Genomic DNA, 144,179 nt, shown 5'->3' on the forward strand with positions numbered 1-144,179 from the left:
GAAAATGGTACCACAGCATAAAAGCCAGGACCAACAGGCCCCGGGACAGCTTCTTCCACCAGGCCATCAGACTGATTAATTCATGCTGATACAATTGTATTTCTATGTTATAATGACTGTCCTGTTGTACATACTATTTATTATAAATTACTATAAATTGCACATTTAGATGGAGACGTAACGTAAAAATTTTTACTCATGTATATGAAGGATGTAAGTAATAAAGTCAATTCAATTCAAACTCTTTGTTGTAACATTCCTAATGTAATTAATTTTGAAATGGTAAGTCAAAACAATTTTTTTATTTAGACAATTTATTTGTTTCATCTATGACATAAGTATTCAAAACACTGTTACAGAAAAAACCTGAATTCATGTTACATAGATGTATAAATCAAAATGGAAAGAAACCTTTTATCTCAGTAATAGCTCACAAAGCTGCTGACTGATAATCTTGCACAGTTCAGTGAATAAATGAAAATGGATTCATAATTTTGAGACCTGTAGAAAGTATTACTGCAAAAGCTAGAAGTTTTTGAAATAGAAATTTCAAGGATTTAGTATGTTATACTCAAAATAGCACCAGTTTTAAGGCAACATTTTCTCAAGAGTATAAGCACCAGTAGACAAATGGCTGAACACACCATTTAGTTATAGGGTACTTTATACAATTTATTTGTAATAGATGTGCTGCCATACTTCAATAATAAATGAACATATTTTCACTTGTTGCACTTCACCTTGAATCATCCTCAAATGTATTCCTTCTGGGGTGTTTAGCCACATTTTGGAGACAGAGGCTTTAGATACTTATCTAGTGCAATATTTTCTTGGGGGCATCAAACTTATCCCAGTTTCTGTCCATGGTGAGGTAGTTGAAGCTGGGTAAGTTTTAAATGCAGTTACGCTCCTAGTAAGAAAGAAGGGCGAGGTCAAATCTGCTATTGGGAATGTTCGGTGCTCTGTAAAATTACACTTGATTTCACCCCAGAGAGCATTAGTTATTTGAACACCTGTGACATTTTGTTATTTTATTCCATTTTCTGATGTGTCATATAACTTTTATTCAAATGATCAAGTGATTTAGAACTTGTCGTCCTGGTAGCTTCAGACATAAGCAAGTTAAGTGCAGTTTGGTTATGTACTGCAAGTGACTGTTCAAACTATCTTCAGTGTTACAAGAAGCAGACAGGCCCAACATCAACACCAAATTCCTGATCCTTGCCACCAATATCGAAGGGTGCAATGTCTACAATGGGCAGATGCATCGTTTTCCGTGTTCGGTACTCAAAGATAGTCTTGCCCCATTCTCCTGTGTGCTTCTGCAGGCAAACAGAAAAGTGCAGCTTTTAATTTTCACCCTAAAAACAACGTTGCTGACATAATAACACTTCAAGTAAATATGCTCTACGAATAGAAGCCTTTCATTTGAAACGGATTTAAAAACCGCAGTGGTATAATACGGCCTATCTACCTCACCTTATCTTTTATGCTACTTACTGTACAACCATCTTCCAGGACTTTGTATGTGAATATCCTGTTTCCTTCTGCTTTGAGTTCAACATCAGCTGCGCTCATTAGACTTAAAGCTTTTTTAACATTTTCATTCTCATAGTCCATGTAGGCAATGCTGTTCTTACAGTGGTAGGTAATATTCTGGACAGCTTGAGCATATCGAATTCGAAGAAATGCTATTTGGGTTTCAACAATATCTTCAGACACTCCAGTAGAACCATAACTGAACTGTGGAAACAAAACATTTTACAATGAGTTTATTCAGTAATAATCCATGTTTAAATGTATTCATTCTCAGGCGGTGGGTGTCAACAGTAGAGCTAGCATCCAGCCTTTGAGACAGTGACAGTGAGTGAGTCTTTATCTTATACAAGAGAAATGATTATTTTGATTTATGGAACAAAATAATGACCAAGTTTTATAAAAGAATGAAAAGTCTTAACCATAAGTTCCGGGAGAGAATTTAGTCTCCCCGTTCTCCCAAATAGCTGTTAACCAACTTGTGCACCAGGCCTGGTATTTCTTTTTCATTATATAGGCTATGGAATCACAATGAAGATATTTGTGCTCAGAACAAAAAGTAAAAGTTCTAAATTATGTATTGTACTCAAACACATTCTAATTAACCTGCCAAACATACATGCACTCCAATATTGTTACTTTGTCTAGCTCCCTGTATCATACAACAGTTTGACTTAGCGTACATGAAAGCCACCGTCCATGGAGTCACCAAACCACACATGCTTCTTGCTGTGACTCTCTTTGCTTGCCCACCAGTTCTTCCGAGGCACGTTGCTGGGATTGGAAAGCACACAGGTCTCACCAGTATCCATGTTGCAGTGTACCTTGATGGCATCCATTCTGCAGCCTTGATTAGGATCAATCCAGTACTCTCCTGTTTTGTGAATGTGAAACCATAACTGTTACTGTGCTCTCAGGCCCAGATTTAAAGCAATTTAATGGATAAAGAATGTGATACTTTCCTTCGTATGATAAAAATGTTTTATTTAAAATAAAACAAAAAGGTTAAATTCCTCTCAGAGGAAGAATGAGAACTGATAATGCAAAGGAGATATAGACATGCTAGATGTGCGGACTGAATGGACAACAACATGATAGGTGGAGTGCCCTGGGAAGGAAGGAGGTTTTTTTCTCAGGAAGCAGATAACAGCAGTGCTGACAGCTTTTCAAATAGTGAGATGTTCAAATGGAACCTTGTATCTTTCTACATAAGCCAGTGAGATCTAATATGTAGATACAGCAGGCAATTAGGAAAATAGATTGTTGACTATTATTACTTGTAGATTTGGGTAATAATGTCTCCCTGCATTTATATAGTGCCTTGGTGAGACCATATCTTGGGTTTTACATAGAACATTGCTCTTTTTTTTCAAATAAGTTCAATTATACTTGCTACAAAGGAAGTACAGCAGAGGTTGACCCAGTTGGTTCTTGGGAGGTCAGATCTATCATATAGGAACAAAGTGAGAAGGTTAGGTTTCTATTCTCCAGAAGAATGAGTGGCAACCTTATTGAAACACAAGGAAAATTTAAATATAAAATAAATGAACATAACACGCTTCTTGGACAGAGTAATTGTAGGGAGAATGTTTCCTGTTACTAAGTCATTGATCTCTTGCCTACTTCGGACCAAAATGAGAACATTCTTCACTCAATGGATGATAAATCTAGCAAACTGTGGAGGTTTTTCTGTCGAATGTTTTTTAAAACAGGCAAGAATCAACACATTGCTAGGTATAGAAAGAATTAACAGATCGCGATATGGCAGGACATGGTAGATTATCACTGTTGAATGGCGGAGAGGCATGAAGAACAAAATAATTGCCAGGTTTTTTATCCTTATTGATCCTGTTTCTAAATTTTTACTTTTAACCAGGTATACATTATGGTAAAGGTTATAGATAAGAGGACAGCTAGAGACTTTTCCCTAGGACAGAACTCGCTAATATGGAAGGGCATAATTTTAAGTTCATTGGAGGAATTATAGGGGGTATGTCACATGTTTGTATTTTACTTCATGCCAATTTCCCAAATGCTCCGTCATTTGTACTGGTTACACATAAGGTTGGGTGTTGCTAACCTGGGGAAGGACCTGTAACTGAAATCAAATTGTGGAATTGTGCTGGTATTACCGACCACCAATGCTTTATAGGCACAGGTGGCTAGGCTTGCCATAATTGAGATGGACTTAATAGACCAGTGGGCCTTTTCCTGTCCAATATTTCATTGGGTTGTATAAATTATTAATTGTAATAATAGATGTTATTTGTAATCATACTTTCAAACATACATTTCTATCATTTATAGGATTCAATTTATTATTGTACTACTATTTCTTTAAATGACATGCTTACCACTCTTGAATTCTGGATGACAAATTTTTAAATCGCGACAGCTGGGTGCTGGGCTTTTCTGTGATCCATCTGGTGTCAGCACAGTCTCCACTTGTCTATTTAGGCTTTTCAGTATAGCCATTAATTCATCAACGCTCACCGCTACTGATTCACCGGGCTGATCAGCATTCCAGTACCCTTGGCCCTTTTCCAGCGTTTGTGGGAAAACTGATCCAGGTAAACCTGGTGGACCAGGGAGTCCCATAGGTCCATCTTTACCAGGAGCACCCTAGGGAGTAAAACTTACTTGTAAGGGAATAGTCTTTGCAAATAAAATGTAAGTTATTGTGAATTTTGGAAATATCAGAAACCAAAACAACTCTAAAGGAATTAATCAGTCCAGGTTGACAAGCACACACCCCTGATCTTTCACCAGCTTTATATGTATTTCCTTAAGTACTTACATGACTCACTTTTTAATATTGCTATTAATTCTGCTCTATCATCCAATCATAACTTGCCACATGAACTGATATTTCCTCACATTGATGCCTATTTTTTGCCATTTACTTTCGAATAGCTCACTTGCTTTTCTGCCACTGGAGACTGTGAATTTTGCTTTTATTCTCATCTCTGAATCGGATTTTTGCGTTTGACTTAAACTCGAGTCTTGAGCATAAAAAAATTAGGCTGATGTACTAGTTCAGAACTAAAAGGATGCTGAACAGTTTGAAATGCTGCCTTTTGGATGGTCTGTTAAACACAGACTTGCCTACAGGTATTACTTGTAGCATTTTAGATAGTGAAGGTGGAGTGTATAGTATTAAAACAGCATCATTTAAAGCAAGTATTCATCCATTATACATGCCAATTTGTCAGAGCTGGCTCCATGCAAATTGATTCGCCCATGCTTTTTTTTAAACAACATTCTAGAATCTCTCAGAAATGGTTGAATTTCTACAAAATTCAATCCTTATTTGTATGTCATGATGGGGTTGCAAAGATTTAAAGACTAGTTTTATTTGTCACATGTACATCAAAATATACAGTAAAAATGCATCATTTGCATTCACAACAACACCGTCCTACAAGCCATTACATTCTCAATTACTTCTGCAATAGATCCAGCGACATTGAGCATTTTATTCTGCTTTAAGTGACCAATTTCAGTTTTTTTCACTCAGATGAACTTTTTCATCTTTAGACCCTTTCCAAAGGGAGGATCTCTTTTCTGAAGTATCATAGCAATAACTGAAATGATTTCAGTTGGTACCTATGTTTTTCCAAATGTTTAGCCAAATTTTGCATTTGCATTCTACTGTTCATTAAGATATTTAAAATGCTTCGTTAACAATTTGCTGACTTCTTTTTTTTCACTTACAGAAATGTATACCCGATACACCATCATAACTCTGCTTCTTTCTGGAGCAAAGACACAACCAGTTCTGCTGCACTATCTGCGTGGCAGTAGTTGTCCTCGCCCTGCACAACTTCTCTTTAGATTTCTCACACAATCTATATATCAAAGGTGTAGCCTAGGACATCGACATGGGCACTAGGTACACCCACTTTTTTTTGTTAGCTACAGGGAACAATCCTTGTTCCAAGCCAAATCTGGCATCATGTTACATTGTCAATTGTATCAGTTCTGCCTGCTGCACTCGGGTAGAACTCGTCTATTTTATCATCTTCGTTATAAAATTCCACCCTGCCCTCAACTTTACTTCTAAAACTCAACTCCCCTTTCTGGCTCTCTCTGTCTCCGACTCGGGAGACAATCTACTGACACTCACTTTAATCCCACAGACTCCCGTAGCTCCACGTGCTTGTGTGCCATTCCTTTCACTCACTGTCTTTGCACAAGCTGCTCCATGTGTTGAGGCCTCCAACTCCAGGACATGAGAAATGTCCTACATTTTTAAGAAATGTGGCTTCCCTTCTATTGTAGTTGATGGAAATCTCACTCACATTCCTCCTGCACTTCTATTCTTACCTTACCTCCCACCAGACAGAATGGAGACTTGTCCTTGTCATTCAATCCTCCAGCCTCCAGGTCTAGTTATTCTTCACCATTTCCACCAAATCTAACAAGATCCTACTACTGCCTACTACATCCCCACCACTTCCTGCTTTCTATGACTCTCTGATTCATTCATCACTTGCCTGGTTACCTGGCACTACCTCCCCCCCCTCCCCCCCACCACCCCCCATGCCCAGAGACGCAACCCTTGTTCCTACAAGACTACTTAGTTTATTTCCTCTTGTAATTCAAAGTTAAGAACTGTTTTCTAACTCTTCCATCAAGAACTTTAAAATGTTTTCCAGTGTATAGGAATACACAAGGGTTTGCCTTTGTATACACTTTTACAAGACACACCAGCCAAAAACAACTTGCAGAGTGAACAGTAGGCTACAAAATGGTTGGATGAAGTTGGGATTTGATGGCAGTGGCTCGGATTGACAAACATTAGGTAGCAAATAATTGAAGTCTCGATTATCCCTAGCTTTCTTACATAGATCTGTATTTTATCTTTAAATTTATTTCTCTGTTGCCTTCCCACCATTTGATTGGCTATAGTACAAAGGCAGCATCATAATAGCTTCCCTCTCTGTTCTGAATTACAGCCAAATCTATTGTGATCTCCAGCGGCTTTCATCTCCAGTAATCTATTTCTCTGATCAATAGTTGCAATCCACAGATACAAATCTGTTTTATTCCCCAAATATCTCCAGCTGGCCATACAAGTTCCTAATGCTCCCCATCGTTGGGCTATGGTCCATATATACTTACACTGGGGCCAGGTTCTCCACGCGTACCCCGTGGACCAGGAGGACCAATGGGACCTGGGAAGCCATTGTTACCATCTTTGCCAGGGGGGCCAGGTGGACCACTTGGACCCTTGAAACATTTTAAAATTCAGTTAGAGAATCTGAAAGCAAGTATCACAGTGTGCAATTAGTACAACACAGTTTCACAGCTACCCTTTAATAGTAATCAGTGCAGTGGTTGGTAGCACCAGCTATTCTATTGAATAGATAGATTATAATTGGAATCACCCTATTTCCTCACTGACTGCAGTGTCCATGCACCTCTTCAAGGGAAACCTGTGACAGATTCTGACAGATATTTTACATCTGGAATTTTCTAAGGATACTCCATGTGAGAGGTCTGGAGGTGTTGAATGCTGAACCTCTGGCTTTAGAAAGCAGTCTGTATGGGGTAGAGGATACCATCTTGACCAAAGTTCTAAAACCAGTGGACCATTGAGCTCAGTGCCAAGAATCTAATTCCAAATTATAACTGGCAGATCACAACAAGAAAAAAACAGATTCCAAAAGATATTTAGAGCTCAAAAATTGGTCTGTAATTGGTCAAAAATTGGTCAAAAATTAGAGCTGTATTGGTCAGCAAAAATGACATACACCATGCAACCAGAATCCTTTATTTCCATGCATATGCTTAAGGTAATAAACTTTTGCAGAAAAAAATAAAGAATCAATGCAAAAACCTTTATGGCTATATATGAAAATGGGCATGATGATTGTTTAAAAATAATTACAAAGTAGAGCAGCAGATTAACATCCTAAAAATGTACAGCCTATAATTTGCTCATAATTCTGATCAAACTGAATTAAAACACAAGTACTTTTTCATTTTTTGACAACATAAATATGGGTACACTTTTGTGCTTTTCTTCCCCTTGGTGACTGCTATAATTAGTAGGGGAAGCCAACTATGTGAGATATTACACCTACCTCATTAAGTCTGGATCTCAGAGAAGCAGCAACCAGCAGGTTCTGAAACAATTGTCAAACCTCCAAGGGGCATAACAACCATCTTTGTATCCACAAAACATAAATGCAGTATATTCCTAACCTAGATTGGTCTTATGGTCTTTAGACACAAGAAGAATATGGACTAACATTGAAGCACTGGTGGGACTGGGCAACACAAATTGTCAGATTGTTCCAAAGTATAATAAGTCTTTTTATCTGACTAGTGTAATGTTACACTGAATCAGCCCCTAAAACCATTCATAAACCTGATAGACCACAGGGCATTCCTCAGTGTCTCTGTAATACACATTGACTGCCATTGTAATTATAGAACAATACAGTTTTACAGCACAGAAATAGACATTTCAGCCCAACTTGTGCTCGCTAACCAAGAACCCTGCCTGAGATAGTCAAATTTGGCTCATGTCCCTCAAAATCTTTCTCATCCATGTATCTGACTAACAGTCATTTAACCATAATTGTATCAGCCTCCAGCAGCTCATGCCAAATATCCGTCACCTGCTTAAAAAAAGTTGGCCCCTCATTTATAATATTAAGGAAAAGAGCTTGAGGAAACTTTGTGCTTTTAGGGTCATTGTAAAAGTTACTGTTCAATTGAAGCTGAGTGAACATATTTTGCTATAAAAGAAGATGGTGAGTCTGGTCTTAAAGGTGGAAGAGGAGGAATTGCTTCTGGCAGTACAAACAGCAGCCGATGAGTAAAAATTGCAGTACTCAATCCATTGAATCATTTTACTGGTGAACTGTAGTCTAATACTTCTCTTGAATTTGTATGAACATTAGTTTTCCCACAAATACTGGCAATTGTAGTCATGAAAAAGAGGGTCTTGGAATAATTAACAAGCAGCGTATCTATTAAATCAATTGAAATCTTGTCCCTGACATCTTTTATGAATTATTGACAGCGATGATCAGTTTGAATAATGCACCAAGCTCACAGCTGGTCGCCTAATGACCCTTGCATGTACAACCCCATATCCCTCTGCTTCTCCAAAAATATAAATTGATTATGCATTTGCCTTTCAAATCACAAGGCAATATTTGCCATACTTCAAAAATACTAAGAGAATAATCTTTGTAATAGTGAAATTAACAGACTGAACCCATTATCTTAGCAAATGAAAAGATCATTAATGTTCATGTTTCTTCTAACAATAACAATTTTTGCAAACTTTGATCATTTTACTCACTCTTGGACCTTGACTTCCAGGAATTCCACTTTGACCTGGTTCTCCAGTATTACCCTAGATGTAAAGAAAATATTTATTGTTTCCAATATGGCTGAAAGATTGGGAGATGATGACCAAAATCTCTGGTGAAATTCAGCTTCAAAAGAAAGTCTTGACCCACTACTTAAATACAGTCCAATTGGTACTAATAACTTCTGCTTATTATATCATTCCTGGAGTTGAGATGTTGTACTATATAATTTGCATTTGGTGGATACCCAAACCTAGTATGGAGGAAATTTAGTCACAGAAAAGCACAGCACAGAAACAGGCCAATCTGGTCCATGCCAAACCATTTAAACTGCCTAGTCCCATCAACTTGTACCTGCACCATAGCCTTCCATAGCCCTCCATACCCCTGCCATCCATGTATCTATCCAAACTTGTCTTAAACATTGAAATCAAGCTTGTGGCATCACTTGCACTGGCAGCTTGTTCCACACTCTCATGACCCTCTGAGTGAAGAAGTTTCCCCTCATTTTCCCAGTGAATATTTCACCTTTCACCATTAACCATTGATCTTTAGTTGCAGTCTATTTCAATTGAAGCAATTGTACATCATGCTTCAGAACATGAAACTATCACATGGAGGAAACCAAATTTGAGGATCTAATTTGTGGATCACATACATTAAAATAGTAACAACAAAAAAAAATGGTAGAGGAACACAGCAGGTCAGGCAGCAACTGTGGAAGGAAAGGAACACTTAAAGTTTCAGATTGAGATTTGTCAACTGGGCTGAATGATAAGGGTGAGACAGCCATTATAAAGAAATGACGGTAACTAGTTTAGCAAGAGCTGGCAAGTGATAGATGGATCCTGGTGAGTAAGGGCAATAGGCAAATGAAGTGGTAAAAAGTGGAAATAGTAACAGAGGCTGGGAGGCAATAGGTGGAGCCAAATAACTATTCTGCATTTTGTGTCTTGCTCCTGATTCATCAATTGTGTCTCTACTTTGCAGAGCATCAAATCTTTCTAGGGTGAACAAGCTACGTGCAAATTACTTTTGGAAACATACAGTTTTAACCCTTCTCATGAATTGAACCAATGCATAGAATACTTACAGAAGGCCCTGGGAGACCTGGTAAACCAGGCCTTCCTTGGTGACCTTTGAAACCCATCATACCAGGTTTTCCATCTTGACCTTTTTCACCCTGTACACCTGGTACACCCTGGAAAATGGACAGTCATTAAGTCACAGGGCTTGAAAAAAATATGACTTAATTTCAATAAACAGAACATTATTAAAAACTTCTATGTTAAGGCAGTTTTGAAAAAGTAACCACAACCAATTTACCGGCAATCCACGTCCCCCATTTAAGCCTGGAGGACCTCGTGGACCTGGAGGACCCTGAAAGATATTGAAGGAAGGAAAATATTGAATTTAAGAACAATCAGACTCAAATTCATTCCATACCTGAAATTTCTCTGAATGTTGTTAACCCTTATGCTATCATCTCCTCTGGTAAAATACTAGAGTAGCAGGCAGAATATTGGATCCTTGACCAGTGATACTAATTTAAATTCCTCAGATACTGAGATTCAAACTCAAATAATTAAATAAACTTGGGATTCAAAAAAAAGAATTACTTTCTTAATAGTTGCAGTAATGTGGTAAATGCCTCTTGTTCCATTAATATCCTCAGGGAAAGAAATTTGAAATTAAACCTGTTCTGATCTTAATGTAACACCAAATCTGTCAACGAGATAGAATCTTCTCTATTTAGGGACAATAAAGGTGAAGGATGCTGGCATTGTATGCAATTTTCATATGCTGTGAATGAATTTTTTTCAAAAAACTTCGGGATTTTTTTTCTTTCAAATCAAGAAACCAGGGTAATGTAAATGCCTGCCAGTATTAGCCATAAGTGCTAACCCATGATAAAAAGAGAAATTTCTCATTTGGTCAGGCAGCATCTACGGAGTGAGTTAACATTTCACATCAACGTTCATCTGCCTGAAGCATTAACTCTGCTCCATAAGGATTCCACCTGACCTGTTAAGTATTTCTTGCATTTTCTGTTTCTATTTCAGTTTTCCAATATATGCAATATTTAGATTTTTATATCCAGAGGTGACTATAACAAGAAAACATTGCAGTTACATTGCAGCCTCATTTTAGAGGTTTATTGAATTGGTGAAAGACTCATGCCACTCAAGCTGCTTCTTGATTGACACGAAGAGAACTTGATATACCTGAATGCAATTAAAATGATACCCGTCTTAAACTTTGTACATTCTTTGAAATATTATTTGAGCAATTACATTGTACTAAATCATGTGTTTCAGAGAGATATTTCAATGCATTTCATTTTCTTCAAAAACTCAAACATAATTACCAACTGCTTATATAGATCAGATGCTGAAATTTTCAATTAGTTATCAATTCCAAATTTAATTCCAATGATGCAGTTCAAGAATCCAAACTTACCCCAGAACCTCTTTCACCGGGTTTGCCAGATGAACCAGGCTGACCAGGAGGTCCAGGAGCTCCCGGTGTACCTTGATAGCCTGGTTGCCCAGGCTCACCCCGCTCACCCTGTATCATTCAAAACATCAATGTTAATAGTCAGCACTGACCAGAAAAGAAATATACAATTTATACACAATTCTTCAGCTCCTTTTGTTCCAACCTTAGGACCAGGGTTTCCATCTCGGCCAGGAAAGCCACTTGGACCAGGTTCACCCTAAAACATAATAGGAAATTTCCTTAGTATAATGTAAAACAATGCTGGATTAAACTGGTAACAAAGATCACTTGTGAATAATCAGCGCAAGCAGATTTTCAGTAGTTGTTTACTCATTAAATGAAGTTCATTACTTCAAAATGTCAGAGCATCTTCTTCTGAAATTAATAAAAGAATAAATACAATTTCGCGAAAAACAATTAACCAAAGGGTCCCAAGAATTAGCTTAACCAAAATTATCATTCTCTAACCTGAACCTCATGAATAATAGTGAACCTGCTGTTCAATTTCTATACAAGTTAGGGCAAGAATCAAACTACTTACCTTGTTGCCAGGTTGACCAGGTTGTCCAGGATTTCCTGGTAGTCCTCTCAGACCAGGAGAACCGTCTTTACCAGCAGGACCAGGACTACCCGATGACCCACCTGAACCCTAAGTAACATATCACTAGATTAACACTTGCTAAATGAAAATATGAGTTACTACATTTTTAAACAGTGCAAAGCTGCTTGAAATCCAAGCATCCCATATTTTAGAATAAAAGAACATCTGGACTAGAAAGAAAGAGGCTGTATTGAGTTTTTGAGTCAGGAAATCATGCCACAACTTTATAAGATTCTTGTTAGATTATATCCAGAGAACCACATTCAATTCTATTCCCTCCATTATTCATTAAATGAAGTTCTTTACTTCAAATGTCAGAGTGTGTTGGAGTATATATTGTCTGGCTGCACCACAGTCTGGTATGGAAATATCAATGCCTTTGAATGGAAAATCCTACAAAAAGTAGTGGATTCAGCCAAGTACATCATGGGTAAAGCCACTCCAACCACTGAACACATCTAAATGAAACACCGTTGTAGGAAAGCAGCATCCATCATCAGTTGCCCAGGTCATGCTCTCTGTTTGTTGCTGCCATCTGGTTGAAGCTACAAAAGCCTCAGGTCTTGCATCACCAAGTTCAAGAAAAGTTACTACCTCTAAGCCCTCAGGCTCTGTACAAAAGGAGATAACTACACCCCGTTTCACTTGAAATGTTCCCACAACCAATGGTCTCACTTTCAAGGACTCTCACCTCATGATCTTGTAATTTATTGCTGTGTATTTATATTTATATTTATATTTGCATTTGCACCATTTGTTGTCTTCTGCACCGGTCCGGTTGATCTCTGATTGCTCCTGTTTTGTTACTCATCTATAGATTTGTTGAGTATGCCCACAAAAAAATAAATCTCAGGGTTGTAGATGGTGAGATATATATACACACACATATGAGGGGTGAATGATAAGTTCTAAGTTTGTGGCCTAATGTAGAAGGAGATGAGTTATACAGCTCTCGTTACATGCACGTGCAGTTCAACTCTTTGAGTGATTATGCAGAAAGTTTGAAGTTAATGATTTTTGTGGTATTTCTGTTTCAGATAATTGAAAATTGCAAGTAAGTACTGTCTGAGAAAATGGACAACATTGGCCTTCGTGCAATTATCCGCGACCTCGGTCTCAAGGGCTGATCACCCAAGGAGGTCCACGAGGACATGGTGGCAACACTAGGGGAGGGTGAAAAATAAATGTGCTAGGTTTTCTAAAATTGACTCCTTCTACCTTAGGCCACGAACTTATCAATCACTGTGTGTGTGTGTGTGTGTGTGTGTGTGTGTGTGTGTGTGTGTGTGTGTGTGTGTTTATCTATCTATCTACTTATTTATTTATATAAATAATTGACTTTGAACTTTAGGAGCAGAATTAGACCATTTGGCCCATCACATTTGCTCTGCCATTCTATGCTGGTTGATTTATTATTCCTCTCAATCCCATTCTCCAGTCTTCTCACCTAAACCTTTGACACCCTGATTAATCAAGAACCTATCAACCATCGTTTTAAATATAGCCTATTGCTTGGCTTTCACAGTGGTCCAGGCCAATGAATTCCAAAGTTTCATCATGCTCAACACAAAGAAATTCATCCTCATCTTTGTTATAAAGGGACATTACTTTATTTTGCGTCAGTGCCCTGTTGTGCTCACTCCCCATTATAGGAAACATCCTCTCCACATGCACTCTATGTAGGCCAGTCAAAATTCGATAGGTTTCAATGAGATTCTCTCTCATTCTTCTATACTCCAGTGAGTACAGGCCCAGAGCTATCAAACGCTCCTCATAGGTTAAACCTTTCATTGCAGAATTATCCTCATATAACCATATAACCATATAACAATTACAGCACGGAAACAGGCCATCTTGGCTCTTCTAGTCCGTGCCAAATGCTTAATCTCACCTAGTCCCACTGGCCCGCACTCAGCCCATAACCCTCCATTCCTTTCCTGTCTATATACCTATCCAATTTTACTTTAAATGACTATACCGAACCTGACTCTACCACTTCTACTGGAAGCTCATTCCACACAGCTACCACTCTCTGAGTAAAGAAATTCCCCCTTGTGTTACCCTTAAACTTTTGCCCCCTAACTCTCAACTCATGTCCTCTTGTTTGAATCTCCCCTACTCTCAATGGAAAAAGCCTATCCACATCAACTGTATCTATCCCCCTCATAATTTTAAGTACCTCTATCAAGACCCCCCTCAACCTTCTACGCTCCAAAGAATAAAGACCTAACTTGTTCAACCTTTCCCTGTAACTTAGGTGCTGAAACCCAGGTAACATTCTAGTAAATCTTCTCTGTACTCTCTCTATTTTGTTGACATCTTTCCTATAATTCGGTGACCAGAACTATACACAATACTCCAAATTCAGCCTTACCAATGCCTCGTACAATTTTAACATTACATCCCAACTCCTATAGTTTGTAATTGGCTGATATTAAGCTTGGAGAAGCTAGGGTTTCTATCCTGTGCAACGTCTCACCTGATTTCCCTCGACCCATAGTGCCCAAAAACTGGAGTCGTACTATTTTTAACTCCATTCACGGCCTTTCACATGCAGGCCACAAGTCCTCACAGAAACTGGTTGCACTAAAATTTGTGTGGCATTGTGTGACTGGAATGTAGCCTGTGTTAAGCACCCGCAGGCAAAAATTAACTGTCATGTTCGGGTACCATTGACATCTTTTCAGATCTAAGAGCGACAACTTGATCACGTCAACGTGGACTTGGTTGTTCCTCTTCACCCTGCTGCGGTTTCACACACCTCCTTATCATGGTGGATCATATCACCAGATGGCCAGAGGTCGTCCCTCTAGCATCGAAACAGCCACAGATGTGCCTGAGTTGTTCAGTTTGACACCTCATTTCATATTTCCTCAGACCGTGGTCCCCAATTCACATCAGAACTCTAGGCTGCATTGGCCCAGAACTTCAGCGCTAGGCTGCATCACACCAGGGCATATCACCCGTAATCCAGTGGCATATAGATCATCAATCCTTAAAAGTCTGCACTGATTGCTTCCTGATAGATGAGTGTTGGCATGATCTTCTCCCGTGGGTCCTGTTGGAGCTCAGGACAGCTCCAAAAGAGGGCCTGCAGTCGTCCATGGCTGAGTTGGTATACGGGCAGCCGTTATGACCAGCAGATGATTTTATCCCTGATACCACAACTCACTAGTCAGCCTCTCAACAGCATTCCGCTCTCATCAATTCCTTTGCCTCTATTCCTACCTCCCATCGTGGCACTCAGCACTCTCAGTTTCCTGATGACCTACATTCTACCTTGTTCCTTTTTGTCTGACACACATCAACATCCCCCAGGTCCCCTTATGATAGCCTGTTCCGTGTTTTGGAATGGACAGAAAAGACTTATACATAGATAGGAGGGGTAAACCTGAATTCATTCCAGTAGATCGCCTTAAACCGGCTCACCAAGACTTGGGGGATACTGCTACCATGCTGCTGCCATCAGGACATGTCAAAACACCTCTGGACGAGTCAGAAACACCTGTTACTCCACCCATGGAACATAGGACCTGAGCAAAGTAGCTCATCCGAGCTATGGACAGACTCACAATGTCAGCTTTAGTGATGTAATGTGTGGAAACATATACAGTTTCCCTTAAACTTAAAATGCCTCTGCCATTTTATTTGCAAAAGCCTACAATAACGTAGTAGCGCTTGATTCAGTGTTTCATGCGGGTTCAACATAAGTTCCCCTTTTGAACTCTGTTCATAGATCTCATATTTTACTAACCAGTCTCTGAATATGGCTTCTCATTATCAAAGCCTTAAGCATGCTTTTACCCTTGTCTCTCTGTTCCTGCTTTCCCTGTAAATGTTTTCTAATACTTTCAGATCAGGGAGCAATGCACACAGATACCATTTCTAAAGAAATGATATGGCATTTAAAAAAAAAAATATTTCTTTATTTAATAACCTAGGGGAAAACCTCGCCTTTTAAAAAAAAACTAAAATGAGATACCAGTGTGGAGTAAAGGAAGAAAATATAATTGAAGTAATTGGAAGATAAATACTTACTGGTAAACCACGATCACCTGTTAAACCTGGTGGACCCGGCATACCAGGTAAGCCCCTGGTGCCAACTGGTCCTATGATTCCTGAGGGGCCTGGAGGTCCATCTGTACCCTATTCAAATTAAAATACTAATTTTAAATCACATTATTCACCATGAATCAAAGCATAAAAGACATATCCACTAACAGGCAATAGTGGAAGAGAAAATTTAGATGCTGTGTCTGGCATGAGTGCTTTCTCTTAAGATTAAAATAAGATAAGTAAGATAAAACTTTATTTATTCCAAAGGAAGTTATTGTTGCAAGGTTGTTCAGTCAAAAGTATATACTTTAAAATACAAATGTAAACATTGAGGTAAAAAATACAGTATGTGTATTAAAGGTAATAGTCCAAAATACAGATGTGCAATTAAACAATATACTTATATATTTAAGGAGGAGGAGTTGTAGAGTCTTATCACACACAGGGAGAAATGACCATGGAAAGGAATATGCCTGGTTTTCCCATTCTTGTAATTACTGTGGCTAAAATATTGTAAAACCTGATTTTGATCATGTCACTTCATTATATTAGATGCTGCCAGAGCAAATCAGCTTTGGCCTGTTTAGAATCTGGTGGATGTAACAAATGTGCCAAAACAATGGCTGTTCCGTGTCATAATTATCAAACCATTTCAAGTATTAAATGTGAGAAATGTAATCTCCTGTGTACACATTCATTTTCTGTGTATTAATATTGGATTCTTCTAATCTACATGCAAGATGCTTATTGCAATACTTACTGGATTTCCATCTTTGCCAGGTTCTCCTGCTGAACCCCGGGGACCAGGTTCCCCTCTGGAACCAGGTGATCCATTTCTACCAGGGGGACCAGTTTTACCTCCTTCACCAGGAGGGCCCACTTTACCAACTGAGCCCGGATGACCAGGATTACCAGCAGCACCCTGTACAAAAAAAAAACAAAGTCATTAACATAAAAAGTGCATTTCAAATTTTCTAATTATCTGGAAATTCTTCAGTGGTGCTCTGGTCAGACAGTGGGCAAACCACCAGAAATATAATTTTTACAGAGATATTTTTACAGAAATATACGTTTTACAGAGAAAACTTCCATAGAAATCCAAATCTATTCTATGAAGAGTTATTTATTAACAATTTAGTAAATAATGAAAATATGTAAATAAATTCAAACAATTCAAAATACAAAGTGTTCTGGCCTTCAATTTTCGCATTGAACTGAATGTTTCTATTCTACATCCAACTTTGTACTAGTCTTCGATAGGATGCCTATGTGTAAGTGCTAGCAATCTAGATGTTTGTAGCACTTGATGGAAATCACCAGCAGTCTAAACATTGGGCTTATTGCATTCTTGAATGTGTATTTTCTGAATTTGTTGGCACATTACAAGGGAATGCCAGTAGTCAGACAAAGAACTGTCAAGCTCATAAATTTTAATGTCGCTAGATTACAATAAAATACAATGCAAGGCCAAATAAAACTATTAAAAGCACTCTTATAAATTACACTCTACAGATTTTGCATTTCTTTGTATTTTATTATTAAAAATGTAAATGATTCTGGGTATGATGTTAAAAGCAAAAGCCTGTTGCCGTCGGGCCATGTCTTACCTGTAAAACATGGAAGAGCTTGTTAAGAAGAATTTTGTATATTTTCTATTTTATAGGTTCACTTTTAAAAATATGTTAAAATATGATAAGGAAACGGTATTTAATAGTAATGGATTTAAGGTAAAATATTATAGACATGACAAGGTGGTGCATTTCAAAGGAAAGTCTAACGAGAGTCGTGGAAGAAGAGGCTGCCAAAGCAATAACAGAGGAGTGTTTGTAAAGGTAACTTACTGGTAAACCAGGTAGACCACGTAAACCAGGAGGACCAGGCATACCTAAACCACCCTAAAGAAAAATACAATCCAATTTATGAAATTTTCAGATCCACTTGTCTAAAAAAATACTATTTTAGAAATTGAATGAGAAATTATATTTGTAGTTCTAAAGCAATAATTAGAACATACATAATATTAGCTATACTAACATTATGGGTAATAATAAAAATATCAAAATCTAAATTAGGTAATTAGTAAATGACACAAAAGTATCAAATTCTACTACTCTTGCATCTAGAAATAACTGCTATAGTAATTGTTAAAGACCAGAGGCCTACAAGAATAGACAAATCCACCAGAAGGTAACCCTTAAAAGATAAAATTTGAAAAACTTTGTGGAACAAGCTTCCTCAAAATGGCTATTCCAGCTGAAGCAAATGTAGTAATCTTAGCAATTTTGTGAGATTATGGCCATTTCTAAGATCTTGTATACCACAGAATTTTCATCCTTTGCCTCACGTGACAAACCTTCCCCTCAAAGGATATTTGCAGCAACATAAATCTTACTACTGTATTTGAATTCAGAAAATGTGCAGGTTTTTTGTTTTTTCAAAAAGTTTTAAGGAAATAAATTATTTTCTATTTAGATCCAATGTTATTTTGAAGGCAATTTCTTTATTCAATTATTTGAAAACCGACATTGGAGCATGACAAATGAAAACTGTTGTGCCTCTAGGCCAAAGTTTCATTAACCATTCAGCAAATTAATAGACATCTTTGAAAGAATTGTGAACATGAAAAATATCAGAATTTTTCTTGACAATTTATAAGAAATCAATTGCTTGATCCTTTTTATAGTAGCTTTCTGTTACTATTCTCAAGTTCAAAATGATTCTGGCATCAAATTAACAAATTAAAGAAATATAATAAAATGTATCAGTTCTTTTTTATTCTTAAATTAGATCATCAATTTGGACAAAAAGTTTTCTCACAACATTCTAATCCAAGCATTTAATAACATGGTACTTGGGTTTGCGAGTGATTTTATTTATTGCGCATCAACAATCCGGAAGATACCCTTGTTTACAATGATTTTTTTAAACCACCAGCCATTCTGTGATAAAAACTACAGCATTTTGACCAAATGAAGATGGAGATATGTACATCTGGATAATGTATAACCTAAGGTATTATCTAAACATCTCCTTTCTCACTGAAAAATCATCAGGGCATATTCTGGGGAAAAGAAAAGATTAATCAGATGCTTGAGATCTTCCACAACACAGAATACTGGAGGAACTCACCAAGTCAGGCAGCATCTATGAAGGGGAAGAGATAGTTAATGTTTGGTCTCCTCTATAGATGTTTTCTGATTCAATGAGTTCCACCAGCAATTTGTGCGTTCTTGCAAATCTTTTTCTCATTAAATATTGTATTTTCTATATATTACAATTTATGTGAGTTGATTTTCTAATGCTGCAATAAGTAACTACTTTTAGAAAAATTCATGAAGTCACATGAGTGGAATTCAACTTTAAAAGTAACATAGAGCAATTGATAAAAAATTGACTGCAGTCCAATGATCAACTAGCAGCTTCCACAATATATTACATTCTATTGGTCATGGTTATTCTCAATAAATTATTTAAATGCATATTTCCTATTATTTAAATAATAGTGTGCAATTGTGTGAATAACAATAGATATTCTAGAATAAATGATTTAGGCTCTAGAACCTATTCCATCATTCAGTTAGTCATTGGCTGATTTGCTTATATACCACAACTGAATAACTATGCAACACCTCTTATGTTTTAAATTGAACCAAACAATTAATCCCGTGGAATAATCCCGTGTGATGCTGGGATGAAGCATTATGAAACAAATGATTAGTTGTGAAATGAAACTGAACAACATCTTTATTTGAACTATTTAGGTAAAAATTTTGAGAATTCATAAAATGGCTCTTGCAGAATGATGATCATTATTGCTTCTAATTAACCTAACAATAGGTACACCTAATTAAAATAATCTCTACTAAATGTAACTAATACAAGTGAGTTATAGAAATTACAAAAAACAATGTTAATACTTACAGGAAAGCCAGGTTGTCCCGGTTCACCTTTTGCACCTGTAAGCCCAGGGGGGCCCTGTTATAACACAAATATTTTAAAAAATGTAATTCAAATTGCACTTTGGATCCTAAGGTATCAAAGCATGTACAATCAAACTTAAAATTCTTACTAATACTTATTTATTCAGTCCAAAATATTTACTTACATGTGGACCTGGACTTCCAGGTTCCCCTGTTAAAGCAGGACGTCCTGCTTCACCTTTTGGGCCTGGCTTGCCATCGGACCCTTTAGGACCAACTTGCCCATCTAAACCCTGTTTGCAAAAACACTACGTTAGCTGTATGCAGAACCAGAATTAGAAATATAACTCTCTGCTTTAAACTTCAAACGGTAGGGCAGAATCAACTTGCTGCTGTTTCTTGGAAAGGAAACTTTCAATTCTAGAGTATGCCCAAGGAAACAAATTTAGCAAGACTAACATTTAATTGTTGACAATCAATTAGACTTTCTTCCCCGTCATCAGATTCCACTGGCTGAGTGCAGGTATCTGCAGCTGCTGTCAATACTACGCTATGCATTAAATGCCAGTGCTCAAAGTCAAACATTTTCCCTGGGATGCTTCCACTAAATAATGGCCTTTTTAAATTGTTGCAGTTGGAATTTTTATTTTAACCAATTTTCCTCCCAAACGACTTGAAGAAACAAGTGTGAGTATTTGTCTAAATATTATTAGAGCTACTTGAGGAAAATTAATCAAGGCAAAGTTTTGAACAATAATATTCCTGCTAATGTTATTTAACCTGTTATTTCACAAAGTTGCACTCCCTGAAACAACATGTTAAATAATATGTTAATAATAATATTAATAATAATATTGATGTAATATAATATTAATAATATGTTAAAGGCAGGACTTTTCCATTTGGTCCTTACATTAATGGATATGGTGTATGTCATTTTCACACAATGGGTGGCTCCCTGAGCAAAATATAATGTGTCTGTACATTGCACCTGAACAGAGATTCCTTTGGATATTCAAGATTTGTATTAATTATCCAAACCCTCTGGATAGCACACTGCAAGAAGCTTTCCGCGAGATTTTGTGGCATCTATGCAGCTTAAGGATTCAATAGAAATCAATGTGTTTTGTATTACAATGCTGAAAGATGCAGCAACTTTAGAAAGATTTATGGTTGCCAAATGGCAGCTTATTTATCAAATACTCTGACAGGAATTTAAACTGTCTAAGATTACCAGGTTTACTAGCACAGGAAATCAGGAAATTGGCATAAAGCTCAAAGTTTGAATTTCTGTAAGTTGGAGCAGCAACTGGACTTAAAAATCAAATTATAAAATAGACTTATCATTTTGAAACCCAATGTCAAGAAATAGACATAGCGGTGGGGCATTGTTTGTCTTTGTGTCTAAGTGTTAGGCTTCTACAACCATTTATTTCAAGGTTTGTGCCATTTTCAAAAGATTTTGCAAAAACTGTGCATGTGCCTATGCTCTGACTAATAAAAAGAGAAAACAAATGGATTTATGTTGAGCATAACATGGCATGAGATGAATCTATTAGTAATTCTGAATCATCAAATTGATTATAATGGACAAGAGTTCCCAATAAAACAATTGCTTCATCCATGGGAAATAGGCTAGAAATTGGCACTAAAGGGATTGAGCACATGTTGCAATACAGTATAAAAATGGCTGGTTGAAATTTTAGGCTTTAATCTTTTATACACAGTTCCTAAGGGGATTTCTTTATCTCCTCAGAGATGAGAATGTGTGAATTTAAAGTTGTCTATCTTTTCATGAATGAGAAGTGGACATTTGCAGTCAAAATCCACAAGTTTGAGAAGGACAGAAAAAGAGATTTTGTAGAAGCTGGAAATCTTGAGCAACACATACAAAATGCTGGAGGAACTCAGCAAGCCAGGCAGCATCTATGAAGAAGAATAAACACTCAATGTTTTGGACAGAGACCCTTCATGAGGACTGGAAAGAAAGAGGTTGCATTGAGTTAACAATTCAGGAAACTATGTGGTACCTTTATAAAACTCCGGTTAGAGTGCATCTGGAGTATTGTATTCAGTTCTGCGGCTCCATTATAGAAAGGATGCACAGACATTGGAGATGGTGCAGAAGAGGTTTACAAAATTCTCCCTGGATTAGAGGGTAAGTGCTATGAGGACAGGTTGGACAGTCTAGAGTTGTTTTCTCTGGAGCAGCACAGGCTAAGAGGATACTTAATAGAGGTTTATAACATTGTGAGAGTCATGGTTAGGATAGATAGTCAGAACTTTTTTCCAAGGGTCTGAATGTCTAATACTAAAGGGCCTCCATTTAAGATGAGAAGGAGAAATTCAGAGGAGATGCACGGAGCTAGGGTTGTGGGTGATATTAGTGGGTGCCTGGAAAGCATTTCTAGGGGGAGTGGTGGAGGTAGATACGATATAGGCATTTAAGTGGCTTTTACATTGGAACATGAATATGAAGAGAACAAAAGGTATAGATCATGTATGGGTAGAAAGTATCAGTTTAATTAAATGTCGTTAGCTTAATTAGTTCTGCACAACATCATCTCTTCAAATTCTATTGCTGCTCCATGTGTTGTGAAATTTGGAAATGTGTTTGAGATCAAATACTGATGTATTTGATCCCTTAATTTGCTGTGGACCCATTACTGTCTCCAAAATGTATTGCATTGACAATGATCTTCAGTTCAGAGTCATAATCAAGTTTAATATCATAATAATAAAATTAATAAATTAAATATAATAAATTAAATAAGTAGTGCAAAAAAAGAGGGAAAATACTGAGGAAGTGTTCACTGTCCATTCAGAAATCAGATGGCAGAGGGGAAGAAGCTGTTAAGTGTGTATTGTCAGGCTCCTGTACCACCTCCTTGATGGTAGCAATGGGAAGAGGGCACGTTCTGGGCGATGGGGTCCATAATGATGGATGCTAATTTTTTGATGCATTGCCTTTTGAAAGTATCCTGGATGCTGGGGTGGTTAGTGCCCATGATGGAACTGACTGAATGTACAACTTTCTGCAGTTTATTCCAATCCTTTGCAGTAGCCCCTCCATACCAGACGGTGATGCAACCAGTTAGAATGCGCTCCGCATTACATCTGAAGACATTTGCGAGTGTCTTTGGTGACATACTAATTCTCCTCAAACTCCTGATGAAATATAGCCACTGTTGTGCCTTCTTCATAACTGCATCAATATGTTGGGCCTAGGATAGATCTTCAGAGATATTGACAACTAGGAACTTGAAACTCCTTAACCCTTTCCACTTCTGATCTCATGATGAAGACTGATGTATGCTCCCTCATTCTACACTTTCTAAAGTTCATAATCAATTCTTTGGTTTTACTGATGTTGAGTGCAAGATTGTTGCTGCAATATCACTCAACCAACTGATGTATCTCACTTCCATACGCCTTTTTGTCACAGTCTGATATTCTGCCAGCAATAGCTGTGTCATCGGCAAATTTAAACCTGGCATTTGAGCTGTCCCTAGTCACACAATTGTGGGTGTAGAGAGAGTAAAGCAGTGAGCTAAGCACTCATTCTTGAGGTGTGCCAGTGTTGATTGTCAGTGAGGACGAAATGTTATTTCCCATCTCCCAGCGAGGAGGTCAATGATCCAGTTGTAGAGGGACGTACAGTAGCACAAGTTTTGGAGCTTTTTGATTAGAACTGAAGGTATAGTTGTGTTGAGCACTTGGCCGTAGTCAATAAGCAGCAGCCTGGCATAAGTATTATTATTGTCCAGGTGATCAGAAGCCAAGTGAAGTTCAAGCCCAGGTTATTTTTTAAAACTCTACTTTAACCATGAAGTAATTAAAACATTAAGTTTATTTGCATATGCTACATTTATTTAATTAACTGTTTTTATTTCTCTTTGAATATATCAGTGGGGGAATATTGGAACAGACACTTTCTGAAGGGCCATGCAGTGCATTTTGCAGGTGTCGCAGTGCTAAGTGTGACAGCTGGAAACCAACTGCAGATGGCTAATAATACTGAATTCATAAATAGTTTAGGTTGTAAGTGATCTAATTTCAGCAATAAGGTACAGATTTACAAAGCTCAAATGATGAATTTATAGAAAACCTGTCAAGCCATAACAGGTGGAAATGGAAATTACATGCAAGATAATCTTGCTGACTTTAAGTGTTTTGAACCATGGGATTTGAGGAATGATGAGAGATCATCTTAGGCCAAGGAAGAGGAAAAAAAAGAATGAAAAACTTGATTTTCTTACAACGATACCTGCTCTACCTTTCCTATAGAGAAAATAAAGACTAAACAATATAATCAGGTCAAGGCCATTTGTGTATTTTAAATGGAGATATAATGAACATAACAAATGGTCAAATTTGCTAGATGATATTGGGATCATTCTGGATTACTCTCAACAAAAAAAAGTACACTTAAATGTTTAGAAATTGCTGATCAAATGGCACAAAACACACTGACCTTTGCCTGAAGTTTAGAAATTGAGTTGAAAGGTACCACTGTAATAAATTGGGTTTAGTTTCACTGACCAAGGATAAGTTTCTAAGTTACAGACAACTGGAACATTAGAAATGTGTATCACAGAATGGCCTGTAACTCTGATGTTACTAGCCAATGAGGTTTAGTATCCATAATTCAGAGGTAACAAGAAATAGAACATAGAACATAACAGCACTGGCCAGGCCACTGGGCCCGCAATATTGTGCTGTTCTAGATGCCAATTTATACTAAATGTCTTCCTGGAATGAATCATCCATAACACTCCATTTCCTTTATATTCAAGTGTCTGTCTAGAAGCCTCATGAATGACACCAAACTGTCTGGCTCCACTTCTGTCTCTGGAAGCTTATTCCGGGCACCTACCACACTCTGCATAAAAAAAACAAACCTGCCTCTCGCATCACTTTTAAACTTCCCTAGTCCCTAATCTTGAAAGCATGTCCTCGGGTATTTAATATTTCTGTCTTTGGTAAAGGATTCTGACTGTCAATTATAAAAACTGTTATCATGTCTCCCCTCAACCTCCGACACTCTAGAGAGAACAACCAAAGTGTTTCCAGCATTTTCTTATAGCTCATATTCTCTAATCCTGACTGCATCCTGGTAAAATTCTTCTGAACCTTCTCCACATCTTTCCCATTATGGGACAAGCAGTGCTACATACAATACTCCAAGTGCAGTCTAACTGAAGGATTATGCAGCTACAACATTACTTTTTTGCTCTTATACTTGATATACCACCCAATGAGGTATATCCATGTGCCTTCATTTACAAGCTTATCCAATTTAAAACTGTAGCTTTGTTCAGTGGATTGTGGACTTTGGACTCCAAGAATTCTGTTTACCTCAATGTATCCTTTCTCCTTTTAACTCTATACTTTCTCTTTCATTTGACCTCCCAAATTATAACACCTCACACTTGCCTGGATTAAACTCCATCTGCCTCTTCTCTGCCCATATCTGCAACTGATCTATATCCTGCTGTACTCTTTGAGTCCTTTACCCTGTCCACAATTCCACCAATCTTGGTGTCATCAGCAAACTTGCTGAACCACTGACCTACTATGCATTTTCATCCAATTTATTGATATATATTACAAAGAACCATGGTCCCACCACTGACAGTTGTGGAGCACTGCTAGTAATGGACCTCCAGGCAGAGTAACAGCCTTCCACCCCTACTGTCTGTTTTGCATGGCCAAATCAGCTCTGAATCCAAATTTGCAATTCACCTTAGATCGAGTGATTCTTTATCTCCTGACTCAACCTACCATGAGGGACTTTATCAAATCCCTTACTAAAGTCCATATAGACTATGTCCACTGCCTTACCCATCATCAAAGAATGGATGCCTCATCTGTTATTATTCTTTTCATTCATAATAATTTAAGATGATATCCCATTGTATTCTTTATTCCATATTTCCTTTATTAAGTTTTGTTAATATAACATTGTAATTCCAAATTTTGCATCATGTGTGTTGTATAATGTGAAAACCCACACAAGCAGTCTCAAAGCTGTTTATCCAATTTCCTTCTAAATGCTTCTCTGCTCTTCATTCTAACTCCACTATTTGATGAATGATTCCACATTCTAATCAAATTCTGAGTGAAGTGGCTTCAAGGAATTCAGTACTATAATTGCTATTGAAGAGACGAAAGATGAGAGGTGACCTGATAGAGGTGCATAAGATGATGTGAGGCATTGATCGTGTGGATAGTCAGAGGCTTTTTCCCAGGGCTGAAATGGCTGCCACAAGAGGACACAGGTTTAAGGTGCTGGGGAGTAGGTACAGGGGAGATGTTAGGGGTAAGTTTTTTACGCAGAGATTGGTGAGTGTGTGGAATGGGCTGCCGGCACTGGTGGTGGAGGCAGATATGATAAAGTTTTTTAAGAGACTTTTGGATAGATTATGGAGCTTAGAAAAATAGAGGGCTATGGGTAACCCTAGTAATTTCTACGGTAGGGACATGTTCAGCACAACTTTGTGGGCCGAAGGGCCTGTATTGTGCTGCAGATTTTCTATGTTTCTATTCACAATTTACCACAAATGAGCATGAATGTTTGCGTACCCGCCCCTCACCTTCCTCCCTCAATATCCCCCTTTGTAGAGGAACATCCAACACCTAGTACAGTCTTCTCTAACAGGTGTAACTACTCAGTTTTGGTAACACTACAGTCATCTTGTTTGTACCTTTTTCAACACCACTGTATCCCATCTATAATGTGGAAACCAGAACTGTCGATAGCATTCCAAATATGATGTAACCAGTTATCTGCACAAGCGTAAAATAACTCTCTACTTCCTTGTGCTATTTCTCTGGAAGCAAATGCTAGTAGTTTACTTCTAAGGCCTTACTAAAATGTGCTATTTCAATTAGTTATTGGTGTGAATTCACTTTTATGACATTTTCAGAGGGGTATGTTACCCACTTCAGCTTCATTGCAGTCATTGGCATTGGTTTCCACTGATTCTAACCAAATTTGGTGTAATATATACTGTCTACTTCCTTGTGCTATCATTATGTCATATTTTACTGCCTGAGAAGTAATGAATCTGACATTCGAACCGAACCACAAAATAAAATGCTGATTCTTGAGTGGATATTTGTGAATCTGATCCAGAGCCTCTGTAGAGGTCTCCTGGCATCCATTAGCCTGTTGGGAAGCAGAGGCCTAAAAGTATCAAGCAAGAGTTGTTAGTTAAATCCACAGAATGATTAAAAATTGGGAAGTTAAATTGTGTTCCAAGAGAGAGGGGTCCATTAATGCGTGAACTCTACCTCAGTATCTTTGCACTATTTGTTTTTGTAATTTGTGGTAATTTTATGTCTTTCTTGTACTGCTGGTGCAAGAAATATCACATCGTATATGCAAGTCACATGTTCCCAGCACTATCTGTTATGTATTTCAGACACAGCATCTGATAAATTTTTGATTTTCAGGAAGAAAAACTATTTGTTTTAAGAAAAAAGGAATTGAAATGTGAAGGGAAATAATCAAGTTTTCAGTGTCAGAGAGAACATTTGGCAGTGCCAATATTTGATCATGATATTCGGGATTCACTCAACTAAATACCCCAACATCACTGTCTTCCACAAATTGTATACTGTTCTTGAATAAGCTGAAGAGGAACTTATGCAGATCTACAGCCTAGACTTTCAACACCTTCAGAAGTTGCTGTTCAGTTTATTCCAGAATAATGATGATGAGAGTTAGTTTCACCAGTACTCTAATGTGAGGCATAGGTGTTTGGAACAATGAAAATAGCAAATTAGCAAAATGCACCACAATGTCTCACTAAAGGTATACTCACAGGCGGTCCAGGAAATCCACTGCTGCCAGGTCGACCAGGTTCTCCTCGTTCACCCTGGAAGAAATAATTTTGTGTATTTTAAAAACAGCATGGAATAGAACACCAGTCATGCTCCATTCTGTCTAAATCTAACTTAACTTTAATTTGCATACATTGCTAATCATAAATCTCAAATCTAGCAGCTCCTATCATTTGAAAATATATTTAAAGTATACAATCAACCATTCCTTTTTGAACTCTTTTGTGTACTCTGCTGTACTCCTTCCCTATATCACCATAGCCACGTAAAAGGTGATGATGGAGCTAGACAATGTACCACCACTGCCCAAGGCTCAGTTAAGGAGATTCAGTACATTTGACCCAGTTATATCACAGCAACTGTAACCTCTACTTAGAAGTAGCAAGTCCAAGGTCAGATCTTTAGATTCTGTCTGAACTTCCTATTGATGAAATAAACATTTCACCTCAGTAGTGAAGCTGATGTGTTTTTTATTAATTGTGAGTTTAAAGGAATATCAAGAAGGCTCAAAAAAGGTGAGTAATTATCTGCCTGATGTGCTGCACCAGGTTAACAATTCTTATTGTTACCATTCTTCTTACTCTTTTTGGACTTCATATAATACTATTTGCTATAGTGCTTCAATAGGGGAAATGCAAGCAGGCTTTTTCCATTGAGGTTGGGTGAGAATACAAGAGGTCATTGGTTAAGGGTGAAAGGTGAAAAGCTTAAGGGGAACTTGAGGGAAACTTCTTCACTCACAGGGTTGTGAGAGTGTAGAATAAGTTTGATGTAAATGCTTAATTGAATTTTGGATAGGTATATGGATAGTAGGAGTATGGATGCAGTTCAATCGGAGGAAGCAGTTTAAATGCTTTCGGCATGGACTAGATGGGCCGAAGGGCCTATTTCTGTGCTTAACTTTCTATGAATAATTTTCTTTTCTTTTTGCTATTTATATTATTTTTTCAAGTTATATTAATATTTGACTCTCTAAATTTCTCATTTTGTCAATTAGACTAGAATGATTAGCTAATTACCATAAAATGCATTTAACCATCTAAACTATTGTTAGCAAAAATTATAAATTAATTTATGATGTATTGAAACCTTGATACGCTAACATACAGATTACTATTTGGAATATTTTATGTTGTTGTCAATGAACACCAGTCAAATTTATTTTAAGACAGTATGAGATATTTCTGTGCTGCTGCAAAGTATTTCCATAGCTGTAAATACATTTTTCGTGCCCTTATCACAAAAGATAATGTAAGTTATTATCAAAGAATGTATAAGAGGTTAATATTTCCCCTGGAGATAGCCACTAGCACCCTCAGACCGAATTTGGACATGGTCCAGCAGTCTGAAGGCTGTGGTAATCTCAGAGCTCACTGTGCCCTGGGAAGGTGCAGTCTGTGAGGTGTATGAGCAGAAACATGTAAGATACACTGCACAGATGGTAAAGCTGCACGGGTGGAAGTTGCAGATTTTCCCAGTAGAGGCTGGCTGCAGAGGGTTTGTGGCTACTACCATGGGAGTCCAAGGCCAAGGCCAGCGGCAAGCTATTAAAGAACTCTCAGAGGTAGCTGAGTGAAGTAGCCACTGGTTATGGATGAAGTGGAGTGACAGCAGCTGGGCCCTCAAATGACCCATGGGTGGCCAGATGTGGAGGGGGGTGCACCTGGGACGCTGCGTCGCACTGTTGAACCCTCTGGAGATGTAGTGGGCTTAAATTGACGAAACATCGAAGAAGGGGGGTGTGCATCTGATGACCCCTGGGAAGCATCTGCCACCCACCAAGCCTCACCTCAAGATCTCTACACTATGACCCGAATTAGGATCTGCTTATCAAAGTGATTGAAACATCTAGCCCCACGAGCTCAAACTAAAATACAACCTTGAGATTTGCCACAGAGCAAGGAACCCGAAAGAACCCAATTAAAAAATATAAGACCAACACCCCAGTGCTCACAGAGAAAGAGAAAAAGAAAGCACAAAACAAAGCATATAAACAATAGAAGTAAACAACAACAAGGAACATTCTGAACCAAATTGAGCTCATAGATGCAAATTCCCAGAGCAGCCTGGAGTAAGGCCAAAGTCTCTGTATTTAGTTCATCATATTAGTGGATCATCATTTTGTTAAATGACAGATAGTATTTACTTACACGTGGGCCTGGAATTCCACCAGGCCCAGGACGACCAGCAGGACCAGGCTCACCCTGGAACGGAAGATTGAAAATTGAATTAAATATAAAGAAAGTTTGTTATCAATGACAATTATATAACAAGGAAAACGCAAATTAGTAGGGTATGTGTTAATTAGGTTTGATTCAAGTCTGTTATATCAATAAGCACGTTCCACGCGAGAAGACTAAGCAATCAGAAATTAATTATAGCAGGGTTACCGTCCTCCTTAGATGATGGTAATAGATTTGGATGCCAATCATTCACCCTGATTGATCTTTCTTTTACATTGAATGTTGCTGCTGATAGCTGAACCGCACTGTCAATGATTGATATCAGTTGCATTTAAACAGGGAGAGGCTACTCTCTCCCTGTACTTACTTCCAGTATGAAACAAACTCCTTTGTGTAACTCCTTGAGTAAGGTGTAATTTAGACATATTCATGCATGTTTCCAGGTTTTTTTTGTACAAACAAATGTTGGTGAGACAGTAACAGACAACAGGAGAGAGCAGGGCATCTGGAGCTGAGTGAATAAAAGACAGATACTTCACCCATTTATCCAAGGAGGTGGAGAAATGGACAGGAAGGACTAACACTGAATAACAACAAATTTCTTTCACATGATAATAAATCAAACAAAGGAAATTACCCTCTCTCCTGAACCACCCGGTTGACCTGGACCACCCATGGGACCTGGTTGGCCCTGTGTGAAGTGAGGAAATATTAATAAATTCAAGCACAGATCACACAAGATTAAACTGCAAACAGAGGTCAACAATATCCTGAGTACTTACTGGAGAACCATCTTTGCCTGGTGCACCATCATTTCCTGGAGGACCACCATCCCCCTGTTAGAGAAAATACAGGTAATTAGAAGCCGAATATCACTTCTGAAACCTTTTGTGCTGACAAAGCGTTACATTGAATAAGAGTTAAAAATACTGCAGGGAAAAACAACACTTACCTTTCCACCTTTTGGACCACTGCTACCTGGAAGACCTCGTTCACCTGGCATACCTTGTAGACCTGGAAAGCCCGATGGGCCTGGTGGACCTGGAAGCCCAATAGCGCCCTAGCATTCAAAGAGAAAGCATTAATATTTTTTAATAATAATAGACACAAGACAGAATGCAGATACTGGGATATTATTGTTATATGTTCCTGCTTTACATGTAGGAATGTAAAGAAGAATAAATTGAATAGGTTAGGAATTTATTCACTGGAGAGCAGGAGAACGAGGGGAGATTTTACAGAGATATACGAAATTATGACGGTTATCGATAAAATGAATGCATGCGGATGTTTTCCCCTCAGCTTGGGTGAGACTAGAACTAGAAGTCGTAGGTTTAGGGTCGAAAACCAAATATATAAGGGAAATCTGAGGGGGAACTTCTTCACTCAGAGAGAGGTGCAGGTGTAGAACGACCAAGTATCAGACATGGGTTCAGCAGTAACATTTATGAGAAGTTTGGATAGGCCTTCAATGAGAGCAGAACAGAGAGCAGTACGGAGGAGCAGGTAGATATGATTAGGCAGAATTAGCAAATACGATTAGGACTTGTTTCTGTGCAGTGGTGTACTATGACTCTATTTTTAAAAATTTCAAAATTACTTACCTTGGCGCCACCTAACCCACGTTCACCAGGAGAGCCTCTACCCCCGGGAATCCCGATGGGACCTTGGGGTCCAGGATCGCCTGGTGTACCTACATCGCCCTACATTTTAGAGCAGGAACATTTAAATTAATAGCTTCTAAAAGCAAAATACATGCAATGGTTATTCAAAACCAAGCTGGGATAGGACTTACTTTCGCACCACCTTTTCCTGGTAAACCATTTGCACCCTGAGGTCCCTAGCACAGAGAACAGATATCAATATACTGCAAGTTCCTATTCAAAACAAGAGCAAGTTTTTACAAAACCTCCAATGAATTAGCTAGTGATAAAAGCAGTGATTAGGTTTGTGGCTGGGCAACAGTCTTGGGTCTCTCTTGTTCCAACACTGTAGTTCACATCTCAAACAGTGATAATAATCTGGAGTCTGACTCTGTAATTATCCCAGACACAAGTTTGTGTGTACAAGTAACTGTGGAAAAATGGGTGGCCAAAGGTTTTGCCTTTAAGTAGAATCTTAGAGGTCATTACAAAATGCACATTCAGAGTGGAACATTTACTGGTCTATAACCAAAGTTCCCTCTAAGGTGTGCCCGTGTGCACGCACACACATCTTTAACTACTAGTGCATAAAGGAATTTAAACAGCACACAAAAGTTTGTCACCCTCAACCTCGTTGGCATGTTAAGTATGGTTCATGATCATACACATTGCATTTCCTTTTCTGGTTTCTGATGTGGACGGTGTTGACAACATGCAACTTGCAATGATTTATCTGCAGTTTTCAGAACTGGCTTATTTATACTGTCTGTACTGAGGAAATTATTGATCTATTAAGCCGAATCGCAAAGAAGCAAAGGATGTGAAATGCAAAAGAACTCTGGTAGTTCATTTAAAATGGAATGGCTTAATGAAACAGTAGAAACTGCTACACCGAGAGCTCACGAGGTCAGGAATATATAGCTATGAGAAATATTTATGTACGATCCTTACAATAGCTTCAGGTTTACTTCCACTTAAAAATTCAGTGTGTACATGTTGTTGTCACTAGGCAAGAACTTACACAGCACAAGATTTTTGTGCATACTGGTCATTACAAACTAGAGGGAGCATTGCCTATAATCTTTTCACACAGAAGGGTCAGATCTACCTGTTGTGCCAAATGCTCACTCTGCCTCTGAAATTCAGGTTCATGGACATTGACATCAGTGTGCACCATTCTGAGCTGTTGATGGTTTCTCTTTCCACAGGTGCAGCCTGACTTGCAGAGTCTTCCAGTACTTTCCATTTTCCACTTCAGGTTCAATTCCTGTCTTTTCATACTCACACATGCCTGCTCTGCAGGCCAGATCCCGCCCTAACAACACATTACACTGACCTAGATGCTTAAGGTCCAGGTGAGATGCTGAAGATGTTCTACAGGTCAGTTGTGGAGAGCGCCCTCTTCTTTGTGGTGGCGTGTTGGGGAGGAAGCATTAAGAAGAGGGACGCCTCACGTCTTAATAAGCTGGTAAGGAAGGCGGGCTCTGTCATGGGCAAAGTACTGGAGAGTTTAACATCGGTAGCTGAGCGAAGGGCGCTGAGTAGGCTACGGTCAATTATGGAAAACTCTGAACATCCTCTACATAGCACCATCCAGAGACAGAGAAGCAGTTTCAGTGACAGGTTACTATCGATGCAATGCTCCTCAGACAGGATGAAGAGGTCAATACTCCCCAATGCCATTAGGCTTTACAATTCAACCGCCAGGACTTAAGAACTTTTTAAAAGCTATTATAAATGCTTTTTGAGATATTGATTTAGATGCATATCATATTGTATGTAATTAGTTGTGCTACAACAAGTGTATGGGACATTGGAAAAAAAGTTGAATTTCCCCATGGGGATGAATAAAGTATCTATCTATCTATCTATCTACTGTCTCCAGAAGGTCATTTCACTCACACTATCACAGACATTTCGTTTGTTCTATACATTTTATGCCTCACACCTTTTCTCTTACTGAAAACTAAACTGCATCTCTCTCTCTTTACCAGTTCTGACACAAAATGTTGACTTTTCTTTACTCTTTCCATAAATGCTATCTGACTAGCTCAAGTTTTTCATGCATTTTCTGTTTTATAGCATTCTGATGTTGCTGCAGAGCAGGTTAGTGATCAAGAACTAATTTTATTTGCCATATACATTTTCATGTATTAGGATTTTGCTGTGTGTTTTAATTTACTTTAATTTATTTTGTGATACAGAAGAGTTATTCCTTCCATCTCTTTGGGCCATGCCAGCCCAGTAACTCCCGACAACGGTGATTAATCCTAACCTATTCACCAGACAATTTACAATGACTAATTAACCTAGCCGGTACCTCTTTGGACTGTGGGAGGAAACCAGAGCACCTGGAGAAAACTCGCAGTTTCCACAGACTCCTCACAAAAGGTGCTGGAATTGAACTCTGAACTCCGATGCCCTGAGCAGTAATAGCATCACACTAACTGTTATGCTACTGTGATCAAGGCACAGCATGTGACAAAAAACAACATTCATCAATTATAAAGATTGAAGAATTATATATAAAAAAGCTCATACAATTAGAGGTTTAATGGCAGAGATGTAATAAATAAATAAATATCAGCGCTTATTTACAATCTAAGCAGCAGCATAGAAAATGCCTGCAGTACAGTGCAGTGAGAGGTCTAATACATAGAGGGGGTGCGGGTGGACTAACTAGAATGGTTGATCAGATTAACTGCTCGGGTTGATCAGATTAACCTTATTAATATTCCATACTGTTTATTGATCTTCATTATATTTTCTGTATTTTAACTTGGGTAAGATAATATATTTAAAGAAAATTATTCTGCTTCAGCATTTATATAATGGTGTTATCAGAAATCATTCTGGATAAAGGTCTATTCAAAACAGCAAGTAACTTACCATTTCACCAGGTTTTCCATTTACACCGGGTGGGCCTGGATTACCAACTGGTCCCTAATGTACAAGACAACAGAACTGAAATTTTAACCTACACACTTGTGTTAAATAACTGATAAAACAGAAGTTGTTTGCATACATAATTCCTTTGTTTATTTATACTGACACCATTCGAAATTTATTTCAAGACTGCCGAAACCTTTTGTAATGAGAAGGCAATTTCTGATGTTCATTGCTAACAAAACTTCTCAGTTCAGTCTGATGAATCCATTTCCCATCTCTTGTGAAAACCTGCTTCCATTTGCCTTGTATTGCATCTTTCTCCAATATTGGTGTTCAGACACTTTTGGAGTCCATTCACACTCTGCAACTGTGAGGATGTTTTTTTAACCTGAAGCTCAATCATATGTTTTAAATTAGGATAAACTTAAATGGCTTTAAATGTGTATTTATATTGAAAGCAGAAATACAAAATTCCTATTTAAAAATGTTTAAGAAGGATGTTTATTCTCTGCTGATGTAATGCACTCTCAACCCTCCCACTTAAAACTTCATTTCCTTTTGTTCTTTGCTTTATTTTTCATTTGTCTCCTCCACCTACAACCTTCCTGTTCCCATTCTCATCCAGTCTCACAGTTTTCCCTTCTCTCACTTCTGTTGTTTCCTGCTCATCACTTACCCTGTAACATAGAATCATTGAGCTCAGGATCAGGCCTTTTAACCCACTGATTCAACCAAAAAGCACCCATTCCCTATTTTGTCCTGTGTTCATTACCATAACACCATAGGACCTTCTAAACCTTGGTCTTCACTGAGCACATTCCCTCTTTGTTACTGACCTATAAAGAAGTGCTATATTTGTTACATGTATGTTGAAACATACAGTGAAATATGTCATTTTTGCATCAAATCAAATCAGCAAGGATTGTGGGGAGCATCCCACAAGAGTCGTCGTGCTTCTAGCACCAACATAGCATGCCCACAACTCACTAATCCTAACTATAGGTCCTTGGAATATGGGAGGAAACTGGAGCACCCGAAGGAAACCCACACGGTCACTGAGAGAATGTACAGACTCCTTACAGACAGCCTAATCTTACAGCTAGCACTGTAAATTACTGAGCTAGTCGTTGTGCAACACTGCTGACCTTCAACCTTCAATTCTTTGTGCCAGCAGGCAAATCTTTCCTTTCTTTACCATTTGCACTTTAAATCTGCTCTGTTTTACTCCTATTCCACCTATTATTTTCCTTGCTGCACTAACTTCCAATGAAGTCTACTCTTGTACTACAAATTTAATTATTCCACTTCAGCTGACTGGATCTCTTAATTTGTATTCCCTGCATGCAACACCATAGTAAATCCAGATTGTACACTTCAGTTATTGCATTTTGTCTTTTGAAAGTTAATCAACAGTTCTTAAAACTCAGACAATTGTTATTACTATTATTAAAGTATTTAAAAAGGTACCTGAATACCAATATTTCCTGGAGGGCCTCCCGGTCCTCTTCCACCAGGAGGACCCTTAAGAAAAACAGATGACTTAGCAAAGTAATGAAAATGAAATATTCAAAAAAAAATCAAGCCAGTACGAAAGTAGCAAGCATTGTTCAATAATTGATAGAAATTTACATTTAGAATTCAGCTCCTGGTCATGTGTTAGCATATTTCTTAATTGCAAATCCCTGTGTTATACAAACTAATTCTACAGCAGAATTAGAATTCTCCCTGATTTATAAAGAAGGACATGAAAGTAAACAGAAGGGTGGGACTTTATTTGTGGTAATATCTCCATCTACTACCATGAGTAAAACTGATAGAATCTCAAATGGATATATGCACTATACAACTAATTCAAAATATGAGCACCTATAACTTAATTTATAGAATCCAATGTCAAAGGAGCAGCTGAATAACTAAAGGAAAAAACACTTCAGAATTCATTTTGTTTAAAATATATATTACAACTCATACTTACAGGTTGTCCTGGAATACCTGCAGGGCCAGTCTCTCCAGGTTTTCCTGGAAGGCCCTATCAGAACAACAGCATGGTTTAAGTATTAATAAACAATTGCATTTTAGCTTTTACTAAAATATAATTCCAATGGAACACTTAATTAAGTATTTACAGACCTGGTCACCGCGAGAACCCGTTGGGCCAGGGGATCCATCCTTACCAGGACCCCCCTTCAGAAGGGGAAGTTGGGGTGTGGTGGAAAAATGGGTTGGGTAGGAAGAAAAAAAATAATATTTAAAATTATGTTGCAAGATATAGTGTTAAACCCTTGTGCTCATTTTGCTCAGGCAGGATTGCAGAGACCATCACCAGGGACCAAGTTGAGCAGCACGAGGCTTGTCACTCCAAGATACACATGACATTTGTGCCTATTATTTGCCAGTTAGCCTGTGCTGACCACGTCATTGTTGACCAAAGAGCATTGGCACAGGCTCAGATTTGTGAGTGGCCAGCAATAGTTTGAGCAAACTAATATTGATTTAATAGCAGCATCAATTTCTTCAAAGTAGGTGTTTTTGGCTGCAACCAAGGATGAAAACCATTCTTAAGGCCCTAACAACATGATGGAGAGTGGGCAAGTAGATATTCCTTTGCACTAGCATGAAGTTTGTAAGTTATATACTATAGGACAAATCTTTCATAGATATCTGAGTGGGCTTCTTCTGCCCATATGCCATTTGTAGCTCTCCAGCAAAGGTGCGGTTCATTAAGGTAGCTGCATAAAATAGTTGGCTTGACTGCTCTTCCACTGTTGAAATGTAGCTATAGCTACCACTGAAAATTTCAGAGCTCAGTGGTTGCTTATCAAATGTTTGGTAGTCACTTGTGTAACCGAAGAGTGGAGGTGCTCATCTTTTTTAAAGAGATAATTTTTCTAGTTGTTTGCTTCAGAGGAAGATGTGCAAATGGTGGCTTGGCTAACTACAACACTTTGGGAAGCTTCATAGGAATGTTGAAGGGCTACTGTTCTTTGATATTTCCTATTCAATACCGTTCAAGAAAATTAATTTAAATGCAATCCCTTTTCCACTTCTTCCCTATTCTGCAAACCCTTGACTCCTCTTCTCCTTCCCTTCCATCTCCTTGCAAGCACACAGACACACACATTCATACATCCTTCCATTCACAGTGGGGCTGGACTGGTGAGGTTTGCAGTAATGGAACTGCTAAATGGGCCAGGACATCTTGCTGTTATCCCAACAAAGCTTCTTCTCTAACACCTCTGGTGCGGGGCAGCATTATGAAACAATTAGCCTGGTCAGAGGGGTGCTAGGTCAATTCGAGATGGTATGGATAACAATGAAGTTATTACAGTGGCAATGACCAGCTGGAAAGTCTTTTTCTGTCTTCAGGATTCCATGGAGATTGGTGTAACAAAAGCTCAGCAGAAGGCCTACTGCAAGTTGTTGCTGCTAACCAAATTCATTATCAGCGCCATAGTCCAGGACTGCTATATGGATATTCAGGTGATTAGCAACAGAGGCTCTGGTACCACCACTTCAGATCTGATCCATTGAAAGAGATTCTCTACAAGCAGGGAGCCAGGATGTCTACTAGGAACCCATTAAAACCATTATGACTGGTGATAAGTGGCAAGATCAATACACATCAATTTGCAGAGAGGAGTTCAATGATTGAATAACCCAGAAAGGTTAGTGATCTTTTTATTTACCTTTGCCATGTACAGTTTTGGGTGCCTTTTTCCACCAGTGTTGCACTAGTCTTAGTAATTTTTCAATTCACCCAACTACTAACATCTGTCAGCCAGGGCTTGAAACTAGCATCCATCTCCTCTACCACACCTTCACATTCTATTACACACCTCTCACCCATATCTCACAGCTTTGAATGATTACCATCTGTTCAACCATAAAAGACACAACACTGAAGCCCAAAGTGCATCACCTTCTATAAAACCCTCATGTAATCAGAATTAGCAACACTAAACCAGCATGGAAAACATGCAACTGAATCAGAATCGGATTATCACTGACATACGTAAGACACAAAATTTGTTGTTTTGCTGTAGTTGTACAATGGTGATGGTTCTCAGTCATAAATTGTGGCACTGTCTCTTAAAAGGTATCATCAGTGTTGAGGACGTTGTGCCCATGATGGAGCAGGTTGGCTCTATAATTCGCTGTAATCTCTTGCTCTCCTGTGTGTTGGAGGCTCCACACCAGGCTCTAATGCAATTAGTCAGGATTCTCTCCACCATACATCTATAAAAATTTGTAAAAGTAACTGGTGACATATGAAATCTCCTCAAACCCCTAACCAAATAGGGCTGCTGACCTATTTTCTTCATGATCGTATCACTGTTATTTTTCATCCTTGATGAAGAATGTGCTTGTCATATTGGCCTGGCTAATCCTTGGCCAATGCAAGCATCGAGACGATTGACCAGTGTACTGATTCCAGTTAGTTAATCTGTCATCTAAATTACAGTTTCACTTATTCATCAATACGTTAGGAGTGTACATAAGCATGAAACCCAACAAAAAATGAACACACATGGACCAAGAAAGCCCATGATGATCTTTCACACACACACACACACACACACACACACACACACACACACACACACACACACACACACACACACACACACACACACACACACACACACACACACACACACACACACACACACACACACACACACACACCGCCCCCCCCCCCCCCAATTCTAAGCTGAAGAAGTATCAGGAAGGTGCTGCTAAATTTTCTCTCTCCACGAACTAAACACCCACCATTATACACCTATCTATAAGGTACTTCAGCAACAAGTGACTGAACAGGAAGGATCCCATCTGGCATCCATATTCACAAGTTGAAATACAGATACTGAGTAATGTGGAGGACAGGTTAGAGGCAGGATCTCCAGTAATTGTTAACCTGACAACTTTATTCTTCATCCTACCATAGACATTGTACTTCTACCACTTTTGTTGCTGCAGTTTTAAACATAATTTTCCAATTCCGATGAAGGCACACTTCCCAGGAATGTTTGCTGCTTCCATATACGTAGACGCTACCTACTCTACTGGTGGTATCTAGCAACTTCTGTTTTATTTATAAATTTACAATGAGCAGTGCATTCAATTATAGACATATCTCAAAGATTTAGTATATGAGGCACTTGATGAGCACTAACTCTGCAAGTATCACGAAGCAGAGCGAGCACTGGTGGCATTCTTCCTGCTGCTAGATTCTGGGTCTTACATGCAAGATGAGACCTGCTGCATTTGTGAAACCAATTTGGTGGGTGGTAAATTACTGCACATTATCATTACTTTGCATGCTTTCAATATAACTAATAGTGAGGATTAATTTATAAAATGGCATCCTGCCGCAAACTGGAGAATGAGGGATGCCACAAAACTGAATGTTGCCACTGTACTAGCTTACAGTACCCAAATGGCCTCCCTGTAATTCTTTGAATTCCATTCCTTTCCTCGTAAGTAGGAATATCCATTTTATACCAACTCTAGAGCTGTTCATACCAGATGCTGACAGGCCTTATTAGATACAAACGAAATTCTTGGAAATTTTGTGGTAGGTCATGTTTAACAAATCTATTAGAGTTTTTTGAGGATGGTACCAGGAAAGTGGATGAAGGGAAGGCAGTGGATGTTGTCTACATGGAATTCAGTAAGGCCTTTGACAAGGTCCCGCATGGGAGTTAGTTAGGAAGATTCAGTCGCTAGGTATACATGGTGAGGTAGTAAATTGGATTAGACATTGGCTCAATTGGAGAAGTCAGAGAGTGGTAGTGGAGGATTGCTTCTCTGAGTGGAGGCCTGTAAGTAGTGGTGTGCCACAGGGATCAGTGTTGGGTCCATTGTTACTTGTCATCTATATCAATGATCTGGATGATAATGTGATAAATTGGATCAGCAAATTTGCTGATGATACAAAGATTGGAGGTGTAGTGGACAGTGAGGAAGGTTTTCAAAGCTTGCAGAGGGATTTGGACCAGCTGGAAAAATGGGCTGAAAAATGGCAGATGGAGTTTAATACAGACAAGTGTGAGGTATTGCACTTTAGAAGGACAAACCAAGCTAGAACATACAAGGTAAATGGTAGGGCACTGAGGAGTGCAGTAGAACAGAGGGATCTGGGAATACAGGTACAAAATTTCCTAAAAGTGGCGTCACAGGTAGATAGGGTCGTAAAGAGAGCTTTTGGTACATTGTTCTTTATACATCAAAGTATTGAGTATAAGAGTTGGAATGTTATGGTGAGGTTGTATAAGGCATTGGTGAGGCTAAATTTGAAGTATTGTGCACAGATTTGGTCACCAAATTACAGGAAGGATATTAATAAGGTTGAAAGAGTGCAGAAAAGGTTTACAAGGGTGTTGCCGGGACTTGAGAAACTGAGTTACAGAGAAAGGTTAAATAGGTAGGACTTTATTCCCTGGAGCATAGAAGAATGAGGGGAGATTTGTTAGAGGTATATAAAATTATGATGGGTATAGATAGAGTGAATGCAAGCAGGCTTTTTCCACTATGGTTCGGCACAGCCAAGAAGGGCCAAAAGGCCTGTTTCTGTGCTGTAATGTTCTATGGTTCTATGGTTCTGAAAAAGTAGTTTTGGATTAAAGCAAACTTTAACCATCCAGAATTTCTCAAATGCCTTTTGGCTGAAATCAGAATGCTAACCAAAAAGACAAATTAAGTTTTTATTTATAACTGAGGTGTTATGAGTGCATGCAATCATGAAAATCAGAAACAATGAGAGAAACACATATGAAAGAATTGAACTTACGTCAGAACCCTTTGGACCAGGGAAACCCATGACACCTGGTGGTCCTGTTGGTCCAATGGGACCAACTGGACCTGGAGAACCCCGTTCTCCGGAAGGACCCTGGTGAACAACATTTACAATGATTAAGAGCTAGTAATCATAATAAAACACTTAAAATGCTTGATGCTTACCTGATTGGATTAAATGTGCATCAGATCTGATCATTGCTGACTAACTCCATACTATTTTTAGGTAGTCTTTGTTCTATGATCAACAATTTATTATGTTCATAGGTATGAATAGAAATGTGGGAACCAAGGACAGTTGGAGCTGAGATGCTCGGAATGTAAATGAGTTAGAGGAAGAGCCCATGTTACCCCGAAAAATTCACAATTCAAGATTGCTTAACGTCAATTGTAAATGAGAACAAAATAATTGTTTCTTTGAATCTGATGCAACACAAAAAAACAGATTAAAGAACTCAGTGATTTCATAAATACCTAAGATAACTTATATACTAGATTGATTGATGTCTATAAAGTGACTCTAGGCACAGGAGTGTCTGTACATAAGGTGACAGACAGGAAATGATAAAGTTGCGGTGGTTGGGGGTGTGGAGGAGCAGGTTAGTGAGTGGAGGTATTCATCAATCTTACTTCTTGGAGGAAAGGAACTGTTTTTGAGTCTGGTGGCCCTAGCATAGCCTTCTCCCTGATGGGAGTGGGACAAACACTTCATGAGTAGGATGGGTGGGATCGTTTATGATGCTACTGACCCTTTTCTGGCACCGTTCTGTATATACTGTATATTGGTGGGTAGGATGGTGCCGGTGATGTGTTGGGCAGTTTCGACTACCCACTGCAGAGCCTTCCTGTCTGTCACAGTGCACTTTCCATTCCATGCTGTGATGCATCTTTTTAGGATGCTCTCTACTGTGGTCTAGAATGATGTGAGTATAGATGAGCAAAGTTCAGCTCTCTTCAGCCTCCTCAGAAGTAAGAGACATTAGTGAACTTTCCTCATTGTGTATGATGTGTTCTGGGACCGAGAGAGATTGTGCGAGGGATGTGCACTCCCAGGAGTTTGAAACTACTCGCAGATCCACTGCTGTGCTGCCGATGTATTAAAAGTGGTGTGAGTGGTCCGAGTTCTCCTGAAGTCAATCACTATCTCCTTTGTCTTGGTTGACATTAAGGATGGGGTTATTTACCTGGCACCAGGCCTCAGGCTGTTCTACCTCCTCTCTGTAGGACATCTCATTGTTGTTGGCGATGAGCACCATCACTGTTATGTCATCGGAGAACTTGACAATGTGATTTCTCAGATGTTTGGCCATGCAGTCATGTGTGAGCAGAGTGTACAGCAATACACGTATAATAAGAGAGACTTAGAGTGTATTTGGCTTTCTCCTAGTTTGCTTCTTCATGTTCTTTGATTGTGTATTCTTCGTTGTCCAATGACTAAATACATTTTGAACATTACATTTAATTGACTGATTTCAAGATTCATTACAAACATGACAGTAGGAAAAACGATTTTAGATTTCAAAGACTGCATGATTTTTGGACACTTATTTACAGTTGCAGCAGTGGCAAAGTAGCTGGTGGAACTGCCTCACAGCCTCTGTGTATCACGTTTGATCAGTCATTGTGAATGTTGCTGTGTGATAGTGTCAGTTTTTGCCTAGCCATTTAAACTTCTTACAACATCTCAAGATTCTTCTGGTTAGTAGGTTAATTTTCCCTGGTGGGTGGTCAGTAGGTACATGGGGAAGAATGAGTTACATGGATAATCTTGTTCGGCCTTGAGGGCTAGTGTTATGGAGACAGGTTGGGCATGCTAGGACTTTATTCTTTGGAAAGTAGGAAACAGAGGGTTTACATTCTAGGGGTATATATATCATGAGGAGCATAGAAAGGGTCTTTTTTCCAGAGAGAGGGAACCAAAAATAGAGAATGTTGGTTAATGGAGAAAGGAAAAAAAAAATATTAGGCATGAATGAGTTGGCCAAAGAGCCTGCTTCCCTTTGTATTATTCTATGACTTTATGACAAAATTGGTGGACTAAAATCAATGGGATTTCTCTTGCAACTGCTACTGATCTGACAGTGCAGGTGCCCTCCTTCTCTGCATCAAGAACTATACAAATGAAATGTGAATGAAGTAGTGGATACAGGATCGATTTCAACAATTAAGAGAAATTTGGCTAAGTACATGGATGGTGGGGGTATAGAGGGCTATGAGCAAGGTGCAGGTTGTTGGGACTAGGCAGAATAATAGTTCAGCATGAACTAGATGGGCCAAAGGGCCTGTTTCTGTGCTGTACTGCTCTATGATTCTATATAACATAATTCATATATATCTTTGTTTTATTTCATTATATAATGAAATAAGAGAAATAAATAATAGAAACAAGTACTTTTGTAACTTACTGGTGGTCCTATTCTTCCATCTTTACCAGGGAGTCCTATGCCACCTGGACGTCCCTAAAGCAAAGATATAATTTGTAATATGTATATAATATATTATTATCATAATCACAACCATTTCTTAGTATCTCTGTAGCAGCCACTTGAACAAACCAATGCCATTGCTAGAGACCAAGCACAGGAATTATCCTGTATGATGAGCCCTCTGATCCAATCTGATAATAATGTTCTGAAAGTCTAAGAAATATATTTGATCCTTTCGTAGTAACTAGCAAAACATTCAATCTTGAAGCTTATGATGAAACATATGAAACTAAAACTAGCAATGTTAAACATACTTATGTGGACTTAAATAAAGTCAAGCAGAGTTAAGTGGTTCCAAATGTAATTAAGTGGTCATCTGGCGGTCCCTAGTTCTAAATTCCAAAAAAAGAAATGAATACGCAACATTCCCTTGTCTTTTACCATGCGCCCACTCTGTGACTATCTACTATAATAAACATGATAAACACACAGCACAGGATACAACACACAAAACAGATGCATGGCTCCTACAATTTCATTAAAAATTGATATGTTTCTTACTCTTTCACCAGGAATACCAGGATCACCATTACGACCTGGTTCGCCATGGGCTCCTCTATGTCCAATTGGGCCAGGTGGGCCAGGTTCACCCGGTTTGCCCTGTTGTGATGAGAATTATACAGTATTTACATGGACAAGTCTCTGGAAATCTTCAGCCAGTCAAAAAAAAATAATGTTTGAAATGTTCATAAAATAGAAGCTCTGACCTTCTCCCCGGAAGGGCCAGGGAAACCTGTGCGGCCTTGAAGTCCAGGAAGACCCTAGGAACAGGAGCAGAAATGTCAGTCTTTCAGCTTAGTTTAATTATGCAAAAATGTTGACTTTGAAAGCAACTTATCTATGAAGCTGACCAGGGAGGAGTCACAAAGCTGAACTTTAGGTACAAAGAGACATATTGTGTAATCCTTGTGATGTGCAACAAGTTACTTGAACTAATACAAAATTAAAATATATCCCTACAAGTCACCGGCTCTACTTGTGTTCCTAGTTAACTCTCTTCTACAAATGAGTTTAAAGGCAATGTCAAACGTTAAAGGAAAAACTTGAATAAGTGCAGGGAAAGTTGGAATTCCTCACTATTGGGAGAGTTATAAACAACAGGGATAGAAAGGAAATAGTAGATATAAAAAAGGATCAAGAAGCATGAAAGAAACACGGGGTGAAGTAGAGTCCATTCCTCTTTCTTCAATTTCTGCAATGGACGACTAGTTCGTTTGCACCATTGGTATGACATTTTAGTTTATAAGGGTTGTACCTGTGATTTGGAAACCTTTGTGTTTTAGAAATGGTTTATAATTTGGATGTCTTTTATAAGATAAAAGTCCTTTGTGCATTTTAAATGTGTTTTAAGAATAATGTTTCAATTTAAGTATGTACCACTGAAAATTAACTACTTTGTTTTAAACTGCTTTGTTGGCTAGAAGTATCTTCTTGATAGGGAGGGGCGAACACCACTCAAGTAGAGGATATTGGCAGCTAAACTCGCCATGGAGAATAAACAGGAAAATGAACTAGTCTTGAAGATTGGGTAGTTATAGAATAACCCCCTCCTTTAGTGAAGGTACTCATAGGTATTTATATTGGATCAGGCTTAAGGTCTTCATTTGAGTCTAGAACTTTATGGTCAGCAAATCCAATACCACATCCCATTGGCTTGAGGATAAGAAACCAAGAACAGGGAACACAATGGGTGGTGACTCAGGACAAATAGTATTCCAGAAATCTGTAATAAGGTCTCAGATTTGAATTATGTAGATTCCAGGCTTAGTTATCTCAATTTTCAGGCAATACTAAGTTAGGAGAGACACTAATTGAGCAGATGGGAGCAGAATGTTACAAAGAGACATAGGGAGATGATGTGGTGTGTACCAGGAAATTCCAGATGGCACTCAATGTTGGAAATGCAAACATTATATTTATTTTATATCAAGACTATGATCTAAGAAATAGAGACCAGGAATCAGAAATAAACAATCGTATTTAGGTGTGCACAAGTCATGTAGATTTAGAGGACAGGTGCAAAAAGTAGGGAAGAGCAGATTGTAATTCAAATGTCATTTCTAGGGTCAGGAATCAAACTTCTTTAAGAGCACCATAGGTGCTCTACTAGCAGTAAACCTATGCTTACTAACTCTTGTACACCACCATGAATTACCTACTCTGCTGAATGACCAAAACTGGCACTTACCCTTCCGCCAGGAGGACCTATTGAACCAGTTGCCCCAGATTCACCAGGGGGACCTGGTTTACCATCTTTACCATCAGTGCCAGGAAAACCAGGATGCCCAGTTGTGCCCTAGCAGTAAGATAAAGGTAGAATTAAAACTTGACGAAGTACTATACTATTATTTTTAGATACATAGAAATTGATTAGCACTCAAAGTTCAAAGTAAATTTTTTATCAATGACTGACTAACAACCAAAGTGCAAAAGATGGCTAGCTGTGGGTGGGTGATGGGGGGTTTGCGAAAGAGGGATGGAGGACATGAGTTTAAAGTCCTTGGCACATTTTATCAAAGCAGTTCAGAGTTGAGATAAGCAAAATTGTCCATGCTGGTTCAGGAACCTGATGGTTGAAGGGTAACAACTGTCCCTGAGTCTTGTAGCGTGGGACCTAAGGCTCCTGTACCTCCTTCTCAAAGACACAGCAAGAAGAGGACATGGCCTGGATATTGGGGGTACTTGGTGATGGATGCTGCTTCCTTGAATATGTGCTCAATGATGGGGAAGGCTTTGCTGTGTTGAACTGAAGTCCCTCAGCTTGCTCTGAGCTGCTTAGCCAAAGTAGAATGAGGCATCTTTGTAATGCATCTAAGTTAACCTGCTGTGACATAACATTAGCGAGGACATATGACATTTGCTTTTCATTCTTCACCAAATAAAAAAAGGAAATAGGTTTTTTTGGAGTGTACTTAGATCTGAAGTGGTCTTATCCTTGGTAATAGGTATATTGTGTTGTTTCTAGAAAATGTTCATGACAATCAAATCACGTCGGTTTTTCATCACGATGTTGGCCTCAAATTCAATTCAATTGGATGAATCAATTAAGATCTGTACAGACAAGTAAATTAAACTCAGATACTAACTTAATATCAAAATAATACTAAAAATGCAATAACTTGGTCATTATCTTTACTTTCCAATGTAATATAAAATAGCACTAGACTTACAGGTTCTCCCTTTCCTCCAGGTAGACCAGGTGAACCATCCTTTCCAGGTGTGCCCTTAAAAGTGAAGTGTTACTCTTGTTAGAAAGCGATGGTAACACTAATAAATTAATAGTTTTGTTTTCTGATTTGACAGACTGCCAGGTGAACTATTATGTCTGACTGGTATATCCTTTGTATTTCCTGTAGGGGTCCCCAACATGCGGTCCATGGACCACTTCTGTAATGCTACTAGTCCATGGCACAAAAAAGGCTGGGAACCCCTGTCCTAGACGAATATTTTTAAAGCTAACCTCTGCAAATGGTGTATCTCAGTAGCACTGTGTAATAGCAATAGAAAAAGCAGATATATACATGTAAAAGGCACAGATATTTAATGTAAGAATAGTAGCTGGCATACAATAATCTATAAACCGCTTTCAGAGTGTTGTTTTTATTTTTGTATTATGACTAGATGACAGTTTGACGGTCAATAAACATGATAAAGAAAAGATGTAGTCTATTATCAGAACCAGAATCTGCACCAGGTGGACAAGGCCCTCACGCTGTGGTATCGCCTATTGCAGCTGCCCATGTGAGGAGACACCGGAGACAGTGTGGGAGAGAGAAGAGTCTGCTCTGCTATTTCATCTTGGCTGATTTATTATCCCTCTCAACCCCATTTCCTGCCTTCTCCCTGTAACTTTTGACACCCTGACTAACTAAGACCCTATCAACCTCTGCTTTAAATATACTCCATGATTTGTCCTCCGCAGCTGTCTGTGGCAATGAATTTCTCAAATTCACTACCACCTGGCTAAAGAAATTCCTTCTCATCTCTGTTCTAAATTGACATCCCTCTGTCCTGGGGGTTTCCCAACCTGGGATTCATGGTGCCCTTGCTTAATGGTATTGGTCCACAACATAAGAAAGGTTGGGAACCCCTGTTCTATTCTGAGGCTGTGCTCTCTGGTCCGAGACCCATCCACTATAGGAGACATCCTCTCCATATTCACTCTATCTAGGCCTTTCAATATTCAATATCAATCTAAACCTTTCCTACCACATAGCCCTCCATTTTCTTTCATTCATTTGCCTATCTAAGTATCACTTAAATGTCCCTAATGTACCTGTGTCTACCTGGCAGGACATTACATGCACCAATTACACTTTGTGTTGAAAATAAAACTAGCACTGACATTCCCCCTATACTTCCGTTCAATCAGCTTAAAATTATGCCCCTTGTACTAGCCATTTATGCTTGGGGTGTGGGGAAGTCTGTGGCCGTCCACAATCTGTATCTTTTATCATCTTTACATCTCTATTAAGTCAACTCTAATCTTTCTTCACTCCAAAGAGAGAAAAAAACCTTGCTCATTCAAACTTTTTAACTCTGTTCTTTTTTTTTGTAATTTATTTTTTTATTGAAGTTCATCATCAAACAAACATTTCCATAAGATGTATGTGAGACATTGTACATATATATCATATAATCATATATATCACAAATCTCCACAAAGTATTTATCTGAGGTCACACACAAAATGCTGGTGGAACACAGCTGGCCAGGCAGCATCTATAAGGAGAAGCACTGTCGACATTTCGGGCCAAGACCCTTCATCAGAACTAACTCAAAGGAGATTTGAAGATTTGAAATTTATCTGAGGTATACACATTGAAAAGAGTGGAAAGAAAAAACAAGCAAAAGGAAAGAACTATGTACAAATAACTTTTTTTACAACAGATTCATTGATTTGTGAGAATAAAATCAGGCCTATGAGACATTATGTAGTTAAACCATTTTTCCCAGTATGAATCAAATTGTTCCAGCTTATGATTAACAGATGCTGTTATCTTCTCCATTTTGTAAATGTCCATTGTAATTTCCATCCACGTATTTAAAGTCGGGCTCTCCTGTGATAACCATTTCCTAGTAAGAGTTTTTATACCAGCCAACAACAGTATATTCATTAAATATTTATCTCTTTTCAACCATTCTTGAGGTATATATCCAAAATATATGTTCTTACTCTCTAAGGGTATTTCACATTTAAAGATGTCCTGTAGGGCATTGTGTATCCCCCTCCAATAGTTTTTGATAACAAGGCTGTCCCAAAAAATATGATAATGATTTGCATTTTGATTTCCACAATTTCTCCAGCAAACAGGGAGGTTACCATCATAATGGGATTTCTGAGAGGGTGTAATAAAATATCTTATCAAGTTTTTCCATCCAAACTCCCTCCATTTCTGTGAACTGGTACACTTCCATTGATACATCCATATTGTTGTCCATTCTTCCTCAGATATAATTACCCCTCCTTCCTTCTCCCATTTTGTCTTAATGTATGAAGTTGAATGTGTTTTAAGATTTGACAACCCTTATACATGCTTGAAATGTCTGTTCCAAATGAATCCAGGGATTCCCAACCTGGGGTCCACAGACACCTTGCTTAATGGTACGGTTCTATGGCACATACTTACTGGTAGACCTTTATCACCTGGAAATCCGTTAGTTCCTGCTGGCCCTGGAGGACCAATGGCACCAGGCCCACCAATGTGCCCAGGAGTTCCAGGAGGGCCCTAAGAACATGAAGAAAAATGGTGTGAATAGTGTTTCTACTAAAGGCTATACTCTTGGATAGTGCCAAAGGCATATAACTAAGACAATTGAAATTTTAATTGGTCCCTTTAAAATGTAGAAGAAAGTACCTTTGGCTTCTGTTAAGGAACAGATAATTCACATTACGTGATTAAATCATGTTCAAATGATAGATACAAGCCAAATTAATGAGAGAGTTATTAGATTGTCTCCTCTATAATCATTGCATTACTCCACTGTATTTGTTACATATGTTCACTATATGAAAATGAAAAATGATTTTGATGTAACTGACCGAAATCCCTGGTGTGCCAGGTGATCCATTTTTTCCAGGATTCCCCTGCAATATGAATCAGAAGTAAACAGACAGATGTTGTTTTCCACCATTTACTAAATGGTTAATGAAAGACTGATATGCAGCAAATGTTGGTTACTTACAGGATTTCCTCGGTGTCCAACAGGACCAACATTCCCTGGTAGACCTCTAGGTCCTGGAGGACCAGCAGAACCAGGAGAACCTTTTTCACCAGTTTCACCCTGCAAGTTAAAGTATTAAACTCTAGTTACATTCTTGGAAATGTGTAATCCTTTGGATGGTTTATACATAATCTAAATTACAAGAGAAAAGGTTGAAGGGTATTTTAATTCATAATCATTATCAAAAAACCCTTTATTTTATGTTGCCGTTCTTATTGATGACAGGTTTTGCCAGGGCATTAATTCTGCAGGTCTTCCATCATGTTTGTAACTATTTATACTTTATTCCATTGAATTCTCTCCAGTATCTGGTTAGAAACAGGACGTAAAGATTGATCTTCTCCCTTCTCTAATATGGAAACTCCCACCTTATCAGCCTCTAAGGACCCAGTGAAATATTGACAGAGCAGAAATTTTGCCTCTTCAAGCTACATTACGTGGGGTGTGGCAGTGGAACATTGTGAATCTTCTCTCTGGTTCTCACGTGAAGAAGCAATCTCAAATTACACCAGGAATTTCTTTTGATTTGGTTCTTAAAAGTTTGAAATCAGCTAGCAGAGTTGCTGAGGTCCAGAGTGAGAGTCCAAAATTTTCTGGATAAGAACATAAAATACCCCAAAATTTCTGCTTCAGATGCAAGAGACATATACACCTCTTACAGTAGCTCTTCACTGGTCTTGAATGCCCATGGGCATATGACATGTGGAACTATTTTCTTTGATGTGCCTACATGCGTTAGTTTAATCATTCAATCTAATTGTGCTGTCTTTAAATTCATGGCTCAACTCATCTACACCAACAAAGATGCCCATTGAAAGTTAGTCTCATTTGCTTGTACTTGGCTCATATCCTTAAAAGTAATCCCTTTTCCCTGGGACAAAGACTGCGCACATTCAGCATCCTAATGCCCTTTTATAACGTCATTCCCTCAGCTTCATTTTCTCTGGGGAGAACAGTCCCAGCCCCTCCACTTTATTCTTCTAACTCAAGCCCTCCAGTCCCGGAAAAATCCTTGTGATTTTTTTTTGGCATTGTTATAACCCCAGCCCCCTCCTTTGTGAGAATCGCAAGAGAGAGAGAGAGAGCCTTACGGTTTGGAATGCGGGCTGGCCGCTCAGCCAGACAAAAGCCTTGGACATAGCCATTGTCTTGGGAGACACCTTTGTGGAATAAGGAACTGGACTACGTGCAAACCCTCAGGGCAATGTGAGATGGGTGATGGGGGAAAGATTGCCTCACCCCCACCCTGATTGACATCTACAACCCTGCCAGTCCAGATAAAAGGTGGGCTGCCGAGGCGGGGCCTCAGACGCACCAAGGAGACACACGAAGAAGACACGATAGCGCTTCCCGTCAGAGCGGGAAGCCATTCTGAAGGAAGCCACGTGCGTTAGATTCCGGATCGGGAGTCTGTGGCTGGACCCAAAAGGAAAAACTGCTTTAACTAACAACAGGGATTTGCTTCGCAAGGACGACGGGCAAGTGTTCCTTCTCTCTCTCCAACATGTGAAATGCCAGCGGTTCCCAAAACGGGGAAGCCTGCAGACTTTGAGTGACTCTTATATTCCATTAGACTCAGTATCCCCTAGACAACGATAGAGCTTATTTTTGATTGATTATTACTATACCTGTGCTTTAGATTGAGTTTTGACGATGTATATGATCTGAATGTTTTGTATTAACCATACGTTTGAAAATAGTATCATCAGGCTTCAGCGGACCTCTCTATCTTTGCTGGTAAGTCACCCAGTTACTGGGGAACGTAACAGCATCCTGTATAGCTTCATCACATCCTTCCTATAGTGAAGTGACCAGAAGCACAGTCTTGGCAACATCTTGTACAACTGTGATATGACATCCTAATTATTCTAATGAATTATCCAAACTTTGAATTTAAGCATGATATACACCTGCTTCACCCACCTGTCTACCTGTGTTACCACTTTCAGAGAAGTATATACTTGTAAGCCCTAGGTCTTTCTGTTGAACAACACTGTTCCATTCACTGTATATGTCCTACCCTGGTTTGACTTGCCAAGATCAATTACATCACACTTGTTTGAGTTAAACTGCATCAGCCATTCCTTCAACCACCTTGATAATTGACTTACACTTTGCAGTAACCTTACTTGGTATCCATTGTTCCACAAATTTTGTAATCATCCAGAAACTTTTTAATCACATCATTAACACTCAACAAAATCATAATCGTCAGTGCTCTCCATCTGAAATAATTCTCACTATCACCAAGCCAATTTTGCATCCATTCAGTTGGATCATCATGGATCTCCCTTAATCTACTCTTCTGGATCAGCTTAGCAACTTGTAGTTATAAGCTTCATGGTCAAGTTAGTTGGCATTCCTTTTGTACAGTATTGCTTTCATTTCACTTTGTTTTCATTCCCCCCCATTAGATGTAAACTTCGACTTCATTGTAAAACCTGCATTGTAAATACTGAAATTCATAACTTAGCAGTAGAATTTTAACACATAATTTGGGAAGACACCTCAAAATCTGTGTGGAATTTCACCATGGCTCCTTCTCCTCTCTTTCCTGAACATTATACACTAAATAGGCACTATTAAAAGTGAAAGACAGATCAATTTTCAGTCCTCAATCAAAAACCCTAAGAATGATTATTATATTATTTGTTCCATTACTGTTAGCAGCAATTTGCTGTCCATCAAATGCTGTCAATTTTCTCTTTGTCAGAACCATCAATCACACATTGCAAGTACAGTCAACTCCAGTTAATTGGGCCATCGGTTAATTGGGGCAGATGCATATTTGGGACAACACTTAAGAACAAGAACTAATTGGGAAAAGAGCTGGAACTCCTTCTGTTTATTTGGGACTTGATGCCACTTAATTGGGACAGGAGACAGTTGTTGAACAGTTTCTAACCAGTGTCAGTCCTGTGCACTTGTGTGGCTAATAGACACTACAATGTGTTTAGAACAAAAACTTTTCAAAATAGCATCAGTAGTGTGTGTTTGCATTGAAAAAGCAATGATTTTTGTCACTGGTAGTTGGTGAAACAATTAATATCCATTTTGCTCACTGTGGTTTCAAGCATTTAGGCTTGAAGGTGCAAGAAATGGCTGGGAGTGAAATTGAAATGGCTTCACTACTACAGCAAGTTAGGAACTATATGTTCATTCAACTATGTTGAATGTTACAATGAAATGAAGATTTAGAGGATTCAATGGTTGAAAGCATTGTATGAAGGCAGTCCATTATCTGCATTAGGCATGGGACAATAAATGCTGAACTTGCCAGCAATGCCCAGATTCTGAAAAAAATAACTAAGCCCATGAAATAACTCTGCCATGGATGGTCCCAAGTCTAGCTGCAAAAGGAGGAGTGTTAGGCTTGGGGGCGAGCAACCCCCTCCCATAGAAACCCAGCACTACAGAAACACTAAGAGAAGCTCCAAAGACCTCATCCCTGGGAAAAGAGGGAATTTCTAGGATGGGCTGCACCTACAGGTAACTTGAAACCCTGGTCCAGGACAGAGGATTCTGGCAAGCTGCAGTCAGCAGCTTGAACTCCAGTACGGGTGATGGGCTTAAGAAGATGAAGCCCATGAAATGCTTATTGGTCAAAAGTTCAAATAAATGTATTATCTAAGTATGCCATACATGACCTTGAGATTCATTTTCTTGTAGGCAACTTCAAAACAAAGAAGCATAGTAGAATTCACAAAAACTCCACATCACAAAGACAGCCAAATGTCTAATTTGCAAAAACAAAAAAAAATTGAAAACAATAAAAAGCAACAAACAACCCTCAAAACATGAGCCGCAGAGCCCCTGAAAGAAGCCCACATACTTTATATCCTGGTGGACCAGAAGTACCAGGAGTCCCAGGATTGCCATTTCTGCCCTAAATGGAAAAATAAACAGAAATTTTATGAGTTCAAATTTAAAGACAACCATATAAGGAGAACTGAAGGGGCAGTATGAATAATGCTTTGCACTAATTGCACATTTCACTTACAGGGGGACCATCTTTGCCAGGACTGCCATTATATCCTCGTTGACCCTAAAAAAAAGGTAGATCCATGTTTAGAGACCGCTTCCATGGAGAATCTTACGAATAAAATCACTTCAATATTTTATCAAGGGAAGTAATCAGAATTTAATGATTTTAGATTACAACTTGAAACATGTTTCCATAAAATCCTCAATTTCAAAATTGAATTCCAATTATTAACTTTCAGGTCCTAGAGCAATATTTACTGGTTGCTATAATCATTACTTAGCTTTTTACTGTTACTATGGAAGATGTGATTCTTTATAATATAAATCAAAGTTACCTGGAGAAAAGTATTGATAACAGATGTTGAACATTCTCCATATAACAGAGATGCATAAATGATAATAACAGCACTTACTGGTGTTCCAGGGGTCCCATCCCGTCCTCTCTCACCACGTAAACCTGGAGGACCCTAATGCACATGATAAAGAGAAGCACTCATTTCACAACATAAAATTAATTTTTTACATTAATTGCATCAAAAAAAGAAATGCTTATCTGCTATATCAGAACATGGATTTATAAATGCAGTTGGTTGCACACTAATGTGTATGAAATGGAAAGAGCAGCTTGATAACCTACATGTCAAACAACTATGGTTTGTCCTTCTGTTTCCAAAGTAAACATAAGGATTGGTTCCATGCCTCAATGACTTTGCGAGGAGCAGGTGTCATGGATTGGTGCTTCTCAGGATCTTGAAAGGCCTGAATACAATGGACATGGAGCAAATGCTTTCTCCCATGAGAGAATATAGAAATAGGGTTCACTGTTTAAAATGGCTGAACCAGAGATACAGCAAAGAATATTCACTCAGAGGACTGTGCTCTTTTAGAAATCTCTTCTTCAAAGAGTGGTAGAAGTAGTGTCACTAAATATTATAAAGAAATAGATCACTGATAAATAAATAAAACTTACTGGGGCTAGGTGAGAATGTTGAAGCTGCAATCAGATCAGCCATGATCCTTTTGTCTGGTGGTTCAACAGGCTGACTGATCTCTTCCTCCTGCGAATTCTTATGCTAGTATGTAAAACTGCTTGAGAATTTTTATCTACATGGCTTCTACATTATATCTACAATTTTATCTATGTTGCTTTTTAAACCATTTAAATTAATGAGTGTGAAACATGGGTGCATTGCTTTTCAATGTGGATTTCTTCAAGCTTTCCTCTTCCAGAAATTCCTAGAAATTGAGGCTAATAGCTAAAACGTATAGGCTATAATCAAGCATTGAAATCACCAGTTGAGTTTCAAAATAGCTTTATCCAATTTAGAGAAGTGGGGAATGCAGTGACTTCTTCAATGTATATGATCTCTGTTAAATGATCCCTACATTATTGGCAAACCAATTCTGGATCTTTTACAAGTCCAAAATACATTAATGTCACAGGTATCCCAGGTAATGACATGCATATGTATGAGCAGTCCTTTTCTTCATTAAGTCCTCAAAGTCATAAGGTTCACCTTCTCTTCTGTTCAGATTGAGAACTACTTGTTTCCAGTCTAGCTCATTTCAGTAATCCTGAAGTAGCTGATGAGGCCTATGTATGATCCCTGGATCTTATAGAGAGAAGTACTTGACAGGTCAGTATGGGGTAGGTTGCATGGGAGGTGCTCGGATATTTTCACTGTTTATGTTAGACTTTGGTGTTCCCAACAAACTAACTTAGACCCTTAATGCCATACTAAATTTGCATTCTTCATTTAGAAGGATCATGGCTCAGAGAACTTTATGAATCGGTGGGTGTTGTGTTTTTACGAGGAGTCTTTGAGAGAATCCTTGGAGTATTTCTTCTGTTCACCTGGTAATATATTATCATGATATTGGAATTAAGGCTTTCTTTTCAAGAGTCTGGTGACAATTGGAATTCGCTAAGAGTAATTTAGGCCTCATTATTGGGGATGTTATCCAACATCTAATTAAGTAATCAATGTTATACCAAATTTAATGTATGTCTGAACAGTTTAAAATGTCAATTTAACTCTTTGTGACTTGCAGCATGTAGAGTGTCTGTACAAGGCATACCCTGTAGGTTTGTTAATGTCTATTGTTTGTTGTTAGCAGCTGGATTCTTTCATAAGACTGTCTGTTAATGACTAAATGTTGGTCACTTTGAGAGCTAGGTTGCTGGATCCTTTCTTAGTGTCTGTCAAGTTGGCTTTGTTTGCATTCAGGCTTACACTTACATATTAAGTTCAAAGTAAATTAATTATCAAAGTACCATACACAATCCTGGGATTCATTTAATTGCAGGCATACTCAATAAAACCATAATAGAATAATAACCATAATAGAATCAATGTACACTAATTACCAATTCTCCCAGACACTTAAGTTGTTTAGGTCTGATCAACCCAGCCCATTATAGTAATTATCAACAATCAGCATCTGAAATGTACTATCAACATGCATAATATAGAATGTATGCTACAACAAAAGTATTTTAATCCTTCTTCTTCAAAATGCTCTTTGCTTTTTGACTTTACAAGTATAAAATTGACTTAGTCAACCTAATGTTTTGATTTGATTTTGTATTTTGTCATTTTCCTCAATAGGACATCCAAAAGCCATAGCCTCTACTTCCCTGAAGCAGTGGAAGACTCCACCAGCAGCATGATGCACTGGGTTCAAAATATATTCTGGCCTTAACTTTACTTTATTTCCCTGTGGTGAACTACATATACCTGTCTGGACACGCCCCTCTGCTGACTGCTCCTGTGGCTCCTCCCACAGACCCCTGTATAAAGGCGATTGGAGGCACTGCTCCTCCCTCAGTCTCCAGGATGTTGTGTGGTGGTCTCTTGCTGCTAATCGTGGTCTCTTGCAGCTAATAAAAGCCTATCGTTCGCCTCCCATCTCCAAGAGTTATTGATGGTGCATCAGTCCCATAAACAATAAATGGGATTGAGAAGGACAGTATCTGCCATCCATACATATGTACAGGCAGCTTTCAAATTGATACCAGTTTTATCCATGGGAATTGGTAGTTATGCCAATGTATCTTGTTATGATATTGGAAGTGGAATTGGTTTACTATTGTCAGATGTACACAGATGCAGTGAAAAGTTTGCCTTTGCGTGCTGTTCATAGAGGTCAAATCATTTAACAGTGTATTGAAGTAGAACAAGGTAAAACAAGAACAGAATACAAAGTATTAGCATTTGGGAAGAAATGGATCTAAGGATACAGAGTGATATATACTTGCACCTTGGATACAGCTGCTGCTTTCTGAACCAACCGGGCATACAGACCACAGTCAACCAACTATGTCATGGCAGATGAAAACTGAAATTGGACTGAGACTTTAGATAGGAAGATATTAAGGAAAAGATGTGTCAGTATTCTCTATGGCAACTAATACCAAGGCATTTTGTAAATTTGTATTACCGTAGGTCCAGGCAAGCCATTGGATCCAGGGGAGCCTGGATTTCCCTGTTTGAGAATGAAATGGAAAAATCACTGTAATTCTAACAATAACATCCAGAAAACTTAATTATTTAATTCTCTTTTCTTTAAAAATTTATTGGTGATTTTTTAAATCAAAAATAATTGGGATAATTACCGATGGGCCTGGAGATCCTCGTTCACCTTTGCTACCATCAAGTCCATTGAACCCCTGTCAATAGACACATGTAATTAGACAATCCACATACATTCCTACAATGCATGCAGTAAAAATAAACTATTGTTAATAACTGAGTTGTTATGGATAATATCCCATTAGAATTATGCAACTAAAATATAAAAATGTTGCATCCGGATACTTACTCTATGTCCTTTCATTCCGGGAATGCCAGATCTTCCAGGATTACCAGGAGGACCCTTTAAGAAGAGAAATGGCACTGTCTTTGAATAGTTTCCATTAACAATCCAATGTGAGTGGCAAGTTCATTTTTACCACAACCAATGAATCAGTCTGGGTAAACACTTGACCCCAACATTTTAAGATGGTAAGAATAAAAGTGGACATTGTTATCAAAAGTATTATTTCTTTGAAAGGTAATTAGGATTCCTACTACACACACGTTTGTCAAAAGTCTTCACAGCAGCATTGGCTTAATTTGATTTTCGGTCTTAAGTCGGTAGAGTTGCGAGAAGTCTGGACTCACACATGGCCTTGCAGGAAAATGCAGTCATGGATTACCACAATCATGCCTCCATAGATCAAACTATGAGGAAAGATTACACAAGCTAGAGATGCAACTACTGAAAATCAGAAGTTTAAAGGATTGTTTGAGAAATGATATGAAAATCATCAATATAGGGTGGATAAATAAAAGGTACTACTAATTAAAAAAAACCTAAAATATTGATTGCAATCTTTCAAACTACATACAAATGCATCAGAATTGAATTAAAACTTAGCGAAACTGTTGTATCTTCATGAAACACAAGGAGTACCTCATTGCTAAAAATGCAATTGAAAGAATTTAGAAGTCTCTTAATAAATATATTTAGCCAGCTGTGACAAACTCTTAGAAACTGGTGGTGAACCCTTTCAACAATTTGATGTGGTCTCCAAGAATATCAACAACTTCTTTATCAAAAACAACATATTTATTCTTCAGTCTAAACAGTATGTATTTCAGTAAGTGTGCTGCTTATCACCAAACAATACAAATTGTACGTTCACCTGCAGAGACAATTATGCATTAATTTTATATTTATTTTTTACTTACTGGAAGACCTTGCAGTCCTCTGTGCCCATCTTTTCCTGGGCTTCCAGGGGAACCCTAATTTTAAACATCACAATATCAGTTGGTATAGCAGATTTGGGATGGCAACGTTAGAAACTGTTTTGAACTGTATGCTGCTGACACAAGCATTTTATAGGCAAGGCAAAATTCAGAGATCCCGAGATAAAACAAGCAGCCAATTTGCCATGAAACCATTGAATTGCACAGGAAAAGACACATTTCACTCTCATTACTGTATTTTAAATATTGACAGAATACTGAGAAATAATAAATTGGGTAGGACCAGGATAATGGAAATGTGAAATTAGTCAAATGAATCAATAAAGATTTAAATGCATAGTATAAAATCTCTATCATTCAGATTCAAAACATCAATGACAATACATGTAGCTCTTCAAATCATAAGGGAAGCTACAATTACAGCAAATGGACATGTTGTAGCAAAAACTAAAAGATGATTGTCCAAAATCTGATGTATTGGGTCAATAGTTAATAGACATCTCAAATACCCTCCAAAAGCTATCACTGGCATTGCAAGGTATGAGTAACACTTGCCTGTTTATGTTCACAAAAGTGCACATCAAACTTATTCTGCCTGCTGATTATTGTGATTTCAACATCTAGTCCATGAGGTCCAGCATGGGTCATCGGCACAGATCAAGATAGCTTGGACCTCCAGGGAAGCTTAATGTGCCTGTAGATCTAGTGTTCTATGAATGAAGCTGATAAGGAATGGCACAGAAAGGAGGAGAATGTGATTCAAGGTTTTAGGCACTGGCTGGATGACCTGGGAGTCATAGAAAAAAGCAGATGTGCCATATATTGACAATAAACTAGGAAGACCTTTGTTGACCCCAGAAATAATAGGGGCATATGTCTGTGAAGAATGACGCTTTCAGGATCTGAGTGCAGCACCGCAAAAAGTTCAGTAGTGTTACACCACTAAATATCATGAATGCATTTTCAAGTGCTTAATGTGCTATCTGAGACACCCACTGTTCAATTCAGTACAACCCACATCACTTGCCCAGCCACAAACACTATTAATAAGAACTCATACCCAAGCTTTTGATGAACTATTGCACTGTCAGTCACAATAGGGAAAACCCCTCAACGACATCTCACAGAACTGCCATATCACCCAAACATTTATCACATTTCTCAATGCCATACTCCTATCTTTTGAAAGATAAGGTTTGCACAATCCAAGACAACAGGAGATAACCATAGAGAGCCTATGCAGCTGCTTGTCCTTTCCAAATAAGATGCTGCTTATCACCACTGGGACAATCCCACAAACAGTAGACTGAATATTTTGACTGCACCATTATACCAATGCGTGATTTTTCTCCTCAGGCCTTCATTCAGCAACTTCAATCCTTCTCCAGTCTCTACCCTTCTCTTATTCACAATGTACATGATCAACTACATTTGCCAGTCATTGAAATGTTCCCACAACCTATGGACTCACTTTCAAGGACTCTTCATCTCATGTTCTCTGTATTTATTGCTTATTTATTTAATATTATTGTAAATCCTGGTTCACATCTTTCCTATTATGCTGTAGGTATATCATTTAGCAGTTCTGTAAGAGAAGTTTGTTCTGCTCTCAGCCTGTTTGGGTTATTGTTGAAGATAAGGGATGATGTGGAATGTGTACTATCCAATTAGCAGGAGGTTTTCTTGGTGAGGGACGATAAGGTTGGTGTTGGGCTTGTGTTCGGCGGGAGATGGAGAGAGAAGGCACGGGGGAGAACCGCTCGCAGCAAACAATCCGGTGGGAGACCCGTTTGTTCAAGATGGATTGCCAGTGACATTCAGAAGGTGGTTTGGGCTTTCACGCTGACCGAGGAACCACTGCATGAGTGACAGAGAAGTTCAGGATGAGCTCCAACTTGTTCACAGTTGACTGTTTAATTAGAATGGGCCCTTTTCTTTTTGATATTCTTTATTAACCCTTTAGTTAAGATTCATAAATATAATTCCTTCAATCGTATGCAGTGTACTGTCTGTTATTTCATGGCAATAATTTGTAACAGGGTAACGAATCACACAGCATCCACACAAGCCAGAGTTTGGGGTGTGATGAGTTGTCTCAATCTCACGAGTTTGGCTCTCCTAGACCTATGCAGCCAAGGAAACCAGGGAGTTCATTATTATTTCTTTCCTTTTGCATTTGCAGACTTTGTTGTCTTTTACATATGGTTGAATACCCAGAATGTGTGTGATGTTTCACTGATTCTATTATGGTTATTAGTCTATTATGGATTTATTGAGTATCCCATGAGAAAATGAATCTTAACATTGTATATGGTGATACATATGTACTTTGATAATAATTTTACTCTGAACTTGGTTCAAATGCAATAAGTTATACCCTTGCACTCTCCCGCCACCCATCGCCACACAACACAATCTAACTCTAGTGCCTTAACGATTTTAAATTTTCCATGAAGTATAGGCACATCAAGAAGGTCCTCATGACGAAGATAAAATTTCATTCAATTTCAGTCATATCTACTAGCTGAGATAATGACATTACATGTAACTTGGCTGATAGAATGGATGTATAATATCCATTAGTAAGATGTTAGGTATAATTAGCGTGCAGCCAAGTTATGGGCAAAGATTCTATGAACCCTTGATAATTTCCCCATTTTGATGAACAAATGTAGGGTCTGAGTTTCTTACATCATGTGGATTAAAAGGTAAGAGAAAGCTTGGATCACAAGTAAGGCCTCTGTAGTAAGTAAGTAAATTAAGCAAAGGGAAGAAGAAAAACTAGCCTGGATGAAAGCATAAAAAAACAAAGGAGTGGGAAAAAGGAATGTGAAGATTAGACAGGAGAAAGGGAATTAATATGCCAGAGGAAAAGAGTGACACAAATATTTTCAAAGTGGTTTGTTTAGAGCATTCCTTGGAATGTAACTCAATAAGATGGGTTAATGCAGAATTAAAATGTACTTCAATTTAGAAAGGGGTTGCTTCAACAAAGAAATAGCTAATCATAAGCTATTAAATTAATATGATTGGTAGTCACAAGACAACTTAATAAAAAGCATTAGATATGTGAAGGAGAAAGGAGCTGGCTGACTAAGAGTCAAATTCTTCCACCACACCTGAGTATTACTACCACTAGAGAAGAAAACCAAGCATATCTCTACAGATAAGCATTAACCTATTCACATCAAACATCAGGTATAATAAATCCGAGTCTCATCAATGACCTGTGGTTGATTGAAGAAAACTGTGTGCCGTCTGCTAACAGTTGCTTGGTACATTCCTGAACACTCCTTCTTATCTATCTAGTTATTGACACTTGGGCTTCATTGGTAATGCCAGCATGTATTGCCCTAGGTCTGGGAAGTTGCCTTCTTGAAGTACTGATGTTCTTCTGGTGAAGGCCACCTATTATGCTATCAGAAAGGCAGTTGCCAATGATTAGGAAAGGACAGTAACTTTTTTATAAATCAGATGGTATGTTAGTTGGAAGGGAATATGCAGGTGATAGTGTTCTAACTGCCTGTGTCCCTTGCCTTTTTGCTGGTGGTAGAATTAGTAGGTTTAGGAGCAGCTGCCAAACTGACTTGGACAAGTAACTGCTGTGCACTTTAATGAAGATAAACAATGCAGATATATTGATTATACCTGTGATACTAAACCAAATAATTCTCCAAGACACTGTTAGTAGTTATAGCTTAAGTATTATTATATAGATATTTGTATTTTCCCAGTTACCTTAAGAATAAAATTTCCTAACTCTTGCTGATGGCAAAATTTTGTTCCATTATACACATAAAATAAATTAGCTTAGATAAAATTTAAAATAATCAAAACCATGAAAACTACACTGTAAAATAAAACTTAACTTTACATTTTCTTCTGAATAATTTAGTCAATCAGTTATTCTTTCTTATACAAGACTAGATAAATGTTGATCAGAGTATGAGCATAAAATTAACTGAAATAGATTAATTGAGTTGCAAACACTTTAATTTGAATACTTCACCCTGTTTTGTTACTTTGAACACGTTACAAAAAAAGAAAATTGCTGTTACTGGTCAAAAATGATAAATGGCAGCAGTATAGATACTTACATCCTTGCCTGATGGTCCAGGAGGTCCAAATGGACCTGGAGGACCTGACTGACCCTACAATAAAAACAAGGTAATTAATATCTTCAACAAAACAGCAAATTTCACATCATCTATGACATCTGATTCTAATATCTACAATCTAGTAAATTTATACTATTAAGGATAGAAAGTATCACAAAATACATACAAAGGTTACTTGATTTGAAACAATTGGTTTATTGACCATTATAGAATGTCTCTTTGATGCTTCCTGCTCCCTTCCCCTTTTCTCAAACATGGATCCCCTCTCCCCGTCCCCTTCCCACTCTCAGTTCACAATAGAGTCCCATATCAGATACAGTACAGTGCAATACATAAAATTACTACAGTACTGTACAAGTAAAGAGGGAGATGACAGTTTCCATGTTCAACTTGGAAGGTCTCCAAGATTAACTTGGAAGGTGAGAACAGTGTAAATTACTCATTTAATTTACAGTTATATTTTACCAATATTTTTATTAGTTTCTACAATTCAGGGGTGTCAAACTCATTTTAGGTCACGGGCCGGATTGAGCAAAATGCAGCTTCATGCGGGCCGGATCAGTCGGACGTGTGCGAATGCAGCTTTCGTTGCCTCCGTTTTTTCAGCCTGCTCTCATGTGTCTCAGTCTCTGCTATAACTACAAAGTGTTTCACTTTACAAATTCTGTTTCTTGTGAAGAAGACTGCCGAATAAACACTAAAAACCCTGAAAACTTGGTACCTGAATAAACTCAGCATTAGCCATATCATACGCCATAGGCGCTTCGATTACTGGGGCCAGCTTTAATAGTAATTAGATATTATCTCGCGGGCCAAAGATAATTCCACCGCGGGCCGGATTTGGCCCGCGGGCCTTGAGTTTGACATATATGTTCTACATAGAAGAATACAGAGCACAAGAAAGTATATATAAAAGGTCAAAAAAGATTTTAAAAACTACCAATTACATTATATCTGTTCATAATAACAATCTCATTACCCCGCATTCATGTAAGTTAATCAATAGTTATCTTGAAATATACTAATTTATTCAATGTTTATTAAGGAGAAAAAAAGTAAAATACCTTCTCAAATAATAAAAATCAATTATAGCCAACGTCTGAATTTAAACAACGAATTGAAAGTTTTGAAAATAATTCAGAAAAGGTCCTCACAATTTCTGAAAGTCTTGATGAAATTCAGAAATTGAACAACAAATTAAAAACTAAATCTGTCATGGAGGGTTTAAAAAAAATTAGAATAAGTGGGACTTGAAAGGGAAAATCTCAATAAACCATTGTGTTTTCTAAATTATATCAGGATCCTCAGAGTATGTTTAACTATTAAATTATCAATTAGTTTACTTACAAATAAAGGAAGTGAGGAACAGTTATATTTTTAATATCCTACCCATAACTGAAGGACATAAAAAAGATGGAAATTGAATAAATTGCCTAATACTTACTTTTTCATGATCAACTACATGAGTATATTTGAATACATGACAAATATTATGTTCATGACAATTACATTTAAATCCAAAGAAACACACACAAAATGTTGCAGGAACTTATCAGGTCAGGCAGCATCAATGTAAAAGAGTAAACAGCTGATGTTTCAGGCCGAGACCCTTCAACAGGACTGGAAAGAAAGAGAAGTCAGAGCAAGAAAGTAGGGGATGGGAAGAAGAGGTTTAAGGATAAAGGGCTGGAGAAGATGATAACTGATAGGAGAGGATAGAAGACTATGGAAGAAAGGAAAGGAGGAGGAGGAGGAGAACTGGGGGGAGGGAAGGGTGCTAAAAAGGTAAGGAGGTAAGGTGAGAAAGGGGAACAGGAATGGGGAATGGTGAAGGAAGAGCAATTACTGTAAGTTTGAGAATCCAGCTTATTAGCAGAAGAAGCAAGGGACCAAATATCAAGTCTTCCTCAGATCTACTGCACAAAAATTTCCAGTGAATAGTATTTCCTCAGTGTCCATTTTATTTTGATCTTTTATACTGAGACAATTTTTCTTTCGCTACGTCAGATAAAACACACAAATCTATGGAAAGAGAAACAGGGTTAATGATTTAGGTTGAAGACCCTATGTCAGGTCTGTGGTAAATGAAATAATTAACACCTTGGATCCGGGAGTCTTTGTCAAAACTGGGAAAAAGAAATTCTGACCTACACAGAATTCTATCTAAATGACTCAACCTGATTTGTCAGCTATTCATTTCCCTCCACAGATGCTGCCAGGGGGCCATGAGTAAATAACTCAGAGTAGAGTGGAGTGGAAGATTGATTTGGCAGGCAATTGTAAATTCAGCATCATCCCCTGTGGACTTCCTAAAGGCACTTCCCAAAGAAGTCACCCTGTTTATGTTGATTCCTGCAGAGACAACCATATTGACTTCAGCTCAGTTTTACTTGCTGCTTTCTCTTGGTGCACATGAATTTTTTATCATTTTGAACAGTCTATTGTGTACAAGTTGGTCAACTTTGTGCAGACTACATTAAATGCATCATCATCTTAGGTCTTCCTTGTGTAATGCCCTGGTTCGTATTTTTACTGTAATGCTGTATGTATTTCATTTTGGCAGCTCTGATACATTTTGTTTCAAGACAACAAGAAAACAAGAACAGCTTGTTTTCAGCTTGCTCCACTTTCAGCTTGTTTGGGTTATTGCTGAAGATAAGAGATGAGGAGAAATGTGTGCCATCCAATTAGGATGGTTAACTTAATGGGAGGTTTCTCTGGTGAGGGACACTAAGGTTTGGCTTAAGGCTTTTATTTGAGAATAGATGAAGAGGGAAGATGCAGGAGAAAAGCTGTCGTAGGATTTGACCTGGAGCGGGACTGTGATTCGACAAAGCCAGGGGTGATTATCAATTGAGGATCAGCGACTATGGAAACACTGTGAGCTCCAACCAACTGTGCACATTAGACTGTTTCATTAAAATGGCACTTTTTTTTTGTTCTTTTCTTTACTAACTGTTTAGTTAAATTAAGAACCATAAAAATAATCTTTTAATTATATGTGGTGTACTATCTGGTATTTTGTGGCACTAATTTGCTATAGGGTAGCGAGTTACACAGCATCCACAGCCACAGGGGTTTGGGGTGGGAGGGCGCCTCAGTCTCAGGAGTCTGGCGGGGCCGAAGGTTGTCTTAGGCAGCCAAGGAAAGCAGAGTGTTTCACTTGTCTCTTTAGTCTGACACAATCCTTCCTTAATAAACAGTATTAGCTGTGTTTTTCTAAAAACATTTAAACTGTCCTTTCTCAATTATTTATCCTAATTGTCCTTATTAATCTGATAAGCTTATGAATTATCCCTTTCTCCCTTCTTTGGTAGTTGTGATCTTGCCCTGTTGCCAAGGAAAATGGGGAAATGGTAGAGCCGGTGCTGCTTTCTTCCCATTTCTTTTTAGAACCTGAGATAGATTTTGTCTTATACAACATAACAAATTTTTAAAATGATGAATTCTAGATATATTCCACATAAATTTACCACTCTTTTCTTCCAGAACAGAAATATGACTTAATAATTATTAACTGAGGCATATTTGTGCTTTAGTGCTCTACAAATGCATATTGTTTTCCTTTTATTACTACTCCAAGTAAATGTTGCTGTTTCACATGCATATTGATACAAATAGTACATGGCTTAAGTTTCATTCGGACTTGTGAACACTTTGGGTCAGGATTCAATCTCCTCAATGTCAGCTCTTCTGCAGCCCATTCCATAAGCATAAAAACTCCAAAAAAGTTGGAGTCAAGTAACATAAAGTATAGAATTTCTTCTTCATTAATCAAAGTGTACAATTTTGTCTGCCATAAATTTTCACCATTAAATCCTAAAAATAACTTCATATTAAACCCATGTATAACAGTATCCCTTTTGTTGTGCTCTTGTAAATCAGTTAAAGGTAAATCATTATGTTAGATATTTGCTCACACACAGACGTTGGTCTATCATATATCAAGGCTGATGACAGGAATGTTTAAATCTTGCTGATGTGGGTTTCATTTGAAAATCAGAAATTTAACCTAAAAACTTTAAAGGGTCATCATTTTCATGAGTACATAAACAAGCCGGGAATACAGAGAAGCAAAAGCAAGAAGAAATGAAACAAGTAAGCAAATTGTTTGAGGAATTCAGCAAGTTAGGTAGCAACTGTAGAGGAAATGTAATAGACTTTTCCTTCTTCAGAATACCATTTTCTTAATGATACTCACCCTAGGACCAGGAGGTCCGGTCTCACCTGTTCCCCCTGGGTAACCTGCTGGACCCTAAGTGCAATCATAATGTACATAATGTGATATAAACAATAAATTTCATGTTTCAGAATATAATTGTTTTTTATAATTCAGTTAAAAGCTTATAATTTTTATTGAATCTTGAATTCCTCAAAAGCAAACAGTCATAAAATAGGACGTATTTTGATGAGCTTGAAAGTAAAAACCTCAAAATTTACAATGTCAGAAAAAGCTGTTTCATCCAAAAATTGCAATGCAGACATTTATCATAAAGTGCAAATATACACTGCAACCTGTGGATAATTAAAACGTAATAGTTATTCAACAATGTGATCATACATGGTAATATGTAGTATGATTTATGGGGCATTACATTTTCCCTGTATGGGAGGTTTATCTTATTACCACAGTAAATAAGATTTCCAGCTTTTGTTAGGATAAAATTATCTTAGCCAGTAAACTCTAGAGAACCACTGATGACTTCTGTCTCATTCACCAACTCACCTCTGAATCTCATCCCTGAAAAATAGGCTATAGAAGTGAGAGACAAGCTGGAGATTAGATCCCAGTACAAAAGTACTGAGGCAAGATGCCAGGCACAGTTTGCTGAGAGATGTCACTCTTGTTTCTGATTGGGAGGTTGTGACCTCACAGCATAAATTTACAGACTTGAACATAACATAAAATTTACATCTATGAGAGTGCTTTATCTTCAAGATGACTTATATTGAAGAACTTTCTGCTCTCTCATGTGGACTTGAACAATATTGTAAAGATATTACTGGAAACAAATTCTTAGGAGTAGGATATATGAGCATTTGGAAACCCATGGAATAATTAGGGAGGGCCAGCATGGCTTTGTAAGTGGCAGGCCATGCCTTACCAACTTGATTGAATTTATTGACAATATGATGATAGAGATTGATGAGAATAGGGCAGTCTACATCAATTTTAGTAAGGTGTTTGACAATGATCCTCATGAGAGGCAAATCCAGAAGATTGAGGCATGGGATCCATGGCAAAATTGCTATATGGATTCAGAACTGCATAGAAAACAGAGAGTAGTGGCTGAAAAGACTTGTATGGGCTGTAAGTCTGTAATTAATGCAGTTCTGCAGGGATCTGTGTGGGGACCTCTGCATATAAATCACCTGGACGAAAATGTAGATGGGTGGGTTAGTAAATCTGCTGATGATACCAAGATTGGTGGACTGTAGAAGACTGACAAAGAATACAGCATGATATAGATCAGTTGCAGATGTGGGCAGAGAAATGACAGATGGAGTTTAACCCAGATAAATGTGAGATGTTGCACCTCGGTAGAGCAAATGCAAGGAGACAGTACACTGTTAAGGGCAAGATCATTAACAGTGTTGCTGAGCAGAGAGATCTTGGGGTCCAAGTTCATAGATCCTTGAAAGTGGCTACACAGGTCGACAAGGTGGTCAAGAAGGCTTATGGAACGTATGATTTTATTAGTCAAGGCACTGAGTGCAAAAGTCAGCAGGTTATGTTGAAACTTTATAAAACTCTGGTTGGGCCACATCTGGAGTATTGCATACATTTCTGGCTGCCTCAGTATAGGAAGGATGCTGAGGCTTTAGAGAGAGTGCAGAAGAGGTTTACCAGGATGCTGAAGGGTTTAGAGGGCACATACTATCAAAACACACTGAGTAAACTTGGGTTGTTTTCTCTGGAGTGCTGGAGGCTGAGGGGAGATCTGATAAGGGTTTACAAGATTATGAGAGGCCTAGATAGAGTGGATGGAGAGTATCTGGTTCCCAGGGCTAAAATCCTTAATACCAGAGGGTATGCATTGAAGGTGAGAGGGAGTAGGTTTAAATGGGATGTAGGAGTAAGTTTTTTACTCAGAGAATTGTGGATGCCTGGAATGTGCTGCCTTGTATGGTGTTAAGAGGCAAATTCATTGGAGACTTTCAAGAAATGTTTGGATAGGCACATGGGTGTAAGAGAAATGGAGGGATATGGACATAGTGTAGGTCGGAGGGATTAGTTTTTGGGTGCTCTTGACTTTCTTTTTACCTGGATGGCACAAAATTGTGGACCAAATGGCCTTTTGCTGTGCTGTATTCTTCTATGTTCTAATATCATTGCACCATTAGAAAATCAGTTTTGGTGAGCCAGTTGTGTTTGAGAATCCTGAAAGTACTATCTATTCCATTCTCTCATAACAGTTTTAAAAATTTTACAATATGTAATTTGCCTGTCATGCTTTACATTTGGAATGGATGCTCACAGATTCGTCAACAGAGTAGAAATGTAAATCAAGGCATTGAAAGGGAATGTGGGATACTTGCTATTATTGGCTGAGGCTTGGAATACAACAGGGCAGCCATTGTAAGAACTGTATACCTTATACCTCAACTGGAGCACTTCATGCATTTAGAGTTGCCACAGCAAGGACATCATAGGATTGGAGAAGGTAAAAACGATTTTATGAAGATCTTGCCACAGGTAAAGAATTGTCAGTGTATGGAAAGGTTGGTTAGGCTGGAATTGTTTTCTTTTGAGCAATGGAGACTGAGGGGATATCTAATCAAGGGGTATAAATTTCTGAGGACCAGATAGAGTGAATAGGAAGGCTGTATTTTCCTTAGTACAAATCAAATATTTGAAGCCATCGGATCCTGTTAGTAATTGGTGAATTTAAAAGAGTTAAGGTAATAAATTTTCACCCAAGAATATTGCAAGTCTGGAATGGATTGTCCAACAGAGTAATAGAGTACAAAAGCTTCACCACATTTCAAAACTTCTTGTGCAAGTAGCTAAGTTGCCATAGAATTATGAAATTAAGGTTGGCTTTCCCGGGTACAAAGGTCTAAATCAATTCCTACTTTGCTGTATTTCTGTTATATCTCAATTCAACCAGTAGTGATATTCTAAAATACATCACTAGCCATGGATCTTGGTTCATACTGTGGGATTCTGAACCATAGATAAATTCCTTATGCACTTTAAATATTTTACATTTAGAGAAGAACATACAAAACACATACATATACATAGAGTTACATTGGGTTTATTAGTAATAGGGACAAAATACTTTCTATTCATGCCCAGCACCTTTAATTCTCAAATAGTAAAACCCTGAACGAATGGTATTTCCTTCCATATAGTTAGTTTGTAACCTTATCTTATTGAAACCATTATTTTCAAATGCATAAAAGGCCTTTATTACAAACATAAATTGCATTATAGGAGGCTAGGAATTGTCAGGTTCTGAATCTCTTTAATCTATCAATTTATATCACATGACTGATTGCTACACAGTGAACAGTCCAGGTTGTGGAAGTGTTAAGAAACCGGCTTTTAAGTCATTGACAACTGTTTCTAGAATTACTTGCTTTCTTCAGTGATACATTTGGTTTGAAGTACAGTATTGTCAACCTTAGTGTGAAAAGCATCAAAATACAGTAAAGTAAATACAAATACTAAATACAGTATAAGCAGCTACTTACAGATGGTCCAGGGGGGCCAACTGGACCTCTAAGTCCTGGAGGACCCTAAATTATAAAGAATTATAAGTTGTTATACTGAAATTAAAGCAGAATATCTGTGACTTATTTTGATGCATGCAGAATCCAGTGATTTAAACAGAAGTAGAATGACAAGAATCAACTCACTTGGACTGTTCTAGGTTCTACTATTGATCCGTAGCCGCTTTTCTTGCCACCATATCCATATCCATATCCATATTTACCTTGATATACAGCCTGCAATAAAGAATACATCTGAATGCTCTTCATAGGCCAAAACTTATAAACTTGAGAACATTAAAACAATCAAATTAACTTAAATAACTATTTTGTTCAATCAAAATTGTCTTAAAATCTGCCAAGTATGTTCCCAAGCCCAGCTGCGAAAGGGGGTTGGGCATGGGGCTAGCATCCCCATCCTGTAACGCCCCAGAGCTACAGAAATGCCAACAGAAGCTCCGAAGATCTCATTCCTAGAAGCAGATTTTTGCCCAGAAGATAAAGAAGGGCAACACCCGGGGATGACTTGAAAGACTGGCCCAGGGCAGAGGACTCTGGCAAGCTGCTATTAGTGACCTATGCCCAGTAAGGGTGATGGGCATAAGTAAGTAAATTTGTCTTACTCCCTGGAGGAATAACACCATGACAATAATCTTACAAACTACATTTTCCTCAGAAAAGACAATGGCTATCTATCAGTTTCAATGTAAAGCATTTTGACCATTTTAGATTGTCAATGAAAATTGTGGTGTGGATTGGCCTCAATGCAATTATACATATGGTAAAGCATTACTATGTGTTTAGAATTATGGCATCATAAAACTTTGAAAAATCTGAAATTTATTAGAACTTATTTATATCTCATTGAAATAATAAAAATATAACCATATTATTGACTGATACCTTCTTTAAGATCTTAAAGCACAAACTAACGGAGATGGGAGTAGACTCTCACATGGTGGATTGGATAGTGGACTACTTGACAGATAGACCTCAGTATGTGCGGTTGGGAGACTGTAGGTCTGACACAGTGGTCAGCAGCACAGGAGCGCCACAGGGAACCGTACTCTCTCCGGTCCTGTTCACCCTGTACACATCTGACTTCCAATATAACTCGGAGTCCTGCCATGTGCAGAAGTTCGCTGATGACACGGCCATAGTGGGGTGTGTCAGGAATGGACAGGAGGAGGAGTATAGGAAACTGATACAGGACTTTGTGATATGGTGCAACTCAAACTACCTGCGTCTCAATGTCACCAAGACCAAGGAAATGGTGGTGGACTTTAGGAGATCTAGGCCTCATATGGAGCCAGTGATCATTAATGGAGAATGTGTGGAGCAGGTTAAGACCTACAAGTATCTGGGAGTACAGTTGGACGAGAAGCTAGACTGGACTGCCAACACAGATGCCTTGTGCAGGAAGGCACAGAGTCGACTGTACTTCCTTAGAAGGTTGGCGTCATTCAATGTCTGCAGTGAGATGCTGAAGATGTTCTATAGGTCAGTTGTTGAGAGCACCCTCTTCTTTGTGGTGGCGTGTTGGGGAGGAAGCATTAAGAAGAAGGACGCCTCACGTCTTAATAAGCTGATAAGGAAGGCGGGCTCTGTCGTGGGCAAAGTACTGGAGAGTTTAACATCGGTAGCTGAGCGAAGGACGCTGAGTAGGCTACGGTCAATTATGGAAAACCCTGAACATCCTCTACATAGCACCATCCAGAGACAGAGAAGCAGTTTCAGCGACAGGTTACTGTCGATGCAATGCTCCTCAGACAGGATGAAGAGGTCAATACTCCCCAATGCCATTAGGCTTTACAATTCAACTGCCAGGACTTAAGAACTTTTTTTTAAAGCTATTATTAATGCTTTTTGAGTTAGTGATTTAGATGCATATCATATTATTACTGAGTTAAGTATTGTATGTAATGAGTTTTTGCTACAACAAGTGTATGGGACATTGGAAAAAATGTTGAATTTCCCCATGGGGATGAATAAAGTATCTATCTATCTATCTATCTATCTATCTATCTATCTATCTTCTAATTGTCAAAAGATAAGAGGAACTGAGCAGGCAAACAAAAAATTGCTGAGGTATATTACCAAGGTATCATCCAACAGAGGTTATTCCGATTTTACAGATATCATTGGTGTTGAATATTATGGCATCAAAACAAAACAGGTCAATTGAAAGGATCAGATTAACAAGTACTGTCAGAATATGGAACTATAGCACCTAACCTTCTGGTGCAGGATAAACACAACAATATATACAAGATCATTTTACTTCATTTAGTAGCAAAGAATTTCAGGAGCGCCCTGCACAGATAATTCTAAATTGTACAGTTATTGTCACTGATTTGATGAAGAAATGTCATTACCTTTTAAAGTTTAAGAAAAATTGTTGTGCAGGTGCCAGCAATTCACCCGCTGTAGGCATGAAAAGGAAACGGGGAGACTGTAAGGTGAAGGGGAAAATCAGGCATGGAGGGGTTGGGTAAGGAGGAGGGGAATAGAACAGGTAGCACGGTACTGTAGTGGTTAGCACTATGTTTTACAGTACCAGCAACCCGGGTTCAATTCCCACTGCTGCCAGTAAGGAGTTTGTACATTCTCCCCATGACTGCATGAGTTTCCTCCTGTTTCCTCCCACAGTCCGAAGACGTACCAGTTGGTAGGGTAATTGGTCATTGTAAGTTGTCCTGTGATTGGTCTAGGATTGAATTGGGGGATTTCTTGGCGGCACAGCTTGAAGGGCCGGAAGGGCCTACTCCATGCTAAATCTCAATAAATAAATAAGAGAAGGAAAAAGGTGAGAGGGGGTGGAAGTGTGGACAGAGGGAGACAGGAGGATGGGGAGGAGAGATCACCAAACAGGAGGAAGAAGATGAAGAGGAAAGAGGGAAAAGAAAGGGTGCAAATGAGAAAAAAAACAGAAGTTGAGGGAGTGCTGATGGAATTGGGAAATCATTGGAAGGGAGTATGTAGCAGGTGAGAAAAGCAGGAGGAAAGCAGACATTGCATTTAGGCTCCGCAGCCCACCCAGTAGATCTATTGAAGAGTCTAATCAGTAGTGTATAACAAGTGTTACTCCCATCATGAACATACTTTTGAGAGCGACTGAAATAGTAAAATTTACCAGCACTGGGCATTTTGTCTACATATGGAGAAGTGAACAATTGATCTGCTACACCTGACATGTGATGCACAAGCCTTAAAGATAATGAAGTGCATTTGCTGCTCATCCTCAGAGAGATTGAGGTGCTCATGGGGTCAGATGTGTTGACATCTCAATACCAGATCATCCTGAATTTCCATCATTCAGACAGAAGTCCAGGACATACAGATTTATGAATGGTTAATCGCCAGCTTATCGCTTTAACAGGTTCACCCTCTTGGAAGCTGTCAGGAGACAGAAGCTGTCCTGACAGCTGTCAGGGTACTGATTGTGTATGATCAGCCATGATCACAGTGAATGGCTGTGCTGGCTAGAAGGGCCGAATGGCCTACTCCTGCATCTATTGTCTATTGTCTATTGACTATCAGTCTACTGGTCTGCTCAATGCAGCCCATTGAATTAAACTACCAAATGCAGCTTATAACTCAGCATATCACGTTATATATGCCTTTCATTCCATTTTTTTCATTGGAATATGATGTTGATTTGGATTGAGTGTTCAGTATCTGCATAACAATAATCAGGACATACATAAAATGGCCTTTAAAATTGTTACCTCTGATCGTGTAAGCAATAAACTTTATTTCAGGCAGCACAATAAAAACTTCAACCTGGCGGTAGGGAAATGGTCAACTTACTCCTCCACCATTCACTACTGGAAGTCCGGGAGGGCCAGGAGGTCCGGGAGGGCCAGGGTGCCCATCTCTTCCAGGTGGACCAGGTGGACCAGGTGGACCCTTGTAAGTAAAATGAGTATTTACAATCAAATATTTTTTAAAAGACATCCATGGCATTCAGATATTAATTTTGTATTTCCAAGCTTGAAGAGATATTTTTATTTATTCGTGGGATGTGGACGTTGTTGGCAAAGCCAATATTAATTGCCCAGCCCACTGTACTATGGCTCCCCTCTTTGCAATCCGTGCTACAAAAGCGCTTACACCCTGTTATGGGATAAGGAGTGCCAATATTTAGAAACAGTGATAAAAAGGGAAGTAACATGTTGCCCAGTCATGATGGTGTGCAACTTGTGGAGGAATTTGCGGATGTAGCACACTATGCGCCAGGTACCTTTGCCCTTTCAGGTGTCAGATGTGGCAAGTTTGGAGTGTATGTTTATGACAAGTGATGTACACATATGCCAAGACAACAAGATTCTGCTCCATAAGTCAGTGTGGCGTGTGATAGCTGTCCCATGTTAGAGACTACACATGGTGAAATTCCGCTACTCAAGTTCAAGTATAATTATTATTCAACCATACATGAATATAGTTAAACAAACCAACATTCCTGCAGGGCCAAGGTGCAAAATGTATTACCAACAGCATATGGTACATTGCACATGGCACATAAAGCATATATGATTACAATATCAGAAAAAAAAGGTCATGAAGAAAAAAAATATATAGCCCAAGTCCCTGAGTGGCATGGCATGTAGATTGATGGCAAGTTGTCCTGGTCCAGCTTGCCCTTCCTTCAAGTGAACGCTGGAGAGCAGCACTGACGAGGGTCCTGCCCCAATCCACAGACATATCTGCTCCCTCCAACACTGCCTCCAGCATCTCCTCCCCCTGGATGGCTGAAGAGGCAATCCCGCAGCATGAGGGTTAAGTCTTCACCACAACTGAGGCAAGGGAGTTCCCTTGCCGTGGGTCTTCACAATGAAGCAGTGCACTGGACATGCAGTATACTATTGTACATTACCAATGTCTAACAAGGTCTTGCAATCACGATACAAACACCCAAGACAATCACTTGCACTGCAAACCACCTTGGCAAAACAATACTATGTAACAAGTCCAGGCAATGACACAACAACGGTACGCAATACGTCCAGCTCCATCACCATCGAGCAACTCGCTAATGTGATAGTCCTGTAGTATGTAATGTCCTTAGAATCAAGCAGTATCTTACAATTGTATAAAAGACATAAAGGATGAACAATTACACCTTTAATTGGACCGTGGTTGCATTCAAGTACACTGTCATCTTACCAATGTGAAGCAGGACAGAAAAGTTCAGGCTCTTAGTTGGACCTAATGTTCTATAGCAACAGACTTGGCAACCCCAAAGCAAACAATTTCCTTGAAAGAGTATGCAATCTTTATATGGACACAATTAGAATGTAGTTATGTAAATTGAATCATTTTGAAAGCTTTGCATTGATCCCTTACAAAGCCTCAACACTGGAAATCAGTTAGCTTTACAAATTACATTTTATTATCAAAATTGCTATTAAATTGTAAACCACCTTTTATTAAAAAAATTAACTAATTCCTTTCTTGATGAGATTATCTGAGATTTTGCATATAATTTAATTGTTCTGAAGATGTTCATGTTTACAACCACCATCCTGTCATAAAGTCCAAATGGCAATATTGTTTGATGGTTCAGTTTTATCAGGGGGAGGGGTAGTATCAACTATAAATGAGTAGGATGTATAACAGCTATGCATACAATATAACCCTTTTATGTTTGCTATTAGACAAAGAAATTAAAAAGGTATATGACAATTCATGATAACTTCACTATTAAAAATTAAGATCGGACAAACATCAAAAGCTGTTTGTTTTATTTTAAATTTAAAGGTTTGTACTTACTGGATACCCGCCATTTACTCCATTCTATAATGTAGAAAAATACATTTTACTAATAAGAAGTGTCATAAAAATTACAAAATACACCAATATAATATGTGAGCAATATTGTTATATGAGCATCATTGTTATATGAAAACATAAAACACCTGGTATTAGAAGATAACAGCAAAATAGGATGATTTATTGCAGGAATTATTGTACTCATCCAGTGTAGATTTGGATTTGTAGAAAATTCAGTTTATCAACTCAAATCTTATAAAACTGTGTTATATTATTTCATTTTCCCAATACAGTGTTTTAAAAGTTCTTTCTGTAAAGTTATACAGGCAAAATCACTTTTTGGAAAATTCATCCTCTGAAGTATTACTGGTCTCAAGCAAGAAAATCATTTTCTGAATTGATAAAAATATTTAAAATAATGTTAAGGTGTAATTGCAGATGGTCTAACATTTTCTGATAGTGCGTTCACTCTTTAACCAATGTGCAGCTCATGGTCAATGCATAGTACTGTACTAAAGTCTTAGGTCCCCTAGATTTTTCATATGGTTTCAGATGCAATGGCCTCTATGGAGCCCTGATCTGAACAACATGAGGCTGCCTGGGGTTATCTGGAGAGACAGAAGCTAGCGAGACAGAAGAACAGTGGCAAGTTCTACAAGATTCTAGGAACAACCTACCAGTCGATTTTCTTATAAAACTGCCTGCTTGTACCTAAGAGAATTGATGCAGTTTTAAAGTGAAAGAGTGGACATAGAAAATATTGGTTTGATTTAGTTTTTTTTAACTGGTTACTGCTATTTATAGTAATATTTTTTGATATTTACAAGCTGTTCACTTCATTATTTTGGAAAGCATCTTCACTTTACAGAATTATTTTGCACGTGTTTAAGACTTTTGCATGGTACTATATATGACATGATTGATCCTTTATCCAAAAGGACAGAAGTGACCTGGTATTGGATCTTGGATCACATCTACATTCAGATGATAAACTGCTAAAAGCCTTCAGGTAAATAAGGAATAGTGGTGCTCTGAAACATGTGGAGGCCCTGGATATATAGAAAATTACTACTGGAGCTTCTGTGTAGGTTCACGAAAATCTTCACTGTAAAGTAAACGGTCTGAATACAAAAATAGCCTAACCAGTTTCTGCAATGATGGACATTGCATGAAATGATACTACATATATTGGACATTTCAGAAATCTGATCATTTTTAAAAACACTTCAAGACTCAAAACATGTCATTACAATTAGAGGTACTGTGGCGACCCACTTCCCAGCGCACTCGAACCGGCTCACAAATCGGCGCGCGCCGGCATTGAGGCCAGTCCCAAAAAGGGCGCCGTCTGCTTCACCAGCGAGGGGAAAAGCCCACGCGCGGGACGGGACTGTGAATACGCGCCCCCTACAGCATTCCCACCCGGGGAGGGCGGGATCAGGAAGGCTTTAAAGTGAGGCCGCGAAGTTCGAATAAATCTCTTTTGCAACTGCAGTTCATGGACTACGTGTCGTTATTTCAGCACTGCGTGTAGCACACCGCTACAATTGGTGACCTCGACATGACCCAATCGTAGCGGTGTGCTACACGCAGTGCTGAAAAAACGACACGTAGTCAATGAACTGCAGTTGCAAAAGAGATTTATTCGAACTTAGCGGCCTCGCTTTAAAGCCTTCCTGATCCCGCCCTCCCCGGGCGGGAATGCTGTAGGGGGCGCGTATTCACAGTCCCGTCCCACGCGTGGGCTTTTCCCCTCGCTGGTGAAGCAGACGGCGCCCTTTTTGGGACTGGCCTCAATGCCGGCGCGCGCCGATTTGTGAGCCGGTTCGAGTGAGCTGGGAAGTGGGTCGCCACAGTACATTCAATAGGAAATACTCCAAGCCATTTAGAAAACATGCATAAAAGTCAAGAACATAGAACAATACAGCACAATGCAGGCACCAGACATTATGCCGACCTTTTAACCTACACTAACCCCTCCCTCACACATAGCCCTCCATTTTTCTATCACCCAACAAACAGTCTCTAAAGTGTCTCTAATCTCTCTGTCTCTGGCAGGAGTTCTACACACCCACCACTTTCTGTTTAATAAACTCACCTCTGATATCCCTCTTATATTTTCCTCCAGTCACCTCAAAAGTATGCCCCTTCATGATAGTCATTTCTGCCCTAGGAAAGATCTCTGGCTATCCATTTGATCTATGCCGCTGACCATCTTATACACGTCTATCAAGTCATTCTTATCCTCTTTCATCCCATGAGCATAGACTGAGTGAGTGAGATCTTTTGTCTATGGAATGGAGGAGGATGAGAAGTGATTTGATAGAAGCATATAGTACAATAAGAGGCATTGATAGAGTGGACAACCAGTACCTTTATCGCAGGGTGGAAATGGTTAATGGAGCATGAAAGGGCATACTTTTAAGATGCGTGCAGAAAATAGAAGATGGTATGTTTGAGGTAGGTATGTGTCTGAAAATCACTGCCGGGGCAGTGGTACAGGCAGATACATTAGACAGATTTAAAAGATGCTTAAGTAGGCACACGGATGAAGGAAAAATGGAGGACTACGTGGGAGGGAAGCGGTAGATCTTGATCTTGGAGTAGGTTTAAAGGTCTTCACAACATCGTGGGCCAAGAGGATTGCACTGTGCTATACTGTTCTATATACATCACTGAAAGTATTAGATTTTATGTACCTTTTAAAATTAAATCACCTGCCTGAATTCATTTGTAGTCTTTTACACAGCTGAAACAACATTGCCTCAGGGATAGTTATCTATGAATCTATGAGGCAATGTGTGTCATGTTTTGGAACTCCAAAACATAAAAAAACTAATTGAAAGAAAAACAAGGGAGACAGGAATGTTGAGTTTAACTTCATTTTTTACTTTAAGCAAAGTGTGCATGCATCGCACAGCAGCATGACAACAAATGCCATTCACCCACTTTGGACGTGTAACCGTAATGAATTATTTAAACCAAGAATATTTAATCAAACAATATTACTCAATTATTTTTGATATATTAAATACAGAACACTGTGAGTACTCAGCAACAATCTACCTCTATCAGGTCACCTCTCATCCTTTGTCACTTCAAGCAAAAAAGGCCAAGTTCACTCAACCTATTCTCATAAGGCATGCTCCCCAATCCAGGCAACATCCTTGTAAATCTCCTCTGCACACTTTCTATGATTTCCACATCCTTCCTGTAGGGAGGCAACCAGCACTGAGCACAGTACTCCAAATGCAACATTACCTCTTGGTTCTTAAACTCAGTCCCACAGTTGATGAAAGCCAATGCACCATATGCCTTCTTAACCAGAGTCAACCTCCACAGCAGCTTTGAATGTCCTATGGACTTGGGTCCCAAGATCCCTCTGATCCACCACACTGCCAAGAGTCTTACCATTAATACTATATTCTGCTATGATATTTGACCTACCAAAATGAACCACTTCACACTTATCTGGGTTGAACTCTATCTGCCACTTCTCTGCCCAGTTTTGCATCCTATTGATGTCTTGCTGTAACCTCCGACAACCCTCCACACTATCCACAACACCCCAACCTTTGTGTCATTGGCAAATTTACAAACCCATCCCTCCACTTCCTCATCCAGGTCATTTATAAAAATCACGAAGAAAAGGGATCGCAGAACTGTGCCCTGAGGCACACCACTGGTCACTGACCTCCATGCAGAATATGACCCATCTACAACCACTCTTTGCCTTCTGTGGGCAAGTCAATTCTGAATCCACAAAACAATGTCCCCTTGGTTCACATGCCTGCTTATTTTCTCAATAAGCCTTGCATGGGGTACCTTATCAAATGTCATGCTGAAATCCATATACACTACATCTACTGCTTTACCTTCATCAATATGCTTAGTCACATCCTGAAAAATTTCAATCAGGCTCATAGGCACGACCTGCCTTTGACAAAGCCAAGCTGACTATTCCTAATCATATTATGCCTCTCCAAATGTTCACAAATCCTGCCTCTCAGGATATTTTCCATCTGTTTACCAACCACTGAAGTAAGACACAGTCCATAATTTCCTGGGCTATCTGTACTTCCCTTTTTGAATAATGAAACAACATCCCATTCCTACTAGTCCATCCAGGCTATATCTCTCTTTGTTCAACTTTTCATTCTCCATTGACTAACATTTTCTATCCCTTTCTCCACCTAGTTCTGTATTTCTATTACCCCTCCCCCATCTAGTTCCACTTAACATTCCAGGATTCTCCCTCCCCACACCACTCTAGACCTTCTGGTTCCATCTGCCCATGATCCTACAACCTCACCTGGTTCCACCTATCACCTACCAGTCCACTGTCTCACCTCTCCAGCTCATCTCTTTTTCTCAACTATCTTGCCCATACACTCCCAGTCCTGATTCATGGTCTCTGCCTGGGACGTTGCCCATCCTCTTGCCTCCGCAGATACTGCTAAACCTGCAATTTATTTTTTCCCTAACTTTCCAGACTGATTTTCCATCAGAACCAGATCTTTTAAATGTGGAAGAGAAGGAGAACTCTACTCTTGCACTACGTGTTCCCTTGATGTTCATTAAATGTAGCAAACACATTTCCAGATCGTTATTGTGTAATTCCTACTCACTACATCATGACTGTTGCTGAAGAATGCATCCCATGCCACACAACTGAAATTCTGGATCACCATTACTTATACAATTAACTATATTTTACATTACACACAAATTATATCGATATCCAATCCTGAAAGACAAATTCTAGGTGCAAATTAAATATCAGCATTTTAAGAAAAATGGAAAATGCGATAGAAAGACTCTTACAGGGTTTGGACAGATTGGACAGCACTCTCCATGGGGGATCTCTGCATCAGCGCAGTCGACATCATCACAAACTATTTCCTCACAGGCGACCTCCCCTTTGTCACAGACGCAAACTCTGCAGGGTTCTGGTTTCCAAACATCGCTGTCACCATATTCTCCATCTTCAAATATGCATAAATCACCTGAAAATGAAACAGGCATCTGTATTAAACTCAGAGCATAAGAAACTCAAGAAAGAGGAGCAGGAGGTGGTCAGCCAGCTCTTGGCATTCAATGAGATCATAGCAGATTCAGTGCTTTCTCTAATACCACCTCAGTCCCTTGTCATTTCAACATTTCATTCTTAAAATATAGACAAATACATGATCTCTATAGCTGTCACGATAAAGAACTCAGGATTCTGTAAGTGAAGAACTTCCTTCACATCACCACCAAAATTGGGCAATCACTTATATGAAACAAAGACCCCAAAGATATCATCATGAGGGGGAACATCTTCTCAGAGTCCACAGTGTCAAAACCCCACTGAATCTAATTGTTTGAATATACCTTGTAAAAAAGAACAAATTATTTTTGTCGCAGCTGCATACTAGAACACATCCTGCACAATTAGGAAGGCTCACCAATGCCTCTAATTTTTGAGGAGGCAGAAGAAAGCTGGACAATGCACATCAATACTCCTGTCCTTCTGGTGATGCACAGTAGAGAGCGTCATAACATGCTGCGTCACTGCATGGTACAGAAACTAGACTGCAGCAGACAAGAAGGCTCTAGAATGGGTGGTCAGAACTTCCACAATACATCACTTGCTCCAGCCTATCCGCCATCAATGACATATACCTCAAAGACTGCCCAAAAAAGGCCAGTAACGTCATGCTCATGGACTATTTGCCCCACTCCTATCAGGGAGGATGCTACGTAGCATCCACACCAGGATCACCAGACTCAAAAACAGTTACTTTCTCCAAGTAGTAAGGCTGATCAACACCTCCACCCATTAACTCACCCCTCCACACCCCCCACCCCTGCTTTATCATTTCCTGTCAGCCACCTTACATACAGACACTCTTGTGCCAAGCATTGCTTTATGGACAGACAACCAATCTAAGTATATAGTTATCCAATATATTAATATTTATTGTTTTCTTTATTATTATATTCTTCCTCTGCTGATCAGATCCAGATTATTCCATATTCTTGTATATGCTTACATCTTCGCATTCTTTGCATTTGGAATGCCAGATTATTTTTGTATCATAACATTTTACAGTCCAACCCTGATTGTTATCTAGGTATTCTCACTGCATATTTCTACAGTTGGGCATGCTATGTTGGTGCCAGAATGTGTGGCCACATTTGCTGGATGGCTTCAGCTTTTGCTGTCCCTGAGGGAATTGGGCGTGGTTGAGAGCGAGGCTGAGAATGGAGTGTGCGGCATAATAACAGATTGCAAACCCAAGATCAGCTCCGCTACTCTCCACTTGCCAATTAAAGTGTGAGTAAGATTGAAATCAATGAGAATGACAACAGAAGGTGAGAGGGTGTTTAGCACTGTCTGCCTGTGTTTTACTAGTCTCCTTCTCCCTCTCAATCACTGCTGCTGGAGGAAGGAGCACGGGACTTGGGTCTTGGGAAAGGTTTTATTGCCATGGGTTGTGGTTTGGTCTCTGCAGTTCATATTATATGCACTTCTGGTTCTCCTATTTTCTTAAATTGCTATATTGCACTGCACTATATTGATTGGGGCATTTTGATGCAAACTGGCTCTGTGGCCTGCAGTCAATGACTGATGCAGCACTAAATTACCGTAGATTCCGGACTACAGAGCGCACCTGATTAAAAGCCGCTGGCTCTAATTTTAGAAAGAAAATCAATTTTTTACTTGTACAGGCCGCACCGGATTTTAGGCCGCACCGGATTTTCGGCCGCACCGGATTTTCGGCCGCAGGTGTCCCACGTTGTAATATGAGATATTTACACAGAAAGATATTACACGTAAGGATTTTTTAACTTTTAATTAAATCCATATGGTAACATAAACAAATACATATTGCAAATGCTTTTTTTCAAACCGTGCCTGTAACGCGGCTACTTTTAAATATACGTTGTGTATACTTTTTTACTGAACAACATTCCAATATCTCCTAACGACTGGTAAAAAATATATATACTGCAGCCTACCAGGAAAAGTTATTGATCGCCTTGAACTTAAAAGCAGCGTTCGCTCAGATCCAATGCCGCTCGCGTAATGCCGCTCGCCCCCCTCCTTCCCGTTTATCGCAAACCGGTATCCCACAAGACGCGGCGAAACCGGGTGTGACGTCATAGCATCCCGCGATGTAGTACAGAAAACAAATATAGTTAAAACACTTCTAACTTTAACTAGAAAATGAATTACTAAGCAAAAATATTATAAACTAAATAACTGCCATAAAGGCAGCACAATGCTTTTCTTCGAGTGTTTTCCATGTTGATGAGGGTGAGTACAAATGACTGATTTACAATAATTTAATTGTGAAAGTGCGCTTGATTTATCGTACAATTTCATTGGACCTCTGTGAACTACTCATCAATTTTATTGGTCTACTGTTACGAGGCAAAATGTTTTTGGCGGCATGAAAAAAAATCATGTATTAGCCGCACCGTATTAAAGGCCGCAGAGTTCAAAGCTGTTCAAAATGTGGGAAAAAAGTAGCGGCTTATAATCCGACATCTACAGTAAGCTGTACTGCACTAAACTGAACAGTCCTAGACAGTTTACATACAGACACTCTTGTGCCAAGCATTGCTTTATGGACAGACAACCAATCTAAGTATATAGCTATCCTAGGACTCTGTAGTTTGATGTTTAATAGTCCGTCTGTTATTCACTTGTTTTTCTTTTGCTGTTTGTGTGATTTGTTCTTTTTTTTTGCTTTTCTGCTTTCTTTGAACGGGTTCCACAATGTTTCTTTGTTTCATGGCTCCCTGCAGGAAGAAAAATCTTATAGTTGTATATTGCAGAGATCCTCTAATAATAAATGTACTTTGAATCCTTAGCCTGTCTTGGTTGGTAACAGAAATGGTACTTTTCACTGTATGTTTTGATGTACACATGATAAATAAATGATTCTGAATCTGAACATTTTTCTTCCAAAAGTATTTAAGCTATTCCCTTAACTACATCATACAGTGGTGAGCAACATATTCAAAAAAAATTAAAAGGCAGATCACATGGTGATTTAAGCCTACTCTAGTAGAAAATCAGATTATGTCTGAGCTCCCCCAGGTCTTTGTCTCCTGCATTATCACCAACCTTATCAAATCTGGAGATCAGCCATCCGTTGCCACCAAAATCATAATTACTTTACCCCGCACTGCTTGTTTCAACCTCCTAACCAAGATCCACAAACCTGACTGTTCAGGTAGGCCAATTGTTACTGCCTGCTGTTGCCCTACTGAATGTATCCACGTGCCTCAACTTCATTTTGCTTTCTGCAGGAATCACTCCCTATTCGACTCCCTTGTCCATTCATCCCTCTCCACCAATCTCCCTCCTGGAAATTATCCTTGCAAGTGGAAAAGCCCCTACACCTCCTCTCTCATTACCATTCAGGGCTCTAAACAGTCCTCCCAGATGAGGTGCCATTTCACCTGTAAGTTTGTTGGAGTCACGTATTGTGTTCAGTGCTCCCGGTGTGGCTTCCTGTACATCAGTGATTGGGAAACCGCTTTACTGAGCACTTACGCTCATCCATTAGAGCAAGTGGGATCTCCCAGTGGCCCATTTTAATTCCACTTCCCATGCCCATTTTGAAATGTAAATCCATGGCCTCCTCCACCGTCATGTTAAGGCCACACTTGGGTCGGAGGAACAATACCTTATATTCCGGTTGGGTAGCCTCCAACCTGATGGTACGAACATTGATTTCTCCAACTTCTGTTAATGCCCTCCAATCCCCCCACCCCTTCACCACTCTCCAACCCTTTTACCCTCTCTCACCTTAACTCCTTGTCTGCCCATCACCTCCCTTTGGTGCTCCTTCCCTTTTTTCTTTCTTTCATGGCTTTCTGTCTCATTCACCAATCAACTTCCTAGCTCTTTACTTCGTCCTTTCCCCTCCAGGTTTCACCTATCACCTTGCGTTTTTCTCTCACCCCTCCTCCACCTTTTAAGTCTCCTCAGCTTTTTTTCTCCTGTCCTGCCAAAGGGTTTCAGCCAGAAACGTTGACTCTTTTCCCTAGATGTTACATGGCCTGCTAAGTTCCCCCAGCATTTTGTGTGTGCTCATTTTATTCCCCTTGGTTCAGTCCCTATCCACCAACATCCACAACATTTTACATCCTCTTGATCTCCTCAACAACTTTCAGTTTCCTGGCCCTGTTCATTTCACTTTCACCATGGATGTTCAGTCCCTATACACTTTTATCTCACAACAAGACAGCCTTAAAGCTCTCCACTTCTTTCTCAACAATAGACCTGACCAGTTCCTCTCAACCACCACCGTCTTCCACTTGGTCAAGTTGGTCCTCACACTCAACAATTTCTCTTTCAGCTTCTCTCACTTTCTCCATCTTCAAGGTGCAGCCATTGGCACCCGCTTGGGCCCCAGCTATACCTGCCTTTGTGTTGGCTACATGGAGCAGTTCATGTTCCAAGCCTTTCCTGATAATAATCTAGAACTCTTTCTGTGCTGTATTGATGATTATAATGGTGCTGCTTCAAGCACCCATGCTGAGCTCGTCATTTTCAACAACTTTGCCTCCAACTTACACGCTGCCCCCAAGTTCACCTTCTGACACCTCTCTCCCTTCTCTCGTTCTCTCTTTCACCATCTCTGAAGACAAGCTGCCTATCAATATCTTTTATAAACCTACTAATTCCCATGGCTATCTTGATTATATCTCTTCCTACCCTGTCTTCTGTAAAAATGCCTCCCCTTTCCTTCTCAGTTCCTTCATCTCCACTGCATCTGTTCCCAGGATGGGGATTTCCTTTCCAGGACATCAGAGATCTCCTTCTTCTTTGAAGAATGGGCTTTCCCTTCCTCCACCAATAATGCTACCCTCACCCATATTTCCTCCATTTCCTGGATATTTTCCCATCGCCTTAATAGGGATAGAGTTCCTCAACCTCACCAACCACCTCATGAGACTCTACATCAAATGCATCATTTGCCACAACTTCTGCCATCTTCAAAAGGACCCTACCACAAAACACATCTTAATGCCTATCTCCAACTCTCTGCTTCCCACAGGCGTCATTCCCTTTGTGATTCACTTGTCCATTCTTCCCGCCCCACTAATCTCCTTCCTGGCGCATAGCCCTGCCCATTCACCTCCACCCTAACCTCTAGTCAGGGCCCTAAACAGTCCTTCCAGGTGAGGCACACTTCTCCTGCAAATTTTCCAGGGTCGACTACTGCATCTGGTGCTCCCAATGCAGCCGCTTCTATATTGGTGAGACCCAACATAGATTAGGGAACTGCCATATTAAACACCACCGCTCCATCCACAAAAAGCAGGACTTTACAGGGGACAACCACTTAAATTCATATCCCCATTCCTGTTCTGACATTTTGGGCCATGACCTCCTCTTCTGTCAGGATGAGGCTACTCTCAAGTTACAGTGGCAACACCTCATATTCCGTTTAGGTAGCCTCCAACCTGATGACATGAACATTGGCTTTACCAGCTTCAGGTAATTTTTACTCCTCCACCTTCCCTCTACTTCAATTCCCCACTTTGGCCTCTTATCTCCTCTCCTCACATGCCCATCACCTTCCCTTGGTGCTCCTCCTCCTTCCCTTTTCCCATGGTCCAATCTCCTGTCCTATTAGATTCATCCTTCTCCAGCCTTTTACTTTTTCAATCTACCACCTCTCAGCTTTTTATTTCATTTCTCCCCCCCCCACCCCCACCTGGCTTCACTTATCACCTTCTAGCTTGTCCTCCTTCACCTCCCTCCCCACTTTCATATTCTAGCATCTTCCTCCTTCCCTTTCAGTTCAGATGAAGGATCTTGCCCTGAAATGTCGACTATTTACTTCCATAGATGCTGCCAGAGCTGCTGAATTCCTCCAGAATTTTGTGTGCATTACTCCGGATTTCCAGCATCTGCAGAATCTCTTGTGTTTATGATTGAGTTACTATATTCATTCCAGTTCTAAATTGAGGTCTCTCTTGATTTCTATTTTTAATCAATAAAACTATTGAGCCAGATTGTGCTTGAGCTAGACTATTCTTTATGTTCAACCAGCATAGCCTCACTGTCGTTTTGCAGTCAAACTCAGAATCAAGTTTAATATCATTGGCATATATAGGGAAATTTGTTGTTTTTACATGTTGCTGATAGTAGAGGGGAAGAAGCTGTTCCTGAAACACTGAGTGTGTGTCTTCAGGTTCCTGTACCTCCTTCTTGATGGTAGCATGTCCTGGGTGACTGGGGTCCATAATGATGGAGGCATTGCCTTTTGAAGGTGTCCTCAGTGCTGGGAAGGCTTTCACCCATGTTGGAGCAGGCAGAGTTTACATCTCCAGCTTTTTCCAGTCCTGTGTAGTGGTGCCTCCATTACAGGCGGTGATGCAAGCAGTTAGATTGCTCTCCATCTGTATAAGCTTGTATGTGTGTCTGGTGATGTACCAGTTCTGCTCATTTTTCTAATGAAACACAGGTGCCGTCGTGCCTTCTTTGTAATTGCATCAATATGTTGGACCCAGGCTAGTTCTTTCGAGATGTTGGCACACACATACTTGAAACTGATTGAATAGGTTAGGACTTTATTCCATGAAACATAGAAGGTTGTGGGGAGATTTGATAGAGCCGTACAAAATTATGAGGCATATAGACAGTGTAAATGCAAGCAAGCTTTTTTTCACTGAAGTTAGGTGGGACTACAAATAGAGGTCATGGGTTAATGGTGAAAGGTGAAAGGTTTAAGGGGAAAATGAGAGGAAGCTTCTTCATTCAGAGAACCATGATATCAGGGAACAAAGTGGCAGCCCAAGTACTGCAATACAAGTTCCATTTCAATGTTTCAGAGGAGTTTGGATAGGCACCTGGATGGTAGAGGTATAGAGGGCTATGGTCCTGGTGCAGGTCAATGGGAATAGACAGTTTGAATGGTTCAGTATGAACTAGATGGGCTGAAGGGCCTTGTTCCATGCAGTGCTTTTCTATGACTCTATGATTATACATCCTTCCACTGCTGATCGATCAATGAGGACTGGTGTGCATTCTCATGACTACCCCTCCCCGAAGTCCACAATCAACTCCTTGGTCATACTGACGCTGAGTACAGGATTGTTGCTGTGACACCACTCAACCAGCTGATCTACTTGCTCCGGTACATCTCCTTGTCACCATCTGAAATTCTGCCAACAATAGTTGTGTCATCAGCAAATTTATAGATGCCATTTGAGCTGTGCCTAGCCACACAGTCTTGAGTGCAGAGAGACTAGAGCAGTGAGCTAAGCACACATCCCCGAGATGGGCCAGTGTTGACTGTCAGTGAAGAAGACATGTTATTTCTGATGTGCTCAGACTGTGGTCTCCCAGTGAGGAAGTCAAGGATCCAGTGGCAGAATGATGGACAGAGGCCCAGGATTTGGAGCTCGTTGATTAGTACTGAGGGTATGATTGTGTTGACCGTTGAACTTTAATCTATGAACAGCCTCTGAACGAGATATTACTTTGCCCAGGTGGTCCAAGGCCGAGTGGAGAGCCAGTGAGATTGAATCCGCTGTAGAACTATTGTGGCGACAGGCCACATGGTGGGTTCCAGTCCTTGCTTAGGCAGGAGTTGATTCTAGCCATGAACAACCTCTCAAAGTACTTCATCATAGTAGATGAGAGTGCCATAAGGTGACAGTCATTAAGGCAGCTCACCCTGCTCTTTTGCCCTCTCCAACCTCTTCACACTAACAGTCCTCCAACATATACCCAAATCACAACACCATCCAGTCCACGTAGAATCCCTTCCAGTTCTGAGACCTGTACCATCAAAGTACCTACCAAGATTTAACCTGAGAAAAGCGAATTGGACATATTTTGCAGAATCCCTTGATCAACTTATCGATACCATACCACCAGAACCTGATCATTATGATGAATTTGTCTGACTAATCTGGAAAGTAGCACAGCAGAACATACCTAGAGGCTGCAGAACCAAATATATTCAGGGATTGACTAGTGATATCAAGCAAAGTTATGATGAGCATGTCAACTTATATGACCAAGACCCGTTTGGTCAAGACTCAATTGAAATGGGAGAGTCAGTTCTGTCCCTACTGAGCCAAGAGAGCCAACAGCGTTAGCAGGAACTGATAAAAAACACAGACATGACCAAGAACAGTAAGAAGGCATGGGCAACTGCTCGGAAACTCAACTCAGACAATAGACCAGCACAGAGAATTGCTGCTGTAACACCCAGTCAGGTTGCCCACCAACTAATACTAAATGGTTGATCAAATAACAAGGAACGGAGGCAAAAAAAAAGCAACATCAGGAGACGGAGTCAGCTCTCTGAAACGGGAATAACAACTTCCCACCTCTCAGCCTAGAAGAATTAAAGGATGAAGTATCACAGCTAAAATTCAACAAAGCTGCTGGCATAGATGGGATTCTTAATGAATTCCTTAAACATCTTGAACCTAAAGCACTCCACTGGCTTCTGTCCCTTTTTAACTGTTGCCTAAGATCATGAAAAATACCAAAAAAGTGGAGAAGCCAAAGTTGTTGCTCTCCTAAAACCCAATTAAGATCCCAACATTCCTAAAAATTACAGACAAATTTCCTTGCTCTGCACCCTCTATAAACTGATGAGAGACTCATACTGAAAAGAATATCCCCCTTAGTCGAAGATCTTCTAACACCAGACCAAGCCGGGTTCAGGCCAGGCCATTCTTGCTGCAATCAAGTCCTGAATTTATCCCAGTATATTGAGGATGGCTTTGAAATGCAGCAAATTACAGGGGCAGTAATCGTTGACTTAACAGCGGCATATGACACTGTGAATCACAGAGGTCTTCTACTGAAATTATCTAAAATGTTACAGAATGAAACCACAGTCAAAGTAATAAGAAGCCTCCTAGAAAATCGCAGATTTTATGTAGAAATGAATGGAATTAAGAGTAGGTGTCATCCACAAAGGAACGGACTACCACAGGGATCAGTCCTGGCACCTCTACTATTTTATGATTACAGAATCGACCAACCAACCTTTCCTAATACACGCAGGTTTATCTATGCAGATGACCTATGCATAGCAACACAAGCTAACCCCTTCCAAGAAGTTGAAGTACAACTTACAGCAGTCCTCAAAGCAATGAAGCAGTATTATGAATAATAGTCTCTGAACCCAAATCCATCAAAAACTCAAATGTGTGCATTCCACCTGAGGAATCAAGAAGCAGCTCGGAAACTCAAGATCTCCTAGTGTGGGAGAAAGCTCAAACACCATCCAACAATTTACCTGGGCGTGACACTAGATAGGACGCTCTCATTTGCCACCCACATCCTAAAACTCCGAGGGAAAGTTGGCTCTCACAGTTCTCTCTTGAAAAAATTACCAGGCGTGAACTAGGGAGCTAATGTTCACACACCTAGATCAACTGCCCTAGCACTCTGCTATGCACCTGCAGAACACTGGGCACCTGTGTGGGACAGATCAGCCCATGAGAAGAAAATAGATCCATTGCTTAACGAAGCCCGCTGAATAATCAGGGGCACACTGCACCCCACACCCACTAACATCATTTACAGACTTGCAGGCATTGCTCCCCCAGAGATCCGAAGACAACACTACAACAAAAATTGAAAAGGTAAACAGAACTCGGATCCACGGCACCCACTACATCATCATTGCCAGTTTCCAACTGATTAAAATTGAGGAAAAGCTTTGCTACAGTGGAGGAACTACCACACGGAACATCCCCCCCAGACGTAAAGGATTGACTTCTGGCAACAAACGGAAGCCAGAACCCCACCAAACAATACTGTGCAAGATCCCACAGAAACGTTGCCAGACAGGGCACTGCTTGACAGACGGATGTGGTCACTCTCAACAGAGCGAGAGCGGGAGTTTGTAGGACGGGAGACAATATGGTGAAGTCGGGTTTAAAGACCAGCGAATCCTATGAGTATGGCGAAAGGGTGCAGAACATTGAACACGTTCTGTGCAACTGCCCACTCTCACCTGATTTAGCCGACAATGACCTGCTCACCATCAACCAAACAATACTAGAGTGGCTGGCTGTCCGGTGTGACAAGCTATGAAAACCCTGCTCTTCCTGGGCACTGGTAGGATTGTCATCCTTTAGATTGTGGGAATCTCCAGCTGCAGTAATGAGAAATTGACAATATCTTTGAACAATCCCGCTGGCTGGTTGGCACAGGTTTTCAGAACACTAATGGTACATCATCAGGGACTAAGGCCTTGCAATGGTTCACCTCCTGAAAGAAGTTTTAACATTGGCCTCCGAAATAGAGATTAAAGGGTCACCAGATACTGCAGGTGTCGCTTTATTTTCCCTTTCAAAGTGTGCATAAAAGACAGTCAAGTCAAATCGGTGCAGGAAGCTTCACTCAGGTCAGGGAGCGAGAGATTTAAATAAAGGAGTTTTCGGGGATTTTGCCGGTGAAGTCGCAGTTGAAGTTGAACCGATGTGGAAGGCTTCACGCAATTTGGGGAGTGTGGGAATTAAATAAAGGAGGTTTCATGGGATTTCATCGGAGCAGTCGCAGTCGAACCTGTGTCGGGGCATGAAGTTTCTCACATTCGCAAAGACAAATACCAAAAAAGTAGGGATAAGTAGGGTGGACATCGTGTGATTAGACCTGTGTTAGAGTGGGGAGGCTTTGTCTCATCAGAGTTGGACAAGATACGTATGTACTAAGTTCTTTCTTCTTCATTCTTTGTCTGTTAGTACATAATTAGAGCAATAATAAAAACTCCAGCGGCTGTATTGTGTTCTTTGTGTGAGATGTGGGAATTCTGGGAGACCTCCAGCCTCCTGGGTATCCACATCTACACCAGGTGCACTGAGTTGCAGCACCTCAGTAGAACTGGAGCTGCAGCTCAAGAATCTTCAGCAGATATGGGAAACTAAGGAGATGATAGATAGAAGCTGCTGGGAGCTAGTAACCCATAAGTTGCTGGAGGGAGAAAAATGGGTGACTGTCAGGAGTAGGAAGGGAAATGGGCAAAGTACACCTTTGGCTGTTCATCTCAATTATAAGTACACCGTTTTGGATACCGGTGAGGAGGCAGCCTATAAGGTATCTCTTCTGGGGAAGGTATGACGTGCACAAAAGGGACAGGCTACACCTGAACCTGAGGGGGGTGGACCAATATCCTTGCAGGCAGGTTTGCTGGAGCTGTTGGGGAGGGCTTAAACTAATTTGGCAGGGGTAGGGGAACTGGAGTGATAGGATTGAGGATAGGGACATTGATTTACAAGCAGAGGTAGTGATTAATGAGACTGTCAGGAATGATAGGTAGATGATAGGGCAAAATTGTAGTCATTGGGATTGGTTGCAGTGTAAAAAGGGGAAAAAATTGAAAATGTGTTATACTTGAATGCAACAAATATACAAAATAAGGTAGGTGATTGCATATGTATTATCAAAGTATGTATACTTGATATGTCCTTGAGATTTGCTCCTTACAGGCAGGGATGAAACAAAGAACCCCAGCAGAACCCACTAAAAACAAAACAAGACCATCGGACACCCAGTGTGCAGAGCAAGAGAGAAAAAACAAATTGTACAAACAATTAAGCAACCAAACAGCATTCAGAACTGAAGTTCACAACACCAGGCTTTGCCAACACTAGGCAGCTGATTCCAAAGGCCTCAGTCCAGCACAGAATTGAGCAAATCGCATGGAGCAGTGAGCCAAACTGGCCCGTCTCTCACCACGACTATTTCAATCTGGCCCAGTGCTTAAATTGTCCAAATCTTGGGTCATTCTTTACCCCCTGACTTGGGTTCGAGCTCCGTCACTGCAATAAAAACAGTACAAGACCCTTTCAATTCAGCTCAGCTATTAAATTGATCAAGTTTCAGATCTCTCCTTGCTTCACCTTACCTCGTTTTGCCTTTGCTAGCTTTGCTTCTCCTTGGCTCTGACTCATTGAATCACCCAATCTTTCTAATTCAGCTTGGCTCTTAAATCAGTCAAACTTCAGATATTTCCATGCCTTGGCTCCACTGCATCATATTGACTGAAGGTCTGCTCCAGTAACTCCAGCTCAGACATGTTGCAACCATGCTACCCCAGAAAGACTCCAGTCACACCACAAAAATCGTACAGGAGATTTCACACAACTCTGATAGAGAAGCCACAGGCCACTGTTTGCAATGATCATTTCCCAGAAAAAGTGTGAATAATGACGTATGTAGTTGCTTCAGTAGTTGGGAAGATATTAGAGTTGATTTTTTAAGATCTTATTTCAGGGATCTTGTAAGCATATGACAAATTAGGCCAAAGTCAGCATGGTTTCCTTAAGGGAACATTTTGCCTGACAAATCTGTTGGAATTCTTTGAAGAAATAACAAGTAGGATAGACAGAGGATAATCAGTAGATGTTGTGTACTTGGATTTCCAGAAGTCCTTGGACAAGATGCCACACATGAGGCTCATAAACAAGATATGAGCCTGAAGTATTACAGGAAAGATACTAGCATGGATAGAGCATTGGCTGATTTGTAGGAGGTGAAGAGTGGGAATGAACGGAGCCTTTTCTGGCTGGCTGTATGAGACCAGTGGTATTCCACAAGGGTCTGTGTTGAGACTGTTCCTTTTTACATTGGATATTAACAATTTAGGTAATGAAATTTATGGCTTTGTGGCCGAGTTTGTGAACAATATGGAGATGGATGGAGAGGCAGGTAGTGTTGAGGAAGCAGAGAAGCTGCAGAAGGACTTAGACAGATTAGGAGAATGGGCAAAGAAGTGGCAAATGGAATGCCATGTCGGGAAGTGTATGGCCATGCACTTCCATGAAAGGAACAAAAGCGTAGACTTTTTTTAGACTTGGAGAAAATTGAAAAATTCAAGGTGCAAAGGTATTTGCGAGTCCTCAAACACCTTTGTAGGATTCCCTTAAGGTTACCTTGCAGGTTGAATTGGTGGTAAGGAAAGCAAATGCAATGATCGCATTCATCTTAAGAGGAGTAGAATATACAGTAAAAGAAAGGATGTAATACTGAGGCTGTATGAGGTACAGGTGAGGCCTCCCTTAGAGTATTGTGAGCAGTTATGGGACCCTTATTTAAGAATGGATGTGCTGACATTGGAAAGGGTGCAAATGAAGTTCATGATAATTATCCCAGGAAGGAAAGGGTTATCACATAAGCAGTGATTGAAGGCTCTGGGCCTGTATTGACTGGAACTTCGAAAAATGAGGAGATATCTTAGTGAAATCTATCAAACGTTGAAAGGCCTAGATAGAGTGGATATGAAGAGGATGTTTCCTTTGGTGGGGGGAACCTAGAACCAGAGGGCACAGCTCCAAAATAGAGTGGCATCCATTTAGGACAGAGATAAGGGGGAATTGATTTTAAACATTTAGGTTGAGTCAAATAATAAACAAATCTTTGTTTTTTTTTTACCATTCAGAATCAGCAACCCCATCCAAATGATGCAGCCTTAGGAGAAAAGCTAAGCACCTGGGTTCAAAATGAAACCAGCCCCTTGGCTCAACACAGGCTGATTATGTGTTACTGACCAGCTTCAGACACAGATGGCATTTAACTTACTGATGTGCATCTTCCAGGCCTGTTCTCCCATCACAACCATCCCCAGACTGTGGGATAGCCAACAGCACAATCCCAGTATAGTCACATGAAGATTAAATAGATAGATAGATAGATAGATAGATACTTTATTCATCCCCTTTTTTCCAATGTCCCATACACTTGTTGTAGCATAACTAATTACATACAATACTTAACTCAGTAAAAAAATATTATATGCATCTAAATCACTATCTCAAAAAGCATTAATAATAGCTTTTAAAAAGTTCTTAAGTCCTGGCGGTAGAATTGTAAAGCCTAATGGCATTGGGGAGCATTGACCTCTTCATCCTGTCTGAGGAGCATTGCATCGATAGTAACCTGTCGCTGAAATTCCCATATTAGCAGCCAGAGATCTTGACTAATGGTCCAGAGACACAAGTTCAAAACTCAAAACCTACTTAAGCAACTGAAGAATTTAAATTCAATTACTTAAACAAATCTGGAACTGAAAGAGGGAAAATGAGATGGAACTAAAACTAAGAGAAAAAAAAATCACTGAAACCTGTTCATAATCTGAAAGAATGGGTCTCTACATAAGTAACTTTTTATCTTGCTGTAAGAAGAAACTAATTGAGAATCAATAATAATTTGCACATTTTTTTGGATAGGTAGGAATTTGATTTCTTACTTTTTGAACAATTTGTGTTAGAAAATCAATAGGGCAATAGAGGTGCAAATAAAGCAACTCCAAAAATTAGACGGTGATGCAAAGTGCTGAACTGGGTCCTTTGAAAACTAGTAGAGGAGTACAACAAATTGGCCAGAACATAGGATAAAGTAGGAATAGACTGCTCAATCCTTCATGCATATTCCACTGTTCAATAAGACTGCAGCTGATCATCAATCTCAGTGATATTTCCCTTATAGACCTTGATAACTTTTACATTCAAAAATCTCTAGTAAATATTGTAGTGATCAACAAATCATGTGTTACCTTTCCTTCCCATAATAATGAGTAATTTGTATATCTTTTCTTCCCATAATACTGAGTAGCTTGCACAAAATAATAATGTGCATTTTCACACTAAAGATATAACCCATTTTTCATTGGTTAGTGTTGTTTCCCTTCTCTGCAGCAGGTGGCACTGTTCCTCATACACCTTCAGTTTCTGATTTACTATGAAAGGAACGGATGAATTACAATCTTTAAATTTGTGACCTAAATGTGATTGGACATATCTCTCTAAAGATTTGTGTAAATTTTCAGTATTCACGGAATATATCATATTTAGACATGTTTTTACTCCATGAGCTTTACTGTGAATAATGCACGTCAGCTCTGGTAAGGTTTGCAGGCCAATACTTCCTACAAGGCGAAAGCTAACAGTATTAATGGATGTGATCTTCACTCCTAGATGAGCACAATGCCTTTTAGAAACTTGCCTACCGCTAAAATAGGTCTACAGCGGATGCAATCTCACTGGCTCACCACTCTGCCATTGATCACCTGGGTAACAGTAATACTGTCAGGCTGCTGTTTAACAAGTCAAGTCAAGTCAAGCCAAGTCACTTTTTATTGTCGTTTTGACCATAACTGCTGGTACAGTACGCAGTAAAAATGAGACAATGTTTTTCAGGACCATGGTGTTACATGAAACAATATAAAAACTACACTGAACTACGTGAAAACAACACAGGAAAAAAAACTACACTAGACTACAGACCTACCCAGGACTGCATAAAATGTACAAAACTGTGCAGGCATTACAATAAATGATAAACAAGACAATAGGCACAGTAGAGGGCAGTAAGTTGGTGTCAGACCAGACTCTGGGTATTGAGGAGTCTGATGGCTTGGGGGAAGAAACTGTTACAAAGTCTGGTCGTGAGAGCCCGAATGCTTCGGTGCCTTTTCCCAGATAGCAGGAGGGTGAAGAGTTTGTATGAGGGGTGTGTGGGGTCCTTCATAATGCTGTTTACTTTGCAGATGAAGCATGTAGTGTGAATGTCCATAATGGTGGGAAAGAGACCTCGATGATCTTCCCAGCTCAGCACTCAACAATGAACACTCAGTACTATTCAACAAATCCTAAACCTAGGCCTCCGTACCTCCCTCTGAAATCGGATCCTTGACTTCCTGATCAGGAAATCACAGTCAGTGTGTGTTGGAAATAATGTGTCTCTTCTTCACTGACAATCAACACCGACATACCTCAGAGATGTGTGCTTACACACTCTTTCTACACCCATGACTGTGTTGCCAGGCACAGCTCAAACACCATCTATAAATCTAATGACACACTATTGTTGGCAGAATTGCAGATGGTGACAAGGATGCATCCAGGAGCAAGATAGATCAGCTGGTTAGTGGTGTTGCAACATTAACCTTGCAGTCAACATCAGTAAGATTAAGGAATTGATTGTAAACTTCAGGAAGAGGAAGTTGAGGGAGCACACATCAGTCCCCATCAAGGGAACAAAGTAGAAAGAGTGAGCAGTTTCAAGTTCCTGGGTGTCAACATCTCTGAAGACCTATCCTGTGTCCAACAAATTAATGCAATTATGAATAGGGCAGACCAGTAGCTATATGTCATTTGGAGTTTGAGAAGATTTGGTATGTCTAACAAAGACTAGTAAATTTCTACAGTGTGGAGAGCATTCTAACTGGTTGCATCATTGCCTGGTATGGAGGAAGCACTGCACAGCTTAAGACAAAGCTGCAGATGACTGCAAACAGCCCACTCCTTTATGGGCACTAGCCTCCCCAGCATCAACTTATACAGTATCTAAACACATATATGTTGGTACAAGCAAGAGAATATCTGCAGATGCTGAAAATCCAAGCAACACACACAAAATGCTGTAGGAACACCAGAGGGAGGTGATGGGCAGGCAAGGAGATAAGGTGAGAGAGAGAAAAGGGGATGGGGAATCGTGATGTGCAGGGTGGGGAGGTGCGCATTACTGGAAGTTCGAGAAGTCGATGTTCATACCAGCAGGTTGGAGGCTACCCAGAAACAATATAAAGTAGTGTTCCTCCAACCTGAGTGTGGTCTCATCACGACAGTAGAGGGGTCCATGAATTGACATCAGAATTGGAATGGGAAGTGCAATTAAAATGGGTGGCCACAGGGAGATCCTGCTTCTTCAAGCAGATGGACCGTAGGTGCTTGACGAAGCAATCTCCCAATCTACGTCGAGTCTATATACAGGAGACCACACTGGGAGCACCAAACATAGCATATGACCCGAACAGACTCACAGATGAATTGTCGCTGCACCTGGAAAGACTGTTTGGGGCCTGAATGGTAGTGAGGGAGGACGTGTAGGGGCAAGTGTAGCACTTGTTCCACTTGCAAGGATAAGTGCCAGGAGGGAAATCAGGGGGAGGGATGAATGGACAAGGAAGTTGCATAGGGAGCGATCCCTGTGGAAAGCAGAAAATGGGGGGATTTGGGAAAGAGTGAAAGATGTGCTTGGAAGTTGGATCCCGTTGAAAATGGCAGAAGTTGCGGAGAATTAAGTGCTGGACGAGGAAGCTCATGGGGTTATAGATGAAAACGAGGAACCCTATCCCTGGTAGGGTGGCATGAGGATGGGGTGAAAGCAGACGTGCGTAAAATGAAAGAGGGCAGTTGAGGGCAGTGTTGATGGTGGAGGAAGAGAAGTATCTTTCTTTGATAAAGAAGGACATCTCCTTTGTTCTGGAATGTAAAGCCTCTTCTGAAGATCAGATGTGGAAGAGACATAGGAATTGAGACAAGGAGAGGGAATTTTTACAAGTAACAGGGTGGGAAGAGGAATATTTCAAGTAACTGAGAGAGTCCATGGGTTTATAATAGATAGCAGGAGATCAGCTGTCTCCAGAGATAGAGACAGAGAGATTGAGAAAGGGGAGGGAGATGTCAGAAATGGTCCAGGAAAATTTGAGGGCAGGTGGAAGTTGGAGACAAAGTTGATGAAGTCAATGAGCTGTCTCTCTCATTTAGTATTTTATTATCTTACTTACAATTATACTTTTGTTTTTAGTGTTGTATGTATTGTTGGCGCACTATGGTCCAAAGGAATGTAGTTTTGTTTGGTTATATATGAGAAATAGAGAGAGAGATAGAGAGACAGAGAGGCAGACAGACAGAGAGAGAGATAGAGATATACTGTATAGTGAGAAGAATACGTATTGCAGTGTACCATACCACAAAACAACACATTCACCACATATGTCAGTGATATTAAACCTGTTTCTGATTTGAAAGACAATCTCAATTTATTTAAAATCAATAGGCATGGAAACTTACTATTTGTTAAACCATATAAAGGGGCATAAGAATTAATCTTGTGTAAAATTGGAGGTCACAGATGATCAGAAATGTACTGTTTTAAACTAGCCTGCCCATTATGAAAAGCTCCCAATGGCAACCACATCTGCACAGGGACAATACTCAGTAGAAGATTGCAAATTTGAGTTATCTCCCTCACCAGTTCAATGAGAGGTCTTGTCTAACTGAAGGGCAGCTGAAGCTGGAGCTAAGAAAAGCAATCTTATTTCCAAATCAGAAGTGAAAATATCCCTTCACTCATTATCTTCAACCATTACCACAAGACAGCAGGACAGAAAGAGAGAGAGAAAGTGCAGATCTGTCCTCTCTCTCAGAGGACCTGTCCTGGACCCATCATATATGTGCAATTATAAAGAAAGCACAACAGTACTTGCTTCTTCCTTAGAAGTCTATGAAGATCTGGCATGTCATCAAAAGCCTTAGCAAACTTCTATAGATATGTGGTGGAAAATGTATTGACTGGCTGCATCACAGCCAGGTATGGAAGCAGCAATGCCTTTGAGCAGAAACTCCTACAAAAGTTAGTCGATTCAACCCAGCACATCAAAGGTAAAGCCCTCCCAAACATTGAAACGTTGTGATAGAAAAACAGCATCTATCATCAAAGAGCCTCTCTACCAGGCCATGCTCTTTTCTCACTGCTGCCATCAGGTAAAAGGAACAAGAGCCTCAGGACTTGTACCAGCAGGTTCAAGAACAGTTGCTACCCCTCAATCATTAGACTCTTGAACAAGAGGGGACAACTACACATTCTATTTCAGGTGATCCCACAACCAATGTTCTCACTTTAAGGACTCTATCTTGTTATTCCAAGTTCTTGTTATTTATTTCTATTTATTTATATTTGCATTTGCGTAGTTTGTTTTCTTTTATACTCTTGTTCTTTCATTGATCCCGTTTACAGTTATTGTTCTATAGATTTGCTGAGTATGCCTGCAGGAAAGAGAATCTTTGGGTTGGATGTGGAGATATGTATGTACTCTGATAATAAATTTTACTTTGAACTTTGAAGATTGTCCACTGTGAAGGATGCAGTGAAACATCTTTCTCAAAGTATGAGTCAATACATATGATTAATATATTGTATGTAACTGTCATTCATGTTTGCTGCCCCTTAATATTTTAATCAGTCACTTTAAAAATCCTGCACAGAGTAGATCTGACATCTCATTTTTGTAGTGCAGAAATTGTTCAACAAGGGTTGCAGCATACAGCAAACTTCCCTTTGCCAAATTGATCACGTTGACCATGTACTATCCATATGCATGATTACTTGTTGTAATGAGCTAGACAATAATTTTCCTTTTCCTGACCGTAATCTTTACAGTAAAGTATTCACCTGCTTTGATCCTTGATTCTATGTCTCCAGCAGGTAGTACAATGTTCAAAACATGGGGAATGTTGATGTTGATGTTGATGAAAAATGAATAAATGAAACAACATCTTAAAATAAATACACCATTTGGTGGCAGTGGAAGTAAATTGACACTGAAATAATGACTGACAAGCAACCAATGTGCAAACAATAAACTGTGTAAATAGAAAAAAAGCATCTGACACAGTCTGACAAAAAGATCAATATGTGTGTCGGGGGAAGGGGGAAGAGGGTTAGATTGATCTCTAAATTGGTTAAAACATTTCTTGCCACCAGCCCACTTTCATCCAGAACACTTAATGCAAACTTTTGATCATCAAGGACTTCTCATGACCAGTAAGTGAGAAAAAAATATATTTGCAAATGTTCTTTTACTGAGTGAAAAATTATGCTTGAAGCATACAGGTAAGTTAGTGAGATTGAAATACTGTAATTAAACATCATTTTTGTTTGATTTCCAATTAAAATAAAGGATTCTTATTAGAATTAGAACACAAGTGCATATAATTAGATTTCTTTTGCTGAACTGCAGTTACAATTGCAACATTAAGGACTCACTTAGACCTTGACTATGGAAGCTTAACAATCCTTGAGATTGTCAATGTGTTTTAGAGTAAGTCTACATAGTAAGTAATTAATTTCATTCTAATTTAAGTGGTTTCCCTTCATCTGTTTGAGAAAACTGCAAATAATACAATCTATATTAGAATACCAAAACCTGGACAACAGTTCCTGCATTAAACAATGCAACCACTCTAAAGCATGTGTGAAACCTTTGGGAGTGATGACAGAGGATTCTATGATTCTGCTGTCTTTACAACCATAAAAATCACAATCTGCAAAATATTAATGTGAGTGATGAGGACAGTATTAGGTTTTATAAACTTTGCTGGCATCGAACAATAGTGACCTGCTCAAAAATTGAGTCAGCAGAGTTATAGATTATCTAATTTTGGAGGGCTTGGTTCATTGCTTGGCAGTTAATCAACAGCAAACATATGAACAAAAATGACTTTAAGTTTTGAATACTATTTGCAATTTTGTTTGATTATTTACACACAAGAGGGATGAACCCAATAAAAAAGTGACATTTAACACGTTCCTGAGCAAGAGAAAAGAAATCCTGTACTTGAAATCCAATATTGAAAAATGAGTCCTTTGTTGTCCTCAAGAGTGTGAACTTAAACAAGATGGCTCATGATAAATACACTCATAAACTCTATAATGCTGTTTTAAACAACTATCAGATTGGTTATTTATATTCACTGAAAGCAACCTTTTCAGGCAAGGCTCAGTAAGTCTGAGACAAAGCAGCTGGGGATTTCCAGAGTTACAAATGACAATCTTCTAGAATATGCTTCACTGGAAATTATCACGGTATGTAAATATTTTCAAGAACAATTTCTACTGGATGAACAGAATTAGAACAATCTTCTTTCTAAAATTACACATACCCTTTGTTCTAAAATTCTTCATGGACCCTTGATTAAAACTGAACAAGTTCTCCACTATCAATTAATTGACCATAATAGAATGTGCCAACTTTGATAGGCAGCATGAAAATAGTCTCAAGACAACTTCTGACTCTATTTCTTTTCATTACTAATGGTGAATTAATGTGTTTATCAAATGAAAAATGTTAGTGCTGGCCTGTAATGTTGGCTGAATACAGATTAGATTCAGCGTGGGAGTTCAAATGCTCTTTGCTACATTTAAACATCTTAACCCTTTAGTCAGAAAAATCTTTTAAATAGACATCTGCCACTCAGAAATATTCAGTAACAAGCTGGCCTGGAAGAATCATCGAGGTACAATCTGGAAAAGGTCTATGATACAGCACTGAGATTCTGTGTCTAACACCCTAATTATAAGAACATAAGAATTAGGAGCAAGAGTAGGCCATTTGGCCCATCGAGCCTGCTACACCATTCAACAAAGACATGGCTGACATAGACGTGGACTCAGCTTCCACTTCCCACCTTTTCCCCATGAAATTAGCCCTGAAATATCCTGCTATGCAAGAATCGATCTATGTTTTATATATACTTAATGAGATATTCTCTACTGCTTTCCTGGACAGAGAACGCCAAACTCACTACTCTCTGGGAAAAGCAATTCTTTCTCATCTCAGTCTTAAATCTACTGCTCTGAATCTTGTATGTCCCCTAGTTCTGGTCTCTTCTACTAGTGGAAACAACTTACCCGCTGATGTGTTATCTATCCTTTTCATAATTTTATATGTTTATATAAGATGCCCTCTCACTTATTGTGGACCTCAAGCAGGGAAAGTCAGAAGGACATACAAAAGAAGTTTCTAGGACTCAGTGTCTCAGGGCCCGACACATTGACATAGTCACAAAAACACATGCTAGCGCTCTACTTTGTTAGGAGCTGGGGGAAATTTGTTATGTCCATAAAGCCATAAGATATAGGAGCATAATTAGACTATTCAGCCCATTGAATCTGCTCCACCATTCCACCATGGCTGATTCAACTCCTTTCAGCCCACTCTCATGCCTTTTCCCCATAACCTCTGATGCCCTTACTAATCAAGAACCTATCAGCTTCTGCTTTAAGTATACCCATAGCTGTGTGCAGCAATGAAAACTACAGATTCATTCGCTGGGTAAAAACCCCCTCACCTCTGTTCTAAAGGGATATCCTCTTATTCTGAGACTGTGCCCTACGGTCCTAGATTCCCCCACAATAGCAAATATTCTCTCCACGTCCACCCTGCCTAGGCCTTACAATAATTCAATAGGATTCAATGATATCCCCCATCATTCTTCTAAACTCCAGAAAGTACAGGCCCAGAGCCATCAAAAGCTCCTCTTATGTTAACCATTTCATTCCTAGAATAATTCTTATGAACCTCCTCTCCATTTCTTTGTCTCCAATTAATACTTCTCCAATGTTATTTTCCAGTAGTGATATCCACTGTCACCTCTCTTTCACTCGTTATATATTTGAAAAATAATTGAGGTATCTTCTTCTATATTATAGGCTAGATTAATTTCAGATATCCTTGTTTTCTCAGTATTGCATTTTTAATTGCCTTCTTTTTGTTTTGAAAAGCTTCCAATCCTCTAGCTTCCTTTTGATTATTACTCCATTATATGCCTTCTATTTTGCTTTAATGCTGACATTGACTTCCCTTTCAGATATGGCTGCATCATTCTGCCTTTAGCATACTTCTTCTTCTTTGTGATATATCTATCCTGCACCTTCCTAGAAGCTCCAGTCATTTCTGCTCTGCCATCATCCCTGCTGGTGTTCCCTTCCAATCAACTCTGGCCAGCTCTGCTCTCTTGCCTCTGTAATTCCCTTTGCTCCATTGTAATATTGATATATTTGATTTCACCTCCTATACTGCAGGGTGAATTCTATCATATTATGATCACTGGCTCCTAAGGGTTCATTTTCCTTAAGTTCACTAATCAAACCTGATTCATTACACAATACCCAATCCAGAATTGTCTTATCCCTGGTGCACTGAACCACAAGCTTCTCTGAAAATCCATTTTGTCGACATTCTATAAATTCCTTCTCTTGGGATCCATCACCAAATTTATTTTCCCAATCTATCAGTATATTGATATCCCCTGTGACTATTGTAACATTGCCCTTTTTATATGACTTATTTTATCTCCCTTTGTAATTTGTACCCCACATCCTGGCTACTGTTCGGAGGCCTGTATATAACTCCCATGAGGGTCTTTTAAATCTTGAAGGTTCTTAACCCTAACCACAAGGATTCTACATCTTCCAATCCTATGTCAACTCTTTATAAGGATTTGATTTCATTTTTTACCAACAGAGCCACCCCACCTGCCTACCTGCAACTCCTTTCATCCTTGGATGTTATACTCCCACTTCTTCTTTCAGCCTCCACAATATCATACGTACAAATTTCTAACTGCACTACAAGATCATCCATCTTAATCCATATACTGCATGCATTCAAATATAGCACCTTCAATCCTGTATTCATCACCCTATTAAATTTTGGCTCCATGCTACTGCAAGTTAAATTTTTATCCCTTTCTAAACTTTTTATCTTTTTATTTATTTGGGAGACTTTTGTAATTTCTTCTGCACTCGCCTTCCCTTTTACTTAATCCTCATTTTCCCAATCTGTTAAACCCAATATTTAGTTTAAAGACACAAACCAACCTGTCTCTCTGAGTGCAGTTTTGCTGTATCACCTGCCTATCATTCATTACAGTCTCATTACACACTGTATCTACTTAGATACCAGAGACTAATCCTCTGCCCTATCCACTTGCAAAATCAGTTTAAATCCTCCCTAACAGGTCTAGCAAACTTACCCACAAGGATTTTGGTCCCCCTCAAGTTCAGGTGTGATCATCCTATTTTTTTCTGAATTCCAGGGAATATTCTTCCAGGCAACCTAATCTTTCCTCAAAGACTAACTCCTTCAACTTTGGAAGCAAACTGGTGAACTTCCTCTTCATTTTCTTTAAAGCTAGTGTTTCCTTCCTTCTATACCATAGAAGTCTTTGCCTTTGTAAAAATTTTAATGATGTAATGCAGTCCAATAATTGCATGTGATGAAAGGAATGTAATGGAAGTACAGAGATCAGAACTGCATGCCGAACTTCAGGTGCAGCCTCACCAGCACCCTGCACAGTTGCAAGATAACCTCCCTGGTCTTAAATTCAATCCCTCTAGCAATGAAAGCCAACATTATATTTGTCTTCTTGGTAACCTGTTGCACCTACTAACCACCTTTTATCATTTACACACAAGCATTCCCATGCACCTCTGCACAAGAGCATACTTCATCATTTAAATAATAATCTAATCTTTTACTTTTTCCTTCCAAAGTAGATAAACATGCATTCGGCAACATTGTACTCCACCTGCTGAACCCTTGTCCAATCTGTCTATGTTACTCTGCAGACTCTCTGCATCCGATACACAATTTGCTTTTCCAGCAAACTTAGATATGCTACCCTCGGTCCCCACTTCCAAATTGTTAATATACAATATATTGTGGACAGATCCAAGCATATCATTAACCCCTCGAGCCACTTCTGCATTACTCAGTAATACTTACCCCTTTTCATCTTATAACAATTTAATTATCTACAGTAACGTCCCTTTATTAATTGCTTGCATAATTGTTCTTTGTTTTTGTTTAAAGTTTTCCTAATCTTCCAGAGCCTTGCTACTGTTGGTGACTTTTTATGGTGTTAGTAATCATTCTTTCCTTCCATCACATGCAATTATTGGACTGCATTACATCATTAATATTTTTACAAAGGCAAAGACTTCTATGGTATAGAAGGAAAAGAGCAATAGGTGCACTGAAAAATCCCTACCTGAAAGCTCCAATTCAAGTCCTATATCATCCTAAACTGGAAATGTATCCCCACTCCTTCATTGCCACTTGGTCAAAATTTTGGAACTCCCCATCCCATTGGATTGAGGGAAGATTTCCATTAAAGGCAGAGGCTCTACCCCACCATCTCAGAGCAAATATCAACAGACATTGAATGCTGACAATGCTGAAGGACCTTCTAGCAGATGTCTGACAATATTAGTTAACGTTTCCCATTAAGATTTCCATAAAGAGCTTGTCATAGACTTCAAAAACTGGGTAAGTGCACATACTCCTGTCAAGACAAGCTTTTCACTGTATCTTGGTACATGTTAAAATAGTAAACCAATACCAATACCAGGATGAGATGGGATTGCTTTGACATTCTTGGTTCTGTTGCAGATGTTTATAAAGTTGCACTGAAGAACTTTTTGTGTTGGCAAGATTCTTGCAACTACGGGTGTGGTTTCTGCACTGGGGTTATACAGGAATGTTATGGCAGAGAAATAAAGATGTAATTTGTAGATGTTATAAAAATTATATCTGTAGTAATAAAGGAAGAAAGTTGTGGACTGCTGAAATGGATTGGTCGGGTGAGTAGGATGGTACCAGATAAAACTGAGCTGGAAGAAGGAAGAAATGATGCTTTTAGAAGTACTAAGTAATGGTGGAATATGGAGAAGTGCTTAAGAGAAGAAGAGTGTAGAATTGCACATTTACAGTTCTCCAAAAGTAGTAGGAATGATGAATTAATATGCAGACAGACAAGATATTTTCCTTTTTTAGCTGAAGCATAGAATTCAAGAGCAGGGAGGCCATACTCAGACTGCATTAAACAGCATGGCTGAACAAATGCTTTCACTGTGATCACAAAATTACAAGATGAGTGTAATATCAAGTTGATTAGTATAGAGGAGATTCACAAGGACTTTGTGAACTTGGAGAATATTTCTCCACTGGAAAGAGTGGCATAGATATGTCTGAAACAGTGGAGACTGAGGGGTGATATATTCAAGCAGTATAAAACTGCGAAGCCATGATGTGCTGAAACTCAAAAAAGGGATCTATTTCTCTCAGCATGTAAATCAATAACTAGACAGCATAAATGTTTGCAATTGATTGGATTAGAGAGATTGTAAGATTTTTATTCCCACCAGAATCTAGTAGAGTTTTCCAGTTCTCTGCCTGAAAGCATGGTGGAGACAGAAACGCTCATCATTTTCTGCTTGGATGAGCATTTTATTAATCTTTCATTCAATTATAACGCAATTTCACAGTGCATCCTGCAGATAGAACCATGCTGAGTTATCCGCCAACCCATGGTTCCATTGGAATAATTGCCTATAGGCTGGTTGGTCCATTGAGCATTTAAGAAACTTCACATTACTGAGTGTATCTCAATTATGTCAAGTTTCTTAAATACGCAGTGGATTTGCATTCATCTAGATAAGTACAAAGTAGTTCATCCTTTTCCTGACCTATTCTTAGCAGGCAGCAGAGATGACTTAGTAGTCAGGATATGAACTACTTCGAATAGCAGTTGTAAGAAGGCTGAACAACTGAATCATGGCATGATGGCTTAGGGAGCTATTTGGTTGTGTGGGGTGGGTGTTTGGAGGGGTGTCAAGAAGAGCAATGTAGTTGTAACTGGGGATAGTATAGTCAGGAAAATAGACACAATTCTTTTTTGCAAGGATCTCGAGTCCCAAAGCCTGCCTAGTACCGAGTGCCAGGATATCTCATTTAAGTTGCAGAGAAATTTGGAGTGGGAGGGGTAAGATTCAGTTGTCATTGTCCATTTGGGTTCCAATGATATAGGAAGACAAGGAAAGAGGTTCTATTGAATTGACATTACTTCTGACATCCTTCACATACATGAGGATTAAAGATCTTTATGCTACGTCTAAATGTGCAATGTGCAATTATAGTAATTTATAATAAATAGAACAGTCAATGTAATATAGAGTACACTCAAATCAGCATGAGTTAATCAGTCTGATGGCCTGGTGGAAGAAGCTGTCCCGGAGTCTGTTGGTCCTGGCTTTTATGCTGCAGTACCGTCTCCCAGATGGTAGCAGCTGGAATAGATTGTGGCTGGGGTGACTTGGGTGTCCAATGATCCTACGGGCCCTTTTTACACACATATCCTTGTAAATGTCCTGATTCATGGGAAGTTCACAACTACAGATGTGCTGGGCCGTCTGCACCACTCCCTGCGTTTAAGGGAGGTACAGTTCCCATACCAGGCAGTAGGGTGCCTTTGTTGGTATATTAAATTAAATTAGATCCTGAAAAAGAAGTATCATAGGATCAGAAGATGCAGAATCCTTGTGTTACAGCTGAGAAACTGCTCTGGTAAAATAAACCCTGAAACCCTGTTGCGTCTTATAATACAGGCTATGGGATACAAATTACAATGGGAGGCAGAAAAGGCATGCAAAAAGAGCAATGTTCTAACGGGGGATTTCAATATGCAAGAAGATTGAGAAAATCAGGTTGGTGCTAGATCCCAAAAAAATGGATTTGTGGAATGCTTATAAGATGCCTTTTTGTAGCTTTTTGCGGTCAAGGGAAAGGCAATTCTGGATTGGCTGTTGTGTAATGAAACAGATTTGATTCGGGAGCTTCAGGTAAAGGAATCCTTAGGAGACAGTGTTCAAACAATGGAGTAAAATGTATTATCTAGTTAATAATTCATCTATCTGTGCACGCCATTCCTTAAATCAGTTTAAGATAGTAACAGGGCCCATATGTCCAAAGATAAATTGGCACATATTTTTCCTAATATAAGCCCTATTTTTGACAGATGTAACATAGAGGTGGCTACTCTAACTCATGTTTTGGTCCTATGAAAGCTTAAATAATTTTTGAAGGGATGTGTTTAGAATTCTGTCCAAAGTTATAGATGTGGATGTTCAACCCAATTCACTTACGGCAATTTTTGGGATTATTCCAGATGTACAATGTACTGTGTATGTATCAAAATGGCTTATTTGGTTTGCTAGTGTAGGGATGCTTTTATGTCTGATAAGTGTTTTCTCTCGCAGTTGTTTAGCTTTAGACTTGCTGACATGGGGATTGTATTCATTTTTTAACCAATGGGGAATGTTATTTTGTCTTGTGGGGCTGGGAGCTTGGGGGTTTCGCAGTCTTTTCAGGGGAGGTGGGAAGGAGACGCCGAGGAAGGTGGACGTGCGCTGCACTTCTCGGTTGACCACCAGGGGTGGTCCCAGGTGCGAGGACGTGGAGTTCGGAGGAAAGTGACGAGGGGTTGAATGGTTCGATGGTTGAGCTCCAACGATGTGCATTAAACTGACTGAACTTTGATAAGTTGGCACCTTTTACTTTATTTTCTTTTCCTTCATATATACTGTATTGCATAGTACTCTTTTAGTTTTAGTAAAATCTTTAAAGTGTATTCCATAACAGTATCTGGTGTGAGTTTGATATGGTGTGTGTACGTGCGGCATAAACTTGATTCTCACAGCACCAGTGTGTACGGGAGGTGGGGTTGGTGAGTGGCTGGATCTCCTTTTCCCCTAGACATATACCAGCCTGTTGGGTAAATGTTACACAGAGGAAGTAGGTAGAGTATCTGCTTCTGCTCAACATGTGATAGCTTTTTCAACTTTACTGGCTAGGAGAGCTATCTTGTTATACTGGAAAGATTCTAATCCGCCTACTCTTTTTATTGGCTCTCCTCCATTATGTCATGTCTAAGCTTGGAGAAAATTAGAAGCTGGACGCTTGATACATCTTTTAATTTTGAGCAAGTCTGGAGACCCTTTATTCAATATTTTCATATGATTTAATAATGTATTTATTTATTTTTCTTTATTCTCTTTAAGGAAAATACTTATCCATGAACGTTCAGAGGTGACTGGAAGGATGTTTTCACTTTTTCTTTTTCTTCTAATTTTATCATCAAATGGACTGCCCAATCTTTCTTTTCTTTTTTTTCCCTTTTTTTTCTTCTATTTAGTTTAGTGGGGTTTTTTTTCTTTTTATTAAATAAAATTTTCCAATCTTTTTTTTACGATTTGTTAAGAGGAGTTGTGGTTTCTTGATTATATTGTATATATAATAGTGTAACATTATACCTATCTGATTTTGACAATATATACTTTTCTTTATTGCTGTTTATACATCTTTTGTATTATCTGTTTGCGAAACTATTCCTCTGATTTATATATTTATTGGAAATCAATAAAAAGATTGAAAAATGAAATGAGACACTGTTCCTAATATGATAGCATTCACATTGCAGTTTTAGAGTGTGAAACTAAAGTCATTTGTATCGAGATTACAGTTGAGTAAAGGTAACTGCAGAGGCATGAGAGAGGAGCTGGCTCAAATTGATTGGAAGGGGTGCTAGCAAAGATGATGGCAGGACAGTAATGGCTGGGATTTCTAGGAGCAATCTAAAAGATGCAGAATCAGTTCATCCCAAAGAAGTAGCAGCATTCTAAAGAGAGAATGAAACTATGGCTGGCAAGGGAAGTCAAAAATAGCATAAAAGCAAAACATAGGAAGTACAAGATAGCAAAAATTAGTGGGAAGCTATCAGTTTGGGAAGCTTATAAAAACCAAAAGAAGTTAACTAAAAAAGCAATAAGATGAAACATGAAGATAATATAGATAGATAGATAGATAGATAGATAGATAGATAGATAGATAGATAGATAGATAGATAGATAGATAGATAGATAGATAGATAGATAGATAGATAGATACTTTATTCATCCCCATGGGGAAATTCAACATTTTTTCTAATGTCCCATACACTTGTTGTAGCAAAAACTCATTACATACAATACTTAACTCAGTAATAATATGATATGCATCTAAATCACTAACTCAAAAAGCATTAATAATAGCTTTAAAAAAGTTCTTAAGTCCTGGCAGTTGAATTGTAAAGCCTAATGGCATTGGGGAGTATTGATCTCTTCATCCTGTCTGAGGAGCATTGCATCGACAGTAACCTGTCACTGAAACTGCTTCTCTGTCTCTGGATGGTCAATAATATACATAAAATAGGATACAAAAAGTTTTTTCCCCAGATATGCAAAGAGTAAAAGAGGCACGGCAGTGGATATGGGACCACTGAAAAATGATGCTGGAGAGGCAGCAATGGGAACAAAGAAATAGTGGATGAACTGTATCGGTATTTGATGTCATTCTTCACAGTGGGAGGTATTATGCCAGTGTCAGAGGGCAGAAGTGTGTGTAGTTGCTTTTACCAAGAAGAAGGTGCTTGGGAAGCTGAAATGTCTGAAGATAGATGAGTCACCAGGAGCAGATAGATGACACCCTAGTGTTCTGAAAATGATAGGTGTGGGGATTGTATAGATGCTGGAATGGTTCCAGAGCACTGTAATATCATAAATGTCAGTCCATACCTTAAGATAGTGAGAGAGGCAAAAGACAGGGAACTATAGGACAGATAGCCCAATTTCAGTGGTTGGCAAGATGCTGGAATCCTTTAGTAAGGATGAAGTTTTAGGGTACTTCGCTAAAGTTGACAATGTTTCCTGAAAGGCAAAATCTTGCTAGACAAAGCTGTTGGAATTCTTTGAGGAAATAAAATACAGGATAGACAAAAGGAAGTCAATTGATGTTGTCTACTTGGATTTTCAGAAGGCCTTTGACAAGGAGCCCCATATAAGGCTGCTAAGCAAGATAAGGGCCCTGCTATTACAGGAGAGATACTAGCATGGACAGAAGATTGGCTGACTGGCAGAAGGAAAGAGTAGAGATTAAAGGGGCGGCTTCTCTGCTGGTCACTTATGGTGTTCCACGGGAGTTGATGTTGGGTCCGATTCTTTTCATGGTTTATATTAACAATTTGGATGATGAAATAGGAGGCTTTGTTCCCAAGTTATGGAAAATAGAGGGGTAGGTAGTCCTGAGGAAGCAGAAGTACTTGGACAGATTAGGAGAATAGGGAAGGGCACGGTCATGCATTTTTTTTTAGAAGGAATAAGAGTGTAGACCACTTTCTAAATGGGGAACAAATTCAGAACTCAGAGGTGCAAAGGGACTTAGGGGTCCTAGGCAGGATTCAACTTGTAGGTTCAGTTGGTAGACAGGAAGCAAATACAATGTTAATGTTAATTTCAAGATGAGTAGAATATAAAAGCAAGGATGTAATTCTGGGGCTTTATAAGGCATTGGTCAGACCACATTTGCAGTATTGTGAGTAGTTTTGGGCTCCATATCTAAGACAGAATGTACAGGCAGTAGAGAGGGTCCAGAGGTGATATATGGGAATGATTTCAGGAATGAATGGGTCATATATGACTAGTGCTTGATGGCTCTGGGTCTGTACTTACTGGTGTTAAAAGAATGAATTGTGGATCTCATTAAAACCAACTGAATATGGAAAGATCTATATATAGTGGATATGGAAAGGATGATTCTGATAGTGGGAAATTCTTGGACTAGAGGGCACAACCACGGAATATAAGGAAGCCCCTTTAGATGAGGAGGAATTTCTTTAGCCAGATGGGTGGCACATCTGTGGAATTCATTGCCGCAATCATTAAGTGTGGGCTGGTAGTTTTTTGTTTAGTAAAGACGTCAAGGGTTATGGGGAGAAGGCAGGAGTGGGAAAATACATCAGCTATTATCCAATAATGGAACAGACTCAATGGCTAAATGGTCTAATCAGGCTTCTGTGTCGTATTGAATAGATAGCCTTATTCCTCCTATAGTTAGTAATGGTATTTATGTAACTATTACTGAGAGGTAGTAGGTGTTGTGTTTCTCCCTTTTATGATAAATGATAAGATTGTAAAGATTTTTATTTAATCACAATAAGCTACATGTGAAGTCACTAATACTAATAATCTCCATTGTAAATAAATTGTTTATTTAAAATACTCTACATCTAGTATTTTACTAATAGTAAATGAAGAATAATTTCGGTATTAGCTAATGTAATGGCAAGGAAATTTAGTTGGGTAGAACTACACGATTGAATTAAAGCTTTAAATTGCTCACAAAACACTGCTGGGTTCATACATTGCACAAGAATGGAAATCTTAAATATTTTATAGGGTATTAGTGAGACATATTGGAGATTTTTGGAAAAATTTGGCCAATTTATATAAGAAAGATGTACTTAAATTCATTTTCATGGATTATGTGCTTTACACAGACTGGGACTGTAACTTTTATTTTTTTAAGTTTAGTAAAAAGAGTGAAGACCATCTTAAATTCTTAACAGCCTGACAGGCTAAATACAAAGAAGATGATTCCCCCAGCTGAGAAGTTTAACCAAGAGGACACAGCCTGAGAGTAAGAAATGAGAAATTTAGAATTACCATGAGCATACATTTCTTCACTTAAGAATTAATGAACCTATGAAAATAAGAGAATTAAGGGTTATGGGGATGGTGCTGGAAAATGATGCCATGGCAGATAGGCCATGAACCTCTAATTGTTAGCACAAGCTCTAATTCTATTGTGTTCTTTTTGTCATATGCAGTATATTCCATAGCATTCAATATAGATTTTAAGCAGAAGTTCTATACATCTGATGCACAAATCTAATAAAGCAGAGGGTGATATCTTCCTTATAATATCAGCACAAGTAATATTGGGGAAAATGTCCAGTCTCACATCAGAACAGCAGAGGCAAGTCCTGATCCATATTGTTTAATGGGGCTATCAAAGGCTTTCAGGTGTGTTGGGGATTCATTTGGAGACAAACTTGTTAGATTCCATCATAGAACTTCAGAGCAGTAGGAACTTAGGGAGTTGAAACAAAAGATGGTTGATGCTGAAAATCTGAAAATCTGAAAATCGGAAAATGCTTGGAACCTGCAGCAGATCAGGCAGCGTTTGAGAGAGACAGATCAAGCCAATGTTTTGGGTTCATCTTTCATCAGACATTTCTGAACTGCCCCAGATGCTGCAGTAAGTCTGCAATCTGGTTACAGTTCTTGTTGCTATCACTCTGTTACTGATTATCTTAGCACAAACTGTGAAAATCAGAATAAATCAAATCACATGGCAAGTATTTAAAACAGCCACTCAACACTAAGAGCTCAACCATAATCTAAAGAACTCAATTGCTCACAAATTAACCCATGCTCATCCAATTTCTATTTTTGCTTGTCTTACTATTCATGCAATACTCCCTGAGGAATTTGAAGCCAGGATGGTAGATGGCTGTTTTGCTTGAGTAGAAGAAGCTTCAGCTAGTGGTGAAGGATTAGCTTAGCTTTACTGTGCGCCATTTTTTCATTAGCACTATGAGTGAGACCTTCTGTCCCATCAAATGCAAAGACATTACAGAGAGGCAGTTGTGGGAGTTTTAATGCTATACATGTCTACTCTTGTTGGACTAATAGATATACTTCAGGGTCATTGGCCAGTAGCTAGGGGAGATAAATACAAACAATTAAGTGTAAAAAATCATTAATCATTAATTACAAAGATACATTGGTCTCCTAGCAGTGGTCCAATTTGCTAAATAAATTGGTCCACTAGCAGTGACTAGTGGGGTACCGCAAGGCTCAGTGCTGGGACCCCAGTTGTTTACAATATATATTAATGATTTAGACGAGGGAATTAAATGCAGCATCTCCAAGTTTGCGGATGACACAAAGCTGGGCAGCGGGGTGTTAGCTGTGAGGAGGATGCTAAGAGGATGCAGGGTGACTTGGATAGGTTAGGTGAGTGGGCAAATTCATGGCAGAATTCATGGGTGTCATTGTACACCAGTCATTGAATGTGGGCATGCAGGTACAGCAGGCGGTGAAAAAGGCAAATGGTATGATGGCATTCATAGCTAAAGGATTTGAGTACAGGAGAAGGAAGGTTCTACTGCAGTTGTTCAAGGCCTTGGTGAGACCACACCTAGAGTATTGTGTGCATTTTTGGTCCCCTAATCTGAGGAAAGACATTCTTGCCATAGAGGGAGTACAAAGAAGGTTCAGCAGATTGATTCCTGGGATGGCAGGACTTTCATATGAAGAAAGACTGGATCGACTAGGCTTATACTCACTGGAATTTAGAAAATTGAGGGGGGATCTTATTGAAACATATAAAATTCTAAAGGAATTGGACAGGCTAAATGCAGGAAGATTGTTCCCAATGTTGGGGAAGTCCAGAACGAGGGGTCACAGTTTAAGGATAAAGGGGAAGCCTTTTAGGACCAAGATGAGGAAAAACTTGTTCACACAGAGAGTGGTGAATCTGTGGAATTCTCTGCCACAGGAAACAGTTGAGGCCGGTTCATTGGCTATATTTAAGAGGAAGTTAGATATGGGCCTAATGGCTAAAGGGATCAGGGGGTATGGAGAGAAAGCAGGTACAGGGTTCTGAGTTGGATGATCAGCTATGATCATACTGAATGTCGGTGCAGGCTCAAAGGGCCGAATGGCCTACTCCTGCACCTATTTTCTATGTTTCTATGTTTCCTTAATGGAAACTATGAATCTGATGGACTGCGTTTAAAACCCATCAAATTCTCTGATGTTCTCAGGGAAGAAACTCTATTTTCATTATTTGAACATATAATTTTCATTATATGCAACTCCAGACAGACCATAGCAATCTATGATGGACAATAAAAGCTGACATGACTAGCAGTGTCCACATCCCATTAATGAATAAAAGAGATGTCAGCTGGTCTAGAAATCTAAAGGTGGTCAGATTGCAGGAGTGCTGTGTGGCATCTGACTACATTTCCCTGAGATCCAGGAGCTCTGCCATCAGATAATACTCAGCAGTTTGTCAATTATTATTACTATAGAACTGACTGAAGCATGGGATTCAGCAATGGCATCTCACACAGTCCAGCCACGGTCTCAGAATCTTTGTCTATTCACTGTCTCATCATAGTTCATATTTTATACTTCTAATGATTGAAAATGAGGACATTTGGCTCATCTGGTGTATTTCAGCTCCTTGGGGAAAGATTCCCTGCATCCTAATGTTACCGTTCTTATCCTCTCTCAAACACCTTTCGATCACTTTTGCTGTCAGCCTAGACTAAGGGGTGACTTAACCACTGCCACATCATTGGGACATGGGAGAAATTTGCAACACCTAACAGAAACTCATAAATTGATAAATGTGCAAACTGTGCAACCACAGCACATGAGATCAAAGTCAAGAGAGACTGCAGACGCTGGAAAACCAGAGCAACACACACAAAATGATGAAGGAACTTAACACATCAGACAGCATTCATGGAAAAAAAACATAGTCGAAGTTTTGGGCCAAAGTCTAAGTAAATTTATAATGTATAGGTATATATATGTCACCATATATATGTTGAGAGTCATTTTCTTGAAGACATTTAAAGGAAGATAAAGAAATACAATTGCACTTATGAAAGCTATACATAAACAATGTCTGATAAACAACTAATGTGCAAAAGACAAATTGTGCAAATAAAACATAAATAAATAATACTGAGAACATGAGTTGTAGAGTCCCTGAAAGTGATTCTGTATGTTGTGGGATCAGTGCAGAGTTGAGGTAATTCAAGTTATCCAGGACCTTGATGGTTGTAGGGTAATAACTGTTCCTGAACCTGGTGGTGTGGAACCTATGGCTCCTGTACCTCCTGCCTGGTGGTAGTGCCAAGAAGAGTATATGGCCTGGATGAAGTCAGTCCTTGGCGATGGATGATGCACTCCTTTTTCATATGCTCAATTGTCGGGAGGGCTCTTCCTGTGATGCACTGGGCCGTATCCACCACTTTTTGACAATTTTTCCATCAGGTTGAAAACTGGGGCTATGAGCCAGCCACAATAACTGTTGTATTACCATACTGGATGACCTACAGGACCAGAAATAGTGTGCAGTCTCACATTGATGAGAGCTGCAGGGAATGGGTAATCTCTGACCAGTTTATCACAGGCTCATCTCTTCTTCCAGCTAATTCATCTTCAAGATTCAGTTCATCAGATTGGCTAAGAATATTATCAAGAACGCCTGCCTTCCTGTCCTTTTCTTTTCACTCTTGTAAGTTCTACAGGAATCCTAGATGACCAGATGCAGGAGCAGCTTCTTCCTCACTCTACCTCGTCCGTTATTGTCCCTTAAGCATTTCTTTTTGCACTGCGACTGTCTGCTGCGTAAGCTTCATGTATGCAAGAGATGTTGCTTAAGAATCCCAGCATCTAGAGAATCTTGTGTCTAGGAATTTCTTTGTATCTTGATGTATATAACAATAAATGAGAAAGTAAATGAGAAAGAAACTACTCTTTCCCACTGGTCCGGCTGCTGTTATCTCATGTCTGGCAGCTTGCTTGTGATGATCCTGTGACGAAATGACTAAAATCAACAAGGACCTGCTGGTGGATGTGACAGAAAGGTCCAGTAATATCTTGTGTGTAGGAAATAAGAAAGGCATCAAGTCATTGTTGTAACAAGAGGAAGGAGAAGTTGAAAGGATCTCTTTTGAACTATCTGCATGGAAAAGACTGCATCTTGAAGGAGCATTGAAAGTTAATGGATCAGGAATTGGACAGAAAATCAGCAGAAACACTGACACTCAAAGAATCAAACCAACAATTGGTCATCAATTCCTCTTTTAGTTGACTGTGCTATGGGGAACAATAGTTCTCCCTTTAGTTTGATGTTACAGTCTGAAGATACAAGGAACCTTACTGTGGAGGAGAGAGAAAGAATAATGATGTGTACATTGAACAGATGTGATATGCCTGCTGTGGTTGAATAGTCGGGTATAGGGTGCGAGATGGGTTTGAGGGTGCTGAACATGTGAGATCTCTCTGTTATCCACATTTTTGATAGGGATCTCAAGGTGAATTTCAGTGAAATGGAATTTTCACTCCTGTGACTATGCTACATTTATTGTGTCAGAGCCCAAGTTACTCAATAATCCCATTTAAAGAGTTCTGTCTCCTGACATGAATTAAACAACAATCCTAAAAGTTTTAATAGAACAAAGGAACAGATTTAGAACTAAGCAAACAGCCACCAGATCTGGCAAAGGAATACTGCAAGAGACAGACCCAAGACCTAATCAATATTTATGATGCAATATTCATGACACATATAGAAAGAAGAGAAATATTTTGTGGGAAATGGTAGACAGATAAATGGGAGAAGGTCAATTGACTTCTCGTGTCTATTCCCTGATTCAATTGGATTATCGCTTTTCTTTTACCCGCAAGAACCCAATACTCCTTCATCTCTATTGATCTCAATTTTAAATATACTCATTGATTGAACCTTTACAACCTTCTTGGGCAGGGAATGATGCAGTTTCCTCTGTGAAGAAACACCTGCTTTTGACAGTCCGGAATAGCTGACTCTTCACTTTCAGACAACTACCCCTGATTCTAGGCAATCCAGTTAGAGAAACATCATCCCTATATTTTCTCTCTTCCATCACTCGTGAATTTCTTACTTTTCCTAGAGATCACCTCTTACTGTTCCAAAGAGTGTAACCCCATTCCCTCTTCATATGACAAACCCATCATCCCAGGAAACTATTCAGTGAACTTTTGCTGTGCTCCCTAAATCATGAGCATTTCCTTCCTTAGATAGGAAGAATATACCTGTAATATAATTCTAGGTGCAATATTAGTGACCTGTGTATGAATAGTGCAATATCTCCCTAATGTTAACTGCAAATTCTTTTTCATGAAAGCCTAGTATGGACTTTGCCTTTGTATTCACTTGCAGCAGCTACCTTAGCCTTCAGTAACTTGTGTTGAAGGACATCCAGGTTACCATCCCAAGCACCAACACTTATATCATTTAAAAAAGTACTCTACCTTTCCAGTTTTTCTACCAGTTTGATACTTGCCTCCCCTTTAACTAGTGCTGCAATGATGCAGATTAGCACAGATCAGTTTCATTCAGTGCAAGACACTCCAGAAGTTCTCACCCTCCTGTGCATTAAGGTATCAAACAGATTGTCTGGCACATGTCTTTGCAGGGTCATGTAAAATTATTCCAGGACAATGCAGCCCTGGCAGTTTACACAGACCCACTTTAGCTTGTCTTCATCAGCAAGAGTTTTTACACGATAATCTATATTTTGACAGAGAGATTATAATAATATAATAGTGTATTAGCTTTATACTACTGTAAATGTTTCAGATTAATCCCTTGAAACATGAAAAATCTTATGCCACATAACCTTTCAGTTCAGAATGTTAGAGGAATGATACATGAAACTTTTCCATTCAAAGTTTCTGAATCTGGCTGACAGTATGCTGACAGTGTTGCCAAGGGAACACATTACAACATAATTTGGATAAGTAATATCACATATTTCTTTCACTGCTGCAAAGCCCGTCTGCAATATTTGCTACAGACACACAAAAATAGATAGCTGGCAATGTTGCAGATAACTTTATCTTTGAAGTACTGCCTGAGCTCAAGTGAATGGGGTTGATTGCTTTATGTTAAACCAGATGCTAAGGTTTGTTGCAAAAAAACCATGTTCAGCTTTACTATTAGACAAACACTAAAGCAGAATCCTGTATTCTTCTACAAAATTGAACGACAACCAGTTACAACTGCATGTAAATATAATTCCTCTGTTTACAAAGCTCTGTCTCCTGATACAGATTAAACAATTATCCTAGGAGTTTTAACAGAACATAGAAATAGATTCAGAACAAAACGAACAGCCAACAGACATGGCAAGAAATACTGCATGAGACAGAAAAGTGGGAACAAAACTAAAACCGAATCCAATAGCTATCATGCAATATTCATTATATAGCAAGAACATAAATATTTTATATAAAGTGGTTGCATGACATGATCTGAAGAAAGTTATAGCATTGATGAAAGTTACATTTAATGAAGTATTTTCCTGATTGAATAGTTATGCCTAGTATGTGTACAAAAGCTACAAAACCTGAATATTTAAATTTCAATCTCTGCTTTACTTTGCTGAGTGTTCAGGCAATTCACATTAATGTAATGCTTTTGCTATAGGATTAGCTCTCCAAAGGCACTTACAGGAACATTACCATTTTTATTTTGTTTACACACAATCTCAAAGTGGTATTACTGAACGTAATAAAAATCTAATCAAAGGGGATGGTTTTAAGGAGCAACTTAAAGTAAAGAGAGGCAGAAAGACTAATAACTCAAAAAATCAGACCTACATCCTCCCGAATGCAGTTTCTGACCATTACCCAGTCAATGTTAAGCAGTTTTTTGAATAGAGTGTGGAAAGAGGATTAGCTTCAATACTCAGTGGCCAGATTCCAGTCATGAAGCAATTTAAGGCAAAAGCAAAAGTAACAGCCTTTATATTCAGATAGAAGCAGCAAAGAGAAAACATTTGTACTCCGGGGAATAAACTCATATAAAGAGAACAAATACATAACATGCAATCTGTTGAATATATCAACTAGTTTTGATTAGAAACAATGCATCTTAAAGACTTAAACAAACTTTCATAATATTGCCTCGACACACGGCACCACTTTCCATAAAGACTCAGAACAAGACAGATCCAGAATGACACTCACCCACTGCTGCTAATGTCAGTGGCACTTGTAACATAACAAGGAGGAAAAAGCATCCTACATGAACAAAGCCCTTCATGTCTAAATACTAGACAGAGGACTTGTCATGTAAATCAACAGGAAAGCAATGATAATCTGCTTGGTGCGTTCTTCTCTATTCAGCACCAGTTCTCGTACAAGCAACAACCTCACTCCTGCTTGTCTAGCTTTAAATAGGAAAAGTTTGGCAACACATTTTTGCCTGCCTTCTTTGAAATCTGATGCTCTGATGGGCCTCTCACTTTCCGTTCTGAATGTGATATTAGCTTGAGATCATAGAATTATGGGTTTTTTTTTAAAATCATGTTTAATTGAAACATTTTCTGAATTAGTTTACTTGCAAAGTTCCAACCATTCTAGAGAAGATAATAGCAACCATTTTTTAGGATAAAAACTTGTTTAAACTACTTATCAGGACTGATGGTGTCAAAACTTAGAAAGGAGGAAAAGCAGCCTGAATTTAGCAGGGAAATACTCACTTTTGCATGCCTACCAAGTTCTGGAGAGCAACACATATGAATATACATGTGAATGAATATAGTGTTTGCCAACCTATTCTATGACACAGCATGAAATTGCAATAATGCCCCAGCATTTAAACTCAATGTCATCTCCAATTTTTACAAATGCCAAGAAATGGCTAGGCAGAATGAAGTAATACAAATTTTATTTTTTATTTAATGAATTCAGTCTTATGTTTGCAACAGTATAAAGATTTCCAGAAATATTTTAAGTGTTTTGGTTTTCCTGTATTTGACCATTTTAACTACCTTAACATTTGCATTAATTGGTTTCAATAGTTGTTAAGCTCGCATGGTCTTGTGAGCTATCAAATATTTTTCATAGTTTTGTGAGCAATGTTTAATTTGCACTACCTCCTCCCCACCCACAGTCAGAGTTGATAGCACCTACTGCCCAGAAGAGTCCTTCTCGACTGGAGGTAAGAACAGTTTTGGACAGAAATCGACATTAACAAGCATAGATATTTCACTCCTACTAAAATCTTAAAGTTATGCCCTGAAGTCCCATGCTTCACTTCTTTATTCACTGGGACTTCTCATGGGTCTACTTCCAATCTACTGCCTGGACTACTTAAGTATTATGGACACTAGCAAAAAAGAGAGAATTCTTTGGAATCAATGGCTTGATTTCTCTCTGCTTTGCTTTGCTGAAGAGAAGCTAGTGAAGGAACAACATAGACCAGTGACACCAGGAACCCTACTTTGTCTCTTTCCTATCCCTTTCACCACAAGAACTGATATTTGTATGACACTTTAAACGTGATAAAATCACCAAGATCCATCAGAGGAATATTACAAAACAAGATGTAATTCTGAATTGCTGTCATAACAGATGGCCAAATGTTTGGCTCTGGGTAGCGTTTTGTGAAGGAAGAGGTTTAGAGTGAAAAAAATGTCGAAAGCTTATGCCTTCATTGGTGTGGCAATAGACATCAAAAACACGGTGACGAAAAGGCTTTCAAGGCTTAATGTCTAAAGGGGTTTGAGTGCCGTAGATAGTCTGCTCAGTGTATCATGGGGACATGGCTCCATTAAACAGCCATATGAAGAGCAGTTGAGGAGACCAGGAGGGGGCTCTCTATGAATAGTTTCACCAACAGTGATCCCAGTACATGTAACCTAATTCATCATTTCCATATACAGTATGTCAAAACTGCATCTTGACTATTACATCACACTCTTTGCCAAAATTCAGAAAAGAAAGCCAACACAAAATAGATTCAAATATAAATTAAAATATGGATTAATGCACTGAAATGTCAATTAATCACTCCTGTGTATTTACTTAAAAAGCCTGTCCTTTTCAGTTTCCTGGAATTCTATTGCAGGGCCATTTCAGTAATTGGCTTAAGCCAGCTGACTTACAAAGGTCGAGAAGGAGAATTCTGAAACAGTCATCTCAGCATGTTTGACCGCGGTCTGATTTGCCATTCCAGCTTACATATCTTACACAGCTACAGTTTGAGCTGAAGTGGAAACCAAGATGCATTGGCAGACCTTGCATGATTGTTAGATCCATGAGTATACTAATGGTTGTTACGTGCTACTTTCGTGCAGAAGGTCCTTAAGCAAAGCCCTGTGCAAAATTGATAATGGACTCCTGTGTGCTCCTTGACATTTCTCAAAGGTTTACCGGGCTTGATCTGCACCAATTGTTTTCTTCTAATGATTTGCTTAGCCTTCTTTTGAAACCTGCCTCATCAAAGTCCTTGATCAAATCCTCGACAAAAATACTTAAGTAATCTTGAATTTGGAAAAATGCCATCTGTATTTCCATTGGCACCTTCCCTAGCTACAAGCTTCCCCCGATCAGTACCTCACCAACTTTACTCCCACTCTTGTCTTAAATGGACAAGCTATGTTAATATCTGAGCTGGTGTGTACATGGAAGTCAAAGGCAGCATATGCCTATCATTATTTTCTTGATCTTCCATTCTACCTGCTAGGTTGCAACTCCTGTGCATCAAAAAGGAGAAATGGGCAAGGGTTAAAATGAGAGGTGATGCGGAGTGTGCACAGTAGTTTAATTTTTCTGACATTTTGATATTCAACAATGTACTTTCTCTTGCATTATATTATAAAACAGAAGAAATTGTGTGACAATAGACAAATAGGATGAAGAGGGTGACTAAGCAGAAGCAGAACTATATCTTCCATTGTTTCAACCCTATCCCTGCCATTGCCTTAGTTATTCCAAGATAGCAGGGATTGTCTCCATTGCTAGCAGTGTTTACAGACTGGGTGATGCAGTCATGAAACTTGCATCCATGCTACCAGAGTGACTGTAGGGTTAGTCTAAGAACTATGAGCTTTGATTAAGGAGGTTTGTTGGTGGTGACTGATAGTGGCTCTTGGTACAGCGAATGATCTGTTCACTGCCTGTGATTTTCACTGGCTATAATGTCAGTTAATTTTTGGCTTAATCCCCATAACCACTTATAAGGCTATCCAATTAAGAGCCCTACATTTTCATGCTAGTTATTATGGGAACCATGAAAGAGGTTAAAAAGTAATATATTACATTCTTGCAACACAGAGACTGAGATACAATCGGGTGATGGTTCACAGCAATCGGGCTTAAACTTGGAAAACTTTCCTTCACTTTAAAACAAATTGTTCCATGCAGAAGGCATTCTAACACTCCAGATTTTATTTCTCTTTTTCACTACAGTAACTTACTTACTTGCTTACTGCCTGTTACACCATTGGTGTTTAGGGCAGCAGTGAATGCTGAAAGCTTCCTTCATCATGTCAGTAGCTTCCTCTCACTTTTCACTATGGTCAGTCATGCAAGACCCAGCTGGAGACTCAGGAATACTGTCACACATTCTTCACTGCTATTTCTGTAACAATTTTGTTTTATCAGTCAGGGCTGTTAAGCTGAGCTGGACCTCTGAACCCAGAGGACTGGTGGACCTCACTTAGATTGTCCTCTATCCTTTGAACAGTTTGGCATGGATGACCCTACAATGAACCAAAGCATAAAGCCCTAACTCCAGCTGACATAGCTCTCCAGGTCACTGAGGCACAGTAAACCTCCAAATCCAATGACAAATTTGTGGTCCTCTTGGAGGTTGCTGCAGTAAGGAATAATTTCTATTCCCAAGTTCTTAGAAATTTGGGAGATCTATTGATTATATATCCTGTTTTTGGCTCATCAGTTCTGCAGTGTCTGACCTGTGATCCTCCAAGCTTCATGTTTGCAAGAAATGCTCCAGCCACAGGCTTAACTAGACTGTATAGTCCTTCAGGAAACAATAAAATACTTTATTGAAAATTTTGCTCTAAAATGAAAAGGTGAAAATTGTTAGCTTACAAGTACTTGATTCTGTTATGGTTTTATTGAGTATTTCTGAAGGAAAATGAATCTCAGTGTTGTATATGGTAACATATATGTACTTTGATAATAAGTTTACCTTGAACTTTGCTATTTACATTTATCATTTCAAGTTGCTAGCTAACACATGGGTATTAAATAACTTTTTCTGATGACTCTACAGAGTTAGGTTTGATTGCTTTTCATAAATTAAAACTGAATCTACCGAATTCCATTATTAAATTCAAAGTGCCCTTTTACCATTTTCTTGCAGATTTGATGCCAGGCTCACTGCTCTACAGTTCCCTATATTCTTTTTTTTCCTGTATTCTTTTTACACTTGTATCCTTCCAGTCAAGGAGAGATACTGCAGAATCAGTTGAATTTTGGAAGGTGAAACCAATGTCTCCATGAGAGGCAGACCCTTACACGCTTGAGATTTATCACTTTTGATTCCATTCATTTCAGCACTAGATAGTTTCTTTGAGCTCCTTGTTCATTATTTTCCTTTATTTCCAGGTGTTGTTCTGTGTCTTCTTTCATGAAGATACACAGATTGTTTAATTCCTCTGTCATTTCCTTATTCGCCAATGTGCTTCCTCTTGTATCAGTCTGCAATATGATTTCTTTCCATTTCTCCTCTTATAACACTCTGAAACTGCGGAAAAGTGATGTTGTTAATAATGCCATAACTTGGCATTTTTCTTTCAACACTAGAGACAGAAGGTAGAAATCAGTAGTATGATACAATATTCTCCACTTCATCATTGAGAACACCAGTGAAGACATGGAATGTTCCAGATATCGTACACAATTTTTGCCAGTGAGTATCTGTATGATGTTCACCTGATTCTTGGTCATCAAAGAATTTTTTTGAAGATGGCTGTAGTAAAAAGTAAAGTCACGTGAAGTGTTACACCAATGAAGGAAGAAATAGATCATGTAGTGTTTCTTTGCAGAAAGGAATGTTGATTTATGGCTGCCGAGGTGAAGCACTGAAATGATGGACAGATAGATTTGATCACATTCTATACTTCAAGAAACACTTCTGCTATCCATCTTTAATTTATTAAGATCTTTGCTCATGAAATTAATTTCTAAAATTTTCTCAAAAAGCATAATCACTTATAAATAAGAGAAAATCTGCAGATGCCGGAATCCAAGCAACACACACAAAATAGTGGAGGAACTCTGCAGGCCAGGCAGCATCCAGCAAAAGAGTACAGTTGACATTTCAGTCCTGCCAAAGGGTTTTGGTCCGAAACATTGACTGTACTCTTTTACTAGAGGCTGCCTGGTCTGATGATTTCCTCCAGCATGTTGGATAAAACTTGGCCAAAATAACAGATGTTATTTTGGCACCTGGAATTTGGCTTCTGATCAGTCTGGCTGCTGGAGTTGTTGCTAGGCAGACGTTCACTCCACAGGCAAGTCTTGGTGAAGGGAATGTAACATATCATCTGCTTGCAAGGAATCGCACCTTGCCCACGCCCAGGATTATGGCTGCACAGGTGGAAGGTCAACTGAGGAAGATCTGTACTAGCAAGGCGGCTGGACCGGATGGAGTTTCCCCACGATTACTGAGGGCCTGTGCGACTGAGCTGGGAGAACCACTACAGCGCATCTTCAACATGAGCCTGGAGCAGAGAAGAGTACCCAGACAGTGGAAAACATCCTGTATTGTCCCGGTACCGAAGAAACCACAACCAAAGGAGTTGAATGACTTCAGACCTGTTGCCTTGACGTCGCACGTGATGAAGACCATGGAGCGGCTGATAATACAGAATCTGAGGCCACAAACCAGGCACGCCCAGGATCCTCTTCAGTTTGCATATAAGGAGAAGGTGGGAGTGGAGGATGCTATCATGTATTTGCTGCACAAATCACTCTCTCACCTAGAGGGGGTCAGTTGTGCTGTGAGGATTACATTCCTTGACTTCTCTAGTGCCTTTAACACCATCCAGCCCAAGATCTTAAGGCACAAACTAACGGAGATGGGAGTAGACTCTCACATGGTGGATTGGATAGTGGACTACTTGACAGATAGACCTCAGTATGTGCGGTTGGGAGACTGTAGGTCTGACACGGTGGTCAGCAGCACAGGGGCGCCGCAGGGAACCGTACTCTCTCCGGTCCTGTTCACCCTGTACACATCAGACTTCCAATATAACTCGGAGTCCTGCCATGTGCAGAAGTTCGCTGATGACACGGCCATAGTGGGGTGTGTCAGGAATGGACAGGAGGAGGAGTATAGGAAACTGATACAGGACTTTGTGATATGGTGCAACTCAAACTACCTGCGTCTCAATATCACCAAGACCAAGGAGATGGTGGTGGACTTTAGGAGATCTAGGCCTCATATGGAGCCAGTGATCATTAATGGAGAATGTGTGGAGCAGGTTAAGACCTACAAGTATCTGGGAGTACAGTTAGACGAGAAGCTAGACTGGACTGCCAACACAGATGCCTTGTGCAGGAAGGCACAGAGTCGACTGTACTTCCTAAGAAGGTTGGCGTCATTCAATGTCTGTAGTGAGATGCTGAAGATGTTCTATAGGTCAGTTGTGGAGAGCGCCCTCTTCTTTGTGGTGGCGTGTTGGGGAGGAAGCATTAAGAAGAGGGACGCCTCACGTCTTAATAAGCTGGTAAGGAAGGCGGGCTCTGTCGTGGGCAAAGTACTGGAGAGTTTAACATCGGTAGCTGAGCGAAGGGCGCTGAGTAGGCTACGGTCAATTATGGAAAACTCTGAACATCCTCTACATAGCACCATCCAGAGACAGAGAAGCAGTTTCAGCGACAGGTTACTATCGATGCAATGCTCCTCAGACAGGATGAAGAGGTCAATACTCCCCAATGCCATTAGGCTTTACAATTCTACCGCCAGGACTTAAGAACTTTTTAAAAGCTATTATTAATGCTTTTTGAGATAGTGATTTAGATGTATATCATATTTTTTTACTGAGTTAAGTATTGTATGTAATTAGTTTTGCTACAACAAGTGTATGGGACATTGGAAAAAAGTTGAATTTCCCCATGGGGATGAATAAAGTATCTATCTATCTATCTATCTATCACTAGCAGCATCACAATCTCTTGCTACTCTCAGTTACAGCTGACAGTTCTCTCCATAAAAACTCTGAATGCTTTAGAATGATCAACGCATTCTCATCCTTGACCTCTAAACCAAAAAAAAAGGCAATCTAATAACTTATTTCCTTTTCCATATCTTGCTAATTAATATTTCCTGGCAGAATCTGGCAAGAAATCTACCGCATATTCGAAAATATAAAAATCTGATTCAACAACGCACATCTTAGTTTGTCCACTTCTGCTGAAGTAAACATATGACAAGAAGGAAAATGTCTTCATTTTTCATACAAGAAACCTTTGTGATCTGTAGGGTTGTTACCCCACTCCCTTGCATAGGATTGAAGATTGACATATTGAACAGTGAAAACAGTTCTTTCATCACACTCGCGGATAAACTAAAATACACTTTGTCTCTGATCCAAAAGTGTTCTGTTAACTACTTTCTTCTATTTACCTAATATTACTCTTCTCATTGATGATCAGACTTTTACTGTAAAACTTAATCTCATTTTAAATTCAGGCTATCATGCTTAAACTGGGTTACTTGCTAATCTTGTTATTTTTCCCCAGTAACTCAAAACAATTAACCTTTTCATCTCCCGTTAGCTCCTGCAATCAATTTTCAAAATCCCCAAAATTCCCTGAAACCAAATTGTTATTGATGTATATTGTTGTATTTGGTCATGCTCAATCCAGTCTCCGCGCTTTAGTGGACATCAGCCATTTTAATTTTAAAATATTAAACAAGGATACAAGAATATTTAAATGTATTGCCAGAAATCTTTATTCTTTCAAGATCCAAGCTATATGCATTGCTACTCGTGCTTAATAACATATAAGCTAAAATAACAAAGCTAAAGAAAAGTTAACGAACTAGTTGAAAGCTCCAGAGTACAGTAACTTCAGTTCCAAAAATAAATAAATGTGTACACATTCACCCTTTCACCCAACGCTCAGCAGGATGTTTGTCTGATTATTCTTACATTACTTAAACAAGAAACTGTCAATTTAAATGGCAAATGACCAGAAAATGAATTGGATCTGTGAAGGGATATCACTGCAATCATGGTGAAAACAATCTTAAAATTCTAGTCTGGAATTGAAAATAATTCTATAAACTAACTATGATGATAACCATAGTCATGGAATCAACAATATAATAGGAGTTTCTAAACTCCAACTCTTTCCACACTTATAAACATGTGGACATCTGCAGATGCTGGAATTCCAAAGCAACCCACATGAAATGCCGGAGGAACTCAGCAAAACAGGCAGCATCTATGGAAATGAATACACAGTCAACATTTCAGGCCGGACCTTCCTTGAGGACTGGAAAGGAAGGGGGAAAATGGCGGAATAAAATGTTGGGGAGAGGTGAAGGAAGATAGCTGGAAGGTGATAGGTGAAGTCAGGTGGGTAGGAAAGATAAAGGACTGGAGAGGAGAGGAGATGGTATCATGGGAGAAAGGAAAGGAGGAAGGGACCCGGGGGAGGTGATAGACAGTGAGAAGGGGTAACAACCATAAGTGGGGAGTAGAAGTGGAGGGGGGGGAAGAAAGGAATTTTTTACTGGAAAGAAAGATCAATATTCATGCCATCAGGTTAGAAGCTACCCAAACTAAATACAAGTTGTTACCCCTCCTGGCTCAAGTGGAGGCCTTAGACCAATATGTCAGAACTGGAACAGGAATGGGAATTGGATTAAGATGTTTGACCACTAGAAAGTTCCGCTTTTGGCGGATGGAGTTGAGGTGCTCAATGAAGCATATATGTGCCCGGAGGGAGATAAGTGGGGTGAGGCCAATGGACAAGGGAATGGATGTGGACACATCATCTGCCTCAGCTTCCAACATCTCCAAAGGATCCTACCACCAAACATATCTTTACCTTCCCACCCCTCTCCACTTTCTGCAGGGCTCAGTCTCTCCATGATTCCCTTGTCCAGTTGCCCTTCACCACTAATCTCCTTCCTGGCACTTATCCCTGTAAGCGGCCAAAATACTAACCCTGCCCATTCACGTCTGCCTTCCCATCCATTCAGAGCCCCAGACAGTCCTTCCTGCTGAGGCAACACTTCACCTGCGAATCTTCTGGGGCCGTCTATTGTATCGGTGCTCCCGATGCAGCCGTCACTACATCAGTGAGACCCGTTGTACATTGGGTGACCCCTTCGTCGAGCACCTCTTGCTCTATCCGCCAAAATCGGAACTTCTTAGTGGTCAAAAATCTAATTCCTGTTCACATTCCTGTTTGACGTGTCAGTCCATATCCACTTCTTGTGTCAAGATGAGGCCACCATCAGGGAAGAGGAGCAACGCATTATATTCTGTCTAGGTACCTTCCTACATGATGGCATTATTGATTTCTCCTTCCAGTAAAAAAATAATCCCTGCCCCTCCACTTTTCTTCTATTCCCCAATCTGGCCTCTTAGCTCTTATCACCCATATATCACCTCCCCTTGGCACCCCTCCTCATCCCCTTTCTCCCACGGTCCACTCTCCTTTCCCTTCAGATTCCTTCCTCTCCTACCCACCTGGCTTTATCTATCAGTTTCCAACTATCCTCCCCACCTTTTAATTCTGGTGTCTTCCTTCTTCCTTTCCAGTCCTGAAGAAGGATCTCAGCTCAAAACCTCAACTATTTATTCATTTCCAATAGATGCTGTCTTTCCGTACTTGAAGATTTTTAAAACAATACCCATGCTCTTATATTTAAAAAATTGAATCTTGGAACAATGTTCTGGCTTGGATAAAAATAATCAGCTACAATGTGCCAACAAACAGACTAATGAGTCAATCTAGAAAACATATAATGAGCTGCACTGGACAAGCTTTTGTTTTGTAATCATTTTACTAAGCAACTATTCCTTTTAAACTCAGAGCAGGGCAAAAATATATTCCAGTAATTAGCCCACACAAGTCCCACAGAAAGATACCTCCATGGAGAGGGTTCTTGGAACTGGTGGGAGTTCAAATGGAAAAAAATGCATTTTATTAAGCTAAAATCTCCTTTTTATCAAGAGAGATGTAAATATACAGAACAAAGTCCATAAGCCCATTTTAAGCTTGCAGACATCAACAGGTCTGAAAGAATGGCTTGTTAAATGTTGCAAGCTTGCCTTGTTCATTTGGTCTAAATGAAAAGTAAATTATAGTGTTAGAAACCCCATAACTGGGTGTCTTACCAGCAAAGATAGGAGTATCTGTTGAAGTCTAATGATACTATTTTTAACAGTATTTATTAGTAAAAATACACAAAAATAATATCAATGCAAATATACAGATAGTATACGTCATCAATACTAAACCTAAAAGTGCGGGTATAATAATAATCAATAAGAAATAAGCTCTATCGTTGTCTAGGAGATAATGAATTGTCCGATGGAAATATAAAGTTCAGTTCAGTTCATACAGGCTGCAGTCATTGTTGATCACTGTGTTGCAATTGTTGGAGAGAGAGAGAGAGAGAGAAACTTGCCAACTTTCCTTTTACGATCTTGATCCATATCCGTCCTTTAGCTAGACCGTTCCATGGAGGACTCATCACTCAGGCAAGGGTGGACACACACACAAGCCCCCACCAGTCTCGTAGCGTCTCTCCTGGTGTGTCTGAGGGGTGTTCCCCAGACCCGACTTTTATCCCCACTCATGGGGTCTCAGATGTCAATCAGGTTGGGATGATGCAATCCCTCAACCAGACCACTCTGGTTGCCCCCTGAGGGATTTCAATGAATAGAACAGTACTCAATACACAATTCCTTCTTCAAGAGACAATAGCAGTAATCAGTGGTTCCGTTCCGCTTTTGTTAGAAGGAAATATTCCACTTTTTGTGTATTCCTGCATTGTCAATAACAGCTGCCTTTTCTGTTATCCTGCGTCTCTCTCATCTCCCTTGATAACAGCATCGGAATAGTAGCGATTTGCGATTCTCCAAAAGGGGGGGCGACTTTGCACCCTTCTGCCCATCAGAGTTGCTCCTCATTCGTAACACCCCCCATCCTTCTAAGAATTTTTACCACAGGGAAAAATTAACTAATACAGCGTCTTACAGAATTTCAGAATCTAACACAATACAAAAGAGTTTTTTTTTTCACTACAGTGTAATACAGTTATACATTCAATTCAGCATCTAAACATTTAGCGATTACATTGTCATTTCCTTTAATATCTTAATATCTTGTACCTTAATAAATTCCTGTAGCATCAGACTCCAATTCAATAACCACTTATTTTTTTATTCCTTTTCTTCAGCAAAACAAAACTAAAGGGTTGTGATCTTAAGTATATAATACAAAATGTGAACCAATACATGTGTGATTATTCTGTAGTGCATTACAAAAGTTTGAGCAAATACAAATCTTTATTTTACTTTTAAACTTAACAGTCAATCTTCCATGGTGTTGTCTTTATTATTTACATGCTTTGTCGAAATCCCTCAAAACCAGATTCTGTTATTTAAAGTGGCATTTTGTCAACCTTCGCCCTTTTCCACTTAACGCTCACGTGGTTAGCTTGCTCACCAGTGTGGAATAGGCTTTTGCATGCTCCTTTCATAGGAGTTATTTTATCAACAATGTTCTCCAAACTTAGCCCATCTTCTGAACTTCCACACAATTCTTTATTTTTAAGCAAGTCATTAGTTTTATCTTCAGGACCCTTCATTCTATTAGTTTTCAGTTTAATATCTGCAAGCGATCCATCTTTGTCCAAACAACATTTCAAAATCTGCCTCTTCACAGCACACCCTTGAATAACATTAGCGCGTGGAGCACCTTTACATTCCAAATCAAACTGTAATTGATTCGCAGGCACCTTGTTAACAAGCCATTGTTCCTTCAGCCTGGTTACTGCTTCTGACACCAATCCAGATTTTAAATTTTCTTCATTCAATTTAGGAACTACACTTTTCCCTTCTCCTTCAATAATAATATTCACATCACCACCTTTTATCTCCTCACTAACTTTTAACACTCCTTCGAACACAAACAACTGGGAATTCTCACTTCCCACTAGTACCAAGGTTAACCCTTTCTTCACTGAACCAAGTCCATCTGACGCACAAGGAATGCATTCCTTTTTAACTGAATCAGATACCTCAGACTTTTCCTGAGTTTCATTACTAGGTTCAGTACCACGTGCATCCCACATCTTGAACACACTCAAATGGGACATCTGCCTCTTCCAGGCTTTCAATACCTGCCCCCTTTTCAAATTCTAAGTTCCCCTGATCCTCCCAGTTACTCTCTGGGCAACTCCCTTCCGGAGTAAACTCAACCCTTTGGGCTGAAACAACCTCATCTGCCAACCCAGCAGACTCCTTCAAGGTAATGGCATCCTTTTCATCTAGGACTGCCCTCATTTCATTATCAGGAACACCTTTAAAATTTTCAACTTCTTCAAACAGTTCTGTCAAGCCAGACAGATCATCCATGTCCAACCCTGGACCTTCTAACAGCCTTATCTGTTTCTCATTTTTACTCCGTGCCTCTATAAATTTCCTCCTGGCTAAGGGTAGGTCTACCTCCTCTCCTTTACTCTCTTTCACCTCCCTATTCTCTGTTTTACCACCCTCTAACCCCTCTTGGTACAAGGTCGGTAAAAATGTCTCAGCCAAATCGATACAGGACTCATTTAAACTGGTCTCTTTCTCAACATGCTGTGAGTGATCACGCATGCGGGTTATAGATCTTGGAATCTAGGGGCAGGTCCTCAACACTTACAGGCTGGCTCATCAGCTTCATTGCTGACCAAACCTCACCACCTGCTAAATCGTTACCAAGAAGGACGTCCACGCCAGCTCTCGGAAATTCTGATCGCACCCCTATTTCAACTGGTCCAGATACCAGATCACAATTTATAATGATCCTATGCAAAGGCACAGCTTCTGTCCCTTTTCCTATGCCTCTCAAAGCTACCTCTCCAGTCTCAGGACCAAAATCTAGTACCTTACTGAGAATCAATGACTGCTCAGCTCCAGTATCTCTCCAGATCCACACTGGAACTGGTGTTTCTCCCTCTTTCACAGACACGGTCCCTCCTGAAATAAATTTCTCACGCCCCTCTTGTATTCTATCTACCTGGGGCTCTCTCGTCGATTTGCTGATCGACTCAATACACCCTGTAGGGACTGTTGCTTTCCCTTTTCCTGTCTCCTTCCTCGGAGCAAAGCACTTAGATGCAATATGACCCACCTTTCCACAATTAAAACAGGTCAAGCCAGGACCCCTCCTGCCAACCTGCCTTTCTTCCTCCTTACTTTTACCACTAGCTCCCAGCTGAATTTCTGCCTCAGCCGGCGGGCTTTCTCTACCATTCCTACGGTCTTTTTGGTAACTCTTATTCGAGGAAAACTTTGTCTTGTGGGTTAGGGCATATTCATCTGCGGACCTGGCAAATTCGGATATGGACTTATTCGGCTTCTCATTCAAATACATCCAGATATCATCTGAAACACAACCTATAAATTCCTCAATCAGAATTAACTCCCTGAGATGCCGAAAATCCTCTTGCACCCTTTCTGCTGCAAACCAGCGATCCAAGAGCACACCCTTCTCATAGGCAAACTCTGCATACATCTGATTCCACACTTTCTTTAAATCTCTGAAGTTTTGTCTATATGCCTCAGGTACCAATTCATAGGCCCAAAGAATGGCCTGTTTTACTTCCTCGTAATTCTCATACTCCTCCTCCTCCACAGACAACGCCGCATATGCCCGTTGTACCTTCCCTTTTAACACACTTTGTAACAATGCCACCCACTGATCTCTGGGCCACTTCTGATTCACTGCCATCTTTTCAAAATGCAAGAAATAACTATCAATATCCATCTCCTCGAACGGAGGTACTAACCTAAACTCCCTACTAACATTAAACCGCTCCTCTCGGTCTGCCCCTTGAGCTCTTCGCTCTTGCCTTAACTTCTCCATGTCCAGTTCATGCTGCCTCTGTTTCTCCTTCTCCTCATACTCCCTCTGTTTTTCAGCTCTTTCCTTCTCCTTTTCAGCTGCTTCCAGCTGTTTTAACCTAATTTCACGCTCCCTCTGCTTTTCTTCTGCGTCTAGCCTCAATTTCTCCAACTCTAATTGAGCCGTCCCAATAGCTGGTACCTTTTCAGGGATATCGTCCAATACCTCAGCCAAAAACACATTTGTCTCAATGTAATACTGAGTTATGGCCCTCCGCAACTCCCACTTTTTCATTGACAATCTCACCTCTGTGAGATTTAGTCCTTTCGCAATATCTACCAAGACCGTCTTTGTGGCCCCCTCTAGCGTCTTCAAAGTCGGGTTTTGTGTAAATTCATCTACGTCCATCTTTGCTGGTTTCCCGTCTGGTTACCCGCCACCCGGACGAGCCCCCAACTTGTTACAAACCCCGTAACTGGGTGTCTTATCAGCAAAGATAGGAGTATCCGTTGAAGTCTGATGATACTATTTTTAACAGTATTTATTAGTAAAAATACACAAAAATAATATCAATGCAAATATACAGATAATATACGTCATCAATACTAAACCTAAAAGTGCGAGTATAATAATAATCAATAAGAAATAAGCTCTATCGTTGTCTAGGGGATAATGAATTGTTCGATGAAAATATAAAGTTCAGTTCAGTTCATACAGGCTGCAGTCATTGTTGATCACTGTGTTGCAATTGTTGGAGAGAGAGAGAGAGAGAGAGAAACTTGCCGACTTTCCTTTTACGATCTTGATCTGTATCCGTCCTTTAGCTAGACCGTTCCATGGAGGACTCGTCACCCAGGCAAGGGTGGACACACACACAAGCCCCCACATGTCTCATAGCATCTCTCCTGGTGCGTCTGAGGGGTATTCCCCAGACCCGACTTTAATCCCCACTCATGGGGTCTCAGATGTCAATCAGGTTGGGATGATGCAATCCCTCAACCAGACCACTCTGGTTGCCCCCTGAGGGATTTCAATGAATAGAACAGTACTCAAAACACAATTCCTTCTTCAAGAGACAATAGCAGTAATCAGTGGTTCTGTTCCGCTTTTGTTAGAAGGAGACATTCCACTTTTGTGTATCTCTGCGTTGTCAATAACAACTGCCTTTTCTGTTATCCTGCGTCTCTCTCATCTCCCTTGATAACAGCATCGGAATAGTAACGACTTGCGATTCTCCAAAAGGGGGGGGGGTGACTTTGCACCCTTCTGCCCATCAGAGTTGCTCCTCATTCATAACAGTAGTATGTCATTTTTGGTTCAAAATCTGAAACGTAATTGAGTTGGAGAAGTTTAAACCAAATTCCACTTAGAAATTGTTTCCAGTAACATATATACAACAAGTGGAATCGTTAAATTTACTATGGGATTATCAAACAGACTCAGACACCCGTAGACCAAAGAGACAAGAAAACACTGAAAACAAAAAACATCTTTGTTTGAATGAGGAGACGTTTTCCATTCACAGGTGTTTCAGGTTTTTCTCTTTAAAGGACTGAGTGCTTGCTGAGTCACCATAGCAAAAATTGGAGGACAGGGACAACTGCTCAGTGTTTAAAGTAGTAATGCAAAGGCCAGAAAGGAGATTGTATTACAAATTTCCCAAACTTTTGTGGCCAGAGGGAGCAGACTAATGATCAGTTGATGAGTCAGAGAAATGCAGAAGGGAGATATTTTCCTTCACTACTGGAGAGAAGTTTCTTAACTCTGCAGCAAATAAGAATTAAGTTCTAATACAAACATCATATCCTATGAGGATCTGGATCTAGGTGGAGAGATGTATGAGCACATTGGCCCTAATCTTATTATACTTGGTCACCACATTTCCACATTCCAGTACTTCTTTGGAAGTGGATAATTAATGTTATAACAGTTCTGCCTTTGGCACATACACAAGTTGTGTCATTGGAGTTTGGAGCCAAAATTAGCCAGAATAAAGCTTACCACTTTATTGGGACAATTGGAACTGATAAATCTACTGAGGAATTGAATTGAATTGAATTGAATTGTCTTTATTCCTTACATCCTTCACATACAGGAGGAGTAAAAATCTTTACGTTACGTCTCCATCTAAATGTGCAATGTGCAATCATAGTAATTTATAATAAATCTGGCTTTTATGCTGCAGTGCCACTTCCTGGATGGTAGCAGTTGGAATGGTTTGTAGTTGGGGGTGATTTGAGTCCCCAATGATACCACGGGCCCTTTTTACACACCTGTCCTTGTAAATGTTCTAATCGTGGGAAGTTCACAACTACAGGTGCACTGGGCTATCCGTACCACTCGCTGAACAGTTCCCATACCAGCCAGTGATGCAGCCAGTCAGGATGCTCTCAATTGTGCCCCTGTAGAAAGTTCTTAGTATTTGGGGGCCGATACCAAACTTCCTCAACCGTTTGAGGTGAAAGCAGCGCTGTTGTGCCTTTTTCATCACACAGCTGGTGTGTACAGACCATGTGATACAGAGCTGTTGATTTTCAGAATGTCTTTCTTTCCAGATGCAAGGCAATGGAAAACCTCCATAGGATTACTATCAATCTGTCTGGATAGATTGTTATTTAGTGCCCATCCCTAGTTGCAACTGAGGAGTCGATGGTGACCTCCCATTTCAAACCTCTGAGTACTTCTGCTGCAAGTAAGCCCAAAAGCTTGTCAAAGAAGAAATTCCAGGAATTTGGCCACCGACAATAAAGGAATGGCGACCCGATGGTGCACAACCTGAAGTGGAACCTGTGGGTGGTATCAATGTGTCCATTTGTCTTCTGTTCTTGTCCTCCTGCCCAAGGTGGCACGTGTAAAGGTTCTGTTCGCACCTGGCATGCAGCGCTACTCCATGATTCTTTAAACCCCATCCCAGGTACAGAATGATCATCTTTACTGCCAAATGAAGCAGTGAATAATATTTTTTTACAACTCAAGATCAGTGAGATATTTTCACACAAAACACCTCGAGACCAGAGGACACTGCCTCAGAATAGAGAGATGTCCTTTTAGAACAGAGATGAGGAGGAATTTCTTAAGCCAGGGAGTGGCGAATTTGTGGAATTCCTTGCCACAGGCAGCTGTGGAAGCCAAAGCTTTACATATTAAAGCAGAGGTTGATAGATTCTTGATTGGTTGGGGCATGAAAGGATACAGGGAGAAGGCAGGAGAATGGGGCTGAGAGGAAAAATTGGATCAGCCATGATGAAATTGCAGAACAGACTCGATGGGCCAAATGGCCTAATTCTGCTCCTATATCTTATGGTCTAGTGGTCTCACACTGGCTTGGCACCAGTTGGATGATTATGAGAACACGTCACGTTGCATGGTACATCTCGATATCCTTGCAGACCTGGTGTACATGTCTGTATTTGGATAGTAAATGGTTGGGCCAGTTGGCATTGGCTTCACTCTGCTTATTTATGAGTGAACACTGGATATTCAGTGACAATATCAGTGAATACTGTATGCTCAAAGTTCAATGTTCAAAGAAAATTTAGTATCAAAATATGCATGTATATTTTACCATTTATTACCTTAACAGTCATTTTCTTGCAGGCACTTACAGGAAAAAAAGAAATACAATAGAATTTCCACTGAGAGTAGGGGAGATTCAAACAAGAGGACATGAGTTGAAAGTTAAGGGGCAAAAGTTTAGTGGTAACACGAGGGGGAATTTCTTTACTCAGAGAGTGGTAGCTGTGTGGAACGAGCTTCCAGTAGAAGTGGAAAAGGCTAGGTTCAATTTTGTCATTTAAAAACAAAATTGGATAGGTATATGGACAGGAAAGGAATAGAGGGTTAAGGGCTAAGTGCAGGTAGGTGGGACTAGGTGTGAGTAAGCGTTCAGCACGGACTAGAAGGGCCGAGATGGCCTGTTTCCATGCTGTAGTTGTTATATGGTTATATAGTAATTTACAAGAAATGACACTCAATCAAATGTGCAAATAAAAACAAACTTATTTGTTCCAGGGCACTGGAGTTTCCAAGCTGTGATGCAATCAATTAGGATATACTCCATTTTGCATCTATAAAATTTTATCAAAGGTTTAGTTGACGTGTTGAATCTACGCAGATTTCTCAGGAAGTTGAGACGCTGCTGTGCCTTCTTTGTGATGACATGATGAGAGGTTGGGGATGAAACATGTCAACTTCTGCCTGAAAAATGACTTAGATCCACTCCATTTTGTCTACCAGAGCAGCAAATCCGCAACAGATGCTATCTCATTGACTCTTCACTCAACCCTAGAACATCTCGATAGCAAAGCTCTTTATCAACTACAGCTCAGCATTCAATTCTATCATCCCTTCAAGTATTATCAATGAGCTCCAAGACCTTGTCTTCAGTACCTCCTTGTGCAATCAGATGCTCGATTTCCTCACTTGCAGACCCCAATCAGTTAAGATTCGCAATGTCATCTCCTCCACAAACTACACACATGAAATTCTGGTGGAACACAGCAGGCCAGGCAGCATCTATAGGGAGAAGCGCTGTCAACGTTTCGGGCTGAGACCCTTCGTCAGGACTAACTGAAAGGAAAGATAGTAAGAGATTTGAAAGTAGGAGGGGGAAGGGAAAATGCGAAATTATAGGAGAAGACCGGAGGGGGTGGGGTGAAGCTGAGAGCCAGAAAGGTGTTTGGCAAATGGGATACAGAGCTAGAGAAGGGAAAGGATCATGGGACGGGAGGCCTAGGGAGTAAAAAAGGGGGAGGTGGGCACTAGAGGGAGATGGAGAACAGGCAGAGTGATGGGCAGAGAGGAAAAAAAAGGGAGGGGAAAAAATAAATATATCAGGGATGGGGTAAGAAGGGGAGGAGGGGCATTAACAGAAGTTAGAGAAGTCAATGTTCATGCCATCAGGTTGGAGGCTACCCAGCCAGTATATAAGGTGTTGTTCCTTCATCCTGAGTGTGGCTTCATCTTGACAATAGAGGAGGCCATGGATAGACATATCAGAATGGGAAGGGGACGTGGAATTAAAATGTGTAGCCACTGGGAGATCCTGCTTTCTCTGGCGGACAGAGCGTAGTTGTTCAGTGAAACAGTCTCCCAGTCTGCGTCGGGTCTCACATAAAAGGCCACACCGGGAGCACCGGATGCAGTATACCACACCAGCCGACTCACAGGTGAAGTGTTGCCTCACCTGGAAGGACTGTCCGGGGCCCTGAATGGTGGTGAGGGAGGAAGTGTAAGGGCAGGTGTAGCACTTGTTCCGCTTACAAGGATAAGTGCCAGGAGGGAGATCGGTGGGAAGGGATGGAGGGGATGAATGGACAAGGGAGTCACATAGGGAGCGATCCCTGTGGAAAGCAGAAAGGGGGGGGAGGGAAAGATGTGCTTGGTAGTGGGATCCCGTTGGAGGTGGCGGAAGTTAAGGAGAATTATACATTTGACCTGGAGGCTGGTGGGGTGGTAGGTGAGGACAAGGGGAACCCTATCCCTAGTGGGGTGGCGGGCGGATGGGGTAAGGGCAGATGTGCGGGAAATGGGAGAGATGCGTTTGAGAGCAGAGTCGATGGTGGAAGAAGGGAAGCCCCTTTGTTTAAAAAAGGAAGACATCTCCTTCGTCCTGGAATGAAAAGCCTCATCCTGAGAGCAGATGCGGCGGAGACGGAGAAATCCTCCACAATCTGTGTGCTTATCCCTCTGCTCTATTCACTTTACACTTTTGACAGTGTGGCTAAGCACAGCTTCACTGCAATATTTAAGTTGGCTGATATCGTAGGTCGAATCAAAGATGGTGACAAATCAGCATACAGGAAGAAGATTGAAAATCTGGCTGAGTGATGCCACAACAACAATCTCTTAATATCAAAAAGACCAAAGAGTTGACAATTGACTTCAGATGGAGGAAAGCAGAGGTCCATGAGACAGTCCTCATTGGAGGGTACGAGGTGGAGAGGGTCAACGATTGTGAATTCCTTCGTGTTATTATTTCAGAGGAACCTGTTCTGAGCTAAGTACATAAGTGCAATTATGAAGTAAGCACGACATTTCCTCTGCTTCCTTAGGAATCAGCAGAGTCTTGGCATGACATCTAATACTTTGACAAATTTCTATAGATGTATAGTGGAGAGTATATTAACTGGCTGCATCACAGCCTGGTATGGAAACACCAATACCCTACATGGAAAATCCTATAAAAGTAGTGGTTACAGCACTATCCGTCTCAGGTAAAGCTCTCCCCACCATTGAGCATATCTACATGAAACACAGTCACAGGAAAGAACATCCATTATCAGGGATCCCACCACCCAGGCCATGCTTTCTTCTCACTGCTGCCATCAGGAAGAAGGTACAGGAGCCTTTGGACTCACACCACTAGGTTCAGGAACAGTACTACCCTTCAATCATCAGGCTCTTAAACCAAAGGGGATAACATCACCCAGTTTCACTTGCTCCGTCATTGAAATTTTTCCACAACCTATGGACTCACTTTCAAGGACTCTTCACCTCATGTTCTCAATACTTATTTATTTTGTTATTATAATTTATTTCTTTGTACACTGATTAAATGCCCAAGTTTGCACGGCCTTTCATTGATTCTGTTATGGCTATTATTCTATAGATTTCTTGAGTATGCCCACAAGAAAATGTATATCAGCTTTGTATATGGTGACATGTATGTACTCGGATAATAAATTTAGTTTAAACTTTGAACACGTGTGAAATGGTTTTTAACTCCAAAGCATGTGTTTCTGGTTTCTGCTCAATGTTCCCTCTAATTTGTAATGACCAGTATGCACAGACATCTTGTGCTGTGCAACTTTTTGCCCAGTGACAACATGTGCACACTGAAAAATTTCTTCAATAAAAACAGTATAAAGAAGCCAGTTCTAAAATCTGCAAACAAATCATCACAAACTCCATATTGTCAACACCGTCTGCATCAGAAACCGGAAAATGAAATGTGACAGTGTAAGATCATGAAATGTACTTACCATGCCAATGAGGTAGAAGGTGACAACCTTATGTGCACAGCTGAAATTCCGCAAAAGCTGTGTGTGTGTGGACACCTTAGAGGGAACATTGTTTCTGGCTACTCCTCTGTTGCTATTGTGAGCAATTTTGATGGGGGTAGCCTGCAAATAATGAACAGTGAGCTGAACTGAATGTATCTGGATTCGTTCAACTTAGTGTTTTGGATTCTATGCTTTTTGCTCTTTTTCTGGGTTGTCATTTTTCACAATTTGTTTTTTTTTGTGAGTGGGGTGGTGCTTTGATGTTTGTCTTTGAATGAGTTCCATGCTTTGCTTTGTTTCATGGCTGTCTGTGGGGAAGGCAAATCTCAGGGTTGTATACTGCCTACATACTTTGATAATAAACGTACTTTAGATTTTTTAGTTTTTAAAACTAATCAAAATGAAATCAACGAAGCCAGGAATGCAAGTCCCATTTTTTACATAGTGATGTTGTGGCACGATGATGTATGTAATTCACATGCTTTTTTCATTTAACGCATAGTGAAGTTAAACAAACAGGATTGCTTAATCAAACAATATATTTATTTTATATATTTATATGATTACTCAAATATTATTGAAATATTAAGTACCGCAATGTGCTGGTCCCAGGACAGATTGTTTGGTATGTTAACACCAAAGAATTTAAAGGATGCAGTTTAGTGCACCCATGAAGATTTATTTTTACAAAATAAACATATTTTATTTACAATGTTATTTAAGTTTACTGGTGATATACTGTGCTTACATTTTCGCCTTGTTCAGAATGACAGACACACTAGCAAATAAACTAAAACATTCAAATGATAGGAGAGGCAGTAGAGATTTTCAGGAGTGGTGGAGTGAATGATTTAGCAAGATTAAAAAGGGTGATTTAGCATTATGCATCTTATGTTTTGAAACAGGGGTGCACACAACTTCATCCTTTAAGCAGCATTATGAAACTGTTCATAAAATTTTTTGTGATAAGAGTGAGCAAGAAAAAATAAAGCAAACATCTCTCGAGATATCAGCGATATAAAATGCGGTCCAATACAGAGGGGATTGGTTTATTGGAGCAGCTGCTAAATTGGGACAACTCTTATAGAATAAAAGCTAACTGAGAAAATATCCAGGATGCCCTTCAGCTACTTGAGATACTATGCTAGTTAATTGAGACTGTTGCTGAACAGTTTCTAACTAGGGTCAGTCGTGTGCACTTATGTGGTTGTAAGACACCACACTACGCATAGAGCAAAAAGTTTTTAAATAGCAGTGTGCATGTTTTGTGTGCATAAAGCAGTGACTTTTGTAACTGATAGCTGGTGAGAAATAAGCAGTACTTCAGATCTGTTTTGCTCACTACTGAGTTCAGGCGTAGAGATGCTAGAAATGGGAAGGAATGAAAATAAAATGATTTCACTACTTCAATAAGTTAGACACTACAAAAAAATTTGAAGGTATCAACAATCATCCTGAACGTTCGAATGGAAATGAAGATTTGGAGGATGCAATCATTGAAAGCATTGCATGAAGGCAGTCCATTATCTAGAATAGGAGTCTGCGCTGATTTTCTTCATTTACAATGAATCAGAAGAACATGGTAACATACACTGGATGAATTCTTCCATCAATAACTGTTAGGGACTAATATACAGCTTTATAGAACTGTAGTAGTATTGGTAATATTCTATTTTGTTCCATATTTTATTTAAATAAGCAATTTGTTACTCAGTTAAGTGGTAGTTGGTCTTCTTTATACCTTTTGAACTATTTCCATGACATTTCAGCAAATTGGGACAGCTACTTAATTGGACCAATATCGATTAGTCCTGATGTGCCCCAATAAAGCTATATTTACTTTACTTTGATGTCATTTATTTCAGGCAGTTCCAACTCAGTTGTTAGTTTTGAGGTTTCGGAGATTATTGCCCAATGTGGAAAACCACTCAGTGATGGGGAATATGGTAAGGGATCATGTTCAGAGTGTGCCCATTTCCTTTTTGATGTTTCTCCAGATAAAGAAAACAAATATTCAGTGCATTAAAGATTTGCCAGTGAGTAGAAACACAGTAAAGGACAACAGTAACACAGTGGTAAAAGGTATTGTCTGTTTGAGAAGCTCACCTTTCAAAAATAGTTTCCATGATAACTGATGGTGCACCCAGCATGACTGGTAAAGAGGAAGATTTTATCATTTTTGCAAAGCATGTCGGATTCCACTGATTAACTTTCATTATATATGAGGAGGTTTCTGTGCAAAAGCTGGCCTTAAGGAACTTGAAGAAGTGATGTAAATTGTAACCAAGGTAAATCATTTTATTTTTGTGTGTTTAAAAAAAAAGGCAATTTAGAATTTCAAAGGCAACACGAGTGAATCTGCAGATGCTGGAAATAAATAAAAACACAAAATGCTGGCAGAACTCAGCAGGCCAGACAGCATCTATGGGAGGAGGTAATAACGACGTTTCGGGCCGAAACCCTTCATCAGGAGTGAAGTAACTTGGGATGGTCGAGGGGGGATAAGAAGTGGGGGGAGAGATAAAGAGAATAAAAGAGAAAGAAAGGTAGGGCTGGGGGGAGATATAGTGAGGGGGGAAAAAGAGAGAGAAAGAGAACCAGACTAAAATAATAGATAGGGATGGGGGTAAGGGGGGGACAGGGGTATCAACGGAGGTCTGTGAGTTGGATGTTCATGCCGGCAGGTAGAAGGCTACCTGCCACACACTTCAATTCCACAGACCACTCCCACTCCGACATGTCTGTCCATGGCCTCCTCTACCGTCAAGATGAGGCCACACGCAGGTCGATGGAGCAATACCTTATCTCCCGCCTAGGTAGCCTCTTTTTCCCCCCCTCACTATATCTCCCCCCAGCCCTACCTTTCT

The 144,179-nt window shown here is 39.5% G+C and overlaps 1 protein-coding gene across 2 annotated transcripts; it reads right to left on the reverse strand.

Annotated features, from left to right (window-relative positions):
• Positions 1–283: 283 nt before the first annotated feature.
• LOC140728383 (uncharacterized) lies at positions 284–120,638 on the reverse strand. 2 transcript variants are annotated; one of them, XM_073047009.1, is made up of 51 exons: positions 120,440–120,638; positions 81,181–81,362; positions 76,357–76,380; positions 74,395–74,493; positions 70,732–70,821; positions 70,567–70,611; positions 67,067–67,120; positions 62,845–62,898; positions 58,730–58,783; positions 57,819–57,872; positions 57,613–57,666; positions 57,438–57,482; positions 54,410–54,463; positions 54,013–54,057; positions 53,845–53,898; positions 49,974–50,072; positions 49,831–49,875; positions 49,418–49,516; positions 46,958–47,011; positions 45,976–46,083; positions 44,495–44,548; positions 44,289–44,387; positions 43,707–43,760; positions 41,297–41,395; positions 36,637–36,690; positions 36,482–36,535; positions 35,974–36,027; positions 34,507–34,560; positions 31,770–31,814; positions 31,579–31,677; positions 30,927–31,034; positions 30,757–30,810; positions 30,612–30,665; positions 29,942–29,995; positions 27,773–27,826; positions 20,129–20,236; positions 19,945–19,998; positions 17,865–17,918; positions 16,784–16,945; positions 16,006–16,113; positions 11,908–12,015; positions 11,530–11,583; positions 11,328–11,435; positions 10,194–10,247; positions 9,961–10,068; positions 8,858–8,911; positions 6,661–6,768; positions 3,891–4,158; positions 2,220–2,410; positions 1,501–1,743; positions 284–1,322 (listed from the first exon to the last, which is right to left on the reverse strand). In XM_073047009.1, exons 1-51 carry the CDS (start codon positions 120,513–120,515, stop codon positions 1,176–1,178), a joined length of 4,308 nt encoding a protein of 1,435 aa, XP_072903110.1. In that variant the 5' UTR covers positions 120,516–120,638; the 3' UTR covers positions 284–1,175. The 2 variants fall into 2 exon arrangements, with proteins under 2 accessions (XP_072903110.1, XP_072903111.1); XM_073047010.1 differs by lacking the exon at positions 76,357–76,380.
• Positions 120,639–144,179: the final 23,541 nt, after the last annotated feature.

The sequence above is a fragment of the Hemitrygon akajei genome, chromosome 5, assembly GCF_048418815.1.
Source record: "Hemitrygon akajei chromosome 5, sHemAka1.3, whole genome shotgun sequence".
NCBI lineage: Eukaryota > Metazoa > Chordata > Chondrichthyes > Myliobatiformes > Dasyatidae > Hemitrygon > Hemitrygon akajei.

What these genes read in the sequence shown, in the direction of transcription:
- LOC140728383 (XM_073047009.1), bottom strand. Translation starts at nt 120,515, where the DNA reads ATGAAGGGCTTTGTTCATGTAGGATGCTTTTTCCTCCTTGTTATGTTA. An exon ending in CTGGACCATCAGGCAAGGAT is followed by an intron (nt 58,784 to 62,844) that starts GTAAGTATCTAT and finishes GTTTAAAATTAG; the next exon opens with GGTTCCCCTGGAAGCCCAGG. An exon ending in CTGGCCCTTCCGGGGAGAAG is followed by an intron (nt 44,388 to 44,494) that starts GTCAGAGCTTCT and finishes TCATCACAACAG; the next exon opens with GGCAAACCGGGTGAACCTGG.